This window comes from Tenrec ecaudatus, chromosome 13 (genome assembly GCF_050624435.1).
Source record: "Tenrec ecaudatus isolate mTenEca1 chromosome 13, mTenEca1.hap1, whole genome shotgun sequence".
Taxonomy (NCBI): domain Eukaryota; kingdom Metazoa; phylum Chordata; class Mammalia; order Afrosoricida; family Tenrecidae; genus Tenrec; species Tenrec ecaudatus.
The window spans coordinates 8,078,944-8,189,579 of record NC_134542.1 but is presented as its reverse complement, the minus strand read 5'-3'; the positions used below and the strand labels follow the sequence as shown (position 1 = coordinate 8,189,579).

Here is a 110,636-nt window from a genome sequence, read left to right as displayed (position 1 = left end):
CGAGGGGAGCACCTCAGAATTGGGACTTTGAACTTTTTCCCACTCAGGTTAGTGTTGTTGTTGCTGTTGTTGCTTGGCACACTGTTGAGCTGGTTCTGACCCATAGTGACCCGTGGACAACAGAACAAAACACCGCCCGCTCCTGCGCTGGCCTCACAGTTGTTCCTATGTTTGTCCATCCATCTGGTCGAGGGCCTTCCTCTTTTTCACTGCCCCTGCACTTGACCAAGCATGCTGTCCTCCCCCAGGGGCTGGACTCTCTGATGACGTGCCCAGAGTTTGGGTCTGTAGAAAAGAAATTTGGCCCCGAGTCAGAAGATCTTTGATGAGAAACTTCTGTGTGAACCTTTTAGCTGCTCCCAGAGTTGTGAGACAGAGCCCACTTTGAAGGGCAGGCCTGCATCTCCATCTACCCACTCACCCTACCGGGGTCTCCTCGCCCTCCCTGCCTCCCTACCACCCAGACCCAGGAGATCCAGAGGCCTTGGACTCCGAGAGGAACCGGTCCTGTCCCTCTCCTTGCAAAGCCAGTGTCCACCTCGGCCCCTCCCACCCTGGGTCCAATCACCTCCCCTGGGTGAAGTACTATACTGCTTGTTGTTTAGGGACCCCCTACAGGGTTGCCCCCTGAGCCCTGGGGTCTCATGCTCTCCAGCCTGCTCATCTTCCTCCTCCTCTCTCAAGCCACCTGGGATGACCTCACCAGGGGATTTACTGCAGGTGAAAACATAGATGCCTTCTGGGCTCAGGCCGGCAGGGAGAATGGATGACACTATCAAACCGCAGGAAGGGGTGGGAGCCAGTGAGCCCTGGCAGGGGAGCACGCTGGCCCTCTGTGAGTCAAGATGAACCCTGGAGAGCAAGGGCGGGCCCTGGGGTAGGTGAGAGCACCCAGAAGAGTGGCCGCCCCCTGGTCCATCTCCCTGTTGCTTTGCAAGACTCACCTTGGGTGACCAGGCCTCCTGGGCAGCAGGACTTCCCGGGAGAAAAGGAGGCAGTAGGTCGCCCTACATGTGTGTCCCTCTGCTGTTCGCCAAGAGAAGGCCTTCAAGCTGGTTTTACATGAAATCTCCCAATTTCAGAACATTCGCCACCAACTCAGCTGAGGTAAAAGCCCTGTGTGACCCCAAGTCCATGTGTAGGGGTCCACTTGGGTTTGAAGACTTTTTACCAAAACTAGGACCATCCCCAGTACCTGGGTCTCTGCTCTGCCCAGCTTCCCGTGGCAAAGACTCATGAAGAGCCCTTGCACAGAAGATGGGGTGAAGGGGGCCACATGGGGGTAAGGAAACCCAAGAGGATATTTCAATAGATCATGGCGAACGCCTCTCCCCATGCCTAGGAGGTGAGGTGACCCCATAGGATAAGGGCAGGGCTGACAGACAGAGCTTGGCAGGCAGAGCAGTTCATGCCCATTCCAGGACCTGTCTGCAAGCTATTGCTAGCCATCCTTTCTTTTTTTTTAGTCATCCTTTCTTAAGAAGCTTCCCTGGGCTCTGCTCCCCACACTCAGCAATGCTTCCTTTTCTGCAAGTTTCCAGCACAGTTGCAGGTAAGGAGGCTTTGGGCCCAGAGCGGTGCTATTTGGACATTGTCCTGGAGATGTGTGGATACTGGGGTGGGTGGCGGAGGTGGGGGGCTGGGGAGTGGCTGTTATGGATTGAATTGTGCCCCCACAACCACCACAAAATGAAGAGTTGTAGCAAAATTCAAATCCCCACCCCGTGACTGTGATCCAGTCCAACGACTCACCTCCCATCATGTGGTCTAACATCAGGTGCTCAGTCTGTGGCGGTCCTGCCAGTATGGGGTGGGTTCAAAACCTAATCACCTATGAGCGTTATAAAGAGTGGCTGGACCCAGAGGCTAGCAAGGCTTTCTCCAGGGGAAGACAGAAGATGTGTGAGGATGCTCTGTAAGCAGGGGGTGGCGGGCGGAGGCCAGAACCAGGGGAGAGGCTTACTGAAAGGCTGAGCACGGCTCAGAGCCTGGTTTGGACTTTGGCCTCCAGAATGCTGATAGAATAAATGCCCGCTCTTTAGAAGCAGTCACTGGTGGGACTTCTGTTGCAGCAATAGGAGGAGCCTGAGAAGGGGCTCAGGAGAGATGAGGAAGGAGGAGGGCACCAGGCTGGGCATTCTGGGAAGAGGAACCTGGCTGGGGTGTGTCAGAGGTGGATACATTTTCCTTGAGCAAAGTGGTGGAGGTGACAGGGAAGAGCCGCCCAGTTCCCAAGGCCACAGCCACCCCAAGGACCAAGCTGGGCCACCTCCAGGCCCCTCCTCCCGGAGCGCACCACCCAAGGCTGGCCCTTACCTGCTTGGAGCCAGCTGTAACACCTTCTAGAGCAAGATTAGCATCTCCACCGGGTCTGTCCTCAAGACCGGATGACAGCTTGGTTGCTGTTGGAGTGGTGGTGACTCACGGAGGGGATTCAGGCCAGGTGGGGGAGGAGGCCAGCACAGGGATCAGTGGCCGCTCCTCCTGAGGGCTGGGGGTGGCTTGGGGCAGTGGGGGTGGAGGGGATCTCTGGCCAGGAAAAGCTGGGCCTGCAGATCTGGGAGGACAGGGAAGTGAAAGGAGAAGCGGTGTCCAGAAGGAGAGGGGAAGGGCAGGGGCTCCCCCTTTCCTCTTGCCAGGCCCTGCAAGATTGCCTCCCATCCCCCCACCCCCATGTGGGGGAGCCTCCACCCTGGGCAACCTGGCCCCAGGTGCTCTGGTCTGCCTGCTGTGACCTCAGTGGAGGCAGGCATGTGGTGCTGCTGCACACCCTCATGCTTTCTGAAACCTGAGGAGGCAGGGGGGTGGGGGGTCCCACTCAGCCCAGGCCCAGCTGGCCAGGCTAATTTTAGGATTTTCTCAGCCTGACCAAGGCCATCTAATCTCCACCTGCCCAGAGAACGTGTATTAGTCAGATGGTAACTTCCTTCAAGGTCTCTCTCTCTCTCTCTCTCTCTCTCTCTCTCTCTCACTCTCTCTCTCTCTCTCTCTCACACACACATACACACACACACACACACACATATGCGATCACCCCCCAGGGAAGTGCACCTCCTTAGTCCAATCTCGGTCCCTCTTTTACCTGCCCACCTGCTCTGACCACCACCTTATCTCTCGCTAGAGGCAGCTCTCCTCTCCCCCAGGGAGCCAGAGCAGCTAGTGTGGGGGTGAGGGGTCAGGGACCTTGGAGCCTGGTGCCCCCTGCCTGCCTGGCAGAGTGCTGGACCCCAAATAAGTTTAAGTAAAGAACCCAAACCCACTGCCCATGGGTCGATTCTGACGTATAGCGATCCTGTGGGACAGGGTAGAACTGCCCCTTAGGGTGCCGGAGACGGTGTGTCTTTAAGGGAGCAAACACCTTCCTAATGGTGTGAACCACCTACTCTGTGGTTAGCAGTCCAACACTTCACCCACTATGTACCCCCGCCTCCCCCCCCACACACGCACAAACCCCACTGCCAATGAGCCGATGTCAATTCAAGGTGACCCTACCGGACAGGGTAAAACTTCCCCTGTGGGTTTCCCAGACTGGCACTCCTTTACAGGAGCAGAAAGCCCCACCAGGGCTCCTAAATTAAGCTGAGGAGAACAAATGGATGGACAAGCACTTTATTATCAGGCACAGTGACTTCAGAGGTTATGGCTGAAGTTAGCAGATAAAGTTACAAGAACTCGGGGTGGGCGTCCCAGAGGCCTCCTTCAGTCTCATCCTCAAGGAGGAGTGTCACAGTGTTTGCTTCCCAAGCCTCACCTTCAGCCTGATACCCCTGCCCCACCCCACTGCTGGCCGCTGAGGACAGGCCCTGGGCTCCCTCCCCAGGCCCCTGCAGCCTCTGCCCTGGATGGGGCTCTCACAAGAGCTTGCTCAAGGACCTCAGGTTTAGGCAACTTACCCCCACACCCCACCCCCCCGCCGCAAAGAATCCACATCTAGACAAACCCAAAGGGGGGGGACGTCATCATCTGCCTCTCAGCCTCCTGGGAGAGACAGGGAGCCCTAAGATAGGGAGCAGGCTCTGAGGAACCCTGCCCTGTGAGAAAAAACGAGGGAGGCTGGGACGGCTCCTCCCAGCACAGAAAGGGAAGTGTTTTAGACCAACCCACCAACGCGGAGCTGAAAGCTTTGCCTCTGCTTTGGGGGTTCATTTTTGACCATTCCCAGAGATACACAAAAGTTGAAAGACTCATACAATCCGCTACCCGCTCTTGAGTGTTAACGATCGTGAATGCATGCTTGGCTTTCTTCGCTATGACCCGCTCATCCAGTCCCACGCTCAGCGGCTACCTGTAGGGGTTGGAGATTACATTCACCTGGAGCTGGCTCGGAAGAAAGGCCTGGCAATCCACCCCTGGAAACCTGGGGAGCACAGCCTGACTCTGACATGCGGGGTGATGCTGGGGCTGGGGTCAGCCTGTTGACACCTCTCCCTGCGGTGGAGTGAGTGCTGACTCATCGCGCCCCCTGTGGGTGTCTGAGACTGTGACTGTTAATGGGAGCGGAAAGCCCCATCTTTCTTCCTCGGAGCTGCTGCTGGTTTTGAACTGCCGACGGTTCGGACCACAGCCTAACGCAGCTCCACTATACCACCAGGGCGACCCCATCTGTGTCGTGACATTGCCTCCCTCGGGGCTTCGGCTGTGTCCCCTGAAAACTCCCCAGACATTATCCCACCTCACCACAAAGCCAGGCTAAATGGGCTTGGATTTTTCTAAATAATTTTTATAAACTTTTATTTTTCTAAATAAAGCAGCTCTGCATGACTAAAAGAAAAAAAATGAGGAACGACAGAGTAAGACCACACTAAACCAAGCCAAGGTCTGTTCTCCAACGACTTCTAAATCGGGCTCTCGGAAACACAAGGAGGCCTTTCAGCGCTGCTGTGCACCGTCCCAGGAGGCCCCGGGATGTGTGTGTGTGACAGCAAGGCCCGGGTCACAGATGTAACCTTCCCGGGGTATGATGCTCCTTAGAATGCTCCTACGAAGCCAGGATGGAGAGCTTCGTCTCACATGCCCTGGACATGTTCTCAGGAGGGACCGGTCCCTGGAGAAGGACACGGTGCTAGGTAAAGCAGAGGGGCAGCTATAAAAGAGGAAGGTCCTCGACTAGATGGGCTGGCACAGTGGCTGCCCCAACAGGGTCACACGTGCGACAGGGAGAATAGCGCAGGACGGGCTGAGTTTTCATCGGTTGTGCACTGGGTCGCCATGAGCTGGAACCAACCCTACGGGATCCAGCAACGACAGAAAACCCCTTTTATGACGTGGGACCTGGCCTCCCAGCACACACCAATCACGTCTGACCAGCCGCCGTGGTGGGGATGCTGTGCGAGGCAGAGGGGACTGTGTGTCGTGCGATGTTGGTGTCTTCGCATTTCAAGGTGCTCAGGGTGAAAGTTTGCACAGCGAATTGGTTTTCCTTCAATCATTCCTACGCAGATGACTCCATGGCAGGAGTCACAAGCCTCTCCTCATTGTCCGCCCTGGGCTCCAGTCCCCAGTTGTCTGGGTCCCCTGCCCCAGAGGGGTAGCTGCCTGCTTTCTAGGACTTCCAGTTTCTAGCTAGAGGAGGCTAGAGTCCACAGAGTCATTCGTCTTTTGGACTAATTGCTTCCCTACATCTTTGCTTTGCTTCACTCTCCGTGGCTCTGGGCAAGGAGAGATCAGCAGTTGGTATGTTCGATGGTTGCTCCCAAGCTTGTGAGACCCCAGACACTCCTTCCCGAGCTGGGATAGGCTTGATGTTTTGTGTTCTGCCCATGGACCTAGATGCCCCCTGAGAAGAGGCGCCTTAGCCTTCACGCCCAGTAGCTCAATCTGGTGAGGTGTTCGGTTCTATCTAAGAAGTTCCCACAGTTGTGTCCTCTGGACACTCTCTGATAGGTATTGTGCTGGTCCGGGAAGACTAGAAGAACACACCCAAGTGGAAGGCAACTGTTTTGAGAATGAGGATGGCAACAAATTTACATATGTGCTTGACACAATGGATGGATGGATTGTGATAAGAATTGTACGAGCCCCCAATAAAATGATTTTTTTAAAAGAAACTCATGTGTATAAGAGAGAGTTTTATATAAAGGATAATTGTACATTAAGAAAGCATCCCAACCAAGTCCAGTCTAAGCCCATAAGTCTGAAATTAGCCCATATGTCCGAGACCAATCTATAAAGTCCTCTTCAGACTCACGAAACACATGCAATGCCACTGGATGCAGGAAGATCGCAGGCCAGTGGGTGGAAAGCCTTTGCATCCTGTGGTGCTGGACGCATCTCAGCGCTGGCAGGGTCTAAATGTGGCTTCTCCAGTTCCCGGGACATGGGGTCTATCAGCGTAGTGCCATGTGTCTTGTCGGTAGAGCGTCTCCAAGGGAGTGAAAAGAGAGAGTGTCTCCCATCTCCAAGGTGGAAAATATCCAAGTTCCCAGAATTCTCAGAAGGCCATGCCCACACAGAGGCCTCATTGGCTATGACCCTATTGACAGACTAGACTCCACCCCTTCACTCTTAATCCTCAAACTGACAAATGATTATATAGCTACCACAGATATTATAATACAACACATTTGCATGTGTGTGCACACATGTGCACATGTAGAAAAGTCCACGACCATGCCTATACATGCAAGTCAGAGACCCTGCGTACAATGGAACAAAACACTGCTGCCTTGGCCTGAGCCATTGTGGCAGTGACATCATCTCCTGTCAACTTGTGAAGGGGTGGAGTTTAGCCTGTCAATCTGGCCATAGCCAATGAGTCCTCCCTGTGGGCATGGCCTTCTCCTGAGGATTCTGGGCACTCCTGTCTTCATCCCTGGGGGCGGGACACACACTCTGCTTCCTGCTGACAACTCACATGGAGCTACACTGATGCAGCCAGAGCCCTGGAACTGGAGGAGCCACGTAGAGACCCACGCCAGCCCTGAGATGCTTCCAGTGGATCCGCAAGACTTGCTGCCTGTTAGCCTGTGATCTTCCTGCATTCAGCGTCATTGCATGGTTGCATGAGTCTAAAGAGGAACTTATGGACTGGTATTGACATATGGGGTCGTATCGGACTTAGGGACTTGATCTGGTCTGGGCAGGGATGTTTTCTTAATGTACAATTGCTCTTTGATATAAAGTTCTCTCTTACATACACGAGTGCCTCTGGATTTGCGTCTCTAGTCTGCCCGGACTAACACAGCCATCCTCTCAGCGGCTCTTCTGTTTGGGCCCCTTGCTGCAGCCACCGTGTCGGCCCACCTCATGGAGGACCTTCCTCATTTCCCCTGGCCCTCCACTTGACCTAACATGAGGTCCTTCCCCAGCCTGGACTCTCTTGACACAGTGTCCAAAGCGCGTGAGACGGTGCCATCCTGGCCTCTAAGGAGCACTCTTCCGAGACACGTGTGCTTCTTCTTTTGGCAGCCCATGGCACTTTCAAGATTCTTCGCCAGCAGCCAGAGTCAAATGCATGGATGCTTCTTCCATCTTCCACTTCCGGCAGGGCAGTGGGGTGGGGACGTCAGGCAGAAGGGCAAGGCTTAAGAAGGAAACACAGTTACACTGAGCTCTCTTAATCATGTTTGCTAACTGTAGCCATGTCCTCCCTGTAGCCTCCAAGGGCTCTGTAGCTCCCATGCCAGAGGAGGGCGTCTACAGGAATGACTGGGCCTCTATGGCTGGGCCAGCGTGAGCTGACCGGTTATGGCCTGGCCTTCAGTCCCTCTGGCAGTGGACGGCCCGGGACCCCGGATTCATGGCCTCTTTTTAACAGGTGCTCCACAAACACGGAGTGAGTTCCACACAGTCAGGTATGAGGAAATGTGACTCGTGGCTCCTTTCCCACCCCATCTACTCGTGTGCAGATCACAGGTCCAGGGGAATGTCACAGACACCCCCCCATTTGTTTCCCCTTGGCCTTTTGGGGTGACCTCAGAGCAACTGTGTGGGGCAATCCCTTGCTGCCCGGGTTGTGTCCCAAGGTGAGGTTTTTCCACAGCAGATGCCTGGTGGCCGAGGCTGCACATTCTTCCGGGATTCACAGGACAGCTGTGCGGGATGGGGGGGGGGCAGGATCATGAGGAACGGTGTGGGGATGGGGCTGGGAGACCTAGCAGGCCAGGAGGGCTGTCTTTCATCCTCTGAAAGAGAAAGCACACACCCTGGGGGGCCTGGGTTCTTTCCAATTCAAGGCAGTGAGCAACAACTTTGAAAAGAGTAATAATGATGTTAAGCAAGTACTTTGCATTTTCACAGAGATTGGGTGAGGAAAAGGAAGTACATTTGCAAAACTATGAATGAGACCTTGAATTCCTATCCTGGCCCATCCATCGCCCTGGGGCAATTATGGGGGGGCTACAGAAGCTACATGAAGAAGAAGAAAAGGCAAGTTGGCGGTTCAAAGACACCAGCTTCACCTTGGGAGAAGAATGAGGCTGTCATGCCTGTGAAATTCCGTCTTGGAAACCTTAGGGACCTCTCATTGGAAATGATTCTATAGCGGTGGCTTCTTTTCTCCTACAGTGACTGTTCAGCGACATGTACTGTCCTCCGCCTGCAGGCAAGCAAGAAAAGAACTGTTCTCCCCCCGCACCCCCTACCCCCAACACCTCTCCCCACCCCATCCAGTCCCAGGAAACAGTGCGCAGTTGCAGGCAGAGAGGGGAACAAGCAAACACCACCCCAAAACGTACTGCCACTGGGCCCATTCCACCTTAGGAAGCTCCTGGGTGTCACCGTCCCATTGGATTTTCTTGGCCACAATCTTTTCCCATTTTAATTTGTGTGTGAATTGTAATATAATGTGGGGACATAAAGCATCAATGCAAGCCAGAATGTTTCGGTGAGCATGTTTCCGCAGTTCAGCTTTATAACAATTAGAAATAAGCCTCTTACTTTTTTCTGAGGTTTAAAAAAAAAAAAAAGAATGCCAACCTTGAGTAACATGCTCTTTTTAAAAAATCATTCTATTGGGGACTCACACAGCTCTTATCACAATCAATACATACATCTATTGTGTCAAGCACCTTTGTACATATGTTGCCATCATCATTTTCAAAACATTTTCTTTCTACTTGAGCCCTTGGTATCAGCTCATTTCCCCCACCCACCCTCCCTCATGAACCTTGATAATTTATAAATTATTATTTTCCATGTCTTACATGAACTGATGTCCCCCTTTACCAACTTTTCTGTTGTTCATCCCTCTGCCGATGGGGGGGAGGGGTGGGTGTTATATGTCAATCATTGTGATCTGTTCCCCCTTTCTCCCCCTACCTTCCTCTTCCCCTCCTGGTATTGTTACTCTCATTATTGGTCCTGATGGGTTTCTCTGTCCTGGATTCCCTTTGTTGTGAGCTCTTATCGGTACCAGTGTACATGCTTTGGTCTACCAGGATTTGTAGGGTAGAATTGGGGCGGGGGGGGGGCATCATAGTGTGTGGGGGTTGGAGGGGAAGCATTACAGAACTAGAGGAGAGATGTATGTTTCATCGGTGCTATAATGCACCCTGGCTGGTCTCTTCCTTGTGACCCTTCCATAAGGGGATGTCCAATTGTCCACAGATGGGCTTTGCGTCTCCACTCTGCACTCCCCCTTTTTCACAATGACATGATTTTTTTTCTGGGTCTTTGATGCCTAATCCCTGATCCCATAGACACCCCATGGTCACATAAGCTGGGCTGCTTCATCCATCTTTCTAGAAGTGGATGGCCAGGTCTTTTTCTACAGAGCCCCTGGGTGGGTTTGAACCAGCGTCAGCATTGTTTGACACCTTCCATTCCAAGTGATACTAAATTAGAATTGCATTTTAACATGATCCCCAGGTATATACATGTAAGTCACCCAGAGCTCTTGTTAAAAATGCAGGTTCAGATTCAGTCTATTTGGGGTGGAAGCGCCAATGCTCAGTGGAAGGTGGAACTAGTGTGAACCACTTCAAAGTCCTCGTTTGAACCTCCAACTTTTAGGTTCGACACCCAAAACTCACTGCCATCGAGTTGAATCTGACCCATAGGGACCCTATAGGACAGTATAGAACTGCCCCTGTGGGTTTCTGAGACTGCGACTCTTAAAGTAGAAAGCTCCTCCTTTCTCCTGCAGAACGGTTGGTGGTTTCAAACACTTCTATTCTGCCCTACAGGGTGGCTAGGAGTCAGAACCGACCCAAAGACCACCACCACCAACAGCGAGGGCAAAGACATCCGCTGGATTTCTGAAAAAGCAAAGACACACCGGACAGAAACACGAGTGAGATGAACAGGAACCCTTTCTCTCCCCACCCCACCCCTTTCCACCCCAGACCTCTGGGAAGGTGGCCTGGAGACTGCTCAGCCCCACCCATGAGGTGTCCTTTGGTTAGGCCAAGGTTTGCCTGCAGGTGAGCTCCGCTGGGCCCTGAGCAGTTAGATGCTCAAGTCGCTGTGCGTCTATGTCACAGAGAGCCGTCAGACCAGGGGCTCCAGGTACAGAGTCGATCATTGAGGGTAGAAGCAAATGCAAAATTCAGTCCAGCTTCGGTATGCGAGCCGAACTCTGAGCACGAGGCCTGCAGGAGGAGGCCCTAAATCCATGTTGTGTCTGCACATAGCCGCGGGCCCCACTTAGTTCTATGTGCCCACGGACCAAACGCAAACCCCACTGCCATCTCGAGCCTATTCCCACTTCTGGTGCCCCTATAGGACAGAACGGGGCAGCCCCTGTGACGTCAAAAGCCTGCAAATCTTGATGAGAGCAGGCAGCCCCATCCTGGGCGCAGCTGGCAGACCTGAACGGCTTCTCTTAGAGTTAGCAGCTCCACACTTCATCCTACTCCACCACCTAGGGCTGTTGACAGGAATGTAACCAGCTTTGCCCTCGGGCACCGTAAGTTTGAAGGTAGCTTGCTGGGGTGCCCCTGGCCAGTCTTGTCCTCTGGAACTTGCCTGGGCGTGCCCTGGGTGGAAATTGGCATAGTAGGGTTGCAGGGTGATGAGCCATGCCCAGACAAGACCGTCTGAGGGCTTCAGAACCAACCCTGCACGTGTTAACAATCTGCTGTGAATCCTTGGGCACCATTGACCAGGGCCTCATGCTGATGGTCTTGCTCATCTGCATGATTTGTCTTGTTGTCTTTGTCCTGTCTAAGATGTAATAAAGCGGTCTCTATACAATATCTCTGGCTTTTTCCGTAAAACAACCCAGAAAGGTCTCCAGGCCCAGGGGAGCTGGGGTGAGAAGGGTCTTGAGGGTGATACTACTGGGCCATATCACACAGGGCTGCAGAGCTGGCCCTGCAGTAGAGGGGACATATTTGTACAGGGACCCAGGAGCATCTCAGACCACAGGCCACCTAGACCCTGGCCTGTTTGGCCTCTGATACCCTTCACCCATCTCTGATGACCTCAGAGAGCCCCACATGAGGTGGCAAGGGCCACCCAAGGAAGCTCTCAAAAGAAGCAAGGGTGTCAGTGGGACTTGGGCCCCAGTTTCCCCCAAAACACATCAGAGAAAAGAGGATAAAGAGACATCATCGGGATGAGGGCAACCATCCCCATGAGATCCCAGTGGGGTTCAAGGAGTCACAGCCCCCACCCCCATGCTCAGCCATCAAGTTTAGAAGGTGGTGCTCGGGCTTTGGGCAGCCCAGCCCCCCGGAGAGTGTGAGCCGAGCATTCATAGCTGGGGAAGCCAGGGCAGGCGCCTCTGCAGGCTGCGCTAAACTCAGCCTCATGAGAGCATCGTCTCCGTGGAGAACAAGCAGCCTTTCTCTGCAGAAGCCTTTCCACCTGGGCACGGCTCCAGGTGGCAGGGACAGAGCAAAGTCAGCCCAACCCAGGCGTGGGGCTGGAGTGGCCAGCCAGTCACTGAGCCCCTGACGCTTGGAATCCCGTCTCAGCTGGGGAGCCTGTCACCAGGTCCTGGCCTTCTGTCTCTCTATTCACCACTCCCCTCCTACGATAGAGCACAGTTGGGCTCCGTGACCCAGGATGACTGAGCTGCAGAGGGCTGACCGGTCCAGGGCCATGAGGAGACTGCCCCGCGCCACAACCACCCACTGCACGGACCTGTTTTGACCCAAATCACAGAGGTGATAGCTAGTCCTACTTGTCAACTTACCTATGAAAAGATGGCACTCCAGCTATCAAAAGATATGGTGTCTGGGGTCTTAAAGGCTTGAAGATAAACAAGCGACCATCTAGCTGAGAAGCAACAAAGTCCACATGGAAGAAACACACCAGTCGAGGTGTCGAAGGGATCGGGTATCAGGCATCAAAGAACAAAAATAAAATCATGTCATGTGAATGAGGGGGAGTGGAGACCCAAAACTCATCTGTAGACAATTGGACATCCCCTTACAGAAGGGTCACAAGGAAGAGATGAGCCTGGGTGCAGTATAGCACCGATGAAACATACATCTCTCCTCTAGTTCTGTAATGCTTCCGCCCCACCACTATCATGATCCCAATTCTACCTTACAAATCCAGCTAGACCAGAGCATGCACACTGGTACAGATAAGAGCTGGAAACACAGGGGATCCAGGACAGATAAACCCCTCAGGACCAATAATAAGAGTAGATACCAGGAGGGGAAGGGGAAGGTGGGGGAAGCAAGGGGGGATTGATCACAATGATCGACATATAACCCCCTCCCTGGAGAGCGGACAACAGAAAAGTGGGTGAAGGGAGACATCGATCAGTGTAAGACATGGAAAAATAATGATTTATAAATTATCAAGGGTTCATGAGAGAGGGAGGGGAGAAAAATGAGGAGCTGATACCAAGGGCTCAAGTAGAAAGAAAATGCTTTTACAATGATGATGGCAGCAAATGTACAAATGTGCTTGACACAATGTATCGATGTGTGTATTGTGATAAGAGCTGTATGAGCCCCCAATAAAATGATTTTTTTTAAGAAAGAAAGAAAAGATGACACCTGGTGGTTTCGTCACCCATCTAGTTGTTGTTGTTGTGAGAAATGTGGTCATCATTCAAATTCATTGGCATGACATAAAACAGATTGCCCCCCACAACATGGTGGGCCTCCTCCAACTAGCTGAAGGTCATAAGAGCAAAAACTGAAGTTATAGTTGAAGGATTCTGCCTCAAGATGACAACATAGAACCTTGCTGGGGTTCCCAGCCTGCTGTCTGTCCCGACTCTTTAAGAACTTAAGGATGTAACAATCTATGAGCCAAGTCCATTATCGAGCTATCTATCGCTCCATCTATCTATTTTATTAGTGTCAGCCCTCAGTCCAAACGCCATCACCAGGAATTATGAAGGGGCTTGAAAAAGTTCCATTATCTTTTCATTCCATTTTCTCACAGACTTTGGAAGTCCCCTCTAATAACCAGGAGTATATAGGTCAGGAGTTTTTATTAGGTTTCTTGGGTGGGAAATACCTTGGTTCTTGGCTTCGCACGAGAAAGAATTCACGCTGCAGCCTGGTTTGTGATCCAAGTGGGTTTTTATAAAGGATAGAAGAAGTTTCAGGCTTTACAGTTAACTGAACACAAGACAGTAGAGACAGAGAGAGAGAGAGAGAGAGACTGTGGCAAGGTCAAGTGGAAGGCCAAGAAGCAGCTGGGGGTGGGGGGGGGGGTGGGAAAGCGGAGGGTCTCCAGGTTCTGGACTTTTAGGGCCATCTGCTGGGAGGTGTGGTTGATGGTACTAGTTGACCCCATTGGCTGTACCATCCAGGTGTACTGCCCACCTAGATGTACCAGCCCCCCTGGCTCAGGGCCTAAATCGGCCCATGCCCTTTAGCCTTTATCAGCTTCCAACTTCTGGGAGGGGGGAGGGGAAGGAGAGGGCAAGGCCTTGGCATGTAGAGGAACAACCCCTGGGTCCTGTTCTGTTAACATTTTCATTCCACAGATATTTTTCAGGCACCACCATGTGCCAGACATGGTTCTGAGTTCTGAGAATACAACCATGCAGAATTTGTTCCATTTACTATGGCTCTTCTAGCCAAAGTCTCTAACTCCCACCAAATGACCTTTCCCTGAGGCTACTAGACTCTGGTAAGAAGTTGGGGAAGATACTGAGTGGATTCACCCGTGAGTTATTACAAACAGTATTCCCTGGCATGCCATCCTGACATCTACACAGTGAGCCCACCAGGAAGCAGGTCGGGGGGAATCTCTTTACCAGCAAGAGCCAAGAGTGGAGCATATCCTCTGGACCCGAGATTTCTGTGTGGTGACCCCCCTGGATCCAGAAGATAGCTGTAATGTTGGAGGAGGAGGAGGAGCCAAAGCACAGAACTGACTTCCCAACCTGCAGAGCAAGTAAAGCTGAGAGCTTTGGTGCCGGAGGCTGGCTTGTGAAATGGAGAACCTCTGGGCGCTTGTCTGGGGAAGCTGGCCTTGCTGACTCACAGAATGGAGCAAGGGCTCCGGGCTGAGGCTCCCTGGAGTGGAGAGCCTCTGGGACTTAATTCAGGGAGCTGGTCCGCTGACCCATACAGCTTGAGCTGAATGACTTTGGGGTAGAACAGACAAGTATACACCCCTTTAAGTATTTCACAGCAGACCTGAAAGCTTTGTAACGTGTCCCGATAAACAGCTCAACCCTGAGCATTTCTTGCGGGCATCACAACTTGTTGCCTTCCTTAATAAGCCCTTTAGTGATGAGTCTGGGCTGTAGGTTCCATGTAGCCATTTGCATATTAGAACCCAGAGAAGGGAATTTCAGACCATTAAAACAACACGCCTTCACCAAATGGGTATTGAAGGCCCACTACGTCATCCTAAGCACTCTTCTGACTTTTTTTTTTCTTCTGACTCTTAGGGTGTGACATCCGTGGGCAAAAAGCACAACCCAACCCAACAACATAACAAAGCAATCCTTATCAGCACAGAGCGGGCACTGTAGCCAGAACCGCAGATGGCATGCAAGGATGAGTTGTACTTTGTAAGTGACTTCATGTTATGCCACTTGGACCTCTACAGGTGGGAGGTGACAGGTCTGTCATCGTTTGGCTCATGATGAAAGTGGAATACTGAAGACATCACGGGCAAGCCCGAGAGCCCAGACCTGAGAGAGCACGTGAACGCCGATCTAAGTCCTTTGCACGGGTGAGTCTCCAACTGGACTGCTCATTAGAATTTCCCAGGATGCGTGTAAGGGTGCAGAGTCCTGGGATCCTCCAGAGATCCTGATCCAGTGATCCTGCGGTAGGCCGAAGAACGTGCACTTTTAGTAACACCCACGTGTCTGCTGCAGACGGCCACCCTTTGAAAACACACTGTGCCCCTCTCTACCAATCAAGGGACCCTGGCCAAGGGCCAAGAGGAAAGAATAGACTTGGCTGTAGGATGGGCACCAGGCTCCTCATCCAAGACCTGCACATTCCATTCACCGTGAGGAAGGCCATTCCAGGGAGCTTATGCGCTTGTTCATTTCAGTAACAAGAAGAACTTGGGGGAAATCGAAGCTCAGAAATCAAGAAAGCTGTCTTCACGCCCTTTAAGATTCTGGGGCACACTGGTGCAGACACATGGCAAGGGCATCAGTCAGGAGTGGTGTCACCAGAAGAAAACCACCTTCTCCAGGGGGGGTGGTTCCTGTCCAATCTGCTCCAGGCATCCCATAAAGAAACCAGAGACCCAAGAAGCAGCACATGGTCTCTGGACCGGCAAGGACAATCTTTGGGGAGAAGAAACCTAACCAGATGCCTTGGTGGGGGCGGGTGGGCAGATGGGGAGCTTCTTAGGGTGAATGCTGAAGGATGATGGAGTCAAGAGGACGCAGAAGGGGTCCTAGACCAGGACCTAGAAGAAGCAGGAGCAGAAGTACAAACAGAGAACTGCACACCGATGTTCGTTATAGCCCTTTGGTGGAGATAGGCAAAACGTCCGTTGACCGCCGAAGGGGTTAACAGTGGTATGTGATCTGTGGAGTCAGTGGAATCAGCTGTGACTCAGCCACGAAGAGCAACGGAGTCCTGGTGCATGCTCCCACACGGGGGAACCCAGAAAGCATGCCCTGAGCAAACTCAGTCTGCCATGGAAGAACACTTCACTGAGCGGAAACGAAGAAGACAAACCCAAGACTGAATCCAAGCCACTGCCCTCAGGGCGATTGTGACTCCTGGCAGCTCTACAGGACCCGAGAGGCGTGTTCCATGGGTGTCCAAGGATGCACATCTTTGTGCAACCGTGTGTCTCCCTTTGGGTGGCTCGTGGGTCAGCCATCCACCTCACCTAGTACCCCACCAGAGGGCCTTCAAACACAGAGCCACCAGAGACTCTTAGCATTGGCGGGAGTGGGAGGGAAGGGGAAAGGCGAGTTCTTGCTTCTGTTCATGGGGATGGGGCGGTTTGGAAGAGCAGGGAAGCGTTGCACCCCACGGAGACCGAGCTCATTCTCACTGACTTGTCCAGGGAGAAACTGTGAAACTGTCGACAGGGCCTGGGTTGGGGCATGTGCGTGCTTCCCCTCCAACTCTTTTAAAAGAAGCAGGAGCAGGGGAGCTGGTTTCACGAAATAGGTTGGAAAGTCCTGTGAGTCTGAAATGACTAGGCAGGGCAGGAGACAGGAAGGAGGAGCAGGAGCCAAGGCCCAAGGGCACATGTGTCATCCTGAGGAAGTTGGTGGCCATCCACATGGCGGTCAGAGATAGCATCCTGAGTCACTTCTCAAAACTTAGAAGCAGTAGCAGGGCCGCCCGGCACTTGCAACATGGAGCTGGTAGACCTTCGGAAGCGAAGGAGAACTGATGAGCTGAGAGGCTGAGAGGGGAGAGCTCTGAGCCGGAACTCCTGGGAGCCAGTCTCGACTCTCTGAGTGGACGGGGAGTGTCAGGTGAGAGGCTGTCGTGAAAGTCAAGGATGAAGGTGGGCTCCAACATGAGTGGATGCTTGCTTACCTTGGCAAATGCCCCAGCTTACTCACAGCCATTGAAACGATCCCAACGCACAGTGATCCTCTAGGACAGAGTGGATCTGCCGTTGTGGGTTTCCAAGACTGTAGCTCTTTACGGGAGTAGAAAGTCTTGTCTTTCTCCCAGAATGCAACAGAGAGAGACAGAAACAAGGGCGGACATCTGCCTAGTGGGTGTCATAATCCGGAAGCCACTGGGGACTTTTATAGAGAGTGTCATAGATTGAATTGTGTTCCCCAAGATAAGCATCTAAGCTCCGTGAGAGCTGGAACTGTGTGTGGATTGGCTTGCCATTCCTCTTCCAAAACTTGAAGCAACCCTGTGTGTGGCAGGTGCCCAGTAACCTTTAATTCAATCACAGGATGAATAGAGAGAACACACAGTCTTGGGGTTTTTGCTTCAGGAGACACAAAAAGTCACTTTGTAAGAGAACAAACCATCTAAGTCTAAAGCATAGGTTCCCAAACTTATTGGGCTTACCACCCTTTTCAGAAAAAAAAATTCAGTGTCCTTCCCCCCACTCATCCCCCCAAAATGAAAGTCAGGATAAAGTGTAGGTATCTGCTTTGGCAGCCTCCCAAGGCATGATATCATCCTCTTTGGGAAACACTGATCTAACGGGTGAAACTGAGTCAGGGATCAGACAGGTGGCTCATCTTGACAGAAAAAAAGCAAGATCAGATGAGGAGATATTGGGAAGATTTTTCCAGCAACAAAATGTTGGAAGTTGGAATCCAAAGTAGAAGGTTCTGGCTCGCCACCCTCTGGGGCAAGAAGCGGAGCTGTGAGGAGCTGTCACGGAGAAGAGGACGGTTAGTATAGCGATTGTCAACACCCACTCCTTCCCCTCCAACCCACCAATGCCAAAAATAATGCGGCCAGAGCAGAATGGACGGTCCCTGTAATTATGGAAGAGGGGGAGCAACCTCAAAAAGGCTCTGGTTTGAGCTCTGCGAGCAGTCTGGGGGACTCAGAGGGGAAAGCGCATCGGCTAGAGCAGGCGGCTTAACCACTGACTCCTGAGCACAGGCAGGCCAGGAAGAAGGAAGGACCCAGGAAAACAAGTCTTCCTGCCCTCGCTCCACTCCCTGCCATCGAGCAGATGCTGACTCACAGTGACCCTGGAGGACAGGGTAGAACTGCCCCTGTGGGTTTCCAAGGCTGTTACCTTTTATGGGGATAGAAAGTCTCACCTTTCTCCCATGGAGCAGTTGGTGGTTTTGAACTACTGACCTTGTGGTTAGCAGCCCAGGATATCACTCACAATGTCAACAGTGCTTCTTCCGATCTCTAGAAGATATGGTGGCCCCTGGCATAATCTGGTTCTGGGTGGTTCTGGCCATGTTACCCAGCTCCTCTGAGCTTCCTTCCGGTTCCCTGTCTGTGCCCAGCACCAACTACAGCGGAGCTGATTGTGCCCCATAGAGCATCCCAGGGCTAATTTGGTTTCCAGGGCAACTCTGGGTAGATTTGAACCTCCACCTTTTCGGTTAGCAGCTGAGCGTGTTGATCATGTGCACTATCCAACAGCTCTCCCTCCTCCGTGGTGTTATGTGCCCTGAGTCACTTCTGACACGTCGCAAACAAACCCAAAACGCACAGCCATGGAGCCCATTGTGATTCCCAACAGCCCTGGATGGGGTTGCTGAGGCTGCAAGACTTTATGGAAGCAGACAGCCTCCTCTTTCTCCTGAGAAGCAGCTGGAAGCTTTGAACCTCTGACCTGTGGTTAGCTATCCAAGGCTGATCCATCGCACCCCATCACACCCCCAGGGCTCCACAGCATTCCAAGTCAAATGACCCCATCAGGTTTCCCAGACTACCATCTTTATGAGCGGTCTCCTCTCATAGGGAGCAGCTGGTGGGTTTGAACCACCAACCTTTAGGTTAGCAGCCCAGCACTGAAGCAATGTCTCACCAAGGTCCTTTCTCACGAACCAAACCAAATCAAATCAAACTCACTGCCATCGAGTCGGTGCTGACTCGTAGCAGCCTACAGAACCCAGTAGAACTGCCCCTGTGAGGTTCTGAGACTGTAGCTCTGTATGGGCGTGGAAAGTCCCATTTTCTCAGGAGGGATGGACAATAGCACCCATGATTCATGCCTTTCCGGTTGCATTTCTTTCATATCTTAGCCGCTCTGAAATGAGGGTGCAACTTGTAGTCAATGGCAGGTGATGGAACGGTTGGTAGAGTTTCTTCTGAACATTACATATGCCAATCGTGTATCCTCTTAGGTTTGATGAAGGACACCATTTCCCTTTTGGATGGTCGGCATTGGGGTAGGTAAGGCCCTCAGCATGGGATCTGCTCAGACTCGAAGCAGATTCTCAAAATAAATCACTACTCCTGTTCTGTTACTTCAAGATGTTGAGAGTCCCTGAGTGGGACTGAGCAAGCCATTACGTGTTTAACGACTAAGCAAAGGGTTGGCAGTTCAAACCTGCCCAACCTTGAAGACCCTTGAAGACCCCAGCCTCAAAGACCCCACAGAGAACGAATTGTGTCCAGTCGAATAGACTCAACGGCACCCCAACAACCACTACACTGCAAGGCATTCCTTTAGACGTCCCCCAAGTGTGTGTGATCTGTTTGCTTTCTCCCTGCACGCTTGCAAAGCTTGTGCCTGGAACTTAGCGGGTGCCTTGCCAGGCTTGTTGGGAGTCGTGATCTGACATGGCAGGTGGGACAGGAATGAAGTCTAGATGGTGGGTGCCACATGAGACTGAGAGAGAGACAGAAAGAGAGGACCCCAAACTCCCTGCCATTGAGCCATTCCAACTCACAGTGATGCTGCAGGACAGAGCAGAACTGGCCTGTGGGCTTATGAGACTGGAGATCTTGATGGGAGCAGAGAGCCTGATCTTTCTCCAGTGGAGCAGCTGGTGGTTTCAAACCGCTCACCTGGCAATTTAGCAGGTCAACATGCAACCACCACACCACCAGGGCTCCCTAGCCTCTGCCTCATACAGAATGCTACGGGGTGAGGGTAGCAAGAGGTGAAACAGAAGGTGAAGTGGCACTCAGTCCATGCAATGGCCTCTGCGATGGATGGAAAAACTGGTTTCCAAAGCTGAGACGTCAAGGCCAAATGGAGTAACTGGATCACAGGAGGAATCTCTCAGTCAAGAGCGTCCTAAAGACCAGTTTCCCCGAGCCTCAAAGAACCAGAGACCCGAAGGCGTCCAGAAACCAGAACACTGATTCATGTCTAGCTGTCGTTGTTGTTGTTAGATGCTGTCAAGTTGCTCCGGCCCTATGGACAACCGAGAGAAATACTGCCCAGTCCTGAGGTTTGCAGGTCTGACAACGCTGCCCTGCGATTCATGCGTCTGTCAGTGCTGAATTCCTTAGAGGTGGACGGCCTACCTCCTTCTCCGCCATCTCTTCTTTCTCTGGAAGCTCTGCTGAAGCCTGTTCGCTTTGAATCACCTGCTGGTGTGTGAAACACTAGTGATGTGGCTCCCAGCATCACGGCAACATGTAAGCCACCAACCACAGTGCCACAAACTGACAGACAAGGCTCTTGTCCCTCTTGTTTGTGGGAATGATGGAGGTCCCGTTTCGTTGCAAACCTCCCTACTGAGTTTGGAAGAAGGGAAAGAGCACTGTTATTAAGCACTGGGAGCAGAGCTAGAAGGGGTCCCAGCCCCCACCACCGCCTCCACATCCCTCCTGTTCCCCCTGCCACAACGGATTTGCTCGTACCAATACCGTGAGAATCTTATTAGCCAACCCACTGGTTCAAACTCACAGCAACCTTACAGGACAGTGCAGGACTGCCCCAGAGGGATCTCCAGGCCGGAAACCCTTCGTGGAAGCTGACTGCCACAACCCCACAGCCTTCTCCCATGCAGCTGCTGGTAGGTTTTGAACCACTCACCTTGTGGGTTGGCAGCCACGTGCTTTCAACCACAGGGCCATCTGGGCACTTGATTAGAATTTTCTTAGTGTGAGACAATCCGGGTGTTTGTGCCCAATTTAACTCGAGAATCTTTAACAGGGTTCTGGATTTCATTAGTTAATGGAGTGGGGTCATTCTTGGAGCAAAATCGCAATATTGATTAGTTCAGACAGATGGCAAATGTTCCTGATTTTGCAAGTCTCACAGAAAAGAGTCAGCGAAGGACATTCCGAACATCAAGACTGGAAAAATAAAGGAATGAATGAAAAGCCTGTGAAGAACCTTGGCTAAAGGAGCGACTCAGGACACTGGTTGTTTTCAGAGGGAGGGAGTTTAAAGTGACTTAGAGGTTATTAGGGCACCCTGGCATGGGGGGTTGCATACTGGGCTGCAAGGCCTGCGCTTCGAAAGCCACCAGCAGCTCCCTGAGAGGAAGACCGGGCATTCTACTCTCTTAAAGAGTGACCATCTCAGAAACAAACCCACAGGGGCGGTTCGACCCTGTCCTCGGGGGTCACTATGAATCGGCAAGGACTCGATGGCACCGCGTCTGGTTTTGTGGGGGATGGGTGGTTTTAGGTGCTGTTGCGTATGTGTGACTTGTAGAGGCCCCTTAGGGTTTGCTAGCCTCTGATCGTTACAGGAGACGATTACCAGGTCTTTCTCCGGCGGAGCCATTGGGTGGGTTTGAGCCACCAAACTCTCAGTTGGCAGTCGAGCCCTCAACCAGCATGCCACCAGGGCGCCTTGCTTTAGAGTTAAACCAACCAAACTCACTTTCCCTGGGTCAATTCCAGCTGACAATAACCCTAGAGAACAGGGTGGAAGCACCCCTGGGGCTCTATGAGATGAACTCTTCATAGGAACAGGCAGCCTCTTTTTTTTCTCCCTCCAAGCAGTTGCTGGTTTCAAACTGTTGACCTTGTGGTGAGCGGCCCACCATGTAGCCTGCTATGCCACCAGAGATCTACTTCAGGGTTCAAATTGCCAAATGTTGGGTTATTTTTCCGGCAGCACAGGGCAGATGTGGTAATGCTCAGAGTGTGCGTAGAATTCAGGATGTGATTGTATTGAGTGTGGCCAATATTGCTAAATAAAACGAGGAAGTGCAACAAATGTTCACAATATTTACATTCCGAAAGCGGAGATAAGGAAAATACGGAGTGGAATTTTTGATCCGATGGCAGCTTGGCCTATCGCGGTCTGTGAATGTTTTTTATGATGTGATCTGTCCTTTCATTTAATCGAGATGAATTTTCTTTAGAGAGAATGCTTATGGAAGCAGTCAGTAATGGAACTTACAGTTACAGTGCTGGACTGTAAATTGGGCTGTTTTCATATCATTTTAATTAAAAACAGTCTATGGTGCTAGGGATCATTTTCATCGGCGGCATAAAATGATTGTTGATAAATTCATCTGGATGTCATGGTTTTGCAGGGCACCCCCCCAACCCTCAACCTTGCTTTGTGTTGGTGTTCTGGGGAGGGGGAAGGAGATTGTGTTGTGATCACCTTACAGCATCTGTGCTTGAACACCTGTGACCCACTCAGACCTACAGCCAGCCCTCTCCCTTCCATCATGAACAGTGTTACATTGTTGACCCTTGATACATTGTGAACGTCAATTCTGTCTCCTCACATCCGCACCTTCTCTCCGTTTCCATCCCTGGGCTGGCTCCACCATTGGCTGGACATTGATTTTGGGGGTCCTGAGTGGCCAGTGGCAAGTACTGTGACTGGGGGATGGCTCTGGAGAGAGGCACCCCTTTCAGAAGGCTGCCCTTGTACTGGGAAGGTAGTGACTGGTGCACGTGGCCCATCGGCCGGGAAGAAATGGCGTTTGATGGATGTGGTCTGGACCATCTCCAGCACCCTGCCCTGGACCTGCGTGTTCTGCCCCCTCAGCCACTGGAGCAAGACAAACAAGGTCTTAAAATAGCTGGCGATGTTGCAGCTCCTTCTTGGGGGCCCTGCTGGCAGGTCGAGGCAGGTTGCCAAGTTCATGAGTGGCATCCTTGCTGCATCAATCAGGACATTGGTGCCCAGGCTGGAAGGAGGGGCACAGTCCTTTCTGGACGCAGCGGGACTAAGCCACCGTACCTGGCATCTTCCCCAGCCTCTGTCCCGCTGGAACAGACCCTAGAGAAGGCCAGATTCCAGGCAAGGCTGCCAGCAGCTTGAGGGTGGCTGGCTGCCTCCATCCCATTCCCTGGATGTCCCAGAACCCCACATCCATCATCTTCTTCTTCTAGAAGGTGGGCCAGTGCTCCTGGTTGCCTTTCAGTGGGAGGTCAGGCGTGCCTGTCCTGCGACATGTCCCACCTGGATAACCAACCCATTTCCTTACTAAGGAACCAACTGGGTGGAAGGTGTGTAGCATACGCCACTGGGGTGGATGGGGAGGGGAGGTGTCGGTGGGATTCCCAGCAAGCGCTACACAGCAACCCCACCTGCCTGCACGGGGCACCCCCCTTGCACCCACACAGATGCTCACACTCACACACGCGCATTCCCACCAGCCGAATCGACAAAGTTTCCCAGAGGAACTATGACACAAGCCTCCGCTGAATGCATACCCCTTTCTGGTTGGACTCACCCAGGTCCCAACGAATGACATCAGTCACCAGGAATCAAGACCCAACCCTCTGGCCTAAGACCCAGGGCAGGTAGGATCTGGTTACCTCTGGAATTACAGGTAACCGTGATCTTTGTCATACAGATGACAGGGTGGCAGGGAGGGTTTGAACTCTGGCCCACACCGATATGGCAGACAGCATGGATGAGTCTCTGCTCTTAGAATGCTCCATCATCGCCAAGTTCACACCCACTGAGCTCCTTGACTACCTTCTGTGAGCCCTCCTGGATGCCCCCCTGTTCTGTGTCTCCCCTAACTAGGACCCTTGGCTTCGTCTTTCTTCGACACCTAAACATGGGACTTTATGGCTGGACAATGTGTTGGACAAGGACACATGGAACTTCATTTAGCGTCCTGTAACTAGCAGTCTTTTAGGGAGCAGCCAACTCATCCACCTCCCTGGGAAAACAAGAGCTCCGATAGACACGGCCTCCATCCAGGTAAGGCCAAAATCTAAACTGCCTTCTAAATATTCTTCTTGCTAACCGATTCGCTTTTATTGAGGTCACTGTCATATCCTACTTCACTCCTTCCCTGGATGTAACTAGCCTCCTGTGGGATCCTTGCCCTGGAGCTGGCCTTTCGCCCCTCTAAAGTGCAGACCCAGATCAGACGTTCCTTGCAGATCTCAAACACACGTCTTCGCTAGGCATTTCATGGCTTCCAATGTCGATGCCCTCTCCACCCGGCCCAGCCCCGACTGTGCTCCTGTTGGAACCCATTTTCCAAAGCATGGCGAGATGGCTCTCTTTACAATCAGACCTTTGCTCATTCCATCAACCTTATCTGGGCCGGTGCTTCTCCTCTGACTCTAAGTTCGGCATATGGAATGCCCCAACAGAGGCAGCTCCAGGTGTTGTGTGTCTGCTTTTCCTTGAACAAAGCCCCCTTCCACTAGCTAGATCCTCCTTGTTCACCCTATTTCATGCACCTGTGTACTTGAGTGTCTTTCCCAGACTGTAAGCTCGTTGAGGGCAAGGACGGGGAACAAGGAGACTTCAAAAAGCTCATGGGGGTAGGGGGGGCGGGGGGAATGACAGAAAATTGATTGAAAAGACCATGGAAATTTCAATGCCCCATCCCGCTGTTAGTGCTCAGTAATTACTTGTGCTCAGAAGTATTTGTTTTGTTTTGTATTTTTTTAAGAAGTATTTGTATGATAGACATTTCAACACGATTTAGAGCAGGTTCACTGGGCATGAGGGTGTGGGGGGGGGAGGGGGTCGTTCGACATGGGAGCCGCAGAGGTCAAGTCTCGAAGGCGGAGTTGTTCTGGTGACTGCAGTGTCCAGGGTGGGGCTAAGCTGGTGGAGAGGAAGGGAAGGTCATTGGGACAGAAAAAATAAGGAAACGATGACCCAATATATTGGATGAGTGACATTTCTGTTGCCCAGGAGAAGTCAGGCGCAGGGTGGGGTAGGGAGAGAGGCTGTGAGTCACGCTCCAAAGTTCTTTCCCAGATGGTCTGATTAAAGCAGGGTGGCGCCTCCATCCGCCCGGTCCTGATTCACAGGAAGAGAGGAAGAAAAAGGAAAGTGATGGCAGACCTACCCAGGGTCTGGGCTGGCTCAAGGAGAATGATGAGCCTGCCTTAGGACCCGCGGTCCATGGACGCAGGAGCATGAAGACCATCTGCTTCAGAGGGTTTGGAGAGGATGGGGTGGAAGAATTCTCCAGAAAGATGCTGGGCCTACAAAGTAGTGTAGCATTCACAGAAAGGGCTTTCCAGAGAGCCCGGGTGCAGGGTCTAAAGGATGTCTCCTCTGTGTAAATTCAAGGAACCAGCTGCCTTGGTTCCTTCCAGTGTGGTTCGGGAATCTGTCACCCACCCCTGCTCCAGGAACTCCGGCCCTCTTCGGACTCCAATCCTCAGCTCTTGCTGGCCTCACTCTGCATATGGCATTATCCGCTGCCGTGCATTCTTTCAGTTGGTGGGAAATGGGGTCCTGGCTACTTTTTGTGGAAGGTCAATAACAGCAAGACCTCACTTGGAGTCCACAGCGAAACCCAGCTCTCATCCAGTCCGCATGAACAAAGTGTCACGATGTTGTGATTGTCCTTCGGGGGCTGGGCACTTCCTTTTGGTGTTTAGCACAGAGAGAAGCGGGGAGCCAGATGGAGGAACTCCCACCGCCCCAAGTGCCCGCCCTGCCGGGACCTTTCCGACTGTTGATCTCGCTCTCAGCCCAGACGGGCAGGTCCACCAACTTCAGCAAGCCTGACTGGTGTTTCCAGTGTGGGCTTCTGATAGAATTGAGATAAACTGTGTTTGCTCAGGATGAATTTTCCTGTGCTGACATTTAACTCGTAGCTCGCTGTCCTTGTTTAGGTTTTTCCGTATTATGCACGCGAGCCAGAGGAGTGCATTCACCTCGGGGGTGCATTCAACTTGGGGGTGCCTCTATCAAATGTCGGGTATCCTGACAATAATAAAAAGGAGAAGCAGCGGTGTGCCCGGGAAACTTGTTAGAAACACAGCGTGTTGGGTCCCAGGCAGACAATATCAGCATCTCCATAAGCTGTTTTGGGGGTGCAGTGCTAGCTATTGGTGAGAGGCTGCTGCAGATCTTGCCAGTGCTGAAAAATGTGCTTCTACGGGGGTGACCTTGATGTCCTGGGTAATACAACAGCGAAAGAATTCCATGGCTAACCAAGAGGTTGGAAGGTCAAGTCCATCGAGAGGTACCTCAGAAGAAAGGCCTGGTGATCTTCGTCTGAAAAGCCAGCCATGAAGCACAGTTTGGCTCAGACATAGAAGGGGTCACCGTGAGTCAGAACGGATCTTGCCAGCAATTCATAACGGAACTCTTCTGTGGACTCAGCGTTCGAAAACTTGCTCACCAACTGCCACCTTTCTGTCCAGCCCATTCCTGCTGATGTCAGCCAGCTCTTGGCATTTCAAATCCAACCAGTGGCCCCAGGGAGGAAGACGAGGCTGTCAGCTGCTGCAAAGATGGACAGTCCCTGAAACCTTAGGGCAGTGCCACTTTGTCCTGCAGGTGTATGATGAGTCGACCTGATGGCAGTGGGTTGGGTTTGTAGATTTGGACCCTCCAACTGCATCCCAGTGACTCCATCACTTTTACAGGGTTTCTCTCCTCCCACTGCTCTGCCCCACACTGCCACCCCCGACCCCGTTCCTCACCAGCTTTAGATTCAACCACCAACCAGCACCGCCATCAAGTCTAACCGTTCATCATTATTATCATGTCCTTGCAGAGCTCCTTACCTCCCCCCCGCCCTCTCTCCTGCCAAGAAATTAAACAGTTGACTCCAACTCCCCACCTTCCTGTGCCCAAACCTCCTTCACAGGTTCTAGCTCTTCAATTTTCTGACCCCCGACACCATCCAGACAGAGCTGGGGACCTTGTTTCCTGACTCACTGGGCAACTAGGTGCCCTGATGAGGGGACTTCTTCATGTTCCCCTCATGGACTTCCAATGTCCACCTGCTCCCAGATACTGTACCTGTGCTCGGCCTACCACCTGTTACTGGGTGGGAACACCTGGGTGACAGCTAAAGCCAGTCCCTCCGTGTGAAGACTGTAACCTTCTCTTTGTTTTTACTCAAGGACATCTCTCCAGAAAACGCCTCCCCTGGCCCCCAAGAACCTGAGTCATCAACTTTCCCCTCCCCACTGAATCCTTTGTTGATATCATAATAAACCGATACATGGAGAGAAGACTGACATTGTTAAGAGTTTCATTTTGCTCATGGAGACTGCAGTCAAGCGATCAAAGGACGCATTGCATTGGGTCAGTCTGCCGCACAAGACCTCTTTAAAGTGTTGGAATGCAAGGATGTTCCTGTGAGGCCCAAAGCCCCCACCCCCCACCCCACCCCAGCCATGGTCTTTTCCATCACTTCATGTGCATATGAAAGGTAGGCATTGAAAAAGGAAAACTGAGGAGGAATTGACGCAGCATTTGAATTACAGTGCTGGCGAAGAATGTTGAAAGTGCCCCGGACTGCTAAAAGAATAAGCAAGTCTGTCTTGAAGAAGAATAGCCAGAAAGTTCCTTGGTGAGACTTTCTCAGACTTGGGACAAGTTATCAGGAGAGACCAGTCCCTGGAGAAGGACATCATGCGGGTGAAGTGGAGGGCCAGGGAAAGAGAGGACAGTCCTCAATGCGCTGAACTGACACAGGAGCTGCAGCAATGTGTTCAAACGCTCTCCGTCGTGAGGATGGCGCAGGACTGGGCGCAGGTCATGACAGTGGGGAGTGAGGAAGTCTCAAGGAACCAGTGTGGCATTCTGTTGGGCACAGGGTTGCTATGAGTCATAACCCACTTGATGGCACCTAACAACTGACTCCTTTCCCCTAGGGCAATGGTTCTCGACCTTCCTCATGCTGCGACCCTTTAATGAAGTGTCTCATGTGGTGGTGACTCCCCCCTCCCCCATCATAAAATCATTTCCGATGCTACTTCATCACTGTCATTTTGCTACTGTTATGAATCGTGATGTAAATATCTGATATGCAGGACGTATTTGGCAACCCCTGTGAAAGGGTTGTTCAACCCCTAAGGGGGTTGAAACCCACAGGTTGAGAACCGTTGCCCTAGCATGTAAGTTTGCTGTACTACTAGCTCCTGTCCTAAAGATAAAGGAAAAGCAACTCGTGTTTGATTTCACATTCCTCCTCCTGCCATCACCCCCCAGTCGCTGCTCCCCTTTAGAGATAAACTTGGGAGAATAGTTACCCTACACAGTTGATCTCTCTTTCAAGAGCTCCAGTTTTTTAAAAAATAGTTTACTGGGGGCTCCTACAGCTCTTATAACAGCTCATACATCAATTGTATCAAGCATATTTGTACATATGTTGTCATCATTATTTTCTAAACATTTACTTTCTATTAGAGTTCTTGGTATCAGCTCTTTTCTTCTCCCCTCCTAAGACCCCTTGATAAATTATAAATTATTTTACTTTTCATATCTTTACAACCACCGCTGTCTCCCTTCCCCCACTGTTTTTGTTGTTCATTCCCCCTGGGAGGGGTGGCTGTTTATGTGTCCATCATTGCGATCAGTTCCCCCTTCCTTCCCTTCTCTCTCCATCTTCCTCCTACCCTCCTGGTGTCCCTGCTCCCATTTCTGTTCCTGAGGGATTTATCTGACCTGGATTCCATGTGTCATGAGCTCTTATCTCCACCTGTGTACATGTTCTGGTCTAGCCCGAAGTGAAAGGCAGCGCTGGGGTCATGATAGTGGGGGGTGAGGAAGGAAGCCCAAGGAACCAGAAGAATATTGTGTGTGTCATTGGTGCTATACTGCGCCCTGGTTGACTCAGCCCTTCCTCGTGACCTTTCTGTGAGGGGGTGTCCCATTGTCTACAGATGGGTTTTGGGTCTCTGCGCCAACCCATCTCATTCTCAACAATAGGGTTTTGTTTGTTTGTTGTCTTCTGATACCTGTTACCTGATCCCTTTGACACCTCATGATCACACAGGCTGGTGTGCTTCTTTCATGTGGGCTTCTCAGCTAGATGGCCGCTTGTTTATCTTCAGGCCTTTAAAACCCCAGACGCTATATCTTTTGCTAGCCAGGCACCATCAGCTTTCTTCACCACATTTGCTTGTGCATCCAGTCTGTCTTCAGCAATTGTGTCAGGAGGGTGAGCATCACAGAATGCCAAGTTGTTAGAACAAAGTGTTCTTGCATTGAGACAGGGCTTGAGCAGAGATCCAAAGTCTGTCCACTTCCTCAAATGTATTGCCACATAAATATATGTACATATGCCAATACCTCTATTTTTATGAATTAATGTATTTACATATATACACTCCTATGATTTTACCTCTATCCATAGTTTTACTTCCTAGATCTTTCCTGTTTCCTTTTACCTTCCTCCTGCCCCACCATCATGCTCACCCTTCTTATGCCCTGTAGTAATTCCTCTCAGCTAGATTGCTGTTACCCCAACACCCCCAAGATCTCTACGTCCTCCTCAATGTTGATTTTCATTCCCTAGTTGTTCCCCTGTTATTTTGTTGTTTGCTCACTGCTCCCTTCTTCCCCCGCCCCCCTCCCAAGTCCCTCCAGAACGATCAGTCCCATTGCTTTCTTTAGAGAGATCATTCTTGGCCCCACTCAGTCAAAAGTCCATCCCAATCAGGCTTGCCTGCCCAGATCTCAAACAAACAGCTTTTACCAAGGCTCCTAGGTACCTTGCCAATGCCCAATTACCAACAGTGCTAACCTTAGCGTGGAGAACCCCCCCCAAAGGCATCCTGATCTTCCAGCATGCCACGCTCCCCTGCTCATCTTCTGTCACCTGGTTTCTCCTCCTTAGGATCTTATTTTGGCTCCGGGATGACTCAATCTTGAGGGCTGCAGGCTCAATCATTGGCCTTGCCCTTCCTTAACACTCATTCCATAAATAATCTCATTGAGTTTTTTCCTGCCGTAGAGACCCTCCCAAGATTATATTTCTGGCCTGGGCCTCTCCCCCTGAGCCCCAGATTTCTGTATCCCACTTGCTACTTAACTTGGGTGTTTAAGAAGCCATTCAAAGTCAACATGCTTCAGAATGAATTCCTGAGTTCATCCCTTGACACCTGTTCCCGCTATGGCTTCTCCATTTCACCAAGTTGTATTCTTCCAGTTGCTTGAGAAGGTAACCTTAGACATCAGCAAGATTCTGTCAGTTATACCTTCTAAATTTATCTGGTACTGGACTCCTGCTTGCCCACCAGGACTGAGCCCTGGCATCACTTGAACCTTCTAATTGGTCTCTTACCCTCCAACACTACAGCCTTCATGCCAGTCAATGCTATCCTTTAAAAACATGCCACCACATCCGGTGTCTGCCCCCAGGGGTCCTCCAAAATAACTCCCCATCTCATTCAGAGCAAAACCCCAAAGTCCCAATATAGTACCCCAGAGACAAATTGTCTGTATGCTCCCCCCACCCACACACACACTGTCTCCTCCTCTCCTGCCCTCTCACCTCACAACTGGCTCTCACACCCCCCCCCCACACACACTGTCTCCTCCTCTCCTGCCCTCTTTCCTCACACCTGGCTCTCACCTTGCTGACCTCCACCTTCCCCTCAAGCTCACCGAGCAAATTCTCATGCTGAACCTGCTGCCCTTTCTCCAGGTCAGTCCTCCCAATGGGCGCACCCCAGACAACACCCCTTCCCTCTCTCTTCCATCACGATGCATGGAGAGGAAACTAGAGCTGTCCATGATTTCCTTCTGCTGGGATCAATAATCCACGTCCATGGAAGAAGCAGCCAAACAACGAAGTAATAGCCAAACAACGAAGTAATAGCCACTTCACATTGGGCAAAGCAGCTCCTTTAAAGCTTCACAAAGCAATGATGGCCCTTGGAGGGGCCTTGCATCCGACGGCCTGGCCATGGTCCTTTGAACCGATTCACGCGCTCCAGAAAGCTGGATGCAGATGGCGGGAACACCGACAGGGGTTGCCAAGGGAACAAGTGTGCCTGCTTTGAAGGGACCAGGCTGTTCCTTCCGAGCGAAAATGGTGAGACTTTGACACACTTCCTTCGGACCCATCATGAGGAAAGATCAAAGACCATCGATCCTAGAAGAGCGTTGGGAAAGGAAGGAAACCTTGGATAGATGGATGCACACGATTGTCCCAACCGTGGCCTCAAAGACAGAGAGGAACTGGGCAAGGACCCTACTGTTGAAGCCTGCGGACCACAGGGGTCAGAGGGACGCCAAGGCCATAGTGCGCTCCCCCAAAGTACTCCGCATTGTCTCGTGTCATCGGAACCTTCAAACAGTCTGGGGGTCGATTCCATTTCCCCACAGATCTTTGCAGGCCCCCACTTTGAGTGGTCGATGGGTTTGGCTCCGGGCTGGAGACTGCTGCACCACCTAGAACAGGCTCCAGCAAAGTCGTCAAGGTGACGGTGGATGCCTTCCAATCGGTTCCCATTAATCGCGACCCTCATCCCAAACAACGCCAGGTCCTGCTGCAGCATCCGCCCAATGGACGTAACATTTAAGCTCCTGGTTGCAGCCACTGTGTCTGTCCATATGTCTCGTGAGGATCTTCTCGTCTTCACTGGTACCCGAGGAGACCAGTGAGAGCCTTGGCGGTGTCCTAGTTACACGTAGGGCTGGGATCCCCATGACGGGCAGTTCGAAGCCACCAGCTGCTCTGCAGAGCAAGACTAGACTGTCTATTTCTGTAAGCAGTGACAAACTCAGAAACCCACTCTGAGTTGGCATCCACTCGATGGCAGTGCATTTGGGTTTTTTTGTTTGTTTGTTTTATTTTAGGTTCTATTTGTTCGATTACAAATTCGAAACAAAACCAAGAAACAAATGCCAGCATGGCTGGCATTCTTAATTTGTCAGTGCATTATCTTTGCCATGCATTGTCTCCGCACTCCTCAGGAGTCTGTGGAGGTACTACTAGACTTTACATATGTGTGAGGGAAGGGAAGCAGGGGACATGAACTAGCTACTACACATCTCCTTGCAAATATGAGGGCTCATGAAAAGCCAGCTCCTGAAACAGAAATGTGGCTTTGTTAAAAGTTGAAGAACTGAGCCCTGAAAGTGGGGTGAGATTCTTCAGGGCAGAACTCTTAGACTGACACGAAGGTGCTGAACACTGCATAGCACCCATTCAAGGGCAGCTTCTGCTTTCCTCTGGGTCACCTCCCAGGGTCACCTGGACACGCCAGTCCGGGTCCCATGCGCCTAGTCCTCCGCTCCGCCGGGGGGCGCTGGAGGGCGAAGGGGGCATTGCGGCGGCGCCCGACGCCGCGCCCTCGGCGGCTGCGCAGTGCGCACGTCAAAGCCGGGCTCGGGCCGGAGCAGGGAGCGGCGGGGCCTGAGAGAGACAGAGCCTTAGCAGCCGGCCGAGGCGGAGGCGAAGGCGAAAGGGAAGGCGGCACCGGTCCGCGGCGGCAGCAGCAGCAGCAGCCGCAGTCCGAGGAGCGAGCGCAGCAGCGCGGCGGCCGCCGCAGGAGCCCCGGGACCGCCGTCCGTCCGCCTGCGCCTCCACTCCCGCCGCCGGGAGCAGCAGCAGGCGGAAGACAACGGAGGGGCCGAGCGCCCGAGCCGCGGCGCGGGGACCCAGCGCGCAGCCCGAGGCGGCGGCGGCGGCCGAGGACGGGGACGGCGACGACGCTGAGGCGGAGAGGGAGCCGCCGGGCCCGCCCATCCCCGTGAGTGACCCCCGGCCCGGTCCGGTCCGGCCCTGCCCGCGGCGCGGACGCTCGCCGGCTTCCGCCTGCCCAGTGCGGGCCCGTCGCGGGCTCGGCCCGGGGCTGCCTCCATTTTCTCGGGGCTCCGCGGCCCACAGGCGCGGGAGCGGCGGCGCCAGCCGGCCCCCGGCCTCCCCGGGCCCGGCGCCCTCCTGCAGCTTGCGCCTGGCCTTGGCCGGCGCGGCCGCCCCCGGGGCAGGGCTGGCGCTTGGGGACGTCCCCGGCCCGAGCCGGGCGGGCAGGGACCAACTGTCACTCCCACCGCACCCGGGGCCCGGGAAACTTCCTGTTCCCGGGAGGCCGACGGCGGCTTTGTAGTCCTCCCTGCAGGAGGACGCCCAACCGACGGCTGGCCGGAGCCGACCCCAGCGCCGGGCGAGCAGCAGCCCGAGCGCCGACGGCGCGCCTGCCGGCGCCGCAGGGGCTCCGGGTGGACGGGGCCCCGCTGTCCCCTCCCCCGAGGAGCTGACGCGCGGGTGCCGGCGATAAGACGGGCGCACACAGAGCCACGCAGCCGCCGGGAAGGAGGCGCCGAGCCCCGGGAAAGCTCTGGGAAGGCACCCAGGAAGAGCGGCCCGGGCGGCCACTTCCGCCCGCAGAAATCTGCAAGGCTTCCTGAGCGAGGCGGCGCGGGGCCGGGGCGGGAGCCGGAGAGCCGGAGGCCCGGAGGGAGTTAGGAGAGGACGAGGGCAGTCGACGGGGCCCAGTGCGTAGGGGCGGCGGAGCTGGAGGACAAAGGTGAAGAGCCCTGCTCTAAAAATAGTCGCCAATTCAGTTTGTCGCCCGGGGGTGGGGGTGGAGGGGGCAGTGCTGGGAGGGATTTGGAGGCCCGATCCTTGCACGCGGTAAAGGAGCAGTGGCATTCTAAGGGAAACTTAGAGCTCGTTTCTCGGTGACTCACGAGCCCGGAAATGTAGGATTGGGGGTGTTAAGAGGCGCTCCTGCGACCCAAAGGCGCGAGGGAGGCCCAGGCGGGAGTTGACGCGCGCGCGCGCTGAGTGTGAACGCTGGATACGGTCGATTTTTGACAGTTTTCCCGGATATCCAAGGAACTCCTAGCCGGGACTCTGCAAAGTCCCTGTCGCCAAAGGCGTCAGGCCCCTGACACGGTAATGGGAAGAGGTGTGTGAAATTCGGTTCTTCGGCTCCCGAAGCCGTTTCCGCGGTGCGTTCGCCCACACGCTCCTCGCACCGGCCGAGGGAGAGCGAGCGAGCCTGCCCTTTGGAATCTCTGCTCGGAGTGCAGATTGCGTCTTGGAGGTGGCGATTGTGAAAAACCTGCCGGGCGGCCCGGGCCTTTGGGAGTCAGGTGCTCCTCTGTCTGCTGGGCCAGCCATTCGGAGCTAGGACTTTTAGTTGTAGACGTAGGTGCGATTCACTCGTTTTGAATTTTATTGGAGCACCACAGTGGAAGCTGTTGGCTGTATTTTGTACAGCGCTTTTCAAATTACTCAGCAAATAATTTAGCTGCTCGACTTGCCGTCCAGAGTGGATGATCTGTGGAGCCATTTTAGGACCGAATGCTTTGTAATTACTTAGTTGCTGTTTGATTATCCGACCCACAGGGGCAGTTCTGCTCTGTCCTGTAGGGTCACCAGGAGTCGGAATCGATTGGAGGGCAGTGAGTTTGTTTTTATCTGACCCGGGGATACCTACTTGCCTTCCTTAGTTGAGGGACAAGTATAATGTTTTGTTTGCTGAAGTAATACCTACCTCCACCAAAAGCTAGGGAATGCAGGCAGTATTGCAAAATAAACTGAGGCTTGTTTTAAATAATTTCACCCCCCTCGATCTGGTTAGTTGTATACTTGCCTTACCAGCCCTTTTCTGTGTTTCTTTCCTCTGTACACACACACCTTTTTAACTTTTATCATGCCTTTTTTGGGGGTCATTGATTTTTCCCCCAAAAAAAATCTTATGCAAGGAAAGTGTAGGTGTATAAAAATGCTACTTCATCCCTGTGTATACACACTGTATGCACACATTCTCCTTTTGAGTGTACACGCACACAGTGACAAGGCAGCATTTTGCAGATGGAATGCAGTAGCCATGCTTAGTACTATGGACAGAACTTTTTCTGAAGGTCTCTGGTCTGAAGTAAGTTTAACACTTCTCCATACAATTTGAATTCCGTTGCTTGTCTAATAAAAGTTTTGGTTGCTTGGTGGGACAGGCAGAGTCAGCAGGTATGGAGCAGAGCGAACACCTCTCAGGTGTGTGAATGGAGTGCTGTAAAAAGATGACTTTCTGGCTGTTACATCTCTCCTGTGGGGGGGTGCACCCCCCCAATAAAAGGCTGTCTGCTCTCTGATCTTGATCTAGCCATTGAATTTGTGATCAAATACTAGCTTGCGATGACACAGAGGGCCACTTTTCTGGATTTTTTTTTTTTTTTTACTTTTCTGGATTTCAAGACGTCCCTTTTAGCAAGCATCAGCATTTCCAACTGCAGTTTGTCCCCGCCCCTCCCCCTTGCGCTTTCCATTAAGTTACTGAGTTAGACTGTGTACGTTTTCGTCAAGTTAATATCAAAAGAATCAGCTTTTTAAAAGTAATTTCTTTTGAACTGTGAGGGTTGAGCTTATCATTTTGTTGCTTTTGAATCTTTCCCGTGTTTGTATACCAGCCATGTGTCGCTCACGCAGCAGCCTGCATTAACTTAAATATTCTCTGGAAGTGTCTCTCAGCCAGCTTTGTGGGAGGGTGGACTTCTGAATCTTCTTGTCCCGCTGGCCCAAGAGCCCTCAGTCCAGGAGGTTGATCGTTGATCATTCTCAAGCTCACTGTCTGCCATAGAAATGCAGACACTTCCTGTTCATAGTCACCCTCACTCCCACCCCTGAAAACCTCAGACCCAGGAATGTTTCCTGCTTACCTTTCTGGCCTCATGGTTGTGTTCCATTTTAGCTCTGTTTTAAAAATTCATTTCTTCTTTCCCACGTTTTAGACTGGGAATTCGAACTTAAGGATGCCCTTGGCTGCTACAGAAGTGGGATGGGAATGTGCTCAGTGGATTAGTTGGGAAATGGGATTGTGGGAGAGCTCCATTCTGGGGAACACCCCCCCCCTAGTTTCTTTGTGACTTGGTTTGTTATTTAACTATTGAGAGTAGAGGTACAGTGTTCTGTGAATTCAGTTCAAACCAAGCAGCCTGAGAATCGCTACCAGCTAGATCCTCAGTCAAAACCTCAGTCTGTCTCTGGGCTTCCATTGGAGAGAAGGTGGTGTTGGGGATGGCCTGCACCAAAGAAGGACTTGTACTCCCAAGTGTCCTTACTCGGTGTCATCATCTTGCGACTATCCAGGAGGACCTGAACCCTACTCATGGACTTTTGGCAGCCTGGGGTTTGCAAATAGAGCTGAGCCAAGGTTTTCTACAAGAAGGGTTCCAGAGTAGCTAAAAAAAAAAAAAAAAAAAGCCAAAGTGGCTGCCCTCGAGTATTTCAGACTCAGAGTAGCCACAGCTGGGGTCAGCTCCCAGGGTGTGCTTCCCAAGGGTCTGGGAAGAGGGTGCCACTTTGTTTTCCATTCTGTGAGTTCAGTGGAGGAAGGGAGAATGGCATGCCGAGAATTGCAAGAGGCCAGTCAGGTGTGAAGTCGCCCTGAAGGAGGAGGTGCGGCCTCCCCTGGCCATTTGTGCTGGCAGCAAGGAGCACATACCTGCCTGTCTGTACGACCCTTGTTAGCTTGTACCTGACCTTGAATCTACAGACTCCAGACGATGGTGGCTTAAGTGGAGCTTTGTTTGCTTGTACACTCGAGGGTGCTTCACGTTTATGGAAAACTCCATTGTCTTGTCATCCCATTTTGGGGTGTGTGTGTGTGTGTGTGTGTGTGTGTGTGTGTGTGTGTATGTGTGTGTTTTCACATGCATAGCTACAGAGACTGGGAAAATCTAATCAACCAATGTAGAATATTTATTCCTTGGGAACGTTATCCAGAGATTAAAACGTTGAAAACTAAAGAGATATGAGGAGCCTGGTGGCACGGTGGTGTAAGTGCTTGGCACAAACAGAAAGATGTGGTGATCTGCTTCCATAAAGGTCACGACCTTGGAAACCCAGTTGGGGGCAGGCCCTCCCCATGGTTGCTAAGGGAGTAGGGTAATGTTAAAGCCTCTCCTTAGTTTAATTACTTTGTTTAAATGTTTGAGAAACAAAATATACATTCTGTAGCTTGATCTTCATCAAGTTGCAACTTTATAACCTTTTCTAATGAACTGTAGCTTGCTCTTTTATAGGGTTCTATTAACAAACTTGTTAGTTCTCTCCCCCACTTATAGATCAGTTCTGTTTGGGCACAAGGAAGGCAACCTACTAACAAGTTGCTGCTTACAGGGTTTGGTTTGTAGTTGAAGTTACATCTCGAGCATTCTGAGATTTGTTTAGTAATTCAAAACCTTGGCACTGGAGCCAAACTATTTGAACCCTTGCTCCTTAATCTGTGGACTCTAACCTTGAGCAAGCTCCTTAACATTCTCTCTACCTTGGTCTCATGTGAGAAATGAGAATGATAGCAGACCCTACCCTCAGTAGGAGGCCCTACTGATGCAATAGGTAAGCCCCAGCTGCCAACCCAAAGGGCCCTGGTTTGAGCCTACTGCTCTGGGAGAATAGGTAGTGCACTGCTTCGTTAAAAGTTCCGAAAGCCGCCACCACACTCACCTAGTCCATTTAGACTCAGAGCAGCCCTATGTGACAGAATGCAATTTCCCCCTTAGGATCTCTCTCTCGCTCTTTCTCTCTCATTACCATAGCAACTGTGTAGGACTCTACACTACAACTGTTTTCAGGAGTAGAAAGCCTTGTTTTTGTCCCAAGGGACAGTTGGTGGTTTCAAGCTGCTGACCTTGCATGTTCACTACATGCATGGCCACTACACCTTCAGGGTAAAATTGTCCATCATTGCGGACGAGCAGCATAACTGCTGCACCACCCAGGCTCCTTGCATGAAGATCCCAGTCCTAGACACCTGATTGGGCAGTACTGCCGGGTCACTCAACATTATAATCAGCCAATGACACATAGGACCTTTAGCTGGTTGCTGGTTCATGAATCACTACAACTTGGGCCTGGAAGGTACCAGAGCCCCAGGTAGAATGGGTGGTGGGGCTGCTGCTGCTGGGAGACTATCCAGGCAGAAGGATGCTTTTGTTGTGTTTCTGCTACAGAAACACAGCTTTACTTGATTTAGTAAAACTCACTGCCAAAGTCTGAGCTGCTTCAGATAGAATCATCTGAGAGGTGAAGTCACTTGCCTAAAGTTTCTCAGCTTATTTGTTGCAGGGCTGGAACACTAGTTCTAGAAGCTAGTTCTCTGTGTTTTTTAGCCAGTTTGCTTAAGTTTTACACTTTCTGCTGTAATACCTACTTTGAGCCTTTTCACTGGCATTTATGAACAAAGATTGTATTCATCGTGCATTTTAAAGGCTCTTTGGTACTTTTTATTCGCTTAATCCCCCACCCCCTTTTTAAAGGTCATGGTGTTTAAAATACCAGTGCTCATAATATTGGTGACATTTCTGGCAAGATTTTTTTTGGGGGGGGGTGTCGGCGGATGGCAGTGGTGGGCTGCAGCAGGCTTGGTCTGTGTCAAGCCAAACGTTGGAAAAGACAAGAACCCAGGCATACTTGCTAGATGGGCAAGGGGAGGGATTGACCACTAGATGCCATTCAGGCTGGAGGGTGATGGGCAGCCTCTCCAGCATAGAGTGGAGAACCTGTCCAAGGTCATGGAAGCATCTCTCAGGAGAGCTGGGATTTGAACTCTTTGGTGCCTTGTTTCAAAATGTGTGCTCCCAGGGAAAGTAATACGATTTTTCTGCTGAAAGGAAGGCAGCAGCTTTCAAAATCCAGCCATGGACAACTCACAGTTATGAAACAACCCCCACGAAACCTATTGTATATTTAAAATTCAAGATGCACACACTGATTCATAATAACAAGCAAGGGCTCCTTTTGGATGCGCATCAAAATATCACTACACTATATTTCGAGGTGTTATCGTGTGTTGGGAAGCATTTCCTTAATGGTTTTTAATGCATAGAAAGGCACTCTACATGAGACAAACCATTTGACTAGCATTGGCTATAAGCTGCACCTGCCTGTGCCGGCTCACATTTAAATTGGACCTAGAGCAAAGATTTAGGACGGGGACTAACTCATTGTGAATCTGGGGCTGCCTGTCGTCTGCTCCTCCTCCATCAGGTCTTGGTTTCTGGCTATTTTTGATTCAACATTTTAGAATGAAGCTGTATAAATATAGCCTGATGAGGATTTTAATAGGTTTGTAAACCACAAGCAACATGACATGGTTTATTTTAAAGACAAGTTGTATAGCGTCGTGATCTGATGAGTAGGCTTGGAGCAGGTGGGTGGTGGTTATTCTTCCGCTGCGTCCTGGGTGGGGAAGCCAGGAGCCCTGTGTGCTGCAGTGGAAAATGCACGGCTTGGGAATCGGAAGTCTGGACTGGGCCTTGTCTCAATGACTAATCATAGTGTCACTCTGGCAAGTCACTCCCTCTCTGAGCTCTGGCTACCCCATTATTACACTGAGGGGCCAGATGGCCTTCACCCCCAAGCCTCTTGCTCCTTATTCAGCGATTCTGTCTGCGGGCTTTGCCATTTCCCCTGCTGTTTCATTGTTGTCTTGGTCTTGAAATCAGTCTCTTTATGTGAGCTCGACAGCATGTGACCACACTTTGGCATTCTTTCCCCTGGTTGGTCAGATGCTTGGTGTTAATTCACAGCACTGTACTTGGCTTAGGGAAATGTGAATAAAATCAAAATGTATATTTCCACACTTTGGACTTTTGCTCAAGAATGAAATGTGAATATTGTAAAGTGCAAACTTGGGACATCGGGGTACTTACTGATATCCTTTGTTAGCATGGTTTCAAGTTGTAAGCATTGTGTGTTGTAAAGTTCTATGGGCTATTTGGGGGAGTGGAAACACATGAACCAAAGGATAATGTAGAAAAGAAAAAGCCCAAGCAGAGTCAACTTTGGGGATGTGAAGAATGTGCTTAAGCGGCTCTCTGTTATTGTTCTTTGGCTGTTGTAGGTACTGGGGCCTGGTAGTGCTGTCCGTTAAGTGTTGGACTGGACTGCTAACTGTGATTGGTGCTTCAAACCCACCAGCTGCTACTGTAAAGATTGACATTGTTGGAAATTCTGGATAAGGGAGCCTGCACAGTGGGCTGCTAACTACAAGGTCAGCAGTTCAAATCTACCAGCCACTCCTGGGAGAAAAGTGAGGTTCTCTTCTACTGTAAAGATTTACAGCCTCAGAAACCTGAAGGGACCATTCTCCAGGGCTGTTGGGAGTCAGGATGGACTCCGTGGCCATGGGTTTGGGTTTGGATAATTGGCACCAATGCCCAGTGTGCGAGTCACATCATTTCTAGTCAAGGGTTCTAGTTCTCACCCAAAGGAGAAGAGCATGGTAGTCACTAGTTGGGAACAACTCAGCATTCATAACTGAAACCATCAATCATTCTACAGGCACTTTTAATGCCATTGAGCTCCCCATACTCTCGTCCAGGTGAACTGACTGCCCCCCGTGGATGGGCCAGCTCCATCAGCCGTTCACACCATCTCAGTGGATCTTCTCTGGGATGTCACCTCTTTGTTTACAGTATGATGTGAGCCTCTGTGTATTATAAGTTTTTCCTTCTTACAGAAACTGTAGAAAAAGGTTTGGAGGTATCATTGTCATTGTCTGACCTCTTATAACTTCTTGAGGTAGAAGGCAAATGACCACTGTCAGCTTCCCAGAGCCAAGTCCTGTGCTGTTGAGGGCAGGCCTGCCCTTCCCCCTTCCCACCCTCCCTCCTGCCTACCAATTCTGACACCAACAATTCGGCCCACAACAGTCTCTGCTATTCAACTGGGTTCAGTAATCCATTGCAGTGGCCACACAGAACTCAAACAATACTCGCAGTTATGGGGTTTATTAGGGAAATTAACAGATTGCAATTTGGGTTCAGATATATTCCATAAACAGTTCTTTGATCAAAACAGCCTCTTCTCAGCTTTTGGCCTTGCTCTGCTGAAGCTGTTAAAAATTCCTTGCCCAAAGGACATGCCACTCTGCCATAAGCCTCAGCTTGAAGGTGGTCAACTTTTGCTCTGTCAGCAAACTTCACTTCCCCCAGTTTGATGCGTGGAGGTACCCCATTCCACTAGCCAGTTCCTGGCTGAAAGCACTTAACTTGCTCTGTGGGCTGGGAAGTCCCACCACTTGGGCTCTTGGTGGTGGTGGTGCTGCTGCTGCTCCTTTTCTGTTGCTCCTCTGGTGTCACAACTGTCTCCAGGACCTCCAGCTCCAACGGGCGTGCTCTGCTCCTGTCTTCTCTTGCCTGGTAGTGAGGTTCCCCTTTTATCTGGGGCTCTTACCTCTCTTACATCTCTTTTATTGGGGGCTCTTACATCTCTATCACAATCCATACATTCGTCCCTTGTGTCAAGCACATTTGTCCATATGCTGCCATCATCATTTCAAAGTGTTTTCTTTCTACTTGAGCCCTTGATATCAACTCCTCATTTTTCCTCACCCTCCCTCATGAACCCTCGGTAAGTTATAGATTACTATTTTCATACCTTACATCATCCTCTGTTGCCCTTCACCTACTTTCCTGTTGTTTGTCCCCTGTGAGGGGGTTATATGTCAGTCCTTGTGATCGATTCCCCCCTTGCCCCCCACCTTCCCCTTTTCCTCCTGGTATCTATTCTCACTGTTGGCCCTGAGGGGTTATCTATCCTGGATTCCCTGTGTTGTGGGCTCTTATCTGTAGCAGTGTGCATGTTCCGGTATAATCCGATTTGTAAGGTAGAATTAAGGTCATGATAGTGGGGGGAAGGAAGCGCCAGAGAATGAGAGGAAAGTTGTGTGTTTCATTGGTGCTACACTGCACCTTGACGGACTCATCTCTTCCTGTGACCCCTCTGTGAAGGGATGTCCAATTGTGTACTGATGGGCTTTGGGCCCCTATTCCACACTCCCCCTCATTCTCAAGGATATGATTTTTTTGTTCTTTGATGCCTGATACTGATCCCTTTGACACTTCATGATCACATAGGCTGGTGTGCTTCTTCCATGTGGGCTTTGTTGCTTCTCAGCTACATGGCTGCTTGTTTATCTTCAAGCCTTTAAAACCCCAGATGCTATTTCTTTTGATAGCTGGGCACCATCAGCTTTCTTCACCACATTTGCTTATCACCCATTTTGTCTTCAGCGATCACATCGGGAAGGTGAGCATCACAGAATGCCAGATTATTAGAACAAAGTGTTCTTGTGTTGAGGGAGCACTGAGTTAAGGCCCAGTGTCCATCTGCTTGCTACCTTAATTCTTAACATATAGATATAAGTACATAGATCTATTCCCCTCTCATTATATATAAATATATTTGCATATGTACATGCCTGTATTTAGACCTCTGTAAATGTTCTTTACCTCCTCGTTCTTTCCTCTATTTCCTTTTACTTTCCTCTTGTCCCACCATCATGTTCGGCCTTCATTCTGGATTAGTAATCCCTTGCTGCTACATTGCCCTCGATTAAACCCCCTAGGCATCTTATGCCCTTCTCTGCATTGGTTTTAGTTCACTTATTGTCCCCTTATTCCTGGGTTGGGGTCCCCCCCCCATTCCTTTCTCCTACCTGTCGTCCCGTATCCCCCTCCCCATAACCATAGGTCCCATTCTTTTCGTCTCCAAATTGTTTATCTCACCTATCTTATCTAGATAGACATGCAGAGACATTAATAAGCGCAAAAACCAGGCATAGTCAAAACCAACAAAACAATAACAACAACAAAACCCATAAAACAAAAAATAACAACAAAAAGAAAGCCACGGACAAAGATGGAAAAGCCTATAAATAGTTCAAGGTCTGTTGGCCTTTAGGAGTGTTTTCCAGTCAAGCCTGATGGGGTACCACACCATCTCCAAAGTCTATTTTGGGTATTCCCTGGAGACTCATCACTTTGTTCCCCTTAGTTGCATCCCCTGTTGCATGCCATTAGTGTGGTGGGGCCAGATGGGGCACAGTTCCCACACTGTCTCCAGGCCTCACCATCTCCTACGTGAACCCCTCAGGAAAATGCTATTGGGTGGGAGTTACAGAGACTATAGCTGGGAGAGGCATATTCATCAATTCACTGCACTGCAGGCCACCCCATGGCTCTGCTAGCACGAAGGAGTCACTTCTCCCTTTAATTATTTTTGTGGGCACCCATGAAGAGAGCCACTTCATGTCCTTTATCATGACCCCCCTTTAATTGCACATCCCTATCCATTCAGCTGCCTGAGGGAGGAAACAAGTGGGCCCCTGATCTGGAGGATCTTCCATCCTAGTTGGGACTGTGGACAGGGGCATCCAGAAGGAACGTTCCGTGCTCAGCAAGCCTTCTAATTTCAGCATTCCCACCAGCTTGTGCATAGTGTCCAACAACTTGTCATTTGGCTGGTTCTGGTAAACTCAGACCTGTCCATCCACGCTAGGTCAAATGGGCACCAGCTGCAGGCTTGGGAGCCCACCTACACCTCCCTGTGCTTCAGACCAGCCAGCCTTTCTCACTCACCCAGCCCCCACGCCACCCCCTCGGATGTAGGAAATACCTAAGTTTTGCTTATCTTGATTGTATTTATTTGAAATATGGATATTTTATAACCTTCACCTCTTCCTTCCTGTCATCTCGTTTTCAACGTATAATGGTGTTTTTCTAAGTATTTAGTAAATGATAGAACTGTGTGATATTCTAATAAAACTTTTGTTCAACAGAGATGACATGCTTGGCCCAAAAAGTTTTCTCTGTGTCTTATTCAGTACTTTTCTAATTGTGCTTATTTGAAAGACAATAATATTCCAGTAGCCGGAACTGACTAGGATCTCTCCTTCTTTTTCCAGATAAGCTGAGTGCCCCACACTGTGGTTTGCAGAACCTTAGTCTGTGAGAGAGAAGGCATTGTCCACAGGAAGAAAGGCTCCACAGGCAAATCACTTGAGGAAACGCTGAGCTAAACATGGTTAGCCAGGTTTTTATGTTGAATGATGGCTGTGTTGCTGTTTTTCTGCAGTGCTTGTCAAGAGTTTGTAGTGCTGTGCATTGTCACTGTCCAGAAAGGAAATAGCTGCCAAGTGCATTATATAAGCATACCTTCCTCTCCCCAAAAAGCACACTGGAGGAAGTGTATACTGAAGCTTGGTGTGGGGAACCCTCTGATTTGTAGATGGTTGCAGAATTCAAAGCATTTACTCTCTAACTGGGGTGATTCTTTTTTACCAGGTTTGGAATCTTAACTAGGAATATTTCCGTAAGAATGAACATTTTAGCACATTGGCTTTTTCCAGCCTTTTTTCCCCCCTAAACTTTGACCCACAGCGAGAAATTGTATTTGTGACCAGTGACTCAGGACATACACAGAAAACTGGAAAAGAAGTTTAATAAAAAAAAACAACAGTTGGCCTTACTAAACATAATATATTCTAATACTTTCTGTTCTGGTTTTGTTGTTAAGTGCTTGTTACAACCACTAAATAGTTCACTCAATGTGAGAAGTTACATGAATATATAAACCCATATTCCTGGGGAAAGCCACTGGACGGACTGTTTCCTGAGGGAGACAGCTCAGTCAGGTGGCAGGAAGAGTAAGGCTATGTTCCCAGAGTCCTTAGCTGGCTGGAGATCTGATTGGTGCCCTTAGGCCTGGTTTCATGCCATGCCTGCCGTACCTGTCTCATCTGTAAAATGGCCTTCCAGAAAGCAGTGGTGATGGTTCAGTAAAGTGTGCTTTTTACACTGCAGTCTGATACACTCCTGGTGCCTAATCACATTTTAGCTTTTCTGATTAACTGAAGCACCAACAGTCATTCTGTGCACCGTCTATTGTGTGTTGTGATATTAATTCTCCCTAATCACTTTAGACTTGCCAACAGGGCCCGCTTAGTCTCCCTGCCTAATAGGTGCTGAGCTTTATGCGACACATCACTGCTGTATGTTTTAATAATGCCCTAAATTTCGGGTTGTTATTGTGAGGTGCCATCAAATCGGTCCCCACTTATCCGTGCACAGCAGAAGGAAAAACTGCCCGGCCCTGTGCCATCCTCACCACTGTGCCTGTGCTCGAGCCTGCATGGCACCAGCTGTGCAGGGTCTTCCTCTTTGTTGCCCGCCCCCTTCTTTACCAAGCACCATGCTTTCGCCAGGACTAGTCTCACCTTCCTTGCCTCTAAGAAGCCTTCTGGCTGTACTTCTTCCCAGACAGATGTGTTTCTTCTTCTGGTGGTCCACGCAACACCGTTCCAATGCATCGCTGTAATGATATGCAAAACCGGGCCTGCCTACATTGGTCATTTGTTTTTGCTTTCTTAGACCAGGAACTCTGTGAGAGTCTGTCTGTGACAGGGCTGATCTGTTTTTTCTGCGCCTTGCCAGTTTTCCACTTTTCTGTTTCTCTCCCTTCATGGAAACTATTTGAGTTTTCTTTCTCGTGGGTTTCCACTTCACACATTTTACTGTAGTCTTAATTCATAGATGAGAACAAGGTATAAACCTCTGATTTCCTGTTTGTCCACATTTCTGCAGTTTGTTTTTTCTCTCCTCATCCCCTCAGCATTTTATATTATGATATGGACTTTTATTGTGTCTTGCTCTAAGAAAATGGACCAGTAGAGGAGCTGGGCCAGGGTGAGGGCCGAGTCCAGCTCATAGGCAGTTCCCAGTGTCCTGAGCACAGCTGGCTGCCTCGCACAGACGTTGCCTCCTAAGTGGTTGACGATTCTAGCTCTAAATTAATGTTTCCGTACCTGCTTTTATTGCCTGCTTGTTCTCATTGGGGCCTGAAGTTGAAGAGGATGGCGCCGATTCTGTAGGAAAGGCGCTTAAGTGCTCTCTCTTTGAGTAAGCAGGAAGGGGGACCCTGGTGGAGCTGTCAGGTAAGCGTTAGCCTGCCAACCACACACAGGTCAGCTATTTACACACATACAAAGTCACAGGTTCAGAAACACTCTAGAGAGAGGGTCATCCTGTATAGGGTTGCTATGAGTTGGAATCAGTTCTGTGGCCATGGGTTTTTATTTTATTTAGCAGGAGAACGGGGGTAAGAAAGAATAAACAATTGTTGGTCGCACACACAGGGAAGCTTGCTTACGTGTCCACAGGCTTCTACCTGTATTTATTTTTATTTTCCTTAATCCCATCAGTAACCTCTTTTTCAGGATTCAGTGGAGAAAGATGCCCTGCATTTGAAGCCTTGGGTCCAGAGCTAGTCACCTGGCCTCCCTGCCAGCCCTTCCTGCCCGTGATGCTCTGAGACACGGACTGGGAATTGGGAATGCCTGCTCAGAAACCAGCAGGCTCTCCTAGTCAGGAGACATGGTTCCAGCACTCAGGTGTGGCCATCATGGTGCTGAGTTGCTGTTAGTGATACTTGGGAGCTGGCAATAGAATATTAGGGACGTGAACTCACTGGCTTCCCCCCATCCCCTCCAAAAATGAAAAAGGAACAAGAGGAGCCCCTGAGTCATAGAGACTAGACTTGCTAGCCAGAAGGGAGTGAGTCCTAAGTGAAGGACTGATTTCTGCCAGTTGAGGCAAGTCGGCAGCCCAGGTGTGCAGGGCAGCACTGCTCCATGGGTTTCCACGGGAGTCTTTCCAGGGACAGCACGCCAGGCCTCTCATCCAAGGCAGCTGTGCATCCACTCGAACTGCCAACCCTTCAGTTTGTCCTGGAGCCTTTCATCATTTGCACAACTCAGGCTACCTTTCTAGAAGCTACCATTAACGGTTTCCTCTGAATGAATTCCGTTAACGGCTTTGGATAAGGACATTGGCAGAAAATGATCTTCAAAGGGATTCATAATTTTGTGCATGTTTGAACTAGTTTTAATATTCCTTGAAAGTCAGATGGATGACTTTACTAGATTGTGTGGCATGTGCTCATTTTACAAGGGGGCTCTAAAAGTCCATGGGGAATGCCGTTATCTTGTATTTCTATGTTCCCAGGCACTTTTTGATACCTTGCTGTGCTCCCCTCTCCCAAGGTGTTGTTAGCTGCAGTTGAGTCCACTGCAGCCCAGGAAGGCACTGCTTTGTGGAGTTCTGGTCTAAATGGGAGCCCATGGCTAGACCTTCTCTTCTGGGCTCCCACTAGGTGGATTCAAACTGCCAACTTGTTAGGTCAGCAGAGCGGTCAAGTAAAAGACATCTGCGCCCCCTAGGTGCCTCCTAGCACATAGCAGCTAGGCTGTGGCGTGAAGGGGACCTGCTGCACAGAGGATCGCTACGAAGCAGCCGTCTCACCACAGCAGCAACAGCCCCACATGCCACATGAGCCACTGCGGGGGTGCCCCGCCCCGTGCTGCCTTTCCAAGAAGCCATAGAGAAACCAGGGACTGCTCCCACAGCAAAGCATAAACACTCTAGTTTAATCCTGAAGTACCACTGCAGGATATTGGAGGATAAAACTAGGAAATGTTTATTACTCCATTGGAAAAGAATATTGAAAGTACCCCAGACTGCTAGAGGACCAACGGATCCGTATTGGAAGAGGTGAGGCCAGGGTGCTCCTTAAAGACTTCGTCTCACATACTTTGGTCATGTTGTGAGCAGAGACCAGTCTCTGGAGAAGGACTTCAAATTTGGTAGAGTGGAGGGGTGGCCAAAAAGAAGCCCTTGGACGAGGTGGACCGACACAGGCTGCATCAGTGAGCTCAGCACAGGAACAATTGTGAGGCTGGCGCAGGACCGTGTAGTGTTCCGTGCTGTTTGTACAGGGTCACTGTGGCTTGGAGCTGGCGTGATGGCACCTGGCAGCAATTGTATCCTGCTGCACTCATTCATTCCTGCTTACTCCTGTGAATCAGAGCCCACTGAGTCCTCAAGAGCTAGTCCTGGTCTTGTCCCTAAAGACTGTACAGAGTGATTAGAAGCTGAGTCAGTGGGAAGAGGCTGGATCAACAGAACAAAGCTTACTTGCCCTAGTGGCACAGTGGGGGTCACATTGGGGGCTAACCTCAAGACCCACAGCATGAAGTCACCAGCCTCAGTGCAAGAGGAAGACGAGGTTGTCTACTCCCATAAACCGCTAACAGTCTTAAGAGACCCAGAGGGGGGCGGCTCTACCATCCCCTGTAGCCGTGATTCTCAACCTGTGGGTTGCGACCCCTTGGAGGGTGGGGCTTGAACGACCCTTTCACAGGGGTCGCCTAAGACCATCAGAAAGCACATATTTCCAATGGTTTTAGGAACTGAGACGCTGCTCCTCTCTCATCTCCAGGCGGGTCCGCCCACATGCAAATACGCCCACAGATGAGTACTTGGTGTGAAGACTTACCCCTGCTACACCATGCTTCAAGACAAAATTTCATTTATTTGTCATTAGAAATAAATATTTCACAATATATAATGATAGTGTTTTGTGAATAATCATTATGCTTTAATTATGTTCAATATATAACAATGAAAATACATCCTGCATATCATTTACATGAAGATTCATAACAGTAGCAAAATGACAGTGATGAAGTAGCAACGAAAATAGTTTTATGGTTGGGGGGGGGGTCACCACAACATGAGGAACTGTATTATAGGGTCGAGGTGTGTCCAGCCGCAGAGGTGTGTGCAAGGAGCACGGCTCTCTTTTAGGGGATTAGTTACTGTTGTGAGGAGACACTGCTACTGAAAAGAATACTTACTTATACACTCGAGTATAAGCCACCCCGAATATCCGCTGAGGCACCGAATTTTACCAAAGACTGCATTAAAAATGTGCTGGAAAACTCGGCTTGCTCACAAGTATACACGGGGTTGAGTAGAAGAATAAACGTTTGCTTTGGGTTTTGAGATGCTCAAAGGAGAAGGAGTCTCCCAGTGAGCACTGCAGCAATGGTCCATTGTACTCAGAAGGTCTGACGCCCAAGAAAGGTGGGCCGGTGCTGGGAAGAGTGTGCTGGTGGCCCAGCCAGGTCTCCCTTAATAGGCCATCTCAGAGGGGTTTAGTGCCAGTCTTGAGACCATATGCTTGGGTTTTAGGAGACACCTAACACTTCATCTTTATTTAAGGCTCACGTGTGCATGCAAACCCCATCTCTCACTGTTGGTTTTCATTTGCTCTCTGACCTGGTGAAGCTCCGTGAATGTGGCCCCTCCTGCTGCTGGCAGTAGAAAGGTAAGGTGAGGGAGGGACTGGACATGGAGATAGATATTGGGCTGTTGGGAAAATCCCATCAGCCAGTTTTCATCCCTTGGGTGGTGGGGACAGGGTGAAAGACTCCAGATCATGTTGAGCTGTGTGCTCTAGGGGAACTAGTAATTACGTGGCCCTCCTCACCCGCCCACCCCAACCTGTAGCATAGAGCGGTTAGCCGGAAGTGGAAGCACTGCAGTTATTCCAAGATCTAGGCAACACCGCCAAATACCGTCCTGGGCCTGATGAGTTGTCGGTGCACTGATTTGAAATGTCTGCACTTGCCTAGGGAGCCTTATTTTCAACACCACTAACATGCCTCTGTGTGCAGGGGCCCCTGGCAGGCCCTGCATTAAGTGGAGGCTACTTTGCCCTTGTGAGATGGGGGAAAAGAAGGTGTTCACATGCCCAGAAAAGGTTGCTGTTTGCCCAGTGGTCCTGGGGAGGCAGGGTAATGGTAACCAAGTGCCCCAGTTTGCGGAGGAAAGGTCAGATTTACATCTTTAAACCTCATCTTTGTCCCTCGCCCCAAGTTACTTACCGCTCATTGTGCTGCCTTCCACTCATGGAACTGCCCTGGTTTGCATGATCACTTAGGCCATCCGACCTTTAACCATCATACAACTAGCCATCTCTCAACTCTCTTCTCATTTCCTTCCTGCTGGGGGTGCACAAGGCTGGCTATCGGGCGTCTCCCCTGCGGCAGTCTGATTTTGAGGAGCCAAGTGGGACCTTCTCATTCACTGGACTTGGTTTGAGCAATGCTGTTAATAGCACTTCTCAGTCTAAAATGTTTTACTCTGCTTCAAGCCTTGAAGGAAGAAATTCCAAATTGAAATCCCTACTTCTCTCCTTGGCTGCTCCCTTCTCCAACTCTCCCGTTCACAGTTTCTCAGGAGTGTGAGAAGAAAGCCTCTTGGGAAGGAAGGACTACATAGGGAAACCCTGATGTCAAGAGAGGTGGACCAGGACCGGTGACTGTCATGTGTCCAGCTCACTCTGAGCCCTTGCTGCTGCTCCTCCCTACCTCCTCCCTGCTTAGAGCCAACACATCCAAGGGAAGTTTCTGTCAGTCATTCCGGAGACCTTCCGTCGTAGTCAACCTTTCCCCAGGACGGTGTTGAGAGTCGAGTTAAGGATAGGGCTGGAGTCCGTGTGATTTGCATGTATAATCTTAAAGAACCTTGTCTTTCTATTTAAATTTTTCATGTTACTTCTTCTGCCATCAAAAATGCCTCTCAGAGCCCCAACAGAGCCTGGGAGGAGATTAAAGGGCAGGGCAAGGCCTCTCTCTGAGGCCAGAGGAGCAGTGCTGGGCCCAGTCTTTGTGGGGCAGAGGCTTGGAGCAGGGACCCCAGCTGGGAGGCAGCCCCAATGTGAACTGTGGTCCTGAGGGTGTGTCCCCGGAAGAGCCCAGCTGGGTTCATGCAAAGTGTTGAGGCCATCACTTTACACCGTGGCCCTGTCTACACCTCCCATCCTCCCACTGCCACCATGCTGGGTGCAGGCAGACCAGCCTGTTCTACCTGATACAAAACACACGCCCTCCTCCCCTGCATTCTGATTAGAAATCGCGGCCCTCAGAACTGTGGGGAGGGGCTGGGTAGGAAGGGATGGTGCTGGAAGCCTCTAGCAGCCCGAGTAATACCTAGTAACCCTGTGCCCCTCCTGCACCCGTTTGTAAAGTCCTCAGGGAGTGACATCGTTTGCCTTAGAGCAGCAGTTCTCAACCTGTGGGTTGAGCGACCCTTTCACGGGGGTCGCCTGATTCATAGCAGTAGCAAAATGACAGTGATGAAGTGGCAACGAAAATAATGTTATGGTTGGGGGTCACCATAACATGAGGAACTGTATGAAAGGGCCACCTAGAGTCTCAAAAGAAAGACCACACCTGGTGACAAAGGAGGGCTGGTCAGCAGGGTTCTCAGGCACTCTAGAAAAATGATGCCTCTCCTTTTGTTGAACAACATAGATGGATTTCCTTGAGAACACTCTGTTGACTCCAGTAATCTTTCCTGAGGCGGGATGCCCCTTAGAAGTGCTACCTGTTTCTGCCTCAGCAGCTAAATGACACCTGGACCTTGCCATTGTTAATGACTTTTTACATGCCACATCTAAAACTTTTTTGGCTGCAAACTGAAAAGTCGGTGTTTCAAACCCATCAGCAGCTTCTGGGGGAAAGGACACATGCACAGCAGGGCAGGGCTCCTGCTGGTCCCTTTGTTCATATTCTTTGCCTTCCGCCTTAGGGAAGCGGGGAAAGCCAGCCCCAAGTGTGTTTCCTTCTCTCTCCTTCCAAGCTTTTCTGTCCCGTTTGCCTCCCCTACCCCTCCAGACATTAGATAAGGAGCAAAGGGAAAATAAGGGGCGCTGGGCATGAATGATGGAGCCTGCCCTAGAGCTATCACACAGACCTTGAAGCCGTTTACATCAGCTAGATGGGGCCACAAATCTGTGCCTGAGCTCTGAGTAGCCAGAAGAATAAGCAAGGTCATTTCCAAGACTAAGAACAAGGCAGCCACGTAAGAGAAGCATGGTGTTCCAGGAACCAGGGGCCTAAGGTTGCATTCCAGGTCCCCTGGACACAGGCTCGCACGGAAGTAACTTGGGTCTGAGCTGTAAGGCATAAAGGAGAAGAGTGTCCACCAAGAGCCAGTTTAATGACATGTTCATTTCTTAGTTCTCTGCAGTGGGGGAGCAGCCTGCTGGAGTCATACTAGATCGGGTCCCAGAAAGGTCAAGGTTATGAGTTTAGGCGACCACTCTGCTGGATACCCCTCTGGGCTCAGGAAAGACTGTGTCCAGGACTCGATTTGGATTATAGGAAGATAAATGGGAGATAGGGCCGGGGTTTTTGGTGGAAAATGGTTCTGTCCAACTTGGAGGTGCTGTTAATGGACAATGCCCTATGTCCAGAGAGTTATGTTTTTTTAAAAAATGATTACATTTCTAATAGTGTCAGCTTAGTAAAATTTATAGGTGTAAGGTGTTTAGCTGGGTGGAGTGGACTCTTACCTGTCAGGGTAAGCTTTGGAGTTTGGGAATTGCAGAGCCAGGTGTACCAACCCTCACCATGATGGAATGCATCTACCAAGCCTACCCCATACCATACCCATCCCCCAAAAAACGGTAGGAAACTTGAGTTTAATCAAAGAGCTTCCTGTGTGCACACCTGTGGTTCTGGCAGGTTGACAGTGTGGTTGGCAGTCACCCCAACATTGGGGAGATTGAGTTAATTAAACATTTAGATAGACGGTAGGTGGAAACCAAGAAGGCAGATTCCAGAGGCCTGCCCATGCGGTGCTCTCCCTGTGTGCCCACTGAGACTGCAAAATGCTGGTCGGGCCTCCCAGTGTGTAAGTAGCCCTCACAATCACATTGCAGCATTCTTCTGCAGGAATAAGGAAGGGAAACAGGAAGCCCAGTGCTCAGAAGTTTTGAAGACTGGGGTTACATTTCTGTTGGTAAATGATTGTATCCATTGTCCCTCTCCCTGAATAGTTGGGGTAAGGTACCCCTTATAATTTTAAAACTCCCTTGGGTATCAGTTATGCTTGTTGTGCACTCTCAGATTGGAAAACAGCTTGCCCCGTGTAACTATATGGTGATGTCAGCACTTACCTGGAAAACACCACTGAGCCCCACAAGTGTGGAATGTTCTCTGAGCAATAAAAGGAGGATGTGGTGGGTCTGTAAGCAGGCTTGGGGCTGGCCTTTTGCCTGCCTTTTCACTCGATACTTTATTACACAAGCGTTGATGAAAGTACAAAAGTGGTTTTTTGTTGTTTCCTTATCATAGTTCAAACTTGCATAAAGTTCTCCGGTCACTTGTAATACATTTTCTGACTCTGATCCAAATGTATTCCTTTTGTAAGAGACTGATTCAAGAGGCCTGTCTCCAGCTTTGGGCTCAGAGACCTCTTCGCCTCACTCCCCTGTCGGTCCTCACATGGGCTGTGGCGGGGCGGGGGGCGGGGGGTGTAGGGGGCGCTGCTCAGTTGGCGACCGGCAATATGGCCTGTATTCACAGCCCAAACTTGAGGTCATCCTGCCAGTGGGCCTAGTCGCTTCAACTGCATTCTCCACCTGGTACACCTGGGGTACAGGCCCCATCACAGTGCTGCTCCCTTCCCATTATTTGGTCCAACGCTGAGTTGGGAATGTTTTTCTTCTGAAAATACTAGCGAGGGCTTCTTGACATTAGGTTATGCCAATCAGCTGACAGGGCTCAGTTCCTGCCTGTGGAATTCGTGTTTTTCATGCTCCTAATTTCACCGAGAAACCTTCTCTCAACTCTGGACATGGCCACCTCTGGCTGAGGGGTGGGAGGCATGTGTTCACTGGCCGGAGCTTCTTCGAGAAAGCCTTTTGAGGAAAGCTCTGAAAGCCACGGGATAGGGCGCTCTGTGCCTCGAAACGCTTCTGCTGGGAAGTCTGTTTACCTAACACCACCACAAGGAAAGCCAGCCTTCAATGGCCGCTTGCAGCTCCAGTGGGCTTTTGTGGGCGTTTGGCCCGAACAGAATGCCAGTGCGCGGACCTTGAAGGAGAGAGATTCTCCAGGTTTACATCGGATCCTGCAGAAACGAGTTTAAGGTTGTAAATAGGAAAATACAGCAAAAGGTTTTCTTTAAAAGATGCCTGTTCTTCAAAATAGCCAGAAGAAGAAAGTAAGAGTGGCCCCACCCTTCTCTGGCCTACCTCCATAGGGCCATGGCCGCTTCCGATTGACCTTGCTCTCCTTGTACTCCTGGAAAATCCACCATCCTTCGACCCCGTCTCCCCACACAACCTCCCCACCACACCACCCCCAAAAAAGAACTATCATCAAACCACACTGGCCATCCACTGAGTTACATAACATGGATGGTTTTATTCTGAATCTCTTGCTTACCTGCAGCCCCTCCCCCCAAACAAAAAATGCTGGTCTTAACCCACTAGGTTGATTTCACAACCTATTGATGGGACGGGACCTGAAATTTATGAACACAAACTGAAGTTAGCTAACTTAATCCACAATGCCAGACCTCTAAAGTTATCACAAGGTGTGATCATGGAATGCAAGACTGGACATTATACTTATATATTACAAAACCTTTAAGAAGTATCTATAATATATGCCTGGTGAACAATTCTTAACAATTAACAACCAATATGGAGCTACTGAATTTTGTTGTTTCTACATGAGCTTCCCTCAGATATTCTAAAAAGTTAAGAACTACAATATCATGTTCTAAGAAGTAGTTTTACAAATGTGCACTCAATTCTTCTATATAAATTCAGATGGGTGCTAAGCAAATGTGGTGAAGAAAGCTTATGGTGCCAAGCTATCAAAAGAGATGGCATCTGGGGTCTTAAAGGCTTGAAGATAAACAAGCAGCCATGTAGCTGAGAAGCAACACAGCTCAGATGAAAGAAGTACACTAGCCTGTGTGATCATGAGGTGTCCATAGGATCAGGTTTCAGGTATCAAAGACCCAGAACAAAAAGTACTGTCATTGTTCAGAGTGGAGACCCAAAGCCCATCTGTAGCCAATTGGACATCCTCTTACAGAAGGGTCACAAGGAAGAGACAGGGTATAGTATAGCACGAGGAAACATACAACTTTCCACTAGTTCTTTAATGCTTCTCCCTCCTGCCCACTCCCCAGCCTTATCATTACCCCAGTTCTACCTTAGAAATCCTGCTAGACCAGAGCGTGTACATGGGTACAGAAAAGAGCTGGAAACACAGGGAACTCAGGACAGGTAAACCTCCCCTCAGGACCGATATTGAGAGTAGCGATTCCGGGAGGGGGAGGGGGAGAGGAAGGTGGGGGAGATAGGGAGAATCAACCACAACAATCTACATATAATCCCCTCTCAGGGGGATGGACAATAGAAAAGTGGCTGAAGGGAGGAGACATCAATCAGTGTAAGACATGAAAATATAATAATTTATAAATTATCAAAGGTTCATGAGGGAGGGAAGATGGGGGAGGGAGGAAAAAAATGAGCTGATACCAAGGGCTCAAGTAGAAAGAACATGTTTTGAAAATGTTGATGACAACAAATGTGCTTGACACAGTGGATGTGTTAAGAGTTGCATGTGGGGTCTTAAAGGCTTGAAGGTAAACAAGTGACCATGTAGCTGAGAAGCAACAAGGCCCACATGGAAGCACACCAACCTGTGTGATCATGAGGTATCGATGGGATCAGGAATCAGGCATCAAAGACCCGGTATCCCCAATAAAATGATTTTTTATAAATAGACATTTTTTTAAAACTCCATCAATGGACACATCTTTGAATGTGAAGATAGCAATTCCTCAAGGATGAATTCATAAGTTGATTTCCTTCTGGTTAAATTTAACTATTTGCCATCCCCAAACCAAGCCTAAACCCAGTTCCAACTCAGCCTGTGTGATTTCCATGGCTTTTGACCTTAGTAGAAGCCAGCGGCCACAGCATCCTTCAAGCGAATGAATCAGCTTTCTGGTTAGCACTGCACCACCAGGGCATCTGCATTTTGCCAGGAAGCTGTGTAAGCACATGATCGTAACCAAGCACAGTGGCCTCACCGTGCATGGTTTGGTAATTGACAAGCAAACAGACAATACTACCTTGTAAAAAAAGATAAGCCCTTTGAAGGAATGTATCATTCAACACGTGAGTTGTAATCAAATGAGAACCGGTGTTTGACTATTGGAGGGGGGGTGTTCGTGGATAAAGGGGTTCAGGCACCGTGCTGTGGCCCTAAAGAGGTAGGCCAGAGGAGCGAGACCACTATTACGTCATTCTCTGGTTATTTTGATGAAGAAGGGTTTTTTCAATCGTTTTATTGGCAAGTAGCTGACATCATAAAAATCCCATAGTTCAATAACTTAATCATATCAAGGAGAATTGTACAATCACCCCTACATCAATTCTGGAACATTCTCCTGCATGGTTCGATCACCTTTAAGATGATTTATGCAATCACTGCCCATTCTAGTGCTCCCTCCCCGCTCCCGTCTTCATTGATCTTCACCAACACTTACTATTTTTATCTATCTATATTTGTATTATACAAGATAGATATTTTTAGGAAAGCATCTTACATGGGAAAGGGCAGGGTTCCACATGGTTCACAGTGGGACATAGGAAAAGGCTTGAGATGATTGAAAGTGCTCAGGGTAGAGCAGCACCCCCCCACACACACACCCCTCAGGAAGCATGAGACTGCAGACCTCTGTGCAGTGTATGGAGAGTCAGATAACCTGGTGTGTGTGTCCCCTTTGGAACACCACGCACACTGAAGCAGTGACAAGCTAGAATGCCCAGGGAACAATCAAAGGACCCTGAGGGAGTCAGCTAGGCTTTGGGCAGTGCGGAGGGGAGGTGGGTGTTGGGCTCTGGCATCCAGACGGCACCGAGGCCGGGGTGGCAGTGGAATGTTCTGTGTTAGCATGAGTGTTCTGCAGCTCTCCGCCTTCATTTGTCCCCGCCCTGTGGGGCTCAGACCTCCTTGACCCCACTGAGATCAGTGCCCACATCACAGATGTGAACTGTTAACCTCCAGCCCAAGCAGTGGCACCTGCCCTGGCCTGACCAGGAGGCCCGTTGCCGATGTCTGTTGGAATCCCTATCTAAAAGATTTCTAGAAATCCCATTTTTTCAATGTCCTCAAATCACAGACCCATAATTTTGAAGAAGATGAAGAGAAAAAAAACATTAAATTTGGGTGCCCCAGTGGTGGCAGCAGTTTGAAGTCACCAGCCGTTCCAAGGGTGTACGACGAAGTTTTCTGTCCCTGCAAGAGCTGGCCAGCTTGGGAGCCCCCAGGGCAGGTCTGCCCTGCCCGCCCTGGCTGCTGTGACTGAGAATTGACAGTGAGTTCTTGAGTTGAGACATTAACTGACAGCCCCAAAAGACATTGAAACGCACACCCTTTACCTTCTGGGTTTTAGGACCTGCCTTACTCTGTGTGGGAACCCTGGTGACATAGTGGGTTTTGAGTTGTGCTGCCAGTCATCAGGTCAGCAGTTCAAGACCAACAGCCCTGCAACAGAATAGAGATGAAGCTTTCTCAAACTCACCGGGGCGGCTCTACCCTGTGCTGTCAGGCCGTTGGGAGTTGTGACGGACTCAGTGGCAGTGATTTTGGGGTGGCATGGGTGGGGTGGTGCTGTGGGTTAAGCCTTGGCAATAAGGTGATGAGGCTGTCTGCTCCAAAAAGATTTACGGACTGTCCCCTGGGATCCATGCTGCTCGGCCCTGCTGGGTCGCTGAGAGTCAGAAGTGACTCGATGGCAGTAGGTTCATTTAAAAGAGAATATTAAAAGTATTTTTATGTGCAATTACTCTGGTATAAAGTACTGGAGGTTTTGCCATACCACAGTAGGACAGAAAATCAAAACATACCAACACAGACCTTCATTTTTGGAAGCGATTTTTAAACTCCAGTTAGGACTGGTGCAGAGCTCGGCAGTCCTCTCTGTGGCCACAGTCGAAAGACAAGTGTTTGGAAGAGCGGCTCTTCACGACCGTTCACAAGCTCCACCTGTCTCTCCAGCAACAGGCCAGGGGGTTGCTCACCGCCGAGCAACTCCTGCCCCTGGGAGGCCAGCGCTTGAGGGAGCGGGGTAGAAGCAAAAACTAAAGAGCCAACAAAGGGAGCGAGCTTTTCTATGCAGAAGACAAATTGGCTTACTAATACTCGGAGGCTTCAAAAAGTTCATGGAAAAATTCCATTATCTTTTCATTAGTTTTCCACCAAAAAATGAGCGTGTGTCGGTCTAAAAACCAAACTTTGTGCCTTTCAGTTCTGATTCATAGCAACCCTATAGGACAGGGTGGAACTGCCCCTGTTGGTTTCCGATACTGTAACTCTTTACAGGAGTAGAAAGCCTCGTCTTTCTCCTGCAGATCCACCAATGGTTTCAAACTGCTGACCTTGAGATTAGCCCAACATGTAGCAACTCTGCCACCATGACTCCTGAAGAATTATCAGAAACCCTTTTTCAAGAAACACAAAGGGAAACTAATGTCCTATGTACTAAGTCCATTTCAGTAAGTGTTTATTCTGTAATTCATTCAGAATGAAGATTACTCATTTAAAGATTTTTCCCTCTGAAACTTAAAACCTGTGGGTACTTTAAGAATTATTTAATAACTATATGTTATAAACAGAGAATTAATGATCCATTTGACATAGACAAAAAGTAGAGTTAGCTCAAGGATCATGAAGAACATTTTTGTTTAAAGCACATTCTGGAAAGATCGTAGGCATCTATCTGCCTACAGGACAGAATTTCCATAAAGGTGAGTGGATGCAGGAAGCTCCTGGCCCTCTCTAGGGGTCAGGAGACCTGGGGGAAGGAGCCCCTCAACCGACCGACACCCCCTACTCCCTGGGCATTGCTGTGTAGCGTGTGTCTGAGACTTCATGGGAAAGGAATGTGGGTCATGCTGTGGATTGAATTGTGTGTCCCCCAAATGTGTTCTAAATCCCAACCCCTTGTATGTCTGTGGTTACCGCACTGGGGGATGAGTTTTCCTGGTAGGTAGTGTTCATGTGTCCAAAGGCCATCTCTTCTGAAATTGGAGGCCACAAAAGCGCATTTGAAGTAAGCAAGTACATGGAGAGGAAGGTGCGTGTCCTCTGATCACCAAGAACCCCGGGAGTAGAAGCTGAAGAGAGCTGACAGACCCTTCTCCCAGGAAGCAGTGCCCTGAATTCCGACTGCTGGCTCCCTAGACGGTGAGCACCCAGAGCTTCTGTTGGGAGAGCCGCCCACTTGTGGGATGAAGCCGAGATGTGGCCACGGGTTGCAGCTATTTCCTGGCCAGAGTTTGCTTGTTTTTTTGTGTTTTACAATGGGGAGGGGACACTCTGAGGTGCTGTTTTAGTTTGGGATTTGTACTTACTGAACTCATAAAAAACCTTAGAAATGGCATTTTGCCTAGTTGAACAAAAAAATTAAAATTAGAATTTAGAAATAAATCATTCAGCAAATATTTACCTGTGGTTCCTGTGTTTGAGAAGTAAGTCATATGTTGATGTTACATGCTTTTAATAGAGTAATGTATTTTTATTTATTTTAATACTAAAAACCTTTTTTATTTGGTCGGTCTAGTAGGTCTGTAAGGGTTTGCACGTTTTTGCTAAAGTTCTTATCCATTTGGACGTCTTTTCTTTTCAGTAATGTGTTTTAATCAAAAAGTCTTACTTGCTGTGTCTGTAAGGTGACGGGACAACCAGTACAAAAAAGTCAAATTTTTAAGTTGAGAGACTTCCCTTGAATCCTAGACAACACAAACCAACACCTTTCCGTAGTTCATCTTGCCTGACTACACAAATCCATCACACTGAGTCAGAAGTCACCACTTTTATGTTCATGGTGCAGGCCCTGTAGGATGATTGGAGGGTCCAGCTTTGTGTGTGTCAGTATAGTGTAGGTGCTGCCACATCTTCTGCACATGTACTCCAGAACCAGCCAGGTTGTGGTCCGTAACCCATTCTGGCTGTTTCAACTAAAAACTCTAGTTGCCTTCTGGTGCTTAGCCTTAATCATTTCTTTTGGCTCCCCCTACCTCCCCCCCGCCCCCCCCCCGGAGAATTAGCTGGAATAATGTAAAACAAACCCAGACATCCTGTTATTTGACTGATAGATGTTGGGCTGTTCGAACCCACCAGCAGTCCATAGGAGAAAGACAGGCTTTCTGCTCAAGAGCCACAGCCTTGGAAACGCACAAAGGCATTTCTACTTTGCCCTGTGAGGGTCTCTGAATTGAATGACTCACTGGCAGTGAGTTTGGTTGTTATTTTTTTGCCTCACACTTCAGCAAATAGGGTTTTTACGTATTTACTGCATTCCGTTACATTACCTAAAGAAATGAATATTAATTCCTAAATCATCAATACCCGGTGCACATTCTTTCCTGATCCTCCTATGTCTTTTTCACAGCTAGTTTACTGAATATGAATTCAGGAAGTTCCATACATTGTACTTGACTGGATCTTGTGAATTGTTTTTTTATTAATACTGCCTTTCCTCCCCCATCTCACCTCCCATGCCATTTGACTGATTGGAGAGACCTGATAGCTGTCCTATGCTCTAGATTTGACTTCCTAGTTCATTGTGATGCTGTCTAGTCGTCTTTCCACCTCACCCCACCCCCATCCCACGTAGACTTAGTTAGATTAGAAACGTGACGGCATAGTTCAGGTTTGTTTGGGGCAATCAGAAGAAGCCTTATTTTATTGGTGGTGCTTTGTACTTCCCTGCAAGTAGCAGCATATCACGAGGCACATTGATGTCCACTCGTTCTAGTTTTAGAGGCAGATAGAGTAGGTGTGGTCTACTGAGTCTGTTCCTATGAAGTTCTCTGGAAACTCTTACTGCCTCGAATCCATTATTTCACAAAGTGGGTGGCACTGCCCCCTGGGGGCACTGAAACAATCCTGGATGCCTGCTAAAGCAGATACCTATAGTTTATCCTTGATTATGGGTGCCCTGAGTAATTTTTTCCCCTGAAGAGGGGGCTATAGACCAAGTAAATCTGAGAACAAATGCCTTAGATTCATTATTTCATCAAGATTGCAAAATGATATATTTTCTTTCTCCATGTATTAATTATGGATCCCTATAAAGAAGATAATGGTTGATAGACCATGGCCAAGTATTGGTTACTCAGAAATGCAGGCTGCATAGGAAAGGCAGGATACATGTTAAGTTGTAGAGTGCTGATTTGCCGGCTCAGTCCCCATAGGTGACCATGTTTCATAGGCGTTTTTGCCGGTTTTTCTGTATGGGCATTTCAATGTAGTCTGCTTTTTCTTATGCCCACATTGAGCCATTCTAGGTCTGTGGGAGTTGACTGGTTGGCATGGATGGACAGAGGCTTACACTGTGCATGCTGGAGGAATTGTGGGCAATGTTTATGTCAGGAATTCTCAGAAGTGTTGGTTTTAAATAACTTTGCAATGTTTAATTACATTTCCTGAGAATTTTGGTGGTTTTTCACCATTTTAAATCACTCCTGTCACCAACTTGGTACATAAGCCTTATAGAAGCAGTTAATTATTTCCTTAGGATGGGCTTGTGAAAGTGGGACAGTGCACTGGGGAGAAACGTGTGAGGCTCCCGGTGGCGTAGAAAGGTACTCACCGCGATGCAAAAGGCATTGGATGACTTGGTGGGTGGTGCCTAAGAGTTGTTGTCCAAACCCCAATTGAAGGCTCAGCTCGTTTTACGTTGAGCAGGAGTCACCCAGTATTTTGAACCAGTGTACACCCATCTATATAGGACTGTCATTGTAGCACGTGCTCTTAGTAGAAACCGTTCAAAAGAGTCGCACTCTTGGGGACTCAGAAAAAATTGTTTATCCTACAAATAGCCTGTATCTGTACCTGGTATGATACCAGGTTGTGGGTACCCAACAACAGTGACTGAACGGAAACTAGAAATCCCTGGTAGTTTTCTTGGGATGTTTATTAATGGAGAGGTACTGATGAGTCAAGTTAGGGGATAAGTGCTAGAAGAACAATGTAGTATTCCATTTCACATTCTCTTAAGACCATTTGATTGTCTGGAGGCCCTGGTCTGCAGCAGTCCTGTGACTCTGTGTGTGTGTGTGTGTGTGTGTGTGTGTGTGTGTGTGTGTGTGTGTGTGATTAGTTTGGTTTTTGCCATCTTCACACCTGGCTGTCATCTGTCAGGTTCTTGCATGAAGGCTGCCATATCTGTCCCGCACTCAGCTGTTCAGGATGTGTTGACCTTAAGCAGCTTTTCGATGTTGCCTCCAAGCTCGTATAACTGAGTCCAGATAGACACACCAGAGTACTGCCTTCTGCCAACATTCGTTCTTAGTGCCTTAAGCTTGTGACACACGGTGAGTCAGAGATGGCCTGATGGGCCAAGTGAATAGGTTTCCTAATGCCTAGGTGAGATAGAGTTAGCATGGACACTGTGTTGCCCAGGCCAGAAAAGCAGGCAGATTGCCTAAGAAGGGCATAGCCTACCTAGTCTCACCATTAACAACAGCAAGCCCCACTGCCCCACATTGGGTGTTCTGGGTCTTCTCCAGCTCTTTATTTGAGTGGAACTTTGTGGGTTTAGGATTAGGGCATGACAGAGCAGGGATTTGGGGTCTTTGTAAGATGAACATGACGTTTCCTACTACCGTCTGCTCCCCATCTGTTTTGGAGGACAGGCATTGTCCTGATGCAACATATCACAGCTAGAAAGCAAAAAATGAAAAGGATATCTCTTACAAGCAATGGTTAATACATGCCTTGATTATTGTATCAACCACACTTTCCAAAACATCCCTTAGTGAGGATATTGGCCCTGTTGGTGCATTGGGTGCCAACCATGAGGTCAGTGGTTTGAGCCCACTGGCTGCCCTGAAGAAGAAAAGTGAGCTGTTTCATCAGATGACAGCCTCGGGCAATTCTCATCTGTGGGGGGGGGGGGGGGGAGGAGGGTCACTGTGAATCTGAATCCACTCAGTGGCAGTGGGTTTGGGTTTGGTTTGGGACAGCAGCTAGCCTAAATGAATGCTGAGATTCCACAGTTTGTGTCTGAGAACACAGAAATTTAGAAAACAGAATTAACTGAAATTGAGAACTGATGATTTCTTACTAGCAGTCTGGTAAGATTTGACGACCACAATTTTTGATGGGATGAACCATGGGTCCACTGTAGTGGAGAGCATACAGTAGTATCAAGACTTACTTGGGGTGGAGTTTGAGCTGCCTGGAGGCCACCTATCAGGAGAAGTAGAGTGATTGGGGTGGGAGATGGATTTCAAAAGGATCGGGTTGTTGAGTTAGGGGTGGATGAGCTCACCCGAGAGAACATAACCCAAGGAGACAGCCAAGGGTAGAGCTTGGAGGACATCACCATTAGCAGAGGATGAGTCATTGACTCGACTCAGAAGGGAGGGGCATTTGGAAAGACGGGCACTCAGGGAGGTCCATCCATGCAAGCTTGTGGGTGAGCAGAGGCAGCACAGGTGCTGTTCCTGTAGTTGCAGCACGCCGCGGTTTCAGAGGTGCCCCGACTGACACCCAGTGACTCCCTCCACCGTGTACACGCACACAGTTCTCAAACGAATTCCCTCCAGGGCTTCTTGGTTTGTCCTTGGGTTTCAAGCGCACTCATCCCCCTGGTTACCTTCTTGAGGATCCCTGCAGCCCAGCAGAGCCACTTGGCCCAGGGCTGCTGTGGAGGGCCTTGGCTAAACTCCAGTGGCCCTGCTCAGGGTTTCTTTGAGCCGGTTTTTTGAAGGAACAGTAGGAAATTAGTTGTGTTTGAAAATCTAATATAAATAATATAATATAAATTATTTCCTCAATGAATACAAGTGAAGTCCAAAGCACAGTTTAAGCCATTTAAAAGGAATATTATAAAAACAATATTCCTGAATGTGCAGAAGGTTGGAATCGTGATAGGAACCCACATTAACTTCCTTTTGGATTTTAAGTTCATTAAGAAATAGGGTTCCGTCCCAGCAAGCCTCTGGGCGCCTGATGTTTGTCAGTCCATGCTGACCTTTGCTCTACCTGTGTTTCTGTGAGAAGACACCTTTTGTGGTGAACCTATTTCTTACATCCATGCAGTATTTATAATAAAACCAGAGGAGAGAAGAGTTTAAACCTTTTCCTGAGCTTTGGTAAGGTGACCTTAAATTTCTCACGACACTGCTGCATTCTTGACCTCCACCTCTTCCCTTGCGTCATCGGACTGTGGCAGCTGGGGCAGCATGTTTTCCAGAGCAGCCTCCCATGCAGATGGGCACGCTCCATGAACGAACTCCTGCAGAGGGAAGCTCATCGAACACGTGTGTTTCCTCCCTAAGGTACATCACAGATAGCTCGCATTCAGGAACAGCACTGCAGCAAAACCCTCAACAAAAAGTACAAAAACGCAGGAACAAAACATGGCACCAGAAAAGTATCGGGTGCGGGGCAATGGTTCACATGTGAGATGCAGCCAGCCCAAGGCCACTCATTTCTGCTTCGGCTGGGAACATGGGGGTGCTTGCTCTCCGGCTACAGTGCTGCAGAGGCAGTTCCCACTCACAGTGGCCCGGGCACTGCTGGCCCTTGCTGTGTCTGAGATCCTGGACTCAGCCACACAGTCAGTCCACCTTGAGGAGGACTGGAGGAGTTTTCACTGCCCCTCCACAATGTCCTCCTCCGACCCTGGTGCTCCTAGCAGCACCTCCACGCACGTGAGATGAAGTCTCACCGCCGCCCCTTCTGAGGAGCATTCTGGCTGTACTTCTTCCAGGACAGATCAATGTGGGTGTTCATTCTGGTGGTGGTCCTCGGTACATTCAAGCGAATCAATTCTTCTTCCATCTCCTGCAATCATTGTTCAGCGTGTCAAGGCTTGGAGGCAGTGGACGATCTGGTGGCTCGGGTCATAGGCACCCTCATCCTCAGAGTGACATCTTTGCTTTGTAGCCCTTTAAAGTGGTCTTATGTAGCAGAGGGCAACTCGGCTACTCCGCCCATCTGTGCCTGTCCTCTGAGTGCACCATGGGAATAGAGTTGGCGCTTTAACAATCAGTTGTAGCGAGTGGGTGAAGGCACAGATACAGAATCTGCAAATAATGATGAACGTAGTTGGCGTGTGCCGGGTCCAGGAGGGTGAGGAGCGTGATTAGGAGTTAGTCCCGGTGAGAAGGCAGTGTTGTGAGGTGGACTTAGCACAGCCTAGAGGGCTGTGGTCAGAACTTTCCTGACTGTCTTGAAGGCGCGTCACCAGAGGGCCCTTCAGCAGGAGGTTCCGACCAGTCCCCGGTGAAGTGGCATGCTGCTGCTGAGGGGGAGGGCAGGCAAGGGAGGCTGTAGTGTAAGCTGACGGGCTTTCTCTCCAGCTTGGGCATCTCCTTTCTCTCGGGCTTGTCTGTTACAAGATGTGGATGTGTGCCTCTCTGTCCCGTCCACCTGGGTCACAGAGCACTCTGAACGGTGTGCTGCGCAGTGTGTGGTGGAGCAGGCTTTGTAGATGGCACGGCTGCCATGCCTGGGAGCAAGTCATGCCACTGGAGAGAGCTCCCAGGCCATACCTGACCGAGAAGGCAGACCTGACTTACCACAAACAAGCTCATGTCAAACTCCCAAGACCATTCCCAGGGCTGGTGCAGGACCGACCGGGCAGCCACCTCAGAGAAAACCATGACCACGTGCGCACGTGTCTGTTTAAAAAGAAGGGGGGTTTCTGTGTGTGGATAGTTTCAGACAGTTACAGCGAAGGCTTGAGAGGAAAAATACTACCTGCTCCCCAAAGGTGTGGTGCCGTACAGCTCTTTCAGCTGATTCTCTTGCTTTGCTCTCTTTCTCTACATCTTCCATGAACTGTAAATGTGAATAACGTGGCTGCAACTCACCTCAGTTCTTGTAACGTTTGCTCAAAAGCTGCGTGCGTTGTCTTTATCGCATCCGTTGTGAGGCCTGTCTCTCTCGCGCGTTTTTAAAGAGCTTTACTTGTGGCTGTTGGGAGGAGGGGCAGCGTCTATTTAACAGAAAACCGTTGTCGTGCCAGAGTTTCACTTATGAAAATGTGACTTTCCACACCCTTCTAACAGTGCTCCAGGCACGTCCGTGGCCCCGACCCAGTCGTGACTTAGAAGCCGTCTCTTCCAGTGGGGTGGCGGGGACGGCTCAGCATTTGTGTCCATCCGGTTGCAGCCGCTTGCGTCTCTCGGCTGCACTGGCTGCACAAAGAGCAGCGGCGTTTAGAATGCGAGCACCTGCGAGTGAGGTCATGCACGGGACTATTCCACCTTGGTTTTAGTGAAATGCTTTCCTTCCACCAGAGAAGGATGTACAGGGTGACAGAAGGTGCACTCTACAGGTGATACTTGTGGAAAACCCCTTCAAATATTTTCTTCAAACGAAACCTTAGGCACATGTTATTATAATACTATGCGGTCACGGAGAGAGATGCGGTGGGGGGGCTGTCAAAGTAAGGCCAGGGCTGTATGCCCACTCCTCCCTACTTGGAGGTTAGATAAGCAGTGAGCTCAGGCCGGGGGTGGGCTCCATCAGAAATTTCTGATACGCAGGATCTGTCCGGTTCCTCTTCGAAGCGTTCCCTTCTGGTGTCAGTTGTGAGACTGTTTAATGCTCATGAATGTAACCTTTTTTGTGGATTTATTGAAAGGGCTTCCTTTTTCACTTCTGACACTTCCATTGTCTGTCTTGCTAACTTTGTTTTCATTTTTGTGTTTTCTCCATGGGAACTTCTTTCTTAGGAGTCATTGCACATCCCATTTTGAATGTGGTAATATTCTGGCTTACGTGGTTGAAGGGTTTCAGCTACTCCCAAGAAGTTGAGAACTTCTAGATGGAAACTGTTCCCAGGGTGGGTCTCGAGTGAGCGCTGACAGAGACGATGGTCCCATCTAGGAAAAAGAGCCCACCTGAGTTGGAACTGCCATCTAAGGGAGTTAGGATCTCCTGGGAGACTTGTCGGAGGTTCCCTCCAGCCCAGACCCTGCAGCTGGTGGAACAGGAGGGTGCTAGGCCGCTACGGCCAGGCTGGGGCTCAGCTCCTGGGTAGGTGGCAAGCCTAGTTGGTTGCACCCACCACGTTCCTGAGAAGAGCAGCATGAACCCGGGGCTAGGGCAGCAGAGAGACTGGGCAGCTGACCTGGTGCTGAGTGCTCTAGCTTCCTCCCTAACTCTTGTCTCCTCCCTTTCCTGGACTGTAAAGTCGACATGCCTGTCACCTGGTCATGTCGTGTGGTGGTGAAGGGTACTTTGGATGGAGGCAGACCTGAGTTTTGTTGGAATCACGTGGTACCTGGGACCCATTCCTCTGCAGGCCTCACCTATAAAAGGAGTGATTTCCCCTCAGGGAGTTGATGAGTTAAAATGCTTTGGCACCCACTTGTGGGCCCAGTAAGTGATGACTGGTCACCGTTGGCAGCAGCCACTTCCTCCCCTGGTGGTTATGGGAGGCAGGTCCTTTAGTGCTGAGTTCTCCCCACCCCACTCACATGTCTTGGGGGAACCTCATTCCTCTAGATTCTGAAAGTCCTGAAAACACACACACACACACACACACACACACACGAAGGTTTGGGGAGCTTGTCTCCTTCTGACGCCCCTCACGAGCATGTGCTGTCTTCCAGGTACAGCAGGCAGAGTGCAGAGGAGGCCTCTGTCGCTCGCCGCCATGCCGTTCCCCTTTGGAAAGTCGCACAAGTCCCCGGCAGACATTGTGAAGAACCTGAAGGAGAGCATGGCCGTTCTGGAAAAGCAAGACGTCTCTGACAAAAAGGCAGAAAAGGTACGTTTTCTCCTCTGTTGATGCATGAGGTTAAGAAGTTAAAGCAAACTATGAGGTGACTTTTTTAAATCACTAAATTTGGTTTGGGCTTATCTGGGATTTTTAAAGTTCAGCTGTGGAGGGCAGTCACTGCTGAGGAGATGTCAGCTCTCGGGCACGGCAGGGCCACCGTGAGTCAGAATGGCATGCGTGGTGGCAGCGAGTTTGTTTTTTGAGTGCTGTCTAACAAGCATTCTTTTTTATTGTTTATGTTTTCAGGCATTTTTACATTTTAGTCTTTTAGTCTTTGAGGTTATTAAACTGAAGTCTTAAAGTTGGTTTTCCACTGGCAGTCTTCCTGGGAGATGGCCTCCCTGGTTTCTTCCTGTGTCTTTCTTCTGCACCTGTGACTAGTACCATCACACAGTCGCCCTGGTCCAAACCGACCTTCATCCGGCCCTGCCTCAGCCACCCCATGTATGTTCTGCTTCTGGACTTCATTCCTACTTGAAAGTCCTCATAGCCTTCCTTATGGAAAATGCAGGCTCTACAAAGCACAGAGACTACATCAACACAACGACCAAACTCACCGCCACTGCGCAGCCCTGGGGATGGGGTGGGACTGTTCCCCGAGGCTGACAGTCTGCAACAGCAGAAGGCCTCGTCTTTCTCCCCAGGAAGGACTGGCTCAGGGTGGGGTTCACCACTCCATGCCACCAGGACCCTTACCCACGGAGTCTAGCCTGGGCAAAACCACCCGGCACTTTGCCCGCACATCACACAGTCCGTGAAGAGGGGTTGTCCAGTCATTACCACAGCCAGTTTTAGAACAGTTTTGTCTTCTTGTGTTTATTGTTATTCGTGTAATTGTGGTAAAAATATACACAACAAAACATTTCCCAATTCAGCTTGTGCATGTGTAAATTGTGTGCCATTGATGATACTCTTCATGTTGTGTGACCACTATTGATATCCCTTTCTGAATTAACCAACCAAATTTTTCAACACCATTAACATAAACTCAATGTCCCCTAAACAAAAACTCTTCCTCCTTCACTCATGGTAACCATTGGTCAAGTATGGTTTCTTTTTTTTTTCTTTTTCAGTCGTTTTCTTAATATGAAATTCAAATATACACTTCCATAGTTAAGTTGCTTTTAAAAAGAGTTGTATATTCATTGTGACAATCAGTTCTCGTGTACTCCCCCGTCCACATTCATTGTTTGCTCCCCAGTTTCCCTCACCTCCCTACCTCCCTGCACATCCCCCAATAAACCATTGCATCGGTTATTGTCTTTGTGCATCCACCCCTTCTGTGCTTCATAAACTGGGAGCCCTCACAGAAATAAATAAACAGATGAAATGAAACCTAAGAAAATAATATTATATGGATAAAAAATAAAGAGTAAGGAAGAAATTTCTGTTCTAGAACAAGAAATATTTAAGCCTAGAGCAAATTCTGGTTGGGTAAAGAGGGAGATCAACTGACGAAGTATCTTATTATACCATGGTTTGATCCACCACCATCAAGTTTACAGTCATCTCTGTCGTATAGTACAGCTGTTCAACTTCCTCACCTGTGGCCAGAGGCTCCGTCTGACTAGATGCTCTGTTGATGGGTTTGGGGCTCCCACTGGCCTCCATGTTGTTGGGTGCCCTCGAGTCAGTTCCAGAAGAGCACAACACTGCACCATCCTCACCATTGTTCTGTGCCTGAGCTCACTGACACAGCCCCTGACGAGTCCATCCATCCTCGGATTTACCAGCATGATGCCCTTCTCTAGGACTGGTCTCTCCGCACAGTATGTCCCAGTGTGTAAGATGAAATCTTGACATCCGTGCCTCCAAGGAGCACGCTGACTCTGGCCTTATTTCTTTCAATACTGATGTTTGTCCTTTAGACACTCCATGGTACTTTCAATAGCCTTCTCCACAATTCAGATGCATCAATTCTTTTACGGTCTTCCTTATTCAGTGCCCAACTTTCACATGCCAATGACACAATGGAGAATACCATGGCTTGGGCCAGGCTCTCCTTAGTCCTCGAAGAAACATCCTTGCTCTTCAGTACTTGACAGAGGTCTTGTGCAGCAGATTGACCCAATGCGATACATCTTTTGATCTGACTGTTGCTTCCATGAGCATTGATTGTGGATTCAAGTAAGACAAAATCCTTAACAACTTCAACCTTTTTTCCATTTATCATGATGTTACCTATTGGTCCAGGACTCGGCTCCCCACTTTGAAGGAAGGAGCTGCTAAAAATCATATGCATAACTTCAAAGCATTGTCAATTCTGTCTTCCATAGTCCTCTACAAACTGGGTGCTCACAGTTTAAGCTCTGATATCTTCCCTTCTTCATGCTTGAGTTTGTCATCTTTGGAGCACACAGCTGGTGGGCTTCGTCTCTGTGGGCTTGGCTGACACTCAGAGCTGGCTGCTTGTTTAAGCCCCGCCCAGTCCCTTTGATAGCCGGGCACCCTCTGCTTTCTTCACCACACTTTGCTGTAGCACTCGTAACTTCAGTGATCTACTCATGAAGGCGAGTCTCAAGCAGGGAACTGTTCTTGAATTGGGGCTGGAATTAAGCCCATTACGTACTTTTAAATTGAAGATTTCTAACCGAAGGCAAGCTTGCCCTCCTAGGGCACACTAGGCAGCATCTAGAGGTGTTTGGGGTGTCCCACTGAGGGTAGAGGCCGTCCTACGTGCGTGGGCCAGTGCCCCATATCAGAGTGGTCAGTCATCAGTTTGTCAGTGGTGCTGAAGGGGAAACTCACGAGCTTAAACATCACTGGGCAAGACTTGGCTCCTGCTGTCACGAGCAGTTGGGTTAGCTCAGAGGAGGCAGGTCCTGTGTCGGTTATGGATTCTGACTGGATTATGAATGGGGGTTTCCGGTGGTATTTGAGTCATGATCCAAGTGAAAAGGAAGAAATGCGGATTCACATAGTGAGAAAGGAGGCAACGAGACTCCAACACAGTTGAGAGATGACAAATCTACTCACCAAGTAAAAACCTATGAAAAGCGAGTTTAATCCACGCAATGCCGGGGCCTTGTCCTTGCCTCTGGGTTGGCATTGTACTGACAGTGTATCCAGTGTGTAAAGGAATGATTCGGAAATGCATGCAGCTTTTGAAGAGGGCCACTTGAGAGCGCTGGGATGTCCGTATGTGTTTGCATAGTGGGGAAGGGGTTTCATAGTGTGACAAGATGGCAGACCCAGAGCTTCCCTCGTCACCACCCGTCACTTTAAGTGCGATTTTTTTTTTTTAAAAAGATGAAGAAAGAGCTGATACCAAGGGCTCAAGTTGACAGAAAATGAGTTGAAAATGATGATGGCAACAGATGTGCAAATGTGCTTGACACAATGGATGTATGGGTGTATTGTGATAGAGCTATATGAGCCCCCAATAAAGTGATTTTTTTAAAAAAGATGAAAGAATGTCACGGGCAGTAGCCACAAAACCAAGTGCTGGGCCTCAGCTGTCCAGGACCTCGTTGCCAAAGTTCGGAACCATGTGCAGGCCACTGTGCAGCTTCGTCTCGAGGCCAGAGACGGTGGCCACAGCACGGAGTGAAAAGATGGCAGTCCTTCCCCAATTAATTTGTACAATTAAAGGCCTCCCATTTAAAATCACAGCACATCTTTTTAGGACCTGACAGAAAGTGATCCTCAAGTTCTGGAGGGAGGGAAAAGTAGAATGACCACACTGCTGGAGTGGAGTGTGCAGAGTGCACTTCAGAGAAAAGGCCGCAAGTGCGTTAAGAATCAAAGTGTAAAACGTCGCAAAAGATAGTCATTGATTTCTCGGATCAAGAAGACAGGGATGACTGCTTCCCCTGCTTCTGTTCAGCCCTGGGCTGGGCTTCTCCGAGTGCTGCCGGGCAGCCCAGAGAACTGAGAGGCCCCCTCCCAGGAAGGGAGATGCAAAAGCACTGTTTTACAGACAGCAGGAGAGCAAGATTCTCTGCGGAGGAAATCTGAAGGAAGTTACTAAAAGAGCTAGTAGATGAACCAGTGAGTTTTGCAGGTCACATGATCAGTATTAAACCATCAATTCCATTCCTATATGGTAGCAGTAGACACATCTTTTTTGTTGTTGTTTTTTTGCATCACAGTGCAGTGGGTTCTTTGATATGGCTCCTCTAGCCATCGCCTTTGTAATGCCAACCAAAAGGAATGGCTGGATGGAAACATGCAAATGGGGTGTGTGGAACCCTCACAAACCAGTAGGTCCGTTTTGCCATCCCCTGGGTTTTAAAGGATTCTCCCCAGAAGCAGGAAGAGGGACTCTCACTCCACATTAGGAAAGAAGAGCCCGGAGTGGAGTTTGTCCTTTAGACCCTGTGATCCCTTGCTGGGTTCCGGGCGATGACCCCAGAGATGGGGGGTGATGTGGCAGAGCAGCCAACGGAGCAGCGTCAAGAGCGAGAGCCGGAGGGTGAACCATGCAGCCCACAGGGCCAGCGAGCTTGTGCAGGAACTTAGTCCAGAGGCTAGGTTTGCTGACCTACAGAGAGTGCGCCAAACCTTCAGGCTGGTGCATGTGGCAGGGGGGTGCCCTTTTGGCGTTTATCAACTGGTAACTAGTGCAAAAGCAGCTTGTGACACTTGCCCCAGCAGGGAAGGCGCAAAAGGACCAAGTGACCGAGAGGCCAGGGGTCTGAGGAAGGTGGGCCTACCTGAGAATCAGCTACTCTTGACCCAGAAAAACTGACCTGACCATTGCTGATCCTGAAATGTGCCCTGTTAACTTCCCTAACAAGACCCCATAGTCATAGGGACCCCAGTATGGTCTGTGAGTTCTGCATGGCCATTGGAGTGAACTCCTGAAGCCAGTGGAGAGTCGTGTGGAGGGGACGGGCAGAGAGGCAGCAGAATTCGACGTTATGGAGGGAAGCACTCAGCACGGTTCCTAGGGGCCGTCTGTTGAGAGGCAAGGCTCTGACCTGTTCCTGTGGCCAGGAACCAGAAGCAAGATCCGCACGTGAACGTAAAGCAAGGAGTTCAATTTTGTCTTGATGTTAGGAAAAAAATCTTAGATGGAAGATGGCTCCTCTGGAAGAAGACATGCACCAGCAAGGACTCAGGCACCGCTTAGCTTAGCGGTGGAGGGCGTCCAGGCCTGGCATAACTGCCAGACCTCTTCTTAAGTGGCCATCTTCTTCTGGTCCAGTGGTTTCCAGTGATTATTCTTCTGATCCCAACGAGGAACCCGGTGGATGATGCTCCCAGGTCGCCTGTTGTAGAATCGGAAATGGAATTCACACCTAGACCTGCCACCAGTCGAGTGGTGACCCGTGGCCCTCTGTCGGCTGTGCTCATGGCCTCCACCAGCCTTTTATGTCAGGTCTGAAGGCAGCACCTGAACATCTCTTCTCTGTTTGTACTGTGTGAGTAGTTTTACTTGTTTTATGTAACACAGTTTCCATATTAAGAATTTTGGGTGATACAAATAGAATAAATAGTACCTTAAAACTGTGCCACAGCTTTTTAAAGCATTTGTACAAGTCTAATTTCCCGAGATCCTAAAAATGTGGATAATCTTCCCAGCCTTTATTTTTAGGAAATGGGAGTGAGGGGGTACCTACAGATCTGTTGTTCACGCTGCCTGTTCCCACATGCTCTGCACCCACTACCTGCGCTGAGCGGAAGGAAGCAGGCTGCCTCTCTCCCCGCCAGTTTGGCTGCCCTCATGGTCATGAAGGCGTGCGTTCACGGGGTGAATAGCTGCATTCACTCGGTTCGGAGAGGAGCAAGCTTGCTGGCATATTTCACAGGGAGGATAGGAGACGCCTTTTCATAGCTTGGCCATTCAGCAGTGACTCATGGTTACTAAACTTGCTTAGAGTAATCTTTGGCATCAGAAGGTTATTAATAGGTTTTTCTTAGTCCCTGATCTTTCAGCTTGGGAGACTCAGATGTTTTCTTTATGGGTGGGGGCAGGGAGCAGGCCAAAGGGGGTTGAAAATACAAAGTTAAGTGGACAGGAATAAGATCGTGGACTTGTTCTCCTCAAATATTTGGCCCTGCCGCCACTTGTCAGTTTGCTGTGAGGTTGTTTTTCTTTGTTTACCGTAAACTCCGATTGAAGAATGTCCTTTATTCCACGAAGCCCTTTAGTAAAACCCATTTGAGAGTGACCCGAAATGCAGGGCAGTGGATGTAAATGGGAGCCTCTCTTCATTGAATGGTACACTCTGAGACAGAAAGATACAAGACGAAGCCATGCATTGTTCTGTAACTCCTCTATCCAGAATGACAGTCCAGGTTCTTTGGAGCATGTATCAATAATAATTAGACATAGCTGAGTTGCTGTGCCTTCCATTATATGAGCTGAATCATTTCAAATTTGTTTAAAAATTGCTTAAAATGACACTAACTATGGTGCCCATCTGAACGTACAGTCCTGGGCTCAGTGGCCGGCAGGACAGGCTACCTACCACCATCTCCTACATGACTTCCCTTGTCATCGCTCCTTGAGAAAGAGCCCCAGCTCCACGGACCCCGCACCAAACCGGGTCCCCGTCTGAATGTGCACGTGCGCCAGTGGAGGAAATGGATGAGTCGATCACACAGTCGCACAGGAGAACCCTGCAAGCACCAGGCGGTGACACAGGCCCCGCCTTCTGAGGGAGACGGTGAAGCGAGCGGCGGCAGTGAATGAGGAGCGCGGCGTGTTCAGACGGTGGCGACAAAGGCAGCCCACTGCGAAGGGCTGGAGACGGACAGGCGGGAGGCAGGCAAGGCGAGAGCCGCAGGTTGAGGCAGATTGACAGAGACCTACATGGAACCTCAGGACAGACTAGAGACACCAGCAAGGTCGTCGTCGCCTTGCTTCACATGAAGTGTTTGTCTTAGAACAAACGTACGTCGTTGTTTTGCATGAAGTTAGAAGTAATGACAGGGAGCTCCCATAAACCTACTACTCAGTTCCGCCTCTTAGTAACATGCCATAGTTATAAACAAGCCCAAAGTCAAGAAATCCACCTTGGCAGATGCATTTCTTGTGAGTGTGCACGTGTACAGTCACGGATGGCTTTATGTCACCAACGACACAATTAAGATACAAAATGATACTCAGACATACCTTATCTCCTCCTCACCTGTCCCTAGCCCCACCCACCCACGCCCCCTGGCAATCACTACTCTGCTCTCTAATTCTAGAATGTTGTTATTTCTGGAATGTTCCGGCCATAGAATCATAGATTGGCTTTATTCACTCAATGTCATTCCTCTGGGAGCCATTCCAAGTAGCTGTGTGTCAGTGGCTGAGTAGTAGTCCTTGACAGGACTGCACCCTGGGGTTTACCAGTCAAGCTGCTGTGACTATTTTTGTGTACAGAACATTTTGTGTAAGTTCTGTAAACAGAACTTTCCCCTGGTCTGGTATAAACACTCAAAAGATGCAAGGACTGGGTCATGTGCTACATGTAGGGTGTAGGTCGTAAGAAATTGCCAACCTTTACCCCAGTGTGACTGTACCATTTGATGTCCCCTCGAGAAAGTCTTTAATCAGGGATGGGCTGAGTGTGAGTGTATTTGGGACAGTAAACTGGAAGTGGCAACAGAAAGTGAATTTGATAAGGGAATGCTATTGATAAGGAAAGATTAACAATGAGGAAGAGAAACACGACATGAGACCCAATTTCTGGGGAGAATTAAATCCAAATTCATGTTTCTGTGATTATTCTGGCTCCCTCACATTTGCCTCTCAGCAAGCATTTTTCCTCTTTAATGAGCTAAATTAAAAAAAATCATCAGCTCAGAAGTCTGCTAACTGCAAGTGGCTGGGTCCACTTGCCACCTGCTTTTGTAAATAAAGTTTTTATTTGAACACGACCTGTCCATTCATTTACATCTGATCTTTGGCAGCTGCTTTCCCCTCAACAATGGCAAAGTTGGGCATTTCCCCCAAGTTGTCCACCTGGTGGTCTAGACAAACCAGACAGATATTTCTTCTGATGAGATCATTTGTAACAGAGATTCATATTTTGGTTAGAAGCTGGGGGGGGGGGTGCGTATACATGTGTGCCTTTCCAGATGGAACACATAAGAATCCAATCAGCTAGAAGAGAGGCCATGGAGAATCTCTCAACACCAGACTAGGATCTATCTGTACAACAGACCATCAATTGCTCCTATGCAAGTTCAAATTGAAAATAGAAACATGTCTACAGACGCCAAAACATTTTAATATAGAGACTATCTCATGAATAGATATATAAAAGAGCTGAGTAGAAAATTACAAAGAAAGAGTAAACATCATGCTTGATAAAGTAGCTCAGCCTTACTGCCATTGACTCTGTTCCGGCACATAGCGGCCCTGAAGGACAGGATAGAACCACCCCCTTGGGTTTGCAAGACTGTAACTCTTCAGAGAGCCACCTCTTTCTCCCACGGGAGTGGCGGGTAGATTCAAACTGCTGACCTTGTGGTTAGGAGCACAACAACATAGCCACTGTGCCGCCAAGGCTTCTTTGATAAAGTAGAGGATCCGTAAAAAGAAGACCCTCAACGAGATGGTTTGACACTGGTTTTTGTTTTGTTTTCAAAGATAGAACTGTGAGGATGGCGCAGGGCTGGCCAGCTTTACTCTGTTACACACCAGGTCACCAGGAGATCCACCTGACTCATTGGCACCTACACACAACATGGATTCATTGCTCACTCGGGCTTTCATTGAAGAGCATTTTATATGTTAAAACTAGTCTGGCTTATAACTATTAAGAATTGGGACGAGGGAGAAGGCAGACCTGATCTTGTGTTGCTGCCAAATAAAGCCCACCTTTCCCTGTGAGCAGCCACTGGTTACCCTCCATCATCTGGTGTGAGGCCACTTTGGATGTGTGGAACAGTTGGGCCTTGGGGGGGGTCTATAATAGGAGTGGATAGTAAGGTCTATGAGCGCTTGGGAGGCTGTTCTGGAAACACTAACGGGTAAGTGAGCTACTCCCCTATTGTTCTGACTGGGTTCTGACTCATAATGACCCCAAGCATAACAAAATGAAACACCCTGGTCCCTCTGTCTTCATAGTCCTTGACGTGCTTGCACCCATTGTAACCACTCTCATCTCTTTGAAGGTTTCCCTCTTTTCCGCTGACCCCTTACCAAGCATCATGTCCTTCTCCGGGGACTAGGCCCTCCTACTGGGATGTCCAAAGCACATGAGGCAGCATCTCAACCATCGCTTCCAAGGGGCATACCAGATGTGTTTGTTCTTCTGGCAGTCCATAGACTACTCTGCATCCTTCGCCCAAGCCCACTAATCTGCATGGGCGCCACTGTCTCTCAGGATGAGGAGGGTACAGTGGTGGGCACTATGGGGATATTAGAGTCAAGGCAAGCGATTGAACACAAAACCATCTGAGTTTCTTGAAGCCTTGAACGGGCCATTTGTACCTATGTTTGGCTTGCTTGCTGCTTTAACTTTCCACCTTGTTTGATTTTTAAATGGGAACGCTGGCAGCGGACAGTCTCTGAGGTTTAGTTCTACAGGCAGAAGTTACATTAGTGACTACCCTTAAAATGGACAAGTTTCCATTAAAAGTAAAGTTACTATCCACAGGGCATGTGTGTGTCCCCATGGGCAGTGAGACTACGTGTCAGATGTGCATGCCCGGCCCTGCTGGCAGCTCTTCTCGACAGGGGCTGGGTGCTGAGCACCTCTGCCAAGCCCCAACCCTCTGCGACATTGCTCCGCACACTCGCTCGTGGCTGCTGCACAGGGCAAGTGACTTTTCAGAAGCCACAAGGAAAACGTGATGGAATGTAAACTTCTCTCCTTCTCAGCCCGCTCGGCAGCAGTGAGCTAGTCGGTGAGGCTGTTCCTCACATTTTCCAGTCAGGTGAGCGGGCTTGTCATGAGGGGACCGCTCTCACGTGCGCCTCTCCATGACCATGTATTTATAAACAGCTGGCTCCTGTGAGGGAAGCGTCTGCCCAGGAAACGGAATACGGCTGGCCAGCCCATCCAAGGCTGGATGCTGTGTCTTGGACACCATGTCCAACTGACACAGCATCCCAGGCAGTTGACTCCTCGTGTATTGTCAAGGTCGTGTCCCAAAGAGCAGTCACTGCAAACTCAGCTCTGTGTGAGAGTTGGGGCCTCACCCCCCCACCCCCGCCGTCCCCCTGCACTGCTGGTGTCCCATCCTCCTGTCAGCCTCCCTCTTCCCCCGCACACAACTCAAGATGGCTCCTCCCCACACACCTTCCCTAGTGCTCTGGGGCCTGCAGAGATCGGGGCTGCTAATAGACCAACACTATCCCCTGCCGCCCTACCCAGTGCTCCTGAGACCCATCTTTCATGTACCCTGGCCCCACACAGATCAAACCAAGACAGCACAGGTGAGTGGAAGATGGCTTCCGGTGGCCAGTCAGTCACCTTCCTTTATGTAACCCTTTGGATGCCAATAAAGCCCCTCATGAAATCCCTCAGGGTGCTCACAGTGCGCCCCCTGGGCTGGGCCATTGTAAATGGGAACCTCCTGTATGTCCAGAGAGTGGGGAGGTGAAGAGTGGGTGGGAGGAGTGTCTCTGAACTGGGCGAAGGCAGTCGGCAGCTGGCACTTTTAGGGAATCCAGAACCCAGGGAGCTAACATTGAGGAAGGGACCAGCAGGGGCATCTGAAATGGTGTCCAGGAGCCGGGCCCAGCGCCCTGGCAGGAGCCACAGTGAAACCTGCCATGTGAGCAGGGCATGTCGTTGTGAAGGAGCCAGGAGATGGGGTGCAGTCAGATGTGTCGGCAGGTTGAAAGGGGTCTGATGTTCAGAGGGTCTGAGGCAGCGGTTCTCAACCTGTGGGCCGCAACCCCTTTGGGGGTCCGAGGACCCTTTCACAGGGATCGCCCGACTCAACAGTAGCAAAATGACAGTGATGAAGCAGCAACAAAAAGAATGTTATGGTTGGGGAGTCACCACAGCACAAGGAACTGTATGAAAGGGTCACGGCGTCAGGAAGGGTGAGAAGCGCTGGTCTAAGGAGACTGCTTCCTCAGTAGGTGACGGAGACCTGGTGCAGGCAGAGCAGAGGTGGGCCTGGAGCATGAGCCATGGGTGGCGTCTGCAGCCGTTCGCCGTGTCTGGTCAAAGCCTGCCGCTGGGGGCCCTTCCTGGGGTCATAGCAGTCCTTAACTCAGGCGTGATTGCACCCTTAGTGCCGCCGCCACTCTGAGAACGTTTCCGTTCTTCTTGAGCTCTTTGCTATCAGCTCCCCTGGATGCCCTTCCTCCTCCACCCTGCCCCAATTCTGTTATTTGTTCCCCTCGAGTGGGATTATACAGTCACCTCATCTTTGCTATCAGTCCCCCTTTCCCCCTTCTTTAAAAATTGCTGTTGCTGTATCAGCTTGTGAGGGGGATCAAAAAGGACACAAGTAGATGAAACCTACAGAGAAGCAGAATCTTCCATTCTGTGGTCGGGAGAGACCAGGCCCTCGAGAAGCTCTCAGGCTTGGTAACAAATGAGCACGGCCCTCAACGAGAGGGACTGACACCGACCATGCTGCAACGGTGTCTCAAACAAAGGAACACTTGTGGGGGTGGCATTTCACCCCGTTGCATATAGGGTCCCTGTGAGTCAGAATCAGCTCGATGGCACCTAACAAACTCAAAATCATCAGTTGGGGGTGAGTGTCACTGTCACCATTTACTAAACTAGTAAAAAAGGAAGCGGAAGCATTTTCATTGCGTACTGGTGGTTGGTTAGTCCCCGTGTGTCGGTAAGCGGCTGGCGCAGTTCAGTGCCACCCCCTGCTTCTGGATAGCAGAGAATGCCCTCAACCCGTCCATCTCCCGTTCTTGGCATTATTTTCAAAGGGTGACTCCTTGGTTATTAGTTAGAGACCACAGTTTGACGGTGTTTTGTCGAGAGGGACAAAAGAGAGCCGAGCAGAAGTGAAGTACGTGGAGCAGAAAAGGACGAGGTGAAACTGCCTCTCACGGAGTGTGTGAGGCCCCTGGGCGTGAGAGCATCCGTTCAGCTCAAGGCAAAGATGCCCTTAAGGTGACCACACAGAACACGATGTGGGGGAAGCGTCCAGGGTGGGAGACTGGGCCTGGGGTACTTCCTCCAGCTGCGAGGCAGACCACTCTTTGTCAGGGGAACACCAGATCTGTGTTGCTGACCTTGGGCTCAGCTTTGCATGCAGGCTGAGACCCCAGCCCAGGGCCTGCGCTAATGGCCAGCATCGGAACGAGGCCAGCGGTCTCTTTCCCAGCTCCCCGCTGTATGCTTGACTGTACTTCATGAGTTGGGCCCCTTCATTGTTCACATTTCAGGTGGCATACGTGTTGGCCCACCATCGAGGGCAGTCTGTCTGTGACGGATCGTGAGATTGCTCCTGCTAACCTTCTTCTCCTTTTCCTTTGGGTTGGTGCAGGAGGTCTCTTAGCAAGTGCAGAATGAGAGGGCTCCGTTCCCTGCCAGAGGTCTCTACCATATTTAAATCACCCACAGGGGTAGATGAGTCAAGAAAAAACCACCAGAGGGGGTGACCCCAAACAAGCCCCTTTTGTTGAGTTGATTGGACTGAAAGCAACCCTAGAGGACAGACTAGAACTACCCTTTGGGTTTCAGTGACTGTTCTCGACAAAACAGACTGCCCATCTTTAGTTGTGGTCGGCTTGGTGGGTTCAGGTGGCCAGTCTCTGGGCCAGCAGCCACCCAGTGCTTCAACCGCGACCCCCTCAGGGCTCCTGCCAGAGAGAAGGGAAAACCAGGATGGTGAGAGTCACCGAGGACATAGCAAACATCACAGGCTGCCATGGGCACGCAGTGTGGAATGGCACACTGCTCCGTGGGAGAAAGATGAGCCTTCCTCCTCCCATTTCAGAAAGCCACACGGCAGTTTTACCCTGTCCTGGAGACAAGAGTTTGGTGATTGGTCTGGTTTGGAGAAGCTCAGCAGAGTGGCTGAAGAGGAAGTGGAGTGGGTAGTAAGTGAGAATTTGTGGAGTCAAGAGAGGGCTTAGTTGGTTTCGTTCATGAAAGTTTGGATTTGGCTTTAACACAGAAAAGGAAAATCTCTTTGAGAAGTTGAACTGTGAGGAGGTGAGGCTGAGATAAGAGCAGGACTTTTCACCCACTTGTTTCCGTGTGAGCCCCTGCTGAGCACCCGCCTTTCCACCCAGACAGACACTGTGAAGCTCTACAGTCCAGCACGGCAGTGAGTTTCTTATGTAGGCATAAGAATCACCTAGGCATCTATCTGAGTTACCTGGGCTCTTGTTGATTGTTAATATAATTCAGTGTATTGGAGTCTAAAGGTAAATTTCAAGATGTGGAGAGGGTGTTGATTTGAAAGGAACCAGTTCAGAGCCCTAAATCACAGTGGGATCCTGACAAGGCAGGAGGGCTAGGTCCCAAAGCAGGCAGAGGGTTCGGATGGGTCAGCAGGCAGAGGGTTAGTACCAGAAAGGACACCACAAGGTGTCGCTTAGTCCTGGAGTTGCTGCCAGCATGATGCTTCTCCTTCCTGACTGCTCCTTCGTTTACACTACCGGATGAGAACAGGGGCTGGTTTGCTTGCTAAGAAACTTTGAAACTTTAGTTCAGCCAGCAGAGCAAAGGAATTAAAAACCTGCTCAGGGTCCCATGTATAAAATCAGCAGATACCGCACTCAGAATGCATCATAAATGTCACATGTTTCCCTATCAAAGAGAGTACTCAAGAATAAAGATGAGTACAGTGGAGTTGGAAAAGCAGCACATGTAACTGGATTATAAGAAAACACTGCTGCTGATTTTTTCAAATCCTCTGGCCCAGAAAAGATGACCTTTTGAGATTGTGGGGTGAGCTGCTATCAGAAATCCCTGCACCTCACAGAGATCAGGATGGAACAGATCCCGAACTCCGGTGCGTGGTAGCATTCTTGTTAGGAGGATTCGTGAGCTTCCATAGTTGAAAGTAGATTGTGGCCTCCTTGGCCCCCAGAGTCCTCGCCCCAGGTCCTCAGTTCGCGGAGACCAGCTGCCCTCCTTGAGCTGGGGCTTGGAAGGGAGGGTGGCTGAGATAGAACACTCCGCCTAGACTCTGGTGTCTAGGGGCCCGCATGTCACATGCTTCATCTCTTAGTCTGTGGGGAGGGGCAGGGCAGGAACTGCTTCCTGGTCCTCCATCCTGGCCAGAAGTGGAGCCTCTTCACGTTGCCCCTTCGTCTGCACACCCTCTCACCCCGCCCTCCTCAGACACAACCTGCTTCTCGCGAATTCTTGTCCCTAGTGTTGGCTCGTCACTGTCCACACGCAGAGCCCACTCAGTCTCCTCCCTCCTCCATGGTGGCTGGAAGGCCTTGCTGCCTTTTCTCCCTGCCCTGGGTGGAGATGGGCCGTCCTGGCCTCCTCGGGGGTCTTGTGTGTGATTCTGTAGGCGCAGCGCTGGGTGTGTTGTATGTTTTCTAAAACGAATGGTGTTTTCTCCTCTCCCCAACTGCTCTTCCCTCAAACCCAGGCCACAGAAGAAGTTTCCAAAAACCTGGTGGCCATGAAGGAGATCCTGTACGGCACCAACGAGAAGGAACCGCAGACGGAGGCGGTGGCCCAGCTCGCCCAGGAGCTCTACAACAGCGGCCTCCTTGGCACGCTGGTCGCCGACCTGCCGCTCATTGACTTCGAGGTACGCGTCAGCCACACATGCCCAGGGGCCTCGGGCCTCTCCCCGCCATTTCCCCCGGCCCCGTGTGAGTGCCCGAGGTGGGAGCACTTAGGGGATGGTACACAGCTCCCTGGCCCCTGGCCTCTAATGAACATGACCAGACCATGCGGGTGTGGGGCTTGGCGAGCTCTCGGAGAACACCCTGAACTCGCCCGGGCAGCTCTCTGCCTTGGACGGACGGGGTGCACGCAGTCGGCCGCTCCTCTCCGTGGGGAATGTACCTCGCCTGGCCAGCTTCTGCTCTCACAGCTCCCGGCTCTCGCAGGTGCACGTCCCCGGAGGGTTCTCTCACCCACGCGCACAGCACAGACCATTCACCTCAGCCGCCCCAGGAGCTTGGCTGAGCGCTGCTTTAGACTTGGGCAGTGATCTGAGCCTGGAGGAGCCCTGAAATCAAACGCTCTCCGTTCCCGGGCCCTGCACATGGACACAGCCTCTTTCTCCTGCTTACACAGCTTGGCTCAGCCAGGCTGGCTGGCCGCGGACTAGCCATCAGGACGAGGGCCCAGCCCCTCGGGTTGGGAGGTGCGTGCGCAGGGCCTGGCCGCCTTCCCTGTGCCTTTGGGAGTGGGCTTTGTTTTCAGCCCCAGTGTCCTATCACCCTGGGCAGCCGGGGGACTGTGCAACAGGCACGTGTTCCTGGGGAGAGTATGTTGACCAGGAACCAAATTGCATTGTGAGAAGGGGTGGGAGGGTGGGTTCTGAGACTGTCAGCATATGCGTCCCCACCCCGCCCCTCACCCCCAACCATTAGTTTAGGAGCTGACCCAGACCTCATACCATTCCGTAGTTCAGTCGCATCAAGCAGTATTGTTCAATTGCTGCCAGTCAGCACATACTGTTAATAATAAGGTTTTTTACTCTGCGATAGATGGGATTTTATTTCTGTCTTCCTGTAGAGCTGTGGGGAGAACTGGAGAGTCTCAGAGTGCAGAGTGGATTCCCTGTGTGTTTGACAGTGTGTCGAACATCCAAGATAATTGTTATTTCCTCCGGGAAGTGGGGTCACAGCTGATACATCGAGTTCCTCCTTTGTCAGCCTCCACCCACCCACCTCAGGACCTGGTCACGGGGTTTCATTTTATTTAGGACTTCAGAGACATCTGCTTTGACGTCTTCTACTGTGTGTGCTCCTGAGAGCGATCCTAGCCATTGTCCTTACTGCTCTTTTGTGTGTTGCAGGCTGGGTGCCATTCCACATTGGCACTTGGGCCCATTGTCCCCCTGCTCCCACAGCTTCCTGATCACATGGTCCCTGGATGGTGACTGCGCCCCTCAGTTTCATTTAAGATTAAAGCACAGCTGTGGTTCAGTTCTGGTCTCCGCATTATACTCCCTGTAGTACTTGACCCCTTCCATATCGATCCATTGAAGCTTTTCCTCAACGGCCCTAGTGGAAGGCAGGTTTGGGGAGAGGGGAGGGGTCTCTTTGCCACTGCCGTTAAGCTTCTCACAGAATTCCTCCGTGTCACAGCCCAAGGGGAGTAGGTCGTACACTCCCAGGAGCCCCGGTGGCAGTGGTTAGTTACGCAGGGAGCGTCCGGGTCCACCCTTCGGAAAGCACCAGTCGCTCCACTGTGAACACACTTGGCCCCAGACACCCCCGGGGCCCTTCCCACCTGCCCAGGACAGTCGGTCTGAGTTGACCTTGACTCCGTGGCAGTGAGGCTCCATGTGGGTGGCATTCAAGCCCCTGTACGTGTAAGCTAATGATGGCCAAGCGTGGCTGTGTGTACCGAGTCAGCATGCCCTGTGCGGTGCCCTGAGTCATGACTCGGCCGGCATGGTGTTCATGGTAAAGACAGTGTAAACTAGTAAAAGCCAGCATTTGGCATTGTAGACAAGTAAAGAGAGAAGCTAGGGAAACGTTGAGCGTGTGTGGCCGTATGCCAGTCAGACGTCCGGTCCGAGCTGTCAGCGTGCACTGCCTTCGTGTGAGTTGATCTGGGAGGCGCGGGTGCTCGTGTTTCCAGGTCATTGTTTTAATGATTGCATTCTCAATAGGGCAAAAAAGACGTGGCTCAGATTTTCAACAATATTCTCAGAAGACAAATTGGGACAAGAACACCTACTGTTGAATACATCTGCACCCAACAGAATATTCTGTTCATGTTATTGAAAGGGTACGTACGCGGAGGTGAAACTGACCTCTTAGTCCCACAGAGAGCTAAAGGTGACCGAGAACAAAACCAGGAGGGGACTGGGGGAAAGACGGCTCTCCGCTCCCGGGAGAGGTAGTCGTCGGAAACCCCCACGTGGGGGTCACCTGAGTCAGAGGGAGCTGGGGTGGTGGGGGGCATGTGTTCTGTGTTGTCCTGTCAGCTTGTTTTTCTCGGCATCTAGAACCTGATGAGGCACCCTTTGAGCTAAATCGGATATACAAATGCCCCGGTGGCTGGAGTCTGAAGTTCGGCAGGTTGTGAGCCATAGAGGCCACCAATCAAACATGACTGAAGGAGAGCACACACACCTCTCTGTGCTGAGAGAACACCCTTGAATTTTGCTAAGATAGCAGTAGGACCGGGCAATGGCAGGCATCCTTGGCCATTGGTGCGTGTACACCTCAGGCTATAAGGACTGCTGAGGAAGGGCGCTCCCCTTGGTTCAGTCAGCAGAGGCCTGTGGCCACTCCCTGCCCACGGCATGTGGTCCTTCAGCATGTCTTCCTGGACTCCAGACTGCAGGGAGATGTGGGGAGTCTATCAGTTTACAACGCAAAGCAAAGAACCCACACAACTCCTCTCTACTCCCACACCTAGCCTCCACATTGACAGGGTCACTGCCGGATCAGCTACCAACTGATTGCACGTCTGTCTGCCCGCCCACCCAGTTGTCTGTGGTGTCCTCTTAAGTTGGGGGCAAGCGTGTGACCGGCATGGTTGGCAGTCCACTGCTCCTACGGCCCCTTCGCTGTACAGCTTGCCTCGCTCTGATGCTGATCTCTGTGCCACTCCCCCTCACCTCCCACCCCAAGTTCAAACTTGTTGCGACGAAGCACGAGTCAGTGCATGGGCCGAGTCCAGGTGCGCTGCCTCCTCCTCATGGCGTCCAGCCATCCATGGAGCTGCTGCAGATTCAGCTGCACAGAGCTTCCGGCTGCGCAGCGCCTGCTGGGACCCAGAGGTGCGCGTGTGGACAGGTTTCCAGGTGCCTGGGGAGCTTTTCCAAGCCAGTATTTAAAGAAAACGTTCCAAGCACTTAGCCAGCCCGAGGAGAGGAGAAGGCCCTTGTGTGAGACCCAGGACCCCACCCTCGGCCGTCCTTGTGGGAAATAAGCAGCCCTGAGACACACGTGCTGCCCAGCTCCCGGCACTCAGTCCTTCGTTGTCATCAGCACACACGGGGCTTTCCGCCCACGCACTCTTCACGTCTTACGGTTAGTCTCTCTCAGGTTCCAAATGAGGTCTACACACAGGACTAGATTGATATGGCTCTTAGCTTTTTATGGTTTTGATTGTTTCCATTTGGCAAATTAATGCCGTCAAGTTAGCTCCCAACTCGCAGCGTCTGTACTCTGCACAGCAGAAATCGCACCCTCACCCTCGGTTTCTCTGTGAGCCCCGTGGCTGCGGGCACTGCATCTTCTCCTGTGTCTCTGGCCCTCGACTGTACCAAAGGGCATGTCTGCCCCTCAGGCTGACTCGCTAGCGAGACTCTGGTTACCCAGTAGAACTGCCCCTCGGGCTTCTGGGACTGCCCTTTACAGGAGCAGGCAGCCTCACTGGTCTCCCTTGCAGTGCCGACGGGTGTCAGCCATCACCCTGCTAGACTCTGAAAGGTGCTGTAGACCCCTCGGTATCTCACGTCAAATCATGCAGAGCCCAGGAGAGGTGGCAGCCTGGAGACCCCGCGGCGGCTCTGCTGAGGCCTGGAGCGTCCCCAGGCACTGACTCCATGGCCAGTTACAAAGGGGCATTTGAAAGCCAGCTGCTGGCAGCGCAGTGTGTGTCCCAGCAGTTTCAATGTGAGTGTGCCTGCCACTCCCAGCGCTCACAGGGTGCCAGCCTGGCTGTGGGCCTTGTACTCACAGGTTTATGGTTTGCTGGTAGAGACAAACTCGACAAGCCTCCCTCCCGCCAAACCTGCCCAACTTGTCGCACCGGATGTTTGCTCTCAAGGCTGTTAGAGACCCACCAAGGGGAACTGTGACATCGGCCATGTTGTGAACAAGCACTTTAGCCACCTGCAGGCCACTCGGCACCTAGCTTGTGTGGAAGAGAGGGTTGGCAGAAGCCAAGGCTCTGCAGGGGTGTCACCGGCCTCGGCAGACACCTCTCAGCAGCTGCAAGGCCGAGGGAGCCAGTGGCGCCTCACTAGGGACAAAGGCACAAGGCAGGAGAGACCTCAGTGTGGCCCAGCCATCGGAGGCTTGTCGGGAAGCTATATGTGGAGTTCAGCGGAGATCAGAGGAGATCTGAAGCCCAGGGCTGGGTCTCTGTGGGATCAGCAAAAGCAACACTTCAGACTCAGACTCATGGTGGCGTAGACTGTTGGTAGACTGTGTGTAGGGTCAAGCTCTGGTGGCGTAGTGGTTACACTTTGGGCTTCAAGGTCAGCAGTTTGAAATCACCAGCCACTCTTTCTACTTCTATTAAAAGAAGAAGAAGAATTGCAGTCTCGGGGCGAGTGACCGTCTCAGAAGCCCACAGGGGCAGTTCCGCCCTGTCCTGAAGGGTTGCTATGAGTTGGAATTGACTCGGTGACAGTTTTGTGTGTGGTGTGTGTTAACATAAAACCACATTATTTTCTGTATTGAATTTTTTTGTCGAAACTGTGTCTTGTTAATGTAATTTGTTAATGTGTAATGTTAATTTGAGCAAAAGGAAAAAAAATTTTGAGGTAAAAGGGATCTTGAAACAGTGTGTGTGGCATGTAAGTCCCCGGGGGTCTCTGTTGCTGGGATCGGTGGGATGGGGCCTGTTTCTTCAGTTAGGTCTTTACCAGGCTACATTGTGCACTGAAAGGGGGACAGCACTTAACCCCCCAGGAAAGTGTAGGCGGGCACGTCGGGCCCCCCAGGCCATGAAGGGGGGTTAATTCCAAGCTTACAGCAGAGCCTGAGCCAGTGCCTATCGCTAGAATCTGGGGGCTGCCCCTGACACATTTTAAAGGACTGGTGATCCTGAAGTGGGCAGTGGTGGAATAGATGAAAGAAGGGTTGTGAGCTGCTTTCCATGCAGTGCCCACAGCCCATGCTCGGGGCTGTCATTGCGTGTAGTCTAAATAAGGGAGCCGAGCGCACCACCCACTTTCAGTCAGCCTGTAGCCCGAGTCTTGAACGGACTGCTCCATTCTGGATGCTGGCTCAAGGCGGGCTGCACGCCTGGGTCTTTGAGAGGGCTGTTGAGATGCTGTGCAGCTTCCTGAATCTGGAATCCTATTTTTAAATGCATATACATTGAAGACGTGTGTGTGTGTGTGTGTGTGTGTGTGTGTGTCCTCCCAGTTGTCTCCAGCTTAAGGAATGATCCACGGTGTGAGTGGGCTCTTCCTGGGCTGCTGTGTGCCTCTGGGCTGACGCTGCCAGCACCACCACCACCCCCTGCCTCCCCTCTCTGAGGACAGTGCCCCTGTGACCTCTCTGGGTCACTATAGCCACTTGGTCGGGCCACATGTCTGGAAAGGTCCCCAGTTATCCGCACTGGAGCAGTCACCCTGGCTTTTCTCTCTGCAGGTATGAATCGCCAGAGATCGCACTCAACTGTGGAATCATGTTGCGAGAATGCATCCGACACGAACCTCTTGCAAAAATTATTTTGTGGTCAGAACAGTTTTATGATTTCTTCCGATACGTGGAAATGTCAACCTTTGACATAGCTTCAGATGCATTCGCCACTTTCAAGGTACCGTTCTAGACAGACTGGCTGTCATCCCTCTGCCCTCCCAATCCCTGCACTGCCCTCTAGTGGGGGACGGGGGATGCAGGTACACCGTGACGCGACGCAGCTCTCTGCCCAGCCCTCACGCTGAGAGAGAGGCCAAGCCTGAGCCCACCTGGTCTGTGTCAAAGGCAGAAGCCCTGTGTGGGCAAAACTGCACGGCAGACATTGCTGAGTTACTGTGGCATCGGGGTGCAGGTGTTTGGCTGGGACATCTCAAGCAAGGCGCCACACTGCAGCCCCAGTCTGCCGGGGCCCATCTGACTCGAAAGGGCCAAGAACCATTAGGACAGAGAAGGCCCTTTGTGATGGGCTGAGGGAACAAGGAGCAGCCTCACGCTCACCTCAGGGGGGGCAGAACCTGCTGCTTTCTTTCTTTCTTTCTTTCTTTCTTGCTTTCTTGCTTTCTTGCTTTCTTGCTTTCTTGCTTTCTTCCCTTCTCTGCGTGCACACACGCACGCGCACACACACGCACCTCATCTCCCTTGTCCTGGGGCTGTATCCATGAGAGGAACATGTGAGAACAACCTTGTAGTACAGCTTGCACATCTGTTTATACCTGCAAGATGCCATGCTGTTTAAAGTACAAGGGGCCATTCTCTCAATGCCACTTCCCACCAACTGAGTGGTGCTGGCCAGTCAGGGTGACCAGAGAGGGGAGCCAGGGCAGAGCCAGGCAAGTGGTCACCACCGCTCCTGCTCTCACAGCTGCCACGGGAGGCATCAAGAGAGCACAGCCGAGCAGCTGTCTGCTGCCGGGACTCGGGAGAGGCTGCTTTTTCAGGGCTCCGTGCTCGCCTTTAAGAGCAGAGAGAGCAGTTGCCCCAGGAAACGTGCAAACACGACTGAGCTCAGCTGGAGCCTGGGTGGGCCGCCCAGCACAGTGGTGGAGTCTGCAGAGGACAGGATGCTGCCTGCTCTGAATGTGTCGGTGAGCCACAACCCAGGCGATGGCTGCCGGGAAGCTGGACGCCAGGCAGGTCGAAGGACACCCCCCCCCACTAGTGAGAGGGCCATCGGAAGATAGGTGTCGGGCAGGGGCAGCTGTTGGAGCTGGCGGTGCTCAGAAGGCAGCTCCTCTGAGAAGACCCGTGCACCTGCAACCTGCGTGAACTCGGCTCAAGGGCACAGTAGGTCAGGGCGGCTGCCAGGGTTCAGTTTCCAGTCACCTCAGTTTCCCCACCTGTACAACGTGGGCAGTGACACTCGCCTGCCTCGCACCCTGCACCTGCCAAAAGTTGATCTTAGTTATTCTTTTATGACAATGAGACTGAGCTAGACTTTGCATAGTTATGCAAACATGTTCTCCTGGGAGCTGTAGGAAAATAGGGGCTCAGTGAAGCCACAGGCTGGTAAGCACACTCTAGCTGAAGGTGGGCTCACCCCAGAGACAAGTGCTCGTGGGCCCCGCCCAGCCCCATCCTCCAGAAAGTGACTGCTCACCACCCAGGTAAAGGCGGCCAGGCACACTTCTCTGTGGTGAGGGGGACCCCGAGAGGCCCGAGTATCACCCCAAAACCAAACCCACTGCCACTGAATGCCATTCCAACTGCTGGTGACCAGCCCCTGTCGGCTGTAGCACTGCCTCCTCCTCCGCCACAGAGCATCAGCCTCGGGTCATCCACCCACCACGGCCACGGTGCCACCAGGGCTCCTTGCCTAAACTACCGCAGGGCAGGGCCCAGGCTGAAGCCTTCCACTGGAGGAGTCTGCCGTATGAACAGAGACCGGGAGTTTAGACATAGTGAGGCAAGTTGATCACTACTGAATGTAGTCGCTGGAGAGCGCAGTAGCCAGGGAGGTGTTGGCCAGTCTTCATCTCGCTTACAAGCCCTGTGAAGGAGCTGGGCTGGTGTCTCCCTCACAGATGAGGAAACTGGAGCCTGGCGATGGTCACTCAGAGTCAGTCCATCAGAGAGAACTATATAGTGAGCCCATCCTATGGGACTCCTGAGCCTACCCATCCAGCAGAGCTCTGCAGGCCAGTGCTGCTGCCCCAGAAGCTGCCTGTGGCCGAGTAGTGAGCATGGGACCTGATGGCCTCAAGCTACCCAGGAGAGGCCCTCCCACCCGCGTGCTCCATTCCAGGACACGTTGATGGCGAGGGCCCCTCGGAACCCTGCCGGCCTCGGCGAGGTTGGAGCTGGCTGCCGTTCCCTGGAGAAGAGAAGACCCGAGAAGGGCTGGCCGGGAGAGCTCTGCTTGTCTTGGAAGTGCGTCCTGGGGAGAGGAGAGTCTCCTCCTTTCTGTTGGCTCAGGTGGTTTGGGGACATGACCTAGCTAGGGAAGAACCCTTGACCACACGAAGGCCAGGGAACCAGAGCTGGGAGGCGCGAGTGCCTTGTCCTTGGACAGTCAGGTACCACGTAGGAACTGGGCCAGCCGTCAGACTCACAGTGCTTGTCCAGGGGCTACAGGGCTGGCTGTCTTTGTACTGCTGTTTGGGACCCAGGCGCGGGGGTCTTTTAGGTTTGTTGGGTGTGGGTTTTGTTTTAGCCCTCCTTACAGAGCGGCTGCCCAGTCTGCTGGACTGGGCTTAGGACCCTGGCATGTGGCCAGGCTGTCAGGCCCAGGAGATCCTGGGATCCTGGGCCTTCTCCCTCCTGCTGGGTAGATTGTAGTTGGAGCTCCCTCAATTCCCAGCTGCAGTTCCTCCTCTCCAGGGAGTAGAGGCCCCACCCACATCCACATCCCCGCTCCTTCCCTCCCCAGCCTTCCCTTTCCCGGTCATGTAGGCTCACCAAGACCCTCCTTAACCAAGGGCCTGCAGTTCTCAGTCTCTAACCCCAAGGCTGTGACAAAGTGGCAGTCGTTTCCAGGGGTTCCGGAGCCCCCTTGCTCCAGCTTATGCAGACCGAGAGCACGGGCAGGACCGTGGCTGCCTGCAAGGCCTTGGCTTCAGAGAGTGGCTCTGCCTGCCTGTCCCTTGGGCCCAGCCGTAGCCTCCTGCTCCGTTCATCATGCCGGCCTGCGCCACTAGCCAGCTGCAGACACACCAGTCCCGTCTCGGCGCCCTCTGGGTATTGGGCATTGTCCTCCTGTGCTGGCACGCAGCAGTGGCTCTCCCAGACCAGCCCTGGCCTGTGGCCCTCCAGGGCGCTGGCGTCAGGCAACTGTGGTGTGTCAGGCACTGTAACATGTGCATGTGGTGCTTCTGGGCTGAACCAGTGCCCTGAGCTAAGTCCATCTCCTTTCCCACTGTGGTGTGAGTTGGGGGTGTGCTGGCCCCCACCACTAATAACGGGTTCAGTAAGCACAATTGTGCAGTTGAGATATATATATAAATTAAAGTCATCGAGGGCATGAGAGGTAGAAGTAATGGAGTCAGACACGTCACATGGTAGCATGCTCACCTCAGCCCTGCTTGGTGGTCGACGTGGAGAGAGGAGGAAGGTAAAGAGGACAAGGGGAAAGGGAAGAGGGAGCCGAGGAGAGGTGGGGAGAAACCAGCCAGAGAGAGCCTCTATTGCTAACCCAGGCCTATATACCTTGGGGGGGGGGGGCGTGCAAACCCACTAATGACAGGTAAAGGCATATTTCACAGAAAGGGGTTGGACTATGTTACACAGCAATGAGAGGAGGTGGTCTAGGGCTATACACACAATAGGCAGAGGAGGGATTGGGGATATACATGTGACAAGATGGGTGGATCCTAGATTTAGGATGGCAGCTTAACTTTGACCTGTTCTCTGGATCTCCATGGGAACCATTATCAGTAGGGTGAAAACCCCACCTACAGGCACCAAATAGATGACTGCAGGCGTCCATTGTCCTTAACAGCAGGGATGGGGCCCACTGCAGTCTGGCAACTGATCACCCTCCAGGAGGATGCCTGTGAGCAGCTGACCTCCCCCCCCATCCCACTTCCTGAAATAAACTGTAGTTTGGAAGTTCGCCCACTCAGTTTTCAAGTGGGGTTTGGGGGGAGTTGGGTCCTTGTGAGGCACCTGTCGCGCCCCTCCAGCAGTTTGAGTGGCTCGTAAAGAGCAGCGCAGGTGATGTGTTCCCAGCACGTTCTCTGCCTTTGTGGACTTGTCTGGCTCACTCAGCTCTTCCTGGTGCTGTGAGAACTTAGCCGTGGGAAGCGGGGAACCTGCCCAGACGGAGCTTCCCCGCAGCCAGAGCAAGGCCTTCAGATGCACTGTCCTAAGCAGATGGGAGTCACAGCTGCAGCCAGAGCTCAGAGAGGTGGCCGGTCCCCGGGCTGCATCCTCTGAGGAGCATCTCCACGTGGTGGGCTCTAGCACATGCTTCCGGAAGAGCGGCTCTGCCCCTCCAGGAGGCCTGTTTCCCAGACCAGCCTCACACCGGAACCGACTTGGGGAAGCACTCATTCAATGCCCCACATTCCCATTCTCTCTCCCCAGCCATGAGAGCAAGCAAGGCTGGGCCATAGCCACCTTCTAGGACAGCGGTTCTCAGCCTGTGGGTCGAGACCCCTATGGGGGGGTCAAAGGACCCTTTCACAGGGGCCGCCCGATTCATAACGGTAGCAAAATGGTAGTGATGAAGTAGCAACGAAAATAACTTTTTGGTTGGGGGGGGACACCACAACATGAGGAACTGTATCAAGGGCCACGGCATTAGGAAGGTTGAGAACCACTGCTCTAGGTCCTGGAGGGCAGGAACCTGGTGTGTTTTGTCTCTGTCACCCCAGCACCTTTTCTACGGCACCTAGTAGGTGCTCTCTGTGTGAACACCTTTGAGATGCCCCTGGGAAGTGTGGGCCATGCTCGGGTTCCAGGCACACCTCAGTCGGAGGGAGCGTCAGGAGTGTCAGCATTGCTGACCTGGGGGCGTGGGACTCCAGCTTCACAGCAGGTGCCGCTTCCTGCGGCTGCTCCCACCTGACCAGAGGAAGCCACAGCGTCCTGCCTGCAGAAGAGCTCCTTCCTCCTCCTCTGGGCTCCGTCTGACACCCAACAGGCACCTCCTGGGCACCTGCCTCGCTCCCACTGCCCGCAACTTGCCTGCTTTGGGGCTTTAGGGCGGGCTGGTCATGTGAGCGTGTGAGTGAACGAGCTGTCAGAACGGGGGCTGAGCACGAAGCACAGGTGGTCTCTTCTCTCGTAGGACCTGCTTACCAGGCACAAGCTGCTCAGCGCCGAGTTCCTGGAGCAGCACTACGACAGGGTGAGTGCCTGCGCGCGCCTCGCGTCCAGTGTGCGTCGGGTGTTTTCAGTGACACTGTCGTCACGTCCCAGCAGAGGGTGGCATTGCAGGGGTTGGGGGAGTTCATCCGTCTTCCCTGCCTTTTCCTGCTGCGCCCCCCGGCGGGGGGGGGCAGGAGGAGATTCTGCTGGAAGCACTTTGTACGACCCTCTTTCTCCTCCCTCTTTCTATTGGCTCCGTCCCACCCTCCCAGGAGAGCCTCAGGCCCCACCTTCCCTGGAGCTCCCAGGAAGTGAGAACAGGGAGGGGGCGGGCGGTGCTGTGTTTTATATCTGGGGAGCGTGGGGTGACAGGAGAGGGCACATGAGACGGGGTGGGCCTGGCTACCATGCAGGCCCTCCTGCTGGGTGAGAGCCCCCACTCAGCCTTAGGACTCGCTCCACCGTCTTTCTCCAGAGTCCGCCTCAGCTGTGGTCTTGCCTTTCAGTTCTTCAGCGAATATGAGAAGCTTCTTCATTCAGAAAACTACGTGACAAAGAGGCAGTCCCTCAAGGTAGGCAGTGTGTCTTCAGCGGTGCTTCCTGCACCCGGCAGGATTTGGGAAAAGAGGGCTTTGCTGGTAAGGGCTACGGGGGGTGGGGCGGGGCGCTCCCTATGCTCCTTGAAGTAAAATGTGGGTGTGCCAGGATGGCCTGGGCCATTGCCTCTTCCCAGAAGAAACTTTTCTGGAGAAACGATCTTTTGGCCCACCTCTGGCCCCTGGGCTGCTTCAGAATTCCCGCCCACGGCAGCATGGGGAGGCCGGCTCTGGGGCTGCTGTGAAACCGTGCAGAGGGTGACAGCAGCGAGCAGCGCACTGCCCTGCGGGCCCACGGGCATTGCACGAGCGAGCCTGGGCTCTGCGGTTGGCCACGTGTGTGTGCCCGGAAGTCAGTTGAGCTCTGACCACCTCAGGCACCCCACGGAAGGCGTTCTTCTGCTTCCAGAGGGAAGTGGGGCTCACCCAGCAGGCGGCATGCTGGTCACTCGGGGCCTTCGTCTGTGGCCTGCGAGCACCTGCCTGTGCTTGACACTGGTCACTGCGCAGTGAGCGCCTGCTCGGGGGTGGGGCCGGAGGTCCCTGCTTCACTCCCGGGGACCGTGTAGTAACACTGCCCCAATGTCTCCTCAGCTTCTCGGCGAGCTGCTGTTGGACAGACACAACTTCACAATAATGACAAAGTACATCAGTAAACCCGAGAACCTCAAGCTGATGATGAACCTGCTCCGGGACAAGAGCCGGAACATCCAGTTTGAGGCCTTTCACGTGTTCAAGGTAGAGTCCAGGGCCCGGCGCGGGGAGCGGCTCTCGGTGCTGGTGCCCTCACTGTCCGTCCCCCGCCACGCGCATCCTGAGGAAAAGGCCTGGAGGCAGCCTGCCTGCGTGCGCTGGTCGGTGAGGGGCCGTCCCGTCGGCTGACTCAGACTCCAGGCGACCCCGCGCACACAGTGTGCCGCCTGCTTCTGGGTCGCAGCCCCAGCCTTTCTCGCGGCCCTCCTGGGAGCACGTCAGTGTGGGCGAGCTCAGCCACCCTAGCGCTAGCTTCCCACGACCGCGTCCGTCCGAGACGCTACGTGGGCCACCTGTTCCCAGCAGCGTTTCGACCATTTTACTCTGAAATCAAATCGAGGCTGACGGGTAAAGTGGTTGCTAAAATGGGAAGTCCGGCTGCTTTTCCAGGTCGCCGCCCTGGTCCGGTCACCCACACGCGGAGCCCTGACCCCGGGCGGGAGGCAGGCTGGGGTGGCGAGCTCCGTGCTGACGTTGCGCTCTGTGCACAGGTGTTCGTTGCCAACCCCAACAAGACGCAGCCCATCCTGGACATCCTCCTCAAGAACCAGAGCAAGCTCATCGAGTTCCTCAGCAAGTTCCAGAACGACAGGACCGAGGACGAGCAGTTTAACGACGAGAAGACCTACCTCGTCAAGCAGATCCGGGACTTGAAGAGACCCGCCCAGCAAGAAGCCTAATTCCCAATAAACAGCTAAAATCACTCAGCCCAAACTCAGCACTTGCTGTTAGCTACCGCATCAGGCACTCTTACCGGTTCACGAGGAACATTACTGCTAGTCTGCTGTTCACGGAGCGGTTTTACTTTGACCTTTCCCTTTTTCGTTGGTTTTTGTTTGTTGTTTTTTTCTAGTCCAAGTTGGAGAGCGTAGCCGCTGCTTTCTTGCACACTAGCGCGCACGTGGACTTTCTCTTGACCCCTTTCAGAACCCGAAGGTGGCTCGGCTGGTGAGGGAGGGCAGACGTCAGGTGCTAGTGGGGCGCAGGGAGCAGGCCTAGGTGGTGTGCGCCGTGGTCTCCGGCACAGTGTGTGTGGCGCATTGCCCGCCTTCACACAAGAAGGACGGGGCAGAGCTTTATTAGGGATCGGGGAAGGAGGGGGGCTGGATCCAAGGTGGGAGCTTTGGGGGGGGCAGACAGGATGAAGTTGACCTGCAAATAAATTGATACTGAAACTTAGAAACATCTCCAAAGCGTGACGCTTCATGAGGTCAAAAGGAAGATGTGTACATGTGCTTTCCATAGTGTCTCTGACACCTGATTCCCTCGGGATTGGGGTGGGGGGTGGGGGGGGTCTGTCACCCTGGCCCCGTGAGGGCATTCTGAATCTGGAGCCGGCAGCGTGGCACCGCACCTCCTTTCCACACTGCCTCCACGTTCCCTCTGTAAATAACGTCTTCGAATGCTCCTTTCTTTTCAATGATTTCATTTGTACAGCAGAGGAATGTGACTGTATTAGTATGTAACTATTACCTAATACTGCGTTTTTGCAAGAAACAAACAAAATGAATGCTCATATGTAATGGAATTCTTCAGACCGCATGAGAATGCCGAGCTAGCACTGAGCCACCGCAGCATTAGAGGGAGACAGCACGGGGCCCAGCCCTTCCTGGCCGGAACCCGGCCCATGGGCTCCCTGCAGAGTCACCGCCTAAAGCCAGGCCCGGGCTGAACAGTGGGCGGATGGGGCGGGGGGGAGGGTCACTGCCGAGTTTGGTGGGAGTTGGGGGGCTCTGAACATGCCTCTTGTTCCATCCATCCCCAACCCTGCACAGTAGCTGTCCACCAGAATAAAGCCTGGCTTTTCCTAGGAAGTAAGCAAGAGGCCAGGAGTCGTGGCTCTAGGAGCCCGCCCCCCCCCCCTGCTCCTGAGTGCCATGACACGTCAGGGTGTCTGCATCCCCGCGCGCACGGCCGATCAGCAGCTCCCAGAGTACCGCTGGGCACAGGGAAGGGGGGCACCTGCTCAGCCTCCCCATGCTGCAATCTCAGCTCACCAACCCGAGTTGGTCGGTGCCCATCCAGCTCAGCTCAAAGAAACAGCCAATGGCCTGGCTCACCACTCTTACTAAGACAGTTGTCCAGCTTCCTGGGAGACCAGACTTCGGGTGTGAAACCCCCTGCAAGGGACACCAGGGACAGGACCACACTCCGGAGAGACCTGTGTCTGTTCTGCTTGACCGGGGTAGGGCAGGCTGCATGCTCGCTGGCTTGCCTGGGGCTGGCTTTACAAGAGCCCATGCCAAATAATCCCGGCTCGCTGTGTCGGAAGCAGGAATGAAAGCTGCCTTATCTGTGGGGCGAGAGTAGCCCCCGCGCTTGGCAAAAGCTTGGCTTTTCTGTGGCACCTGCACACACTCCTGGTGGTCCAGCCAACTGTCTTGGGACACAGGAGCGTCACCTAGACCAGTGGAGGAAGGCAGGTTTCCAACCCACAGCCACTGCCGCCCTGGCACTAGAAGCGAGTGTGTGGAAGAGAGTAGAGGGGCGCCATGTCTCCAAAAAAGCGACTGCTCGCCTTGGCATGAACCGAGATGGAGCCTCTTGTTCTTAGACATAACATGCAGAAGCATTCGTGTTGCAAAGTGGCATTTGAGGTCCTGGGCATCTGATACATACTCCTGTCGCCAAAACTAGTAGACAGCAAGCGGCCTCCCCTCTGTGTTCTGCAGGTTGAATTCTGCACAAGGCAGTTACCCGGTGTGGTTTATTTGGGGTTTTGTTTTGTTTTTTTTGACCCTGAAAAAGAAAGAGGTGGAGATGTGTACAATTGTAACTGCCTCAAAAGCATTTCATTTCTCCTGAGGAAAAGTGAATTTCTTATCGGAAAATCTGGCTGGCCCTGTAATTTAAATTAAAATAAAATTTTGGAGAAACAGCACTGTTCCCGTTTCTTGATGTCTCATCAATTGTTGCACCTGGGTCCCTGAGCACACGAGCATGAATTTTGTGGTGATCTTCCCACCAGGCTCCCATCTTTCACAGGTAGGTTACCACACCCCGTCTCAGGCTGGGCCCCTGGAGACAGAAACCAGCAGTGGAGCATGTCTGTATACCCCAAAACAAAACCGAGACCCCTTGCCCTCAAGTCAACTCGGACTCCCAGCAAGAGTCAGTATGTCAAGGAAACGGCAAACCCAAGGCTGGTCGGTCAAACCCCACGGTTTGGCAGCAGGGGCAGGTGACCCCTAGGCTGGCAGGTAGGATGGCAGGCTGCCGCCGATTCTCAGAATCTCCAGGCAATGTGGCAGGCACTGGCTGCAGACCCAGCAGGACATGAGAAATCCTGTCTACTCCTGCTGTAAGCAGGTGGCACCCCCCCTCCCCCCAAGGAGAATCTCATCACAGGGAGATGGGGGTCAAAGAGGAGCCACCGAGGATCCTGGCCCAGCCAAGTTGATGCAAATCCCGAACTATTACACCACCTCGCGGCATCCCTGTCTAGATAACCCATCAGGCCCGGCTCCTCTCTGGTTTGTGGCAGGACTGAGTCGGCAGTGAGTTATGGTCTACTCTGATCCGTGGTGACTGCATCACCTAACTGCTCCAGATGCCTTACGGTGGGCAGTTCTCCAGTGGACCACCAAGCCTTTCTTCCAACACACCTCAGTGGACTCAAACTACCTACCTACTGGTTAGTAGCCAAACGTGTTCACCTTTGGTACCAACCAGTAGTTGGATTACAACTACTTGCAACTCCCAAAAGCACTCTGAGGGACCCCCAGATATCAGCCTTCCAGTGTTGATGCAATGGCAGCATCATGACTCACTGCAGGGTGCCCTGCCACCACCACCCCACCTTTCATCCTGCACACCCTTCTGCTGACCCACAGCCTCCCTAACATTTGGTTCCCTCAGGGGCCAGAGAATGTGTGCCTGAGGACCACGGCAAGACATGGCCTGGGACTTGGCTCCTCCCATGCAGCCAGCCTTTAGGAATGAGAATTTCTAGATCCTAAGAGACACTGGAGACATCTGGGAAAGTTCCCACATTTGTGAGCATTCACAAGGTAAGTGGTTAGGTGCCACCAATTCGCTTCCGACTCATGGCAACCTTGTGTTCAGCCGACCAAAGCACTGCCTGGCCCTGCCCCGTCCTCACAACTGTTACATTGCAGCCACTGTGTCGGCCCATCTCGTTGAAGGCCTCCTCTTGGGGAAGAATTGAGTAGAGGCACTTGATTCCCTGCTGAGACGATTCGCCCGTTCACTTTCTGCATGTGTGAGTTAAGTCCAAAAAGGTAGGACCCTTTATTACATGAAAATACCCGAACGGGAAGCTGTTGTTAGTTGCCAAGCCCCCCATCTGGGTCTGTACCCTTCCTGAAGGCACTGTGCCCAGCTCTAGCTCTGCCCCAGAGAACACTGCCCCTCCCAGTGCCACCACACCCAAACAAGAGGTTGGGCATCCCCAAAGGACTCAATGCCTTCCTCTCCAAAGCTTTTTGAGTTCCAACAACACACAAGTCTGAAGGGGCACGAGCGGGGCTGTAGGATAGATGGGTGCGGTTTCCCGCCCCGGGTGCCCTGCAGAGGGAGCAGGTGCATTGTCGGATGGGAGGGAGACACGTCCTGGGTGTAAGCTCCCTGGCCTTTTCGTCACGCAGTTTTTCACTTCTTAAAAAACTCCCTCGGGGTCATCTTGTGTCCTTTAAGAAAATCTATCAAGATGACCTTCAGGGAATTTTCGAGCAGGGTAGAAAAAGTTGTCCTAACTTTCTGAGCTGACCTCTGCAGACCCCCTGGGAAGCCACTGTGTCTGTGGGATGTTTTCCTGAAGGTCTGTAACGAGCCTAAGACAACTCCTGAGAGACCTTGTCTGCAGCCTAAGAAACGTGCAGGTGTGAGCCAGAGCCCCGGGCGTGATAAGGTGTCACTTGGGACAATCCCGTGCTGCCCCTGACATTCTTCAAGTTAAACGACCGTTCTCAGCCACTGCCGAGTCTTTCCCCCGGCAGCCCCGCTCACTGCTCCCGGGTGTTCCTATCTCACCCTTGGAAGTTCCTTTGAGCTCATGTTTTGGAAAAGTAATGAAATAAAATTAAAAACTGCCATCGAATGGATAGAACTCCGTAGGGCAGTGGTTCTCAACCTTCCTGATGCTGCGGCCCTTTCATACAGTGCCTCATGTGGTGGGGACTCCCCAGCCATAACATGATTTTCCTGGCTACGTCATCACTGTCATTTTGCTACTGTTACGAATCGGGCGACCCCTGTGAAGGGGTCTCGAACCCCAGGTTGAGAACCGCTTCCATAGAGGTTCCAAGTCTGTGCGTCTTTACACTAGCAGGCAGCTTCATCCTTTCACGGGGCGTCTGGTTGGTTCAAACTGCTAGTCTTGAGCGCAGCGTGGGACCTACCACGCCCCCGGGGCTCCTTGTTTAAGCAGCTTTTGTGCAGTGCTCCAGGCAGAGCTTTACCAATTAAACTAGCTCTTGGTTTGGGTCCTGGTTTCCAAATGGGCTGATAGCCACAGGGTCAGCAGTTCAAACCCAGCAGCTGCTCAGTGGGAGACCAGGCTTCCTACTCCCCTAAAGTTACAGCCTCCTAACCCCCCGGGGCCAGGTCTACCCTGTCTTACAGGGGCGCTGAGGGTTGGGAGCAGAGTCGATGGCAGCGCGTCTGCTTTTCCAACCTGATGGTTTGTTTTAAAATGACTTCAGGAGATGTTTGTGGCTCAACAGTACCGACAGTCATGTTTCCCTGCCCCTGCATGCTGTGACCGCTTGCCAGTGACCGCGTGATGGTGCTCACAGTAGTTGGTGCCGTTTGTCAGCCTGAAAGCGCTGGAGGTCTTTCCAGAAGTCAGCTGTCTGGCATAGTTTTGGCTAGAAGTCAGCAAAATGCTGAGGCTTGAGATTTACTTAAAGACTATCTATCCCCAGACCACAGCATTGGGGGTTCACCCAGCTTCTGTGGTCCCAGAAAATCTGGGTTCCATGAGAGTTTGCATTCTGACCTGCCTGTTCCCCTTTCATCGGATTCTTCTGTAGAATCCTTAGTGAAAACATTACGGTAGGTGGGCCCTTCTGAGCGGTTCCCTAGCAAAGAAGGCAATTGCCAGGGAGGCAGTTAGGTAGCCCCTCATCAGCTCTCGGCTCTCTCTCTCCCAGACTCTCCTTACTTGAAGTTGAAGCCAATAGAGAGCAAGGAGTTGGGCCTGAAATGGCCACCACCAGGCACTACACTACTCGGGCTTTTGCGTGGTGTGACTGCACCGGATGCATCCTCAGCGGGGCAGGCAGGGTAGAGCAGGACATCCGACCTCTCACTGCACAAGATCAACAGCCCAGGGCCCATTCCTCTGAGGGGGGCAGATGGGCTCCTCTCTTCGGCCATCTTGGGGACACCGGCTATCCCGCCCACTGCACTCTACTTCTCGGCCAAGTCCATGACCCGCTGACGTCACCACAGGCAACTCAGGTAGCATTTTGGACTGGCTTTGCGCAGCCTGACCCTTGCTGAAACTTTGCCTTTCCACCTGATATACTGACTCCATCTACCCGCTGCTTCGTCCCATCTCCAGTGTTCATTCTCTCTCTCTCTCTCTCTTCTCTCGCTCGTGGAACAAGCCGCTGGTGGCTTCAAACTGTCGGCCTTGTGGTTAGCAGCCAAAGCGGAACCCACTACACTACCAGGAAGTGTACCAATCCCGTGGGTGGGCCCCAAACAACTCATTTGCATAGGCCCACCCAGCCATTTGGCAATACATCGTGTGGAGAAAGGCCAATCAAACCTCCGTCTCCCACATGGAAAGCAAGAACTCCACCACCAAATGACCAGTGTCCCCGCGAGGCATGATAGACCCTGTGCAAACCTTGACAGATTTGGGGGGGTCCTGGAAACACTCATCTCCAGAAGAGAATTCAAAGCAGGATGCACAGAGGCGACTGGGTTTCTGGGAGTCCCTGCACTGCCCCTCTCTGCCCACCGGGCGGCAGCAGTGCACCTTAGTTAACGTGACGCCCCGCGGAGGGGGTGGAAGCTGCCTGGCCCTGCTGCTGGCTTTGTCCAGCGAAAGATGATCAAGAGGAGTTTTGTTGTTTGTTTGTTTTCTTAGGAAAGAATGGACAGGTCTGACAGTAAAATGTGAACCCTCGCGGGGTAGCTGGTGGACTACACAGTTTCACAACCGATTTAGGATTTGCAGAAGAATGTGCAAACACGGTAGGTACAGTTTCTCCCCACACCCTTCTCTCGCTGGGTCACCTGACTTAAGAATCCCTCTGGACTGACTACTGCCCTGAAGGCCGGCCTTGGAACGTACCCCTGACACCACAGGGATCAGAGACAAGACCCCGGGGGCCATTTCCATTCTCTGCTTGGGGTCCCCAGGAGTGGGTCTGCCTCCCACACACCCCCACCCTCCCCACCCCCCACGCAGGTTGGGATTATTTTTCCACACTCACATGATGTGTGTGTGTGTGTGTGTGTGTGTGTGTTACCGTCGAGTTGATTCTGCATGTGTGCCCAATAGAACTGCCCCTTTCAGGAACAGATGGGCAAGCCTTGCTTCAGGCCCCTCCAGGGGTACAGCGGGAGGGAGGTTTGAACCACCGCCCTTCCAATTAGTGGTCGCGCATGGACCCATCTATACTAACTTTATCAAAGCCCATGTTTCACTCGGGCCTTTCCATCTACCCCGAATGCCCTAGTTCAGTCCTGGGGTCCCACGAGGACACCTGCTGACATATAGTCGCCAGGCCTCCTCTTGGCTGTGACAGTTTCTCCAGCTTCCCTGGGTTCTTAACGACCTAGACTGATTTGAGGGGGTCTGATCAGATATGCTTTGTAGACAGTCCCTTGATCGGGATTTGTCACATGTCTGTCTCGTGACTCTCTGGGGCTCTGGAGCTTGGGGGAGGCACCCCCCAGAGAGAGAGCACCACCCCCACCACCCATCACTGTCAGCAGGAACACTCTCTGGCTGAGAAGCTCCTTGGGTCTGGTGTCCTAGTGGGCTTGGCCTGCAAACCACAAGGCCAGCAGTTCAAAACCACCAGCCTCTCTAAGGGAGAAAGAAGAGGCTTTCTGCGCCCCTAAAGAGTTACAGCCAAGGAAACTGACAGGGACCGTTCCATCCTGTCCTGGAGGGCCACTCTGAATTGGCATGGACTCAAAGGCCATGGCCTCTGGGTCTGGTCTCCGTGGTCAAGTCACACCCTGACCTCTTGCCGTCCTGCCCCCTGAGCAAGTCACTATGAACACCCCACACTTGCACACCTGTGGGGCGAAGACCCGTGCTCCCCTCCTTGGAGCTACATTAGGGCTTAAGTTCTTTTATTTTATTAATTTTATTTTATTGGAGGCTCTTACAACTCATCACAATCCATACATAAATCCACCGTGTCAAGCACATCTGTACATATGTTGTCATCATTTTCTTTTTTTTGTTGTCATCATTTTCAAAACATTTCTTTCTACTTGAGCCCTTGGTATCAGCTCCTCATTTTTTTCCCTCGCTCCCCCATGAACCCTTGATAACTTATGAATTTTTATTTTCATGTCTTACACCGACCGCTGTCCTGTCTCCCTTTACCCATTTTTCTGTTGTCCGTCCCCCTGGGAGGGGGGGTACACATCAATTATCAGTTCCCCCTTACTTCCCTCCTCCTTCCCTTACCCTCCTAGTATTGTTACCCCCCTTATTGGTCCTGCGGGGTTTATCTGTCCTGGGTTCCCTGTGTTGGGAGCTCTTATCTGTACCAGTGTGCATGCTCTGGTCTGGCTGGATTTGTAAAGCAATAAATTCTTTTTCTCTAACAGTTTTATTGCCACTTCATCCACATGTCATACAGTCCAAGAATTCAATCATATCGAGAAGGTTGTTCAATCACCACCTACAATCCAGTCTAGGACATTTTCTTCTTCCTTGTACTCACTGTTGCTCACTAAATTAATTTTGGCAAAGATAAACCCAACCAAACCTCCCCCAACCCCACGACGTCCACGTGCATAATTCAGTGCCATTGATGAAGCTCTTCGTGTGGCACAGCCTTTGCTGCTCGCCTCTTGCATGAACATGAGCTCAAGGTCCCCTCAGGAACGACTCCTCTGTCATCCATGCTCACCACTGGTCAAGTGTGATTTCTTCTCTTTTTCAGTAGTTTTCTTGATATACTGTTCACCAACAAAACACTTCCATGATCAAATCGCTTTTTAAAACAGTTGTTTACACATCTTCACAATCACCTCTAATACTCCCCCACCCTCCGCACATTGCATGTCCCCCGATCCCCTCACCCTCCTCACCCTCGAGGTTTAAACTGAACACCCAGTTGGCAGGGGTGACAGCCCAATCCCCACTGGCAGAGTCCCCACATAGATTAAGCCACCCCTGAATTCTTTCTGAACATAAACCAGGAATGCGGATAGTCAGTCTCGTGCACAGTCAACGCGTATGGGAACGTGGATTATCTCCACCCCTTTCCAGCCAAGCCAGGGGGCAGTGTCTCTTAGGGCCTTCTCTGGGTGTGTCCTTGATGGAGATCCCCTTACTGGGGACAATACTGGGGGTCCCAAAGTTATGAGCCTGCCCTATCAGGGGTGCCCTGACTGTGTTGGTCAGAAGGCCCTGGACCAACTTGTAAGTTCTTCCCTGCATGTCCCAGTCCTGGCCTCCCCGCCTGTGGTGCCGCCGGATCTGTAATGCGGTTATCTGCCCCCAGTGATGAAACTGTAACTGTCCTTGGTCCCAGGCCTTGTTCAAAAGCGTGCTGACTGGGAGCTCTTGGAGGACATCACGACCTTGTGCAAATGGCCTCCCTCATCCGATGCTGTTTGTGTTTTTGTGCTGACTTTGACCTGCTGAAAAAGCTCGCTGTCCTCAAGTCCATTGTGACTCCTGGTGACCTAGAGGGCAGGGGAGAACTGCCCAGGTGGTTTTCTGAGTGTTGGTCTTTATGGGAGTCCAGAGCCTCTTCTTTGCCCTTGCAGAGCCACTGGTGGTTTTGAACTGCTGACCTTTCTGTTAACAGCTCAGCCACGTAACCCACTCCACCAGACCAACTACATGTTCTCCTGAAATGATGTTTGCTATTGGGGTTGCTTGTGTATCCTTCCACGGAGCGGAGTGGCCGCATCAATCATTTGGAATTCTGCCCCCACAGAGCTCTCCTTTGCCCACATCCCGCACGGGTGTTTCTCCGGGAAATTCCTTCCTTCCAGTTTCTGTCTGCCAGAATGTTTCCATGACAAAGCACTGGAAGCCGAAGAGAAGCTCCAAAGGCCATAGGAGGCTGCACCTGCCACACTGCTGAAGCCCCCCGGGGGGGGGGTGGAGACTCTGAGGTCCTTACTGAGAGGAGGGAGAGGGGGCGTGGGGCGTGGCAGAGGGACTGCAAGTAGCCTGCGTCCTCCCACAGGGCTGCGTGGTCTAGACTGGATTCTGTTTTGCACAGAGCAGGGCTGTGCTTTAGACACTCCCAGGCCTGCCCAGCAAGACAGAGCTCGTGTGTGTGTATATGTGTGTGCACGCATGCGCATCTTTGCCCCACCACCCAGGGGTTGGCACCCTTGGGTGCCCAGCCACACCCTCAGGCCCCAAGGTCCCAAGGTCATACTCCTGTTTCCTTAAACCAGCTCCGCATGGCTCACCTTCGAGGTCTAACCTGCCCTCCCGTCCCTCCCCTCCCCAGGCCGCAGCAGGTCCAGTGTGTGCAGCCTGGAATGACGCCAGGCTGACAGATGCCACGTCCTTGGCACTGTCCTAACAAGCCTTCCGTGGTTGCCAGAAAGTTCTTGTCCTTTCTTAGAAAACACAGCACTCGGCTTCCTGGTGATGCAATGCAGCGTTCGTATTGACTCACATTTTATGACAACAGGGCGATAAGAAGGACATCCCTGTTCTCCTTCAGGACCCTGCCACACACTTTCCAGACAGAAGTCTGTCCTGCTTTGAAAGTGTGTTTGTAGGTGGGGGTGCTGGGGAGCAGTGGAGGGGGGCGGGGAGTAAACATGTATTTTCAGGAATGGAAAGCATTTTGAATGAAATGAAGAACAAATTTTTAGAGGTAACCTAGATATAAATACGATGTAATTACACTTATGATTCTGCCCTGACAGCTATGCTGCCTTAGAGTGAGCACATGGGTGATTCTGTCTCCCTGTAGAAGCAGACATTCTTGTTATCTCCTCCCCCCGCCCCCCACAACTCATGCTTGCCCCCAATGCAGGTATTAGGTTTCCTCACCTGTGAGCTCAGGGACTTCACTGTGGTTGCCACCCACCTTGTGACGTATGTCACTACTGAATATGCATGTCTTATGGATACCTATAAATATCCCAGGACAGTAAAGACTCTCATTGTGCTGCTGAGATCATGGCCCTCCCGGTGGTGAGCATGCTACTATAAAACGTGCCTGACTCCTTTATTCTCCTCTCTGTCCTCTCTCTCCTCTAGCCTATGACTCTGCTCTGATCTTTATACATTATAACTGTACAATCGCACCTACAGAGCCTGCGGCGGCCAGAGGCTGGCTTACTCTGCCAGCTGGGCACAGCCCTCGCTCGCCATCCTCAAAGAACGTGCATAATTCCTCAGCACTGCGCTCCTGAGCTTTCAAAGTTCTTAACACGTCTTCAGGAGAAGAGATGGGACTGGCTTCCCGGTCTGCGGAAGACTGAAATACTGTGGGGAGAGGGCCTTCGGGGCCAGGCACCGATGGATCACGTCGCATCCTGGGGACACAAGCTGGTGTCGTGGTGCCTTGGGACACTGAATCCTGGATCTTCAAGGCACACAGTGTGCTCCAGAGACTGCACCAATGAGATCCCACGGGGGAACTTCACCGGGTGGATTAGACGCTACCTGAGATACATCAAGAAGCTAAGGCCTTGAGCCAGAAAAGGCAAGGTGTCTGCGGAAGCAGAAGACGGCTGCGCCAAGGCTGGAGAGCTGTTGGCAGGCAGACAAGTGCGGGGCATCAAGAGAACTGTTATTCTGGCCAACCCTGGAGCATCATTGCAAAGGCTGTGGTGTTGTTGGCTGCTATTGAGGGACAGCTCAGAGGTGCTATGGGTGGGGGTGGGGTTAACCTCTTGACGTGGTGACATAAGTGTTTCTGTTTTCTAGTAAGTGGGACCCAGGATGGATGAACCTATAGGGACAGCAAGTGGGACAAAGGGGTTGGGAAGGGGGAGCCGAGGGGGGGGCAGTGATAAAAGGGAGATGACGTCAAGGAACCCAGGGAAAAAATAGGGTGTTTGGAAATGATTGTGGAACCAAGTACAACTCTGCTTGAACGGCACCCTGACATGACATTTAGGTTAATTCCCAAGTAAGAATAAACTGAAAGACCAAACAAGACAATTAGTTCTTACATCACGGCCCTGCTGACGACTCTCTCCAGGCAGGTCCGATGCGCCCAAGTCTTCAAAGTGACGTCTCCGCTTTGTGACGCTTCACCGAGGCTGATCTGCCCAGTGCGAAGCAGCGTCGGGCTCCTTGGCGATGGTTTCCATGGTCACTGATGGTGGAGCCTCTGTTTAAACAGTGACAGGCTCCAACCCCATGAAGGCAGTGCTCCTTTGTCCCGTGAGCTCAAGGGACGGCAGTGAGGGTCCCCCTTTCAATCCTCACTGCTTGAGGGGGGTCCGGAGTGGCCCGTCCTGGGAATTCGGCCTTGACTGGGAAAGGCAGGCGTCAGATGTGGCTGAAATTTGTCTGATTGACCATGAATGTGGAGGACGTGAAATCGTTTTCATGGAAGCCAGACTAGAGAGCAGATGATGGGATCTTCCAGCTCTTTCTTTGGGCTTAAAATAGAGGCTTTTAGGAAAGGACGTACTGAAGAGCAACCTCACATTTAGAACCACTTGAGCAGAGGGCTAGAGTTTCCTGAGAGCAGCCAAAGATGGCTATTTCCACGCTGACGCCAACTTCACAACACAGGAAAGGAAGAGAGAACATCTTTTAAAGGGAGGGCGCGGGGCAAGGGGCCTGTTGCCATGGTGACCCTGTGAAACAGAGTAGATCTGCTCCTTCAGGTTTCTGCAACCGTAAATACAAATCTTTATCAGACCAGACAGCCTCATCCTCCCCCCAAAGAGCAGCTGGTGAGCTTGAACCAGCGTCCTTGCACCGGAAACACTAAGCAAACGAATCCTTAACGCACTGTGCCACTAGTGCTCACTGAAGAACAACTTCAGACACTAATAAAAGATGCTTTGAATGAAAAGGATGATATCCAGCTATTTGCTCAGAACTGGCCGGGGAGGGTGAGGGAGCGCCGCCTCTCATTCGCTACCATGGACCCAATTCTGGCTCACAGCGAGCCCACAGGACAGAGGATGGTAGGCTACGTCGTTAAAGGAGCCTCATCTCCCTGAGGGATGCTGGGGGTTCAAACTGCAGACTTTGCAGAAGACACAGGATATAGCGGGAGAGCAGTACTCTGTGGAGACCGCCAGGATTTCAGGGTCAGCGATCATCCCCGGAGCTCACGGGGAAGCCTTCCTCCCTCGGATTTGGGGCCCCCTGAACTGTGAGAAAACAAATATCTGTTCCCCAAAGCCAGCCCTGACAGCACAGCAAAAACACAGACTCATTTTGAAACGCCAAGGAGTGGAGTGTTCGCTAACGAAGAGGAAACGATTGGTGACTGGCCTCCTTAGAGATCACACACACACACACACACACACACACACACACACACACACACAGGAGCCCTGGTGGCTTAGTGGTTACACGTTGGGCTGATAACTGCAAGGTCAGCAGTTCACAACCACCAGCCACTACATGGAGAAAAGACGGGGCTTTCCAATCCCCAAAGAGATTCCGTCTTGGAAAGCCACAGGGCAGCTCTCTCCTGTCCTCTAGGGTCCCTGTGAGTCTGCGTCAGCTCAATGTGAGCGAGTTTGGTGTGGAGATAGATGTGCGTGTGTGTGTGATAGATATAGATGTTTTACACATCACATGTGTGTGACACACATAACATACAAAAACATGACATCTATATAAGCATGTTACATATATATATATATATATATATATATACACGCACCCTGGTGGTATAATGGTTAGGCTTTAGGCTGCTGTCCTTGTGGTTGGCAGTTTGAACCCACCGCAGGTCTTCTCCGCCCGTCAACAGTGACCGTCTCGGGAACCCACATGGGGTTGTTATGAGTTCATATTGACTCGGTGGGCGTGTGTTTGGTTTATTTGTATAATATATATAATATTTATCTACCTGTTTATTTAGTTATTTTTGGAGAGCATTGGCTTTTATTCATTGTAAGCTCAGAGGGTATTAGAAGGTTTGGAGTGGAGGAAAGACCATTTTAGTTTAGCTTTATCTTGTTTATGTCTGCATTGACTGTTGAATGCGGGTGTCTTCTCTTTTGCCTTCCCCGTCACCAGAGTTAATACGGTCAATCGTCCGGTAGCTGGTTTGCCCTTCCTCCCCCTCCCAGTCCTGGAAGCCACCGCAAATCCCATCAAGAAGATGCTATGGGAGACCACTGTGGTGAAGAGGTCAAGGAGGGGCTTTCACCCTGAAAGGAACATGCTTGGGAGGGCCCCAGCGCTTCCAGCTTCTCGACTGAACAAGCACGGTGAGAGGATAGGGCGCTGGCGCTGCAGGAGGGAGGGAGAGAGCGGCATCGGGATCGGAGAAAGGCTGTGGGGCAACCTGCAGGATGCAGATGTCACAGCCGCACTTGCTGAAAGTGAGGCGGGATTGAAGCACTTGCGAATGGAGATCAAGAGCTGCAGCCTTCAGTGTAGATTACAGCTCAATGTAAACCCAAATCCTCACAACTGGACCCATAGGTACCATCAGGATAAATGGATGAAAGGTTGATGTTGTTGAGGATTTTGTCTCACTTGGATCCGCAATCAATGCTCATGGAAGCAGCAGTCAGGAGATGGAGTGATGTGTTGCATCGGGTAAATCTGCGGCACAGACCTCTTCAGAGTACTGAAGAGCAAGGATGTTTCTTTGAGCACTCAGGTGGGCCTGACCCAAGCCCTGGTATTCCCCATTGCCTCACGTGCTTTTGAAAGTTGGACCGTGAACATGGAAGACTGTCAAAGAGAGTATCAACACATTTGAGCTGTGGTTCTGGGGAGGAATATGGAAAGGTCCACGGACTGCTGAAGGACAAACAGATCTGTATTGGGAGAAGTTAGGCCAGAGTGTTCCTTTGGACTTATTGTCAGGAGAGGCCAGTCCCAGGGGAAGGACATCGGGTTTGGGAGGGGCGGTGGAAAAGAGGAAGGCCCTCGACGAGGTGGATGGACACCGTGGCTGCATCAATGGGCTCGGGCGCAGGAGCCATGGGGAGGGCAGCACAGGACCGGGCAGCGTTCCCTTCTGCCGTGCATGGGGTCCCTGTGGGTCGGAACCGACTAGGTGGCACCTACCAACAGCCACAGCATCGGAGGTTCTATTGAAAGGCTTTGAATGGAAGCGCAGACCCTGTGATGGGAACTCCAAGAGAAGGAAGCTGGGTTAGGAATGCCAAGTCCTTCCAGAAGTTCATCTTCCCAGGATCCGTCCTATCCTTGTGGAGAACACCACACACACACACACACACACACACACACACACACAAGAGAGATCCACCCTGCAGGCAGAGAGCTGGACATTTATCTAAAAAACAGTCCCACATCTGGCCAGACACAATCCCTGGCTGTCACCTAAGCCTGTTTCTCTCCTGGGAGGGAAGTGTGTGATGGTGGCCGAGACCTCTGCTGGAGGAAAGAAGCGTCAATCTGTGAAACTTCTCTCCAACTCCCCGCCCCTGAGTCGGGCATCCAATAAAAATGACTGAGGACGACTTTGACGTGTCTTCTGATGTCCCTGCTGCTCCAAGTGAGACTTCCAGGAGAGACCAAGATAAAGTACAGGCTGCCCCCTCGTTCCCTCCCCATCCCAATCTTGTGGCTCGGATACCAGAAGAATGTTCCAAAACTTTCTTGAAGCCCTCCTGTACAGATTATTTCTCAGACTTAGTCATTCATCTCAGCCATTATACTTAGATTGGCTTAATTTCATTCTCAAGATAGCCCAGAACCCTGGTGGCCCAGCAGTTAGGTGCTCAGACGCTAAGATCAGCGGTTCAAATCCACCAACTGCTCGTTGGCAGGCAGATGAGGCTGTCTGTTTCCCTAAAGATACGCTGTCTCAGACCCCTGTGGAGCAGTCAGCTCTCCTCTGTCCTGTAGGCTGAACCGGACTCAACATCAATCGGCTTAATGAGTCAGACATCGAATTGCCTGTTTTTGTTGTACTGTTGTCAGGTGCCACCCACGCAGTCAGACTGGCCGCCCGATGCACAGCCGAGTGACCTGCGCCAGCTTCCTCACCTCGACATAGCCCCTGTGGGTGACAGCGATGGCCAAGGAGACCGAAAGAAACGTCTGCAGAGAAGTCCAGACAGACGCTCCTTAGCATGTCTCATGCACTTTGGACGTGTGTGGGGGAGCCCGGCCCCTGGAGGAAGGCATCCTGCTGGTAAAGAGGGGCAGCGGCGGACCCCGGGGCTGTTTCTGTTACTGCCACCAGCTCAGTCCTGACTGCCAGGGGCCGGGTGGACAACCGAGCAAAACGCCGCCGGTCCGCACCAGCCGAAATTGTCTTGGGTTTGAGCCCTTGTTGCAGCGCTGGGCCGGGCCATCTCGCTGA

General features: G+C 51.3%; 1 protein-coding gene across 3 annotated transcripts; it reads left to right on the top strand.

The window, feature by feature from the left end:
* The first annotated feature begins 32,178 nt into the window (after positions 1 to 32,178).
* CAB39 (calcium binding protein 39) lies at positions 32,179 to 96,887 on the top strand. 3 transcript variants are annotated; one of them, XM_075530378.1, is made up of 10 exons: positions 32,179 to 32,546; positions 43,494 to 43,612; positions 66,887 to 67,044; positions 81,484 to 81,648; positions 83,692 to 83,810; positions 87,362 to 87,530; positions 92,640 to 92,699; positions 93,166 to 93,231; positions 93,850 to 93,993; positions 94,500 to 96,887. In XM_075530378.1, exons 3-10 carry the CDS (start codon positions 66,931 to 66,933, stop codon positions 94,686 to 94,688), a joined length of 1,026 nt encoding a protein of 341 aa, XP_075386493.1. In that variant the 5' UTR covers positions 32,179 to 32,546; positions 43,494 to 43,612; positions 66,887 to 66,930; the 3' UTR covers positions 94,689 to 96,887. The 3 variants fall into 3 exon arrangements, with proteins under 3 accessions (XP_075386493.1, XP_075386492.1, XP_075386494.1); XM_075530377.1 differs by lacking the exon at positions 43,494 to 43,612; XM_075530379.1 differs by lacking the exons at positions 32,179 to 32,546; positions 43,494 to 43,612 and adding an exon at positions 33,196 to 33,323.
* Positions 96,888 to 110,636: the final 13,749 nt, after the last annotated feature.

Excerpts from the sequence above, each read along its gene's own strand:
- CAB39 (XM_075530377.1), top strand. The coding sequence starts at position 66,931 with ATGCCGTTCCCCTTTGGAAAGTCGCACAAGTCCCCGGCAGACATTGTG. Across the intron at positions 92,700-93,165 it reads TGGAGCAGCACTACGACAGG|TTCTTCAGCGAATATGAGAA; the intron begins GTGAGTGCCTGC and ends CTTGCCTTTCAG. Across the intron at positions 93,232-93,849 it reads CAAAGAGGCAGTCCCTCAAG|CTTCTCGGCGAGCTGCTGTT; the intron begins GTAGGCAGTGTG and ends ATGTCTCCTCAG.